The 136,700-nt window shown below is 43.5% G+C and overlaps 1 protein-coding gene across 2 annotated transcripts; it reads right to left on the reverse strand.

Moving 5' to 3' along the window:
- Positions 1–17,766: 17,766 nt before the first annotated feature.
- Positions 17,767–107,250, reverse strand: SCN10A (sodium voltage-gated channel alpha subunit 10). 2 transcript variants are annotated; one of them, XM_087431719.1, is made up of 27 exons: positions 106,981–107,250; positions 105,441–105,568; positions 102,324–102,404; positions 86,964–87,092; positions 86,215–86,306; positions 83,822–84,043; positions 83,352–83,415; positions 79,786–79,927; positions 79,444–79,641; positions 78,558–78,728; positions 74,847–75,140; positions 72,252–72,363; positions 62,234–62,472; positions 59,328–59,501; positions 47,219–47,578; positions 45,223–45,669; positions 43,711–43,848; positions 41,972–42,095; positions 40,781–40,935; positions 37,452–37,625; positions 32,993–33,115; positions 31,445–31,729; positions 30,646–30,699; positions 29,598–29,735; positions 27,352–27,456; positions 21,731–22,001; positions 17,767–18,971 (listed from the first exon to the last, which is right to left on the reverse strand). In XM_087431719.1, exons 1-27 carry the CDS (start codon positions 107,248–107,250, stop codon positions 17,767–17,769), a joined length of 5,895 nt encoding a protein of 1,964 aa, XP_087287845.1. The 2 variants fall into 2 exon arrangements, with proteins under 2 accessions (XP_087287845.1, XP_087287846.1); XM_087431720.1 differs by lacking the exons at positions 102,324–102,404; positions 105,441–105,568 and having other exon boundaries at positions 27,352–27,452; positions 29,594–29,735; positions 106,981–107,051.
- Positions 107,251–136,700: the final 29,450 nt, after the last annotated feature.

Genomic DNA, 136,700 nt, shown 5'->3' on the forward strand with positions numbered 1-136,700 from the left:
TCTGGTCCGAGATGGCTAAGGGTTCTCAGACAATGTGTTGCTGAATGTCTGCTCTGGTGAGCTCCGACTGTGGCACCTTTAGGACCTGCTGCAATATTAATGCAGAAGCTACACTCTTCCTGCACTACTCCTACCAGTGACTAAAGATGGTGAGGGGACTAGAGCTGGGCCATTCTTGGCCAACAAAGAGTCCTCCACTGGGAAGTCTTTATTCTGGGACTCCCCACAACTTGGCTGAGACTTTCTCACAGCTGCACTACAGTCTGAGGTTCTCCCTGTTCAATCTTCCTTCCTTCCCTCTCTCCTTTCACAGGGTCAGACCCGCATTGCAGCCCGAAGCTCTCCCTGCCAACTCCTGCTGCCTCCCTTTTATTCTTTTGTTTTGTTTTGTTTTTTTGTGAGGAAGATCAGCCCTGAGCTAACATCCATGCTAATCCTCCTCTTTTTGTTGAGGAAGACCGGCTCTGAGCTAACATCTATTGCCAATCCTCCTCCTTTTATTTCCCCCAAAGCCCCAGTAGATAGCTGTATGTCATAGTTGCGCATCCTTCTAGTTGCTGTATGTGGGACACGGCCTCAGCATGGCCGGAGAAGCGGTGCGTCAGTGCGCACCCGGGATCCAAACCCGGGCTGCCAGTAGTAGAGCGTGTGCCCTTAACTGCCAAGCCACGGGGCGGCCCTTCCTTTTATTCTTCATGAATGTTTCCTCCCATGAATCTTTTGCATGTCTAGTTCTGATTTGACATCAGCTTTTTGAGGACCAGAGCCGACACGGTAGTCTCCCCACCATGGCAGGGTATTGTGGGAGAAGTTTGTCTTGGTCCATAGTTTCTCTATGGGAGAGATCCAAGGAGGGATTTTGAGAACTGGTTGCTAAAGGAAATGTTTCATCTGGCAAGATTAAGACATCTAGAAGTGCTCTTTATCATCCTGAAGGAGATTCCTATCCAGAGAGCTTTAGAACTTTGTAAAACATGATGCAGGCTCTGTCCAAAGAAGGGATAGTGGGTGGGTTAGGTGGATGTCACAGTCCAGACATATGATGCCACTGGAATGAAGCCACCAGTTTGACCCCTTATTTCTCGGTGTTCAGGAGAGAGCCTTGGATACTCACTGACTTCTTTTATGGGGTGGACAGCAAGGGGAAGCCAGGGAGTTTTCCCCACAGTCCTCTGCTGCTCTGAGTGGCATAAGCCAAGCTACTTGTGAACTGATGGCCGCCTAGCGTAATGCCGTGTGCCAGAAAAAGGCACCATGACAACTTCTGGGTAAAGTCCCAATTTGGAAAGTCTTATTGCAAATTGTGAAATTCCAAAACAGCCCAATACAATAAACTGATGGAAAAGGGGGCTATAGGTGGTTGTGGACTTGTCAAGAATCTTGTCAGTTTACAGTGAGAAGCTGAAACTTGAGCTTGTAATTAACCTTTTCTTCATCATAGAACAGTTTTGAAGGGGAGGCAAGGACCCACTTGGTCCCAAAGCAGTTACCACCAAAATCGAATCTTCAATAGTGATTTGAGAGGGTGGGGAGAGGAGCCTCACCTGCCTCATCAATCAGAAGCAGGTGGGTGATGGGTAGGGAGTTAGGAGGGGGAGATGCCAATGTTACTTCTGGGTGGGAACCCTTTGCACACGTCATATAACCTAGAGGAAGTGAGTCCCTTCTCGAAGTCCTTTGTCCAGGACTCATATACAGCAAGCCCGCAGATGGGATGATGGGCAGGTGTACAGCATGAGAAAACAGCTTCCTAATTCTGAGCAGGAGGATATCTGGGAGTTTGTCTTAATTTGGGTTCCCTCAGATCAGGAGCTGAGACAAGGATCTGGGGGCAGGTAATTTACTCAGGAGGTGATTCCAGCAGGCAGAAGTGAAGAAGCGGGGAAAGTTAGCTAAGGAAGAGAGAAACTCCAAAAAAAGCTGGTGAGTGGTGTGGGCAACTGGGCAGGGGAGTGGGTAGGGTGAGCCGAGAGTCACCTAGGATACAAAAGTTACAGGGGCACTTACTCTCAGGTTTGTGAAAAACTGGCCTACAATTAGGGCTCAGACTTTCTAGGGATTCTCTGAGAAACTTGACTCAGAATGGTTTCTCCAAGGCGTGGGAGGCTAGGGCACTTATTTATCTTCCAACCCTTGTCCTGCATCGATTGAGGGTTGTCCTCATGGATGTCAACATCTCCCCTTCCCTCTGCACTTCTGGGCTGCTGCATGGAGAGAAGCCAGAGGCTTTGAAGAAAGCCCTGAGACAGAAAAGCTGCATAGTTGTACTCAAAGTCAGATGAGGTAAGGAATGTGGTGTGGGACACCAAGAGCATCTGCTACAGGGGTGAAATACTAGGATCCAAGCATGGCCTCCCCCAGTGGGTTTTGGAGGAGCTACCCTCTATCCTGACTACCGGTCAAAGTGCTGGGCGTATCCAGGGAGGACCCTGCATGTGCTTAGATGCTCCTCTGCATGTGAAGCACAGGGTTACTCACCTCCCCCTCAATAAGGGAGGAGCAGCAGCATTGCCCTTTGTGCGGACAATCCTGGGACACGGTGTGGCAGGATGGTTCTCTAATTTTCTCCCCTTTTATCTCCCTGCTTCTTTCAGAGGGCAGAAAGGACATTTTATCTCCATTGAACCTCCTTAGTGGGTTTGGAAGGGCAGGAATCTTTATTCCCATCGTATAGACAAGGAAAGTTGTTCAGAGAAGTTGTGACATGTGAACGAGAGAAGGCCTGGAATCAAATTGGAACCTTCTGCCCTCTCATCCAGAGCTCCGTCCAGAGCACCATATGCTTAGCCGATGAGTTGAGTGTTTCTGTGTGGATCATGTGCAGACATCTTCAGCTTCCAAGTGGTTCTGGGGCTCCCTGTTCCAACTACAAAAAGCATCATTATTCAACGGGCACACACACACACACACACACACGCCTTTATATTGCTTTATAATAGGATTAAATCTGTAAGCAGGAGCAATCACATTTCTAATAATCAATTAAGTCAATTCTGGCCAGGAAAAAAAAAAAGAGTGATTTTCATGCATACCCCTTTAGAATTTGTTATCTTTGTACAATGAATCATATCGACTGTTTGTTCTTGTTGTTGGTTCTGTTGTCAGAACTGGTGTTTTATAGGGTCAACTGTAGACATGAACTTTCTTGGTACAGATTTGATGCCCACAGGCAAATCCTGCCTTTCTCTGCCTGAACTCACTTGGATGATGATTCATCTGGGGCTTCTCAGGAAAACACACTTCAAATGCATTTCCACTTCAGAGAATGTATGAGTGATTTTCCAGAGACAGAAAGCGTTGCTGATATTTGGGTCCTAGGGAGCATCTATCTGCAGGAAAAGGACGTGGACCTGTCAGCAGAGATGAAGATGGAAGCTGGCACCCTAGTCCATGTTGTGGGGGTTCTATCTGAGCAGACTTAGTGACTTTTAGTCAATGTGCTTGAGAGACTCAAAAATCCATAGTTCAGGTCCCCATTAGAAGGAGGCACAGCCTCCTTCTAATCTCTCTGCCCCCAAGTTCAGCTTCTCTGAATTCATCCCTGTGGCCAGAGGGATCTTTACAAAACACAAATCCAACCAGTAATGTGTAACACTCATTGGGTGTTTTTGCCCACCTAGCCTCCTTCTTCCATTTTGTAACAATCCTTTAACTTTTTTGTGGGGTGTGTATGGGAGGGATGGGAGGAGGCAATTGATTGCAGTCTTGTTGAGGCTATCAATCAGATGCCCCTCCCTTCCCTTGCTGGAGCTGGGCCAATCAGATGCTCTATCCTTGGAATTCAAATCCTGACTGGACACTGACAGGGAAAAAAGCTGGAACTGATTGGTCTTGGCCCCATGAAGAGATCGTCTATTGGTGCCTACTGCCCAGAAACCTACCCAGCCTTGGCTGCTGTCCTTGCTGACTATTCAGCATGTAGTTCCATTCTGAGCTTCCTCATAGCCTTCCAGTAAATTCCTTTTATGCTCAAATTGGTTTCTGTTGCTTATAACCAAATAACTCTGACTGACATAGAAATTGCTATCTGGCAATGAGTGTTGCTACTGATGGACCTTAAAGTGTAGCATTGGCCAAGTTGAGGTGGAGTGGGACACTGCAAGTCTTCTATCCCAAGATCTGAATCTGGAAATTTCCATTATGCTTTTAGCTGTAGCCTGTTCTATCTGGAGACTCAGACCACTTGCCTCTTGCAGCAGGAGTTTAAGGGCCTTGATGGAAATACCTGTAAGATTTGGAAAGACATGGGTACTTCTTGCAGGTTTAGTAGTCACACAAGGAAAGATAAACTTTCATATGGCCTAAACTGGGCCATATGAAAGCAGAAAGGGAGTCTTTTTCTGTCTATGGCCAGCCACCCAATATCTTATAGTCTTAGGCCTTGGAGAGTGTGAAAAACAAATTTCTGTCCTAAGCTGGTATTGGTGGAGTAAAGGCAGGGGTTGGAAACATTGGTGTGCTGGAGCCAACTCATACTGGCTCAAGTCAACTGTGCAAACCTTTTCCCAATTCTGCCTGCAGAGATGTCACATTGGTAGCTTAACATGGGCTATAGTGGGAGTACTTATACCAGATAAATCAGAAAACACTACAAATCAGGTTTTTTTTTTTTCCCTCTTGAAGAGCTAATTGTTAAACATTTACCAGCATACTAATTATTGGAAACATAGAGATGGAGGTAAGAAGCTGGGAGAAGCCTGACACTCTCCCCTCCTCTCACTCTTTCCCCAAAGGATCTTGTCCCTGTAATCTTTGTAGGGCAAAGGAGACATTACTTTACAGAGCTGTCCAATGGAACACAGACTGGGGTAGGGGCAGGTGAGCTGTGCCTCCACACCCAATCCAAATGCTTTTCAACAATATCTAAGTGCAGTGGCTGGCTGAGGCTAGAATGCAGGCAATTCAGCTGAGGGGTGAAGGAGGACAAGACATCTATTGCTAAAAGCCAGTAATATCCAGTCCCAAGTCTAGATTGAAGGACCATAACCCAACAAGATCTAATGAGTTGATAAAATGCAAGAGATAGAAATCATACTAGTGTTTTAAGAGAGTTGTATTGCCAGAGAAACTTCAGTTCAGTCAAATAATGGCCCATGATTGCTCAAATCTGAAGACAATTTCCAGGGCCCACTGATGCCAACAGAAAGTGCAATAAGCTGTCCATTCCTCAAAAGGAATCTCTTCCCAGCACTCCTGTCTTATGAGGGAGCAGGACAGTGGATGATGTATTCTCCCAGAAACAAGACCAAGAAATCCACTCTCAGGGCAAGCAGTACATGCTCCAGGGTATACTGTGGATTGGCACTTCTGGATGTGGTTTCTCCTTTTCTAAATAGGGGTTTTTATTGAAGCTAACATGTTTATCCTATACTACTGTATATCAGAAGGCTGGCCTTTGGGTACTGGGGCCATGAGGAGCTACCTTTAGACTGATCAAGAAGAAAGCATTTAATTCATTGGACAAGTATTGTGAATTTACTTTGACACTGTTCCAGGTGCTGGGGATACATCAATAAGCAAAGTAGAGTCCTTACCCTCACAGAGCTTACATTCTAGTGGGGAAAACAGACAATAGGCAAGTACATATATGATATCCAGAGGGTGATAAGTGCTATGTATGTGACTGGTAATTAGACAGGTTGGTAAGGGAAGAACTGAAGAAAGTGTGGGAGTGAGCTGTGTGGATGTAATGGCTGAGGAAAAAGCAAGTGCCAAGGGCCTTTGCACTCAGGCAAGAGCATGCCTGGTGTGTTTAAGAACAGCAAGGAAGACAATGTGGCCGAAGCACAGAGAGTGGCGGGGAGATGAGGTCAGAGAGGAGTAAGGGCCAGATTATGTAAAACCATTGTAATGATGCCTACTCAGAGTACCATAGGAGCCATGGGTGGATTTTGAGCTCTGGCTGCTGTTGGAGGAGAATACACTGTTGGGGACAAGAGTAGAAATGGGGACCAGCTGGAAGGCTATTGAAATAATACTTCTGAGAGATGATGGTTACTTGGATAGAGTTGATAGTTAAAGTTCCCTTTCTCTAGAATTTCCTTTTCTATTACCCACTATGGAATTCCTATTTTTTAAATTTTTTATGACTCAGCTCAGATAATCCAAGTCCAAGATAGAAATGTCACAATTCAGAGTAGCAGATTGTAACTACTTCTGTGAAGAGGGACGAGAATCTAAGCTAAGCCATTTAAATTTTTTTACAAAAAAATTGTGAGCTATAACACACATACAGAAAAGTGCATTAGACATATATGTTTAGCTTAACAGTTATAAAGACAACACTTCTAAAGAGAACCACCGAGGTAAGGAGTTAGAACATTGCCAAAGACCAAGTCACAAACACCTCCTTCGCTCTACCAGTAACCTCTACCCTGACTTTTATGGACTAATTCCTGCTTTTCTTTTTTTTTTTTTCTGTCTTCAAAACTATTGCATTTAATTTTTTTTCCAGTTTTAAAATTTGTGAAACATTTTTTTTATTGATGTCATAATAGTTTCTAACATTGTGAGATTCCAGTTGTACATTATTATTTGTCAGTTACCATATAAATGTGCCCCTTCACCCCTTGTGCCCACCCCCCAATTCCCTTACCCCTGGTAACCACCAAACTGTTCTCTCTGTCCATGTGTTATATTCCACATATGAGAGAGGTCATACAGTGTTTGTCTTTCTCTGTCTGGCTTATTTCATTTAACATAATACCCTCCAGGTCCACCCATGTTCTTGCAAATGGGACGAGTTTGTCTTTTTTTAATGACTGAGTAGTATTCCATTATATATATATACCACATCTTCTTTATCCAATCATCTGTTGTTGGACACTTGGGTTGCTTCCACATCTTGGCTATAGTGAATACTGCTGCAATGAACATAGGGGTGCATAAGCCACTTTGGATTGTTGATTTAAATTCTTTGGATAAATACCCAGAAGCAGGATAGCTGGATCATAAGGTATTTCTATTTTTAATTTTTTGAGGTATCTCCATACTGTTTTCCATAGAGGCTGCACCAGTTTGCGTTCCCACCAGCAATGAATGAGGGTTCCCTTTTCTCCACATCCTCTCCAACATTTGTTATTTTTTGTCTTGCTGATTATAGCCATTCTCACAGTTGTAAGGTGATATCTTAATGTAGTTTTGATTTGCATTTCCCTGATGATTAGTGATGTTGAACATCTTTTCATATGCCTATTGGCCATCTGTATATCTTCCTTGGAAAAACGTCTGTTCATATCTTCTGCCCATTTTTTGATCGGGTTATTTGTTTTTTTGTTGTTCAGATGTGTGAGTTCTTTATATATTATGGAGATTAACCCCTTGTTGGATATATGGTTTGCAAATATTTTCTCCCAGCTGGTGGATTGTCTTTTCATTTTGATCCTGGTTTCACTTGCCTTGCAGAAGCTCTTTAGTCTGATGAAGTCCCACTTTTTTATTTTTTCTTTTGTTTCCCTTGTCCAAGTAGACATGGAATTTGAGAAGATCCCTTTATGACCAATGACAAATAGTGTACTGCCTACATTTTCTTCCAGGAGTTTTATAGTTTCAGGTCTCACCTTCAGGTCTTTGATCCATTTTGAGTTAATTTTTCCATATGGCAAAAGCAGATGGTCTACTTTCATTCTTTTGCAAGCGGCTGTCCAGTTTTCCCAGCACCATTTATTGAAGAGACTTTCCTTTCTCCATTGTATGTTCTTTGCTCTTTTGTCGAAGGTTAGCTCCCTGTACATCTGAGGTTTTATTTCTGGGGTTTCAATTCTGTTCCATTGATCTGTGTGTCTGTTTTTGTACCAGTACCATGCTGTTTTGATTACTATCGCTTTGTAGTATGTTTTGAAGTCAGGGACTGTGATGCCTCCAGCTTTGTTCTTTTTTCTCAGGATTGCTGTAGCTATTTGGGGTCTTTTGTTGCCCCATATGAATTTTAGGATTCTTTGTTTTATTTCCGTGAAGAATGTCATTGGGATTCTGATTGGGATGGCATTGAATCTGTAGATTGCTTTAGGTAGTATGGACATTTTAACTATGTTTATTCTTCCAATCCATGTACATGGGATATCTTTCCATTTCTTTATGTCATCATCGATTTCTTTCAATAATGTCTTATAGTTTTCATTGTATGTCTTTCACCTCCTTGCTTAAATTTATTCCTAGATATTTTATTCTTTTTGTTGCGATTATAAATGAGATTGTATTCTTGAGTTCTCTTTCTGTTAGTTTGTTGTTAAAGTATAGAAATGCAAAAGATTTTTGTAAGTTGATTTTTACCCTGCAACTTTGCTGTAGTTGTCGATTATTTCTAATAGTTTTCTGATGGATTCTTTAGGGTTTCCTATATATAAAATCATGTCGTCTGCAAACAGCGAGAGTTACACTTCTTCATTGCCTATTTGGATTCCTTTTTCTTGCCTAATTGCTCTGGCCAGAACTCCCATCACTATGTTGAATAATAGTGGCGAGAGTGGGCACCCTTGTCTTGTTCCTGTTCTCAGAGGGATGGCTTTCAGTTTTTCACTGTTGAGTATGATGTTGGCTGTGGGTTTGTCATATATGGCCTTTATTATGTTGAGGTAGTTTCCTTCTATACCCATTTTGTTGAGAGTTTTTATCATAAATGGATGTTGGATCTTGTCAAATGCTTTCTCTGCATCTATTGAGATGATCATGTGGTTTTTATTCCTCATTTTGTTAATGTGGTATATCACATTGATTGATTTACAGATGTTGAACCATCCCTGTGTCCCTGGTATAAATCCCACTTGATTGTGGTATATGATATTTCTAATGTATTGCTGTATTCGGTTTGCCAATATTTTGTTGAGGATTTTTGCATCTATGTTCATCAACGATATTGGCCTGTAATTTTCCTTCTTTGTATTGTCCTTGTCTGGCTTTGGTATCACGGTGATGTTGGCCTCATAGAATGTGTTAGGAAGTGTTCCATCTTCCTCTATTTTTTGGAATAGTTTGAGAAGGATAGGTATTAAATCTTCTTTGAATGTTTGGTAAAATTCTCCAGAGAAGCCATCTGGTCCTGGATTTTTATTTTTTGGGAGGTTTTTGATTACTGTTTCAATCTCTTTACTTGTGATTGGTCTATTTAGGTTCTCTATTTCTTCTTGATTCAGTTTTGGGAGGTTGTATGAGTCTAAGAATTTATCCATTTCTTCTAGATTGTCAAATTTGTTGTAATATAGTTTTTCATAGTATTCTCCTATAATCCTTCGTATTTCTGTGGATCCATTGTGATTTCTCCTCTTTCATTTCTAATTTTATTTATTTGTGCCTTCTCTGTTTTTTTCTTGATGAGTCTGGCTAAGGGTTTGTCAATTTTGTTTATCTTCTCAAAGAACCATCTTTTTGTTTCATTGATCCTTTCTACTGTTTTTTTGGTTTCAATTTCATTTATTTCTGCTCTAATTTTTATTATTTCCCTCCTTCTGCTGACTTTGGGCTTTGTTTGTTCTTCTTTTTCTAGTTCTGTTAGGTGTAGTTTAAGATTGCTTATTTGGGATTTTTCTTGTTTGTTAAGGTGGGCATGTCTTGCTATGAATTTCCCTCTCAGGACTGTATTTGCTGCATACCATATGAGTTGGTATGGTATATTTTCATTTTCATTTGTTGCCAGATATTGTTTGATTTCTCCTTTAATTTCTTCAATGTTCCATTGGTTGTTCAGTAGCATGTTGTTTAGTCTCCACATCTTTGTCACTTTCCCGCTCTTTTCTTGTAGTTGATTTCTAGTTTCATAGCATTATGGTCTGAAAAGATGCTTGCTATGATTTCAATCTTCTTAAATTTATAGAAGCTTGCCTTGTTTCCCAACATATGGTCTATCCTTGAGAATGTTCCATGCGTGCTTGAGAAGAATGTGTAATCTGTTCTTTTTGGATGGAGTGCTCTCTATATATCTATTAAGTCCATCTGGTCTAGTTTTTCATTTAAGTCCACTATTTCCTTATTGACTTTCTGTCTGGATGATCTATCCATTGCTGTAAGCGGGGTGTTATGGTCTCCTACTATTATTGTGTTGTTGTTGATATCTTTCCTTTTAGGTTTGTTAATAGTGGCTTTATGTACTTTGGTGCTCCTGTGTTGGGTGCATATATATTTATAAGTGTTATGTCTTCTTGGTGGAGTGTCCCTTTTATCATTATATATTGTCCCTCTTTCTCTCATTACATTTTTCATCTTGAAGCCTACTTTGTCTGATATAAGTATGGCAACGCCTGCTTTCTTTTGTTTGCCATTAACTTGGAGTATTGTCTTCCATCCCTTCACTCTGAGCCTGTGTTTGTATTTAGAGCTGAGATGTGTTTCCTGGAGGCAGCAAATTGTTGGGTCTTGTTTTTCAATCCATCCAGCCACTCTGTGTCTTTTGATGGGGGAATTCAATCCATTTACATTAGAGTGATTATTGATATATGAGGGCTTAATGCTGCCATTTTATCTCTTGTTTTTCAGTTGTTATGTATTTCCCTTGTTTCTCGTCCCATGTATTTTGGACTGCTAATTCAATTTGGTGGCTCTCTATGATGGTTTTCTCAGTTTTGTCTTTATTTATCATTTGTGTCTTTGTTCTGGTTTTTTGTTTAGTGGTTACTGTGTGGTTTGTATAAAAGATGAGATAGTCCACTCCCTGATAGCCTCTTGTTCCCTTAGTCTAAGCAGGTTTCATCCCTTTCCTCTTCCCCTTCTAAGTTGTTGTTGTCACAACTTATTCCATTATGTGTTGTGAATTTGTGGTTAAACTGAAGTGATAATATTTATTTTTGATTTTTTTCCCTTTATCTTTAGAGTTTTAATGAAGTGTTTGCTAATCTGTTCTGATAGAGAGTTGCAAGTTCTCATTTTGTCTGCCTGTTTATCTGCTTGCTCCAGGCTTTGTAAACCCTTTCTTTCTTTTTTTTTTTTTCAGGTATGAGGGCTTTCTCAATCAAATCTTGTAGGGGTTGTCTTGTGGCAATGGACTCCCTCAGCTTTTGTTTATCTGGGAAAGTTTTATTTCTCCATCATATCTGAAGGATATTTTCACTGGATATAGTATTCCTGGCTGAAAGTTTTTGTCTTTCAAAATTTTAAATATATCATTCCACTCTGTCCTAGCCTGTAAGGTTTCTGCTGAAAAATCTTCTGAAAGCCTGATAGGGCTTCCTTTATAGGTTATTCTCTTCTGCCTTGCTGCCCTTAATATTTTTTCTTTATCATTGACTTTTGCCAGCTTTACTAATATATGCCTTGGAAAAGGTCTTTTTACATTGATGTAATTAGGAGTCCTGTTGGCTTCTTTTACATCTAGTTCCAGCTCCGTCTCCAGGTTTAGGAAGTTCTCAGTTATTATTTCTTTGAACAAGCTCTCTGCTCCTTTTACCCCCCCTTCTCCCTCTGGAATACCTATAATCCTTATGTTGCATTTCCTACTTGAGTCAGATATTTCTCGGAGAATTTCTTCATTTCTTTTTAGTCTAAGTTCTCTCTCCTCCTCCGTCTGAAGCATTTCTGTGTTCCTAGCCTCCAGATTGCTAATTCTATCCTCCATATTATCAGCCCTATTGTTTAAGGACTCCAGATGATTTTTCTTTATCTCATCCATTGTGTTTTTCATCTCTAACAATTCTGTTTGCTTTTTCTTTATAGTTTCAATCTCTTTTGTGAAGAATTCCCTCTGTTCAGTAATTTGTTTTCTGATTTCATTGAACTGTCTTTCGGAATTCTCTTGTAGCTCATTGAGTTTTCTTATGAAGGCTGTCTTGAATTCTTTGTCATTTAGATCATAGATTTCCATGCCTTCAGGATCGGTTTCTGGGTGTTTGTCTTTTTCCTTCTGGTCTGGAGTATTAATAAATTTCTTTATACCATTTGATGGAGTGGATTTGTGCCACTGCATAGTGATAGTTTCTGGATGCAGGTTCCACGTGCTGCCACTTGTGGGGGCGGGACAGGGGCTGTGTAATCTGAGGCCACTGCTGCAATCTCTGTCAGCTGTGCCTGTCCAAGCCTGGGTCACTCCTTGGGATTGCAGTGGCCCTGTGGAGTTTCTGACTGAATGGGAAAGTAGTCATGTAGGGGGCTCAGGGCCACTGCTGCCTGCTCCCACAGATCCCAGGGGTTGTGCTCCCTGCTTGTGGGCCACAGCAGTACTATGGGTGTTCATGGCAGCTGGGAGTTTGTTCACCCAGACTGGGATCTCAGCTGCCCTCTGCTCCTAGATGGCACCAGCTGTTGTGTTTGGTGGGAGGGAGCTCCCCTCTGGGACTGAGCCAGCCACTCCCTGGGACTGGGTGAGATTGTGGGGTCTCCCACCAGACGAGAGAGTGATCACATGGGGGCTCAGGGCTACTGCCGCCAGCTCCCACAGTCCCACTGAGTCACATTTCCCACTTCGGGGCTGCAGCAGTACTATGGGTGTTCATGGCAGTGGGGAGCTTGTTTGCCCGGACTGGGATCTCAGCCACCCTCTGCTCCTAGGTTGCACCAGCCATTGTCCTTGGTGGGCGGGACCTTCCCTCTGGGAGGGAGCCAAAGCCACTCCCTGGGACCACGGTGGGCTTGTGGTTTCTCCCACCAGATGAAAGAGTGGTCACATGGGGGCTCTGGGCCACTGCCACCCACTTGCACAGTCCTGCTGAGACATGCTTCCCCTCTTTGGGGCTGCAGCAGTACTATGGGTGTTCATGGCAGCCGGCAGCTTGTTCACCTGAGCAGCAGCTCAGCTGCCCTCTACTCCTAGGTAGCACTGGCCTTTGTGCTTGGTGGGTTGGGCTCCCCCACTGGGTCCAAGCCTGTGCAGCTCTCTGTGGGCTGTGTGGCGCTGAGGGCTCCCCCACTAGGTGGGGAAGTGATCACACGGTGGGCTCAGGGCTGCCGTCACCTGTTTCCACAATCGCACTGAGGTATGCTCCCACCCTCGGGGCAACAGCAGTGCTATGATGGCTCCAGCTGGGAAAGTAGTCACACACGTGTGCTGGGCTGCCTGGGGTCCAGAGGGTGCTCACCTATCTCCACCACCTCCTCGGTGGGGGCATAGTCCAGCCACGTTTAGATATACAGCTGCTCGGGTCTCTCAGGCATCCTGGTGTGCTGCGTGGGTATCCTCCACTGATCAATGAATGTCCTTTTCATTGTAGTTAGAAGGCGGAGAGACACAGGGTACAGCTCACTTCACTGTGTTGCTGATGTCACCAATTCCTGCTTTTCTTTATGCATCGCTAAACAATATATTTAATTTTGCCTGTTTTTGAACCTCATAAAATTATATAGCATATACAGTTTGTGTCTGGCTTCTTTCACTCAATATTATATTTCTAATATTCATCTGTAGACTCATATGAGGCTATATCTCATTCATTCTCATTATTGCATAAAATTACATTAAAAATATACCACAATTTATTAATTTAATCTACTGATATTAGGTTGCTTCTAATTTGAGTCTATTATGACCAATGTTGATAAGAAATCTTGTATATGTCTCCTAGAGCACATGTGCATGGATTTCTCTAAGTTTCATACTTGTGAATAGAAGACCTGAGTCACAGGTATATGTATCTTTAGCTCTTTTAGTAAAGTTAAACTGTTTTCCAAAATGATTGTGCCAGTTTACACTCTCCAGCAGTGTATCGGAGTTCCTATTGCTCTACATCTTTGCCAACACTTGATATTTGTTAGACTGTAAAGGTTTTGCAGATCTGATAAACATGTAGTGGTATTTCACTATGGTTTTAATTTGCATCTTCCCTGATTACTAATTAGGTTATGCACCCTTTTATATGTTTATTGGTTATTCAGGCTTCCTCCTTTGTGAAGTGCCTCTTCAAATCTCTCGCCATTGTTTCTACTGTGTTGTCTATTTTGTATTGATTTGTAGAAGTTAATCAAAGTCTCCTCTGAATATTAGGCTTTTGTTGGATATAAGTGTTTGAAGTATTTTCTTCTACTCTATAGCTTGCCTTTTCATTCTTTTAAAGATATATTTTAACTAACTGATATTCTAAATTTTAATGTAGTCAAATTTTCAGTCTTTTTGCTATTCCAAGGTCGTGTAGATATTTTCCTCTATTATCTTCTTATTAGATTTATAGATTTTAGCTTTATAGATTTGCCTTTCACATTTAGGTACACCTGGAATTGATTTTTAAGTCTGGTTTTATGTAGGGGTCCAATTTTGTTTCTTTTCTTATGAAAACACAATTGTCCTAGCACCATTTGTAGGAAGATAATTTTTCCTCACTGCTGTGCTATGCCATCTTTGTCATATATTAGGTGTCCATATATGCTTTGGTCTGTTTCTTTTTGTGGTTGATTTTCAGCTAAATTGTAGTATGATCTGAAAACATACATTATATACTTTTAATCCCTTGAAAACTTTTTGAATCTTATTCTATGGGCAGGTATATAGATTATTTTTGTAAATGTTCTATAAGTACTTGAAAAGAACATGTATTTAGCAGCTGATTGATTAGTTTACATGGTATATACTTTTCTCTCCTTTTATTTTTACTCATTTGGTAACCTTAGGTTTCAGGTGTGTCTCTCTGTAAATATCATTTATTTGATTTTTTTAAATTCTGCCTGATAATCTTTGTCTATTTTCTGGATCATTTATTCCATTTACATTTAATATAATTACTGATATATGTGTGTTCAAATATACTACATTACTCTGTCTTTTCTACTTGTTACTCTTGTTCTATATTTCTCTTTTATCCTCTTTCTTACCTTACTTTTTTGTTTACCTAATTATTTCTTATTAATTTTACATCCCCAGCACTTGAGAAAGGGATTTCACCTTTGTCTTAAGGCAAATGCTTTAGCACACCAAGGCTCTGTGTTGGCTGGGTGTTCCTGGTCATCCATGTGTGTGTGTTATGCAGTTTAACAGACAAAAAGTCAGGGTAGTGTTTATGATGGAGGTGTATTTTAAAAAACCTGCAGGTTCCAGGTATTCATACAGTCAACACCAGTGTTCCATGTCTTATCTCTCTTGAGTGCTAAGGTATCTTCACATATTTTGGGCCATAGAGATTCTAGTGCCATCTCCTATGGGTGGGGTTGAGAAGATAACTCTGGCTCTTCATATGCCCTGGACCTCTCAGATTTGCTCCCTCACAAGTCTAGTTACTACCTTATACTTGGACCACCAGGTAAACTTTGGAACTAGATGTAGTGAAATTTTCAAGGGCTAATCTTGCATTTGTATTGAATAAATTTCTGTTTAATGCAAGGTGTGTATATTGCATTACTTTTCCAATGTTTCTCATTATAATTTGGGAAACGTACCTGTGTGGAAAAAAATGTGGGATGTGTTAGTTTCATAAGGGCTGCTGTAACAAATTACCACAAACTAGGTCGCTTAAAATAACAGAAATTTATTCTCTCACAGTTCTGGAGGCCAGAAGTCTAAAATCAAGGTATCAGCAGGGCTGTGCTCTCTCTGAGGGTTCTAGAGGAGAATCCTTCCTTGCCTCTTCCTAGTTTCTGGAGGTTGCCAGCAATCCTAGGCGTTCCTTGGCTTGCAGCCGCATCACTGCAATTTCTGCCTCTGTCTTCACATAGTTATCTTCTGTGTGTGTGTGTGTGGCTGTGTCTTCACATGGCATTCTCCTCTCTGTGTACCTATATGCAAATTTACCTCATGTTATGGAGACACTACTGGCCCACCCTAATCCAGTATGACACACCTTAATTTGATTACATCTGCAAAGACCCTATTTCCAAATAAGGTCACATTCAAGGGTACTATGGTTAGGACTTCAACATATCTTTTTGGGAGACACAATTCAACTCATAACATGGGGCAAAAAATGTAACAAGAATATCTTTGAGAATAATATCATCTAATTAATAAAACTAGTCTTATGGTTGGGCATATTTAATCCCTCCCCATAACACTGTAAAAATAAACCAGTTCCCCAGCTCTCTGTACACTTAGCTGTCTTATAAACATTTGGGCTAGCATCCTTTCAGATGGCATTTTCATTTACTGCATGAGATTTAGATGTTGAAGAAGCTGCAGAGGCAACATGTGTGCACTCTGACTTAGTGGAGCTAGGGAGGAAGAGACATTTTGTTGAACTTATCTTTTAGATACCAACCAGGGGTCCAGAGAATAGCTGATTTGTACTAGGACAGCCTGTGCCCTCAGCTATGCCATCATCATCTTATTAACCTGCATCTGTGGGTGCTGGCAAACCCCAACAAGCATCTTGAAAGCCTCTTTGGCCTCTGATGGGCTAACAGTGACAGAGAAATGAGAGCAAGGCCCCAGAAAAATCTGTATCTATGAGGCACATAAGGTAGACCAGCCTCCAGGCTTTGTAATTATATACATGGGAAATCTTATGAAGTCAGCAAATATATATCAATGAATTGACCTGGTCTTTGTCATTGTGACAGGAAATGTCCCAAGAGCTTATAGAAGACCATGGCTGTCGTTAAGATCCTTTATGTTCTATGTTGTCACAGGAACTCCTTGCTCTTCTTCATCTTAAGACCTGCCACGTGCCTTGGGCTGAATAGTCTCCTCTGGCAACACTTGCTCATTCACTGCATAAATCCAATTAATCTTTTGGGACTTAACTCCTATTATCTCTTGTGCTTAGAGCAGCACCTGTCATGTAATAGGTACTTACTAACATTTATAGGATGAATTAAAGAAAATATTGGCTATACCTTTTATCTCCAAGATCATCTTTCTCACAATGTCCCTTTTCTTTTGATTATACTAATTATGGAGCCCTGGCCCAAGGGGAATGTGAAAGCCTCCCTCCTTAAAGTCTGACTATGAGATGTGGAGTAGGCTCTGGAATGTATCTCAAAGTTGCCTCTTTAGCTACACAGCAGACAGTTCTGACCATTGCATCTTTAGAAGAGAGTGTTTTCCTCATCTAAATTGGGGGGAACACTGTTGAGTTCTACAACGTGAAATTCAAGGGCTATAGAAAGTATCCATTCTGTTCTGCCCCCGCCCCCCCACCAATTTTACCAGTGGAGAAACAGGTTCAGAGGGGAAAGAGTTTGGCCCAGGTCACCCAGGCAATCAGTGGAAGAGTTAGGATTAGAACTAGTTCCCAGGACAGCGCTCCTTCCTGCTCCACCTACTCTGAAGCTCAAACTGCAAAATATCAGGAACCCTGACAGTAAAGGAGGAAGTGATTTATGACACATGTCAGTATCACATAATTAAAAAAAATAATGTGTTAAGATATACCATTGGTCTTGACATACCTTTAAAAATATTAATTTTAATGGATATCTCCAAGGTCTTTCATGACACAGACCACAGGTGTTACTCTGGGCCAGAGCAATTGTCTGGCAACTCTCAACATGCAGTCATGCAAAAACCTAAATGACACTGCCAATCTCTATGTGGTGTTTCACAGAGGACTACCTTGGACCTTCAGCAACATCCTTGCCATATGTCTTTGAAAGTTCTGGTCCTGAGAAGTTTGTCTCAGTAAATGTAAGCTCTGGTCACAATAGAAATAATAGGACCAGGGACATTTTCTGGAAATAAGAGAAGCCATCATCTGATACTAAAATTCAAAAGGGAAGTCACAGCGGAGATGCTCTTGGCTTCTGACTCCTGTTGGTGTGTGTGGGCTTCTCCAAAGGTGGGTACCAACTGCACTCCTTGCCCAGTTCTGACATTGTGACCAGTGGCATGCATTGGTGAGGTGGTAGCTGGGTGCCACCTGCAGTGGGAAAGATCACAGAGCAGAAGGACACATCAGAACTGGACACGTCCATGCTGGAGTGTCCTCACTAGGGCCCAAGGGCAGTGGCTTCCTTACTGGTAGTTTCACCTCCATTTTGTAATGAATTGGATGTACTCATGTTGACTTGATCACTAAGGCCTCTAGTGACACTGTCATAGGATGGCGGGAAAGATGTGGCAGATGCAGTTTCAGATTTGTCCAGGAGCACACAATTTTCATTTGCCATGAATGCACCAAAGCCTTCATCTCGGAGTGACACAGCCTCCTCCTCAGCCCTGGGCACACCTGGGGGGTTGGAGATTGTCTTGGAGCGGTGCAGCATGTAGCTCCGATAGGCCTTTTGAATGACAGTGGCTGAAATGTCTTCTTGCTTCCACCGGAGGGTGGTTGCTATTGGTTCATAGGATGCTTTTGAAAGATTAGTTGCCATAAACTTCTCTTCCATATTTGCCTTCAGGGAATCCAACTCCCCAGATTCTCCCAGAACATTCTTGGTAAAGGCAAAAAGGATATCCAAACAGTGGATCTTATCCCCAGGGACCAAGGGCAGGTCCATCTGCATTAATATATTCCGATTGGGTTTTGGGATTCTCAGGGGGCCAGAGAGGGTATCTGCAAAATCTGAGAGGGCAGAAAAGGTAATAAACTGTGTGGCCTCTGGGTCGAACTTCTCCCAGGTCTCGTAGAACATGTCGAAGTCATCCTCACTCAGGGGCTCAGAACTTTCCTCTGTGGCTACATTGAAGTTCTCCAAAATCACTGCAATGTACATGTTGACCACAATGAGAAAGGAGATGATGATGTAGGTGGTAAAGAAGATGATGCCCACGGCTGGGCTCCCACAGTTCCCCCGGGAGCCATTGCTGTTGGGCAGATTGGGGTCACAATAGGGGGGCCCCGTGTTGAGGATGGGGCTGAGGAGACCATCCCAGCCAGCTGATGTGGTGATCTGGAAGAGGCAGAGCATGCTGTTGGCGAAGGTCTGAAAGTTGAACATGTCGTCGATGCCAGCCTCCTGCTTGACATGGGGGAAGCTGGACATGCCAAAGATGGAGTAGATGAACATGACAAGGAAGAGTAGCAGGCCAATGTTGAAGAGGGCAGGCAGGGACATCATCAGGGCAAAGAGCAGCGTGCGGATCCCCTTCGCTGCTCGGATTAGTCTGAGGATGCGGCCGATTCGTGCCAGGCGGATGACTCGGAAGAGTGTTGGGGATAAGAAATTTTTAAGAATTTCAGAAAATATCAAGCCTTTAAAAGAGAGGGGAAATGATCTAATTAGTACTTCTAAACACGAATCCTGACAAAGTTGGCTGTGATCACACTCCCTCATCCCTCATCTCTGCTCCATATGGACCTCCCCGTGAGCATTTGTAGTTAAGGACTCTGGGCCCTCTGAACCTGGCACAGTGGTTGCCATAAAGTAGGGGCTCATACTAGTTTATTTCAATAAATCCTCTCTCCCTCAAGTAAGTCTCATCCTTCTTACCATGTTCTTATCTTTCCCTCCACTCAGAATATCTCCTTAGTCAACCTCCGTGATCAAATCCCGATGTTCTACAGCCTAGTTCAACTGGAAGAGATTGCACATATTCCATATGCACCCAGTCCTTTGTCTGTTTCTGTATATGACACAGACCCTGCTCTTCCCTGAGAATTCAGCCTTTGGATCCTGCCTTTCCCTCCACTCTGGTCCTGTGCTTTGTGGAGGCCAGGACCCCCTATGATTCCTCTCCCTACCTCCTGCTGTGAAGATTGACTCAGTTCCTGGCACATGGTCCTGTGGATAATTGTACAGAGCCTGGTTTTAATTATAAGGGGGCCTGAGGAGTTGGGCAACTTGCTGACAGCTAAAGCAAAATGGCTTTGAATGGCCAGCTGTCTGCATAATGGCTTTTATTTGTTTCTTTCATTTCCAGCTGTGTTTGAACTCTATGTTAGGGCCTGGAAGATGAGCTTGTTTAGGGTCAGTTACAGCCCCTCATCCCAACTAAGAGCAAGGTTGGAAAGATGAAGAATATATATGTCTCCCTATGTGATATCTAACTTGAAGATTTGTGAAGCATGGCCTTGGGGACCTGTGGAGGCCTACTGGGACCACCAAAGATTAGGCAAGGTCTTTAGGTAAGAAAGGATTCAAAATCTCTCGGGAAAAACAGCGAGGGGGGTGGTAGCAAGCTCTCTCTCCGTGCCAGAGTTCCCTTGACCTTCTTCCCCTACTTGCCTTTTGTCATATGGATATGGGTGTTCACAGTATTGTGTTGGAAGGAGGAAAGGAATGGGAGAAGACTTGGGAAATAGTTATAATTTTGGATTACAAAACCTTTACAAAAGTCCCTCTCTTAAAGTTCAGTTTAACTGGGATATTTTTTCATAGTGTAGGATACATTATGTGTCTGTGTAATCTCCCAAGTTACTGCCAGCCAACTGGTCTACCTCTACTTCGACAGAGAATGAATCTTCATACTTGTAACAGTTAGATACTCAATACATGTCTTGCTGGTGGGAAGGAAGAAATGGGGAGAGGGAGAGAGGGCAGAAGGTGGGTTCTTTCACATTTTTCTAGCTGTTTCTATGAGTGATTTCTGCCTAGTGGATGGTGTTGCTGTGTAGGTTATAGGAACTGGTAGTTAAGGTGTCTCCATTATAGAATTGAGTACTTTGAGTATATTTTATTTCTATAGTACTGATATGGGAAGTCACATAAGAAAACTCTCTTCTCTAATATAAAATCAAAATGGCCTTAAGAGTCTCTCACTTTGGAAGGCAAACAAACAAACAAACAAAATAAACCTCCCACCCAAAACAGCAGCAACAGAAAAATAAAACAAAACAAAAAACAAAAATAAATTTAAATCCCTCAAACAAATAAACACAACCCAAGCCTGTATTTCAGCACCAGGGCAGGGAGATGGATTAAGTGCTGCCAAGTTGTTATTTAGATGCTATTAGCTCTTGATGGTAAATCAATGGAAAATTAAATCTACAGCTATGCCCTGACATGAAAAGTAAGCAGGTCGTGATATAACGGGGCAGGATAGATTTGTAATGCAAAGTAAAGCTGGTGCGCTGGGATGTGGCTTTTAAAGGGCCAAACTTTGGCTAAACCACAAGAAGGCCAGGGACAGTCTCCTGGTTGTTGGTGGGAGGTGGCTAGTTCATTAGAAGAACATTAGCCTGGTCTAAATTCAGCTCCACCCTTTACAAATTCTATGGCCTTGCATAACTTTCTTAATCTCTGAGGCTCAATTTTAAAGGTATAAAATGAAGATAATAACACTCCTTTACAGGGTTGCTGTGAAGATCCGTGGAGCCTAGCCCAGGGCTCAGAACTCAGCAAGCACTCAATTATGTCAGCTCCATTCCCCACTTTAGCCTCTGACTTGATTCATTTTCTTTGAACTCCATTGGCCCCATAATACTGGGCCTGTCATACAACAACACCCAGACTAGGCCACATTAGCATTGATCTCTTGGCATTGATCCCCTTACTTTTCTATCACTCATATTCCCTAAGTGGACGGTTATATAGAGATTTAATTCCAGACCTTTGACTTAAGAATCTCCTTTGAACAATCTCCTCCTAGTCTTTCCTCACTCTTCTGGCAACCTACCTCCTTTTCCAGAAAGTATTTTGACTCACTTCACATCACACCACCCACTCTCTGCTTTGAAGACCACAAAGATAAGGCCCACTGGAAACTGCGTCATTTTAGGTTCTCTGGAGTAGTGATTGCTCCCTACCAGCCCCTAAAGTTCTGGCGATGGCTGTGCACATAATAGGTGCCTGAAAACACTTCCTGACAACATGAAATGGAATCTCTCCATTTCACTGACAGGCCCAGAGGCATTTTAAATCTGCTGCTCTTGGAAGGCAGCAAATACGGGGCTCCTCTATCATATACCATGTGTTTAAAAAGTTTGTTGGTTGTCTCCTTGGTTTTGAAAGAGCAGCCAAAACAACCCCAAGCAGAGGCTGGGCTTCACCACCGCATTTGATACCCACTTACTCCCAATGGAGAGGACCACAACAATGAAGTCAAATACATTCCAGCCATTGGTGAAGTAGTAATGTCTCAAGGCGAACATCTTCATGACACACTCTCCAGTGAAGACAGCCACAAAGAACTGGTTGATTTTGTTAAGGACTTTTGTCTTTTCTTCACTCTGCTCATCAGTCTCCACCATCATGGTGATCATGTTGAGGCAGATGAGGACCATAATGACAATGTCGAAAGTCTGCCTGGTCACGATGTCAAAGATGAAGCCTTGGTACTTGTTCTGGGAAAACAAGAGATGGCACATCAGGACCTTTGGGCCAACATAAATCAGGCTTCTGGAGGGGCTGTGTTGTTCTCCATAGATGGGGTTTTTAAAGTCTGTATCTTTTGTCTCCCTCACACTCCACACAAGCCAAGTCAAAACAGAAGCCAAGTCCTGTTCTTACTCCTTTCAAATCTCACTCTTAGTTGATTCTACTTTATTGCCTCAATTAAAGTCCTCATCACCTTTCCTGGCCCCATGAAGTCACCAAGCACTTTGTCCTTGGCCATGCTCTACCCTCCATTTGCAATGCCCTTCCAATCCCCTCTTTTGGCTACCTAAATCCCAATAGTCTTGAGTGATCCATCTCTCTTAAGCCCCTCTTCCTCCAGGGAATTTTCCTTAATCACATCACACCACATTGCTCCATCCCTTCTTTGGGACTGCCAGTCTTGAGTTCTAGCATTTCATGTATACTTCTTGTCTTCTCTACTAGACAATGAGCTCTTTGAGGATGGGGCCATGTCTTATTTAACTTTGTGTTTCTATAGTACCCTGCATATAGCAAGAGTTCAAGAACATCTTGTAAAATTATTGACTCAAGGGTAAAGTTAAGTGTTATGATACAACTTATTCTTGCAATTTTTTTTTTTTTATTCCTGGGGCTGTGCAGATGTCAAAGCAAATTCAAGTACAGGGCATGGGGTCAAGTCTTGGTTGTTTGCATTCTTAGAGGGAGGCAGAGTGGTCTGGATAACCAAGAGATCATTTCTACCTGGCTATTTTTATGGTGTTTAAAAAAAACTTCCGGGCCGGCTCCGTGGCTTGGCGGTTGGGTGCGCGCGCTCTGATGCTGGCGGCCGGGGTTCGGATCCCGGGAGCGCCCCGAGGCACCACTTCTCCGTCCAACGCGAGGCCGAGTCCCACGTACAGCAACTAGAAGGATGTGAACCTATGACATACAACTATCTACTGGGGCTTTGGGGGGAAAAAACTGAATAAATAAAATCTTTAAAAAAAAAAAAAAAAAAAAAAAAACTTCCTAGTATGGCCCTCTAGTCTTTCCTGTGCTGTTACCATCTTACTGTTCTATGAGTCCTTGATCACAACCCCATATTCTCCACCCATCACCTTCTCTCGAACCCATCTCCTGAGCTCTGTGGAGCTTGCCTGCTTTGATCAGCAAACATCTCCTCCTACTCAGTGGCTGCTCATTCTTCCCTATCCCATGTACTCCAGGCCTGGGGGGTGGGGTGGGGCTGAGGTCTTTCTTGTTTCCCACTGTCATTTCCAGATCTTTGCTCCCCTGTGTCTTGTAAAACCCTTCTTCATTTGAAGCTGTGTCATCTAGCTAGCCCATCTCCACCACCTCTTCATTGCTGCCACTTACCAACCTTCTGGTCCCTCCGCTTCATTACTGATGAGTGAGGCTCTTGGCTACACTTGGCCACTCTTGGCTATTATCTCTCAAGTCCTTGGCTAAATCTCTAATGACCTAGTTTTTCCTAACTTGAAGAAAAATCTTCCTGAACCTCACATCTCCCTCCAGCTACCACCGTACTTCTCTCTCCATTTTCACAGCTAAATTTCTTCAAAGAGTTGTGTGTAATCACTGTTTCCCATTCCCTCCTCAACCCACTACAATATAGCTTTTGTCCCCATCCTGCCACTAAAATGGTTTTTGTTAAGATCACTAATGACCTTCATGGTGCTAACCCCAAGGGCACTTGTTCAGCATTGCTTACCACCCCCTCCACCGTGAGACTCTTTTCTTAGTTCCCATCGTGACTTACTTTATTTTTTTTTTCCCTTTCCTTTCTGGCTGCTCTTTTTTGAGTCTTCTTTCCCCAACTTTTAGGTGTTAGAGTTCCTCAAGGCTCAGTCCCAGGCCCCTTTGCTTTTCACCTCCTTCTTTCTCTCTTGGCCATCTCTCAAGCCTGTGAATTAATATGTGTGCGATTTTTGCTAATTATTTTCCTATGTCACTGGACTGTATGTAATCTTTGTGAGGGTAGGAACTTTGTCCATCTTGCTCACTGCTCTATCCCCATTGTCTGCATAGTGCCAGACACACAATAGATGCTCAATAAATAGATGGATGAATGGATGACAGAACAGACAGCTCTGTTACCCACACCTCAAATACAATTATAAAGCCACTCTACTAGATTTGATTAAATTTAATTCTGTACAACAGGCACTCATTGAATGTGTACTATGTGTAGGGCTCTGCATGAGTGGCTATGAGGGAGGAAGAGAGGAACCTGTCACGAGTCTCACCATGGAGCTCCCAGGAGCTGCAAAGCAGGCAGAGGGGAGAAGGGCTGTGATAGAGGCTTGTTCCTGCTTTCTGCTTCATGCTGGAGATGAGTTGCTACCCTGTGGGGTTAGAGCAAAGAATCAGACCCAAGTGGGTCTGGCTCCAGGCATAACTGCTGGCTCACATCGTTTCTGGGGTTGGAGGGGGATTGCTGAGCCACGAATAGCTTTCATTTTATCAATGAAAATGATGAAAATATAGAGGCCCGTTCATGGCCACATGACTTCTAATTAAACAGAGCAGGTGACAACATTGCTAAGTGTCTGGGTGTTGGGTTTGCCCTGGATATTCAGATGCTGGGGAGTGGAGCAGCTTGCTGGCTGCTTTTAGCTTAGTCTGTGGGCAGGGATCACTCCTTTTCAACCCTCAGTGCTCTCATAGATGATGAAGTGGGTGACTGATGATGTGACATTCTGGAGCCTATTATTTTCCTTTAAAGTGGAGTATGTGAAACCTGCTTTTAGTGATTTCTATAGCAGGGAATGTAATAGAATAAAATTTCCCAGTCTTGTAGGAGCTTTAGTCTTTCCTATGGGTGAAGCATAATATTTAGAACTTGGGCTTCACTAGTGGGGAGAAGTAGTATGTATGTGCATGTGTTGGAGGTCCCTATGTTGACCCAGGGTGGCCCTGCCATGAAATGGCACCCATGCACCTGTGGGGCAGAACTCCTGTGCCAATGCTCTGCTTATATGACTAGCTTGACTTGTTGGGACTCCTAAGGGAAGAAGGTGAGCATTCCAGTGCCAGTCATCTGGTGAAAAGGAAGCTGGACCTGGGAAGGTAAGTCTTAGGTGGGAGAGGGAATTTCTCTTTTTCCTTGGGTTTCTTTCTTGGCTCTGGACTTTGGGGAGGGCAGACAATCAGGCTTGTGCCATTGTGTGGTGTGTGCCAAGATGTTGCCTGCCATATGGATGCTGGCCAGGAGCTGTGATGGCCTGTGGGCCCTGAAGGGCAGCCATATGTAGTTGCTGCTTGGGACCTGCTCTGCTGGTTTCCCTTTTGGCATCCCTAAGACTTCAAAGTCTTGTTTAAATGTTCCAGCCTTGCCTCAGCTATGCTAAGGGAAACAAGGAAAGAGTGTTTGCCATGCTTGGACCTGAATATTAAGGAGAGAGCCATGTTTCTCTACTAAACCTAGTATACACTCCTATCGTCATAAAGGATGGTGAATCTTAGGAACACAGTTGGCTATGAGGTTTTGCTTCCCTTATCCATATGGAGGACCTCCCCCAGTGCCAACGTCAGAGAATCTTGGTTATGGCTTAATTAGGAGAAATGGTGATTTTGTTGTATATCTTCCTGCTACCCATTGAATTCCACTCCTATTTTAGTGCCTGGAATTTCAACATTGGGTTCCTACCTTTGTATTAAGATAATGTCCTCTCCAGAGTCCTTTTTTTGAAATGCAGCCCACCCTGTCCCAGGGAAATTGTCCTCCTTGAGAAGAGGAAGCTATGGTGGGCTATGGGATTGGTTGATGAGAGGGCAGAAGCTGAGACGTTATAGAGAGATTGAGCAGTATGTCAGAGAAGGTACCAAAAACTGTCATGATTTTGCCAAGGGTTGCTCCTAGCATAGAACTCTTTGGTGTCTAGTTTAAATGTGGATTCAATATCGTCCAGCAACCAGTAAAGGCCAGCATGGACTCAGCTGCTTGTTCCTCAGGATCCTCCTCCCATAGCCCCTGACTTGACTCTGATTGGCTGGGCACAGCCTTTCACCTACATCTTTTAATTTTGAGCCTGTTCCTGCCCATTGGACTGGCTGACAAAGGGATACTCAATGAGCCTTAAGGACTTTCCCTCAGGCTCACCTAAACCCAGTTATCTTTATCTCATGGGGGATTTGGGAGGAAATCTCTGCCCCTACAGAGGACTGAATGTCCTATCGCTCCCCATTGTAACACTTCTTATCAGAATTGAGAATAGTAATAAATTTATGACCACTGTTTCCAAGTAAAGTGTGTCAAAGGTCATTTTTTTCTCTTGTAAATGTTTTCAAGACTCCGTGCTCATGAAGTTTTTAGTAACTTATGCAAACCTCATGCCTCGATTTAGAAATCCTAATGCCTTGGCCAACAGAACATACGTTTCTCTAATCTGTTCCTTTGTTGAAGGTCCTTAGGCTTTGCCCTTGTGTGGGGAAAGGCTAATGGGATTGTGCCATGGGCAGTACCTGTAGTTTCTTCAAAAATGCTGCATCTTAACCACATAAAGGTTAAGTAAAGGGACAAGATGCCAATTCCATTAACTGGAGTGGATGGCTCAGAAATTCTCTGAAGAGGTTCAGCTGTATTTTTCTAACATATCGGTACTCCCACTCACAAACCTGTTCATCCAGTCCCAACAGGGGCCAACCAGAGGTTGTTTTTCATCTTCCGGCAGAGGGCTGAGAAAAACTCAAGTGATATCATGTATGGTTTGAGTGCTGCATTTCATGCAGGAATAAAAGGTCATGTCTATTAGGGTCTTTGAGAACAAAGGAATCAAAGTGGAGTATGACCTTAAGTTTTGGTCAGTTTTTAAACACTACAGTGGGATAATTTTTGGTTCATATTGTGCCACCTGACCATGACCATGACTGGGCTCTGGATCCCAGGGGGGTTGGGTTTTGGCCATTTCCTCTCTGTCTACCTATAGGCATGGGATGGAAAGTAGGGCGAGGCTGGAGATCCATGGCAATCTAGATCATGATGCATAACCACACAAACATTTTATCTCAGGGCTCTAACCACCCATACTACCATATAGTCTAATCTGCTCCCAATTCTGTGCTTGAACCCTAAATCTGTTGGGGAACTCAGTATTTCCCTACACAGGTCTGTTTGGAGAATCTGTGGGAGATGTGTTCACTCCAGAAGATCAGAGTTGCTTCTTGTAGACTTCTCATTCCTCGGGCCTGAGAACTCTCATTACCTCATCCCCATACTCAACCCAGATCTCCTCCTCCACAGAGAGCACTGGCCAGACCCCCACCCAGCAGAGGCATAGGTTGTCAAGTTGGATTTCCAGACATGGTCTGCTAGAGGGAAGCTCTGGGGCTCACCAGGGGCCGTGGGATAGGCTTCTGGGGCTTCTTGGAGCCCAGCTTCTTCATGGCATTGTAGTACTTCTTTTGCTCCTCTGTCATGAAGATGTCCTGGCCCCCTAAGTGCAGGAGAGGACAACACACATTGCTGTTATTAAAGCAACAAGAACCCTCGAGGATACCCAAATCAGAGCACGCCGCAGGGGAAGGACATCTCAACCTTCTCCCCTCTCTGCAGAAAGACATTCCAAGGCCAGGATTAAGCAGTGTCCTGTCCAGGTGCCACAACCAGTGACAGAGCAGGCAGGACTGAGCTCCAGCTCTGACTCCCTGCCTGGGTCTCTGGAACAAAGCCTGTTTCTCTTCTCCAGGAACCCAAAGATGCTGCCTGGACAGAGAGTGGGGGAGGGTTTGGGAACAGAACCCAAGGAGAAGGTACATATCAGTTCAAATCTGAGCCTTGAATACAGTCTGCTCATTCCAGTCAAACTCATTGGGCTTCTAGAATCATAGTCCCTGCCAGGAGCAGGAGCTTCCCTCAGGGCCTTCTGGAACAAAGACCCTGGGATCCAGCCCCTTGACTCCTTTGTGGAGAAGAGGGGCTGAGGACAATTATTGCCTTATGCAAGGGTCCTTGGAGAACCCTTGATTGTATTTCTTAAGGCCCTGCCAGTTGCACTGCCCTCTGCTGTTACAGTGCCAGAAATTCCACCACTGAAGATTCCTTCCTCCCTTAGGATTGGGTTTTCTTTAAGAACCATTTGGATCTTCTTCATTCACCCTCTCACCATTTACTTCCTAACATGATTTGAAAGCCTCTCATTTCAATAGCATGTCTGTGTAAATTAGTCACTGCAAATGCTGGGGAAATGGGCTGAGACCTGTGGGGTCTGGAAGGAGATTTCAGAAAATTTGTGGACATAGAGGACTTCCTGGGAGGAACATCTCAGTGGGGGTGGGGACAGGGGCAGAGTATTGGCGAGCACTAGGTGGGGTCACATTGAAAATTCTGGGAAAAGAGTCAGCAAATAGAGTTCCTAACCCCAGCTTGATCACTGGTTTATCTCACTCTGTCACCTAACATGGCCAGCTCCCTCTCTGCACCTAGATTTCCTCATCTGTAAAATAGGAGAAAGAATTGCTTGAGTGGTCTCAAAGCCCTCTGGGGTACTGAAGACACTGGTCAGCACTTCACATCTGTCTGGTTGAGCCCTTCTGGGGCTCCCACACACCTGTTCTGCCCCTTCTCATCCCCGGAACTCTGGCTGAGGACTTCCTGCACGTGGGATGCCCATCCTACTAGGTATATATTCTAAATTATAACAGTAACACTTTTCTTCTAGTGCCCCCTGTGTGCTCAGCCCTAAACAAGGTTCTTCTTACACAGGGTTTTGTTTACATCTCACCAGAATCCTGCGAGTGGGTATTATTAACCCCATTGAATGGAGGAGAAAACTGAGGCTCAGAGAGGTTTAAAAATTGCCAGAGTCACTCATCTAGCAAACAGTTGAGTTGGGAACACAAGCCCAGGCTTGTATGATGCCAAAGCCAATGCTAGGCTCTCAGTGCTGGGCTATGTGACTTATCCATGTGATCTCTTTTTTCTCTGGTTCTCAGTCTATGCAAGTCTAAAATGGTGCCCTACATGCCTAAGAGGAATGGAGGGTATTAAATGAAAGGATCACAGGAAAGCATTTTACATTTTTATTGCCCTCATATTTTAATATAAATGTGACAGGTTATCTGGGATTGGGTTCCTATTCATCAGAGTCAGCACCCATGGAGGCAACAGTGTTCCTTCCCATCCCAAGGAGGGTTGGGATTCTGCCAACATTGGGGCTCTGGCCCTTCCTGAGGTATCCTGACTCAGTGCTCTGGGGGTCAGGGCCCCAGACAGAGGCAGCAAGTGCTGGAGCCCTTTCTCTCTCTGTTAATGTTTCCCAAGGGTCACCTGGGACACACTCAACACACCTGGTTCCAGCTGGGAAGACCATGGCACTCTGGGAAAGAAGATGGGGACCCCAGGCGGGGGGCAGGGGCATTGCTGACACAGAGAAATGCAACTCTTCCAGCAGCAGCCCTGAACACCAGGCATGGGTGAGGGCTGCAACCAGGGGGCAAATGTCGGTGTTGGTGTTAAAGGCCAAAATTGGGTTCCTGGTCAGGCAGGAAGGGCTGCTAGTAGGGTTGGCTTTAGTCATGAGGCCAGCGGATAGGAAGTATAGGATTTGCCACTACTGCAGAAACATTCCAACCCCACTTATCTTTTTTTTCTGTTGATTGAAGTTGTCAATTATGACCCCAACGAAGAGATTCAGTGTGAAGAAGCCGCCGAAAATGATGAAAATGACGAAGTACAAGTACATGTACACATTGTCCTCCCACTTGGGCTGCAAGTTCTCCTGTGGCCAGACAAGGTGGGGCATGGGGAAGAGGGGTGTCTTAATTTGGGTTCACCCCAAAAGCCTGAGACAAGGACCTGGGTGCAGGTGGTTTATTTGGGAGGTGATCTCAGGAAGCAGGAGTGAGGGAGGGGAGGGTAAGCAGAAGCAGGAGAAAGCCAATGAAGAGGATGTTGTCAAGCAGGCCATTGCCGTGGGCAACTGGTGCTCCATCCTGTTGGAGTCCTCTAAGATCTGTGTAGAACACACCTCAGAACTGTACCACCAAGGGAGAGGGAAGCTGGAGCATTTGTCTACAGACACCCAAAACTTTTCTCTGAGGGTTGCCCCTGGGGACATTAAATCCCCCACCCTGAAGGGAGGGGCTGCTGAGCAAGCTCTGAAGCACTGAAGAAAGTCAAGTCTCAGATGGAGAATCAGAAACCCAGCATGCGAGTGAACTCAGAGGTGGCTGGGGGGATACTGGACAGGTCATGCACAGTGTCTGCCACAGAGGGAAAAGGTCTTTCCCCAACAGCATTCATCTCCTCTACCTGGCTGCCATGATAGTATCTGAAATGCCATCTTGTTCCTTCAGATGCTCCTTTGTTCTACCCACTGCCCTTGCTCCCACCTCTGCCCAGGGAGTGCCCTCACACACGGTCCTTTAGAAGTTATCTGTTACTTTCCTCAATGGTGAGCAGAGGAAGAGCTTGAGAAGCCTGGGGGGTGTGCGTGGAAAGGGAACAGGCTAGGTTGGGTTAATGTCCAACAGAGGGCCAGCTGGACCCTGCTCCAGGGAAGGATAGTGCCAGGCTGCTGGGTGATCACCTCTTCCAGCACCAAGGCCACCTTCACTCCATTTCAAATAGACTGGTGTGGGCAGGTCACATGGAGGGGAAGGCAGTAGGCACGGCAGGCTGAGACTCACCCCTCGGGAATCGACAGCTGCATACATGATGTCCATCCAGCCTTTAAACGTTGCCTGGAAACAAGGAGCAGAGGCCACTCAGTGTCTGCCCATCTGTGTACACTGGACTCTGTTTTGATTCACTTATTTGTTTGTTTTTCTTATAGAGCATTGGCCCCCCTGGAGTTCTGACTTGTCTCTGTATCTCCCAGGGCTGTGCACAATGCCTGGCACACCATAGCTACTCAGGGATTATTTGTTGAATGACTGCATGAACAAACAGTGGAATGCAGGAACTCGTGGGTAACTGCATGACAAGTGTAAAAGCAATTGCATCAGTGCTTCGATGAATGGAGGACTGAATGACCAAGCGGATGAAGACAAAGGATAAGTGAATGAATGAATGAATGAATGGAAGTGTGAATGTGTTTGACTGTCATCATCACCAGCATTATCTATCATTACAATAGACCTAGAACATAATTTATTACCCTTTAGGAGATGATCTGTAGCAGAAGACTGAACATGTGGCTATTTTGTATAGCAGTGAATTCTAAGCCACCACCTCCTACAAGCCCATGGCAGGCCCATCCTTTTATTCTATTCTGTTAGCCCACATTGGTCTAATTGCACCACTGTGAGATCACACTCATTGGTAAGACCCTCTAGCCTCACGGTGTAGTCTCTAGGAATAGGAAATGACCTCAGCTCACACTGAGTGCTACCCTTTGCAAAGTCTCTACATAGCATCTCTGGGAGACCCCAGACCCTCCATGTTATCGAGCATCCAAAGAAAGAGATGTTTGATCTCAAGACTCACCACCTGCAGAAGTGCAAGGTAACCCATTGCAACATTATCAAAGTTGACCTTCACATTGACCCAAAAGAAGTTGCCAGTGTAGTTTTGACGTTCACAGTCAGACTTGTTATTCACAATAGACCAAGGCACAAGAGAAAAGTTTTCATCGGTGGTGTTGATGCACCTCTTAAACTTCCCTGCAAAGAGGTTCACGCCCATGATGCTGAAGATGAGCCAGAAGATGAGGCAGACGAGGAGGACGTTCATGATGGACGGGATGGCGCCCACCAGGGCATCCACTACCACCTGGGGGGACACGCAAAAGGACCTGGAACCTCACAAATGCCCCACCCCTCCTTGCTGGATCCCACTTCTTTCTACACTCATTCAGGCTGCTTCATGAGCCAGTGGCCTTTGGAAGCAAGAGAAGTGGGTTAATTAGTGCAATAATTCAGACTCAGAAAACTGAAAGACTTTGGGCAGCCGAAGATGGGTTTATACCTTCTCTCTAAATTTCATTCAGGGCAGGTTTCAGTGTCTTTCCTCAGAATTGAGGAGATGGACGAATTTACAAGTACACACATGCTCATTTAGAAGTGTGAGTATGTGTGTTGTGCTCGTACATACAGACTTTTAGAACCTTGCTTTATTTTCCTTAAATACAACACATACAGTATAGTTTATAGTATGCTTTGGTCAAGAATCAGTGAAAACCTAAATCCACATTCACAAACATTCTTATTTATAAATCAGCAACTTGGAGATAAAATAAATATCAAACTATTTCAATCATAAGCTCCTAATGTTTGTAAAGGTACAAGTTAATTTTAAAAGCCCACTTTTGTTTTTGAAGATATGATGTCTTCTTTCAGTCAATGGTGGAGGAAGAAAGCAAAACCTTACTTTCTGTACCAGGAGACTTTTGTAATTATGGGAAGCGGTGGAATTAGCAGTCCCTCGTCCCCCCATAAGACAAGGGCCAGGCTCGTGAGCATTCCATCCTGAGGTAGTGAGGGCAAGGTGGAAGCTGATAGTGATGGATGAGGAAAGGGATGGATGAAAGGGAAAAATCCACAGGACCCGATGACTGCATTAGGTTGGAGAGAAGATGCATTTCAGTGGGTGGTGGCTGAGGTGCTGAGCTGATGATGTCACTACACTTAAATAGAGTGTCAGAGGAAAGGCTTATTTGTCACGGAAAGATGAAGAACTTGGGATGTTCCAGAGATTTTGGCAATAAGGACAAGAGGCAGGGTGGGGAGATTGAGGTAAGAGATGCTTGTGGAGCCATGAAGCGGGATCACTTTGCTAAGAGCCAGAGAGAGGGAGGTCTGAGTCCTGGTAGATGTGATATTTGAGGTGAGAAGAGAAGAGGGGCTCACAAAGGGACTAGAAGGAGAACTAGGAGAGTGAGGACACTGCAGCACCACCAACGTCTAGCAGGAAGTGAGGACCCAGAGCCAACCTGTGGGGTCAGGGCCTGGAGCTCAGGGTCAGTGGTGTGGAGGGCGTAACAGGGAGAGGGACACCAAATGCTGCAGACCAGAGCAGTCTGGAGATAGGTCTTACCCGCATGCCTTCAAATCGAGACAGAGCCCGCAGTGGCCGCAGGGCGCGGAGTGTCCGAAGGGCTTTGATGGATGCCATATCAGAATACTGCAGGATCTTTGCTATAAGGCTTATCAGCGAGATCTGAGTGTAGGCAGAGAGGAAAAGCATCACTCTAGGGTTCCAGAACGGTGGTCCTGGTGAAAGGAGACAGGAAATCCCTCCCATCCCCTACTCTGTCTAAGCCACTGTCCCCGTCCTGGCTCCCACCTTATTCTGAATTCCTATAAGAGGTCTAGAGTGAGTCCAATCCCTTCGCTTTTATTAAAGATTCATTCATCACTTATCTGAACCTCTGGGAAAGAAAAACTCAGTGTCTCACATTGCCAGCCCCTGGTATGTAGGTGGTCAATCTTGCAGTGTATTAAATCAACCTTCCGTTTCCCCTCTAGGGCACCAGCCGGGCACCAACAGCCTTGAAACTTTGATTGACTTTCAGAGACTTGGAGAGATGATGTTTCTTCATGGAGGTTATGCTGAAAGTCTATTTTGAGGAATACAAAGTGAGTCTCAATTGTATTTGCCCAGAAAATTGGCTGGAAAGAGTCCTGGACTGGGTGGGGCCTAGTTCCCTCTCAACCTCTGATTTTCTGTGACCCTGGGTCAGTGCCTTGTAGTCCACATTGCACTTTCACTCCTTGTAAAATGAGAGAGTCAGATCAAGAGAATTCCAACGTCCTTGTAGCTCTGTAGTTCTTCAGTAAGAGGGACTGGCATGGGCTCACAGATCCAGCTTTGACAGGCAGCTGAGATATAATGACTGAGTTGTGAGTCCCTATTGGTCTGTCAGTTTTTCACTTTTTTTTTTTTTGGTGAATGGCCCTGAGCTAACATCTGTTGCCAATCTTCCTCTTTTTGCTTGAGGAAGATTGTCTCTGAGCTAACATCTGTGCCATTCTTCCTCTATTTTGTATGTGGGATGCCACCACAGCATGGCTTGATGAGCACTGTGTAGGTCCGTGCCTGGGATCCAAACCTGCAAACCTGGGCTGCTGAAGCAGAGCACGTGAACTTAACCACTATGTCACCAGGCCAGCCCAGTTTTTCACTTTTTTTTAAGTGTTGGACCAAGGGTTGCAAGGGATACAAACTGACATGGAAAAATGGTCACATCTTCCAGGAACTCTGCAGGTGACAGGGAGACACCGTATGCCCAGGCTTGAGCTTGCCAGAGATTGTGACTCAATCATGTGAGACCCCAACTGCACCACGACTCGTGGGCTGAATTCAGGGTTAGCTTATCCTGGCAGCTAGGTAGGGATGTTCACCAGAACTTCAGAAAGGCAAGGGTTTACACTTGGGTGTAAGAGCCTCAAACAATGCCTGTTCTCTAAATGGGTGGCTTATTCCACCAGGACAAAGAACTGGAATGGAAAGGACCCCCTTCCTTCATCCATGCAAGGCCCCAGACACTAGCAGATGGCACCCAGCTGCCTGGCTGACTGAAGGCAGGGAGGTTTGGGGCCAGTTCCATGCTGGACCCTATTCAATCTTTTTCTCTGCCCCATGAGACGGCTGCCTCGTGCAAAATCTGCAGTTGGGGCAATCAGGATCTGGGGCCTCTCCATCAAAGCCCTCCCACCCAAGCCCAGCTCCACTCTCACTGCTCAGGCCCCTAGCCTCCCAACTGGTCTCTAGGCCTTAGTATTGCATCCATCCCACTGCAAATTTGATTATGATCATGTCTCTCTCTTACTCCCGACCTTCTCTGGTGCTTTGTCACCCTCAGGATAAGCTCCAGAATCCATAGCCTGTATTATATGTCCACAGCCTACTTTTCCAGTCATATTTAACCCATATATTCTACCCAAATTAAACTGTTTGCTAAATGTACCAGTCTGTCTCTTTGCTCAGGGTCATCCTTTAGTTAAAACTGGCCCCCCTACTCCTCTTTGCACCTCACTGCCCCCGCTCATTTTAAGCCCTATATCTAATGCCACATCCAGTATGAAGCCTTCCCAACTACCCTACCCCCAGAGCGGAAGCAGACTCATGTCTCTGTATGCCTAAGACACTAATTACTTCCAGCAGTGCTCACCACATCCCTCCTCATAATATGTTTATTTCTCTCAGTGTGTCTTATTTGCTGGAAGATTAAAGTGTAAACTCCTGGAGATAGGAAATTTTTATTTATTGGCTTCTATCTCTCCCAGAGCACTTAATAAGACAATCTATATCGAGTATTTATGAGAAAACATTTGATAAATTGAAGAAAAGATAGAAGCGTGTTGGGATGGATGGAAGGAAGGAAAGAAAGAAGGAAGAACATCTGGATGGAAGGTTGAAGGATGGTTGGATAGAAGAGTGGGTTAAAGGATACAAAGATGGATAGAATAGATAGTTGAAAGGAAGGGTAAAAGAAAGAAAGCAAAGAAGAAAGGATAAAATATGGAAGCATGGAATAGTGGATGGATGGGGGAAAGATAGATGGCTTGGAAGAAGACTGATGGATGAATGGAAAGACAGAGTGTTAGATAGAATAGATGAATGGAAGAGATTAGAGAATGGATGGAAGGTTGATTGGATGGATGAATGGATGGACGGATGAATGGAAGGAAAGTGGATGAATGGGCAGATGAGTGGAAGAAATGAAGGAGAGATGAATGGGTTAAAGGAAAAATAGAAAGATAGAAGAATGAGTGGATAGAAGGATGCTTGGATGGAAGGTGCATGAATGAGCGAGTAGAAGGTTAGATGATTGGATTGTTAGATAGAAGGATGAATCAAAAGATAGAAAGATAGAAGGATTAAGGACCAGTTGATAGATGGCTATAAGGAAGGTTAGGATGAATGGATGGGCAGAAGGGAAGAGGGAAAGAAGAATGAGAATGGATGGATGGAAGAAGAGGATTGACAGAGAAGATACATGGAAGAAGTAAAGATGAATGGATGTTTGGAAGGAAGAAAAAGGAAGAGTGAATGGTTGGATGACAGAAGGAGGAATGTATGGAAAAAGAAGGGGTGATCAGAAGAAAGAATTAGTAGGAGGATGGATGGAATGAGTGAGTGACCATTTAATGTGATCAGGACTGAAATTAGTGAGACCTACATAGATAGGAGTGACTGTGCCCCTCACGGGGGTGGGTAACAAGAATATAACATTTTGCCTTCATTTATGAATATTTTATATGCAAAAAATGATCACCTGTGACTCAGATCTCAGGCCTCACAGCTAATCCCTGTGGTACAGTGGCCTGATGCTGCTAGCACATTGGTATCAGGAAAGAAGAGAATTGAGTGCACAGACCTGCTGTGGAGGACCTGCCAACAGAGGAGACGGACAGAATGTTCTGTACTGGACCCATCTAGCTTCAGGGGACAGGCACCAAATACAGACACATTTTCTGACACTTCTGATGTGCAGACTTTGGTGCTGGTGGCTGCTGGAGTGTGGGAGGCATAGACAAACAGAGCACGTGCCTCCCTCTGCCTGCAGGGACCCTCAGCTGTACAGCAGTTAACAAATAACTCAGACAGCCATCTTGCAAAGCAAAGAGGGCAAAGGCCTAGATAGAGATAGAGGATTGTGGTGGTTAAGATGAGACAGAGATCACTCCTGGCTTTTGGGGGTTAGGAAGGCTCCTAAGAGACTTTATGGAAGAGGGTCTCCTCATGGCTTTGAGGAGTCACAAGTCTAATGTGTGGAAGGCGCTTGGTAAACCTCTTCATGGACAAGTTAGTGGCCACAGGTTAGTATGGGTCTGAACACGTGAGCTCCAGTTCATCACCTCTCCAAAGGGACCCTCTGTCCATTTTAGTGCTGCTGGGGAGAAGCCAGCCGTATAAGCTCAGTGGTTCTCAATCCTGGCTGCACATTGGACATACCCAGGAGCTTGTACAGAATGCTAATGCCTGGACTCCACCCAGGACCAGTCATATCTGAATCTCTGGGAATAGTAGTCTTTGTTTCTTGTATTTTTAAGAGCTCCCCAGGTAATTCCGCAGTGCAGCCAGGGCTGGGGACCATTGAGTCAGCAGGTGGGCAGAGTCTCTGTACTATGCCATCCTCAGCTCCCCTAGTAGGCCTAAGAAATTGGTAGAGCCAATAAACAGGATAAGTGATATAAGTATTAGTGTTCAGAAGCCCTGTCAGTGGAAGCAAGGTCATAAGACCTTTGAAAGCCTCATGTGGCATCTTGCTTTGGATATAAAACACAGCGGGCAGTAAGTCATCTTTCTAGCTGGAGGTCTAGGAACTAAGGACTCACCCAAGGGTCACCATTGTGCCAGAATCGTGTACTACCTGGATCTTACCATTCACAGGTGTGCAGGGCTATTCTCAGACCCCTTGCTAAGTGCTCAAGACTTTTCTTTGGAGTAGCCCTTGAGGGCCGGGCCTCTAAGTTTCCTTTGCACTAGCTGCAGCAATCAGTCAAAAATGAGGACCCCAAACTCCATGTGTGCCCACTGAGCCACTTACATTCACAATGAGGAAGTCCAGCCAGCACCAGGCATTGGTGAAGTAATTTTTGAAGCCGTAGGCCACCCACTTGAGCAGCATCTCAAACACAAAGATAAATGTGAACACCCTGTCGGTGTACTCCAGCATAGCCTTCACTGTGGGCTTCTGGTCAAGGTAATAGTCTTCAAAGGCCTGGAAGAAGGGAGCAGAATGGCAGGGTGCCTGTACCCACAGCACTGGGCGCAGTGACAGTGAAGGACCCAGCCAGCCCTGCCCTCAGCCTCTCAGCCCCTGGGAGGGCTTTGGTAACCAGCTTGCCTGTATCAGTTTGTTTTCTCTGCTCTGGGGAGGTGTGGTGGGAGAGTGAGGAGGCACTGTGAGACATAAACCATGACTTGCTCAGAGCCTGTGGGGACACACAGCTCTCTTCGACTTTGCAGGGGAGCTGAATGCAAGTGAGAAACGAAACCTTCTCGAATTGGATTTTGGAAGTGAACCAAAGGGATGCTAACAGTGACTTGGTTTAAAAATAAAAGCATCAAAGGATGTTCACAGGCAGTTCACAAAAATGAAAATAAGAATCGCCAGTGAACCTCTGAAAAAGAATGTTCTATCTCACTGTCAATCAAGGCAATTCAAATGAAAAGAAGATGCCCTTTTAAAAAAAAAATCAGATTGGTGAAGATGAAATAGCAGTGGGGCAGGGGTGGGGAGGACCCCAAAGTTAGCGTAGTGTGGGGCAGCGGCTACTCTCATACATGGCCTGTGGGAGTGCAAGCTAGTTTGGGCTTTTGGGAAGCCAATTTGGTAATATGACTGAAAGGTTTTTTAGAAACCCAGAAATTCTGCCTTCAAGAATTTGTCCTAAGGACACTAGATGTTGTTGGTGCCCCACCCAGATCCTGTTTAAGGGGCCCGTGTGCCCATCCCCCGTGTGCCATGAATTTTTGCTGCTACACCTCAGGAATGTCTGCATTTCCTGAGGACTTCCCTGGGCTGAAGGGAACTGCCTCCACCTTAGGAGGTTCTATCCCCATCTGGGGGCAGCCCTCAGCCAGTGACTGACTGAGGGTTTAAAAGGCCTCAAGGTGGGACAGCTCTGTGGCGCCCTTTATACTTCAGAGCTACTGAGGGATCAGGCTGAGGCTGGACTTCAGCGGAACCCACGTCTTTTCCTAGCTCCTTTCCCTGTTCTGTCCTGCTTCCCTCACAGGCTCCGTCTCAGAGTGCTCCCTCCACAAACTGCGCAAGAATCTCTGCTTCCAGTTCTGCCTCTAAGACTGGACCTAAGACAGGAAACAAGCCGGTGTCTCCAAAGGAGTGTACTTAAGGATATCCCATGCTTATTAGAAGTAAACATAGGGATTAGTTAAATAAATTATGGCATGTTCCTGTAATGGGATACACTGTAGCCCTTAAATGAGATAGGAGGAGCATATTTACTGAGAAATTACAGAATGCATAAATGTGGTTTCAGTTTTGTAATATTTATGTAGTATATGCATAAGAAAGATGGGAAGAAGTATACCAAAATGTTTTCAAAGTGAGATTCTCTTTGAGTGATAGGAAAATGGATGATATTTTTTCTTTGCATTTTCCCATAATTTTCAAGTATTTTTTTTTTTTTTGCACTTTACTTTGTCAGATGAAAACTCATGTTATTTTTTTAAAAGCACTCAAACTGAAAGCATAAGGAAGACTAAATTTGGTGCCAGCCTGTTTAGTCCCTTGGGGAAGGAGATGAGGAGGTGAGGGGAGAGGGGCTAGGGTGGGACCAGCAGCTGGCACAGAATCTGAGCTCCCTGCTGGGAGGGAGGGGGAGCAGCTGGGTGTGTGGAGAAGCAGAGTCAAGAGAAAGGAAGGAGCAAGGGAGAGGGGAGAAGAGAAATGAGGAGAGACGGCCTATGGGGAAAGACAGGAGCCAGCGGGGTAAAAAGGAAAGAGCCTAGTCAACAGCCTAGTCAACAGCAACGGGGGTTATTGTTTTCATCAAGGAGGACAGGAAGGAGGGAAGAGTAGGTGTGGAGAAAGCACTGCAGCCTCCTCGTGCCCTGCAATGTGGCCTCTGCACCCAGCACTGTACCAAGACTGCCATTCCAGGTGGAATCACTGCCCTGTGCCAGGGCAGTGGGCACCTTAAGAGGTTGCCACACCCTCTCCACTCACCCAAAATGGCAGAGCAGCCCTTCTCCGTGAAACTCTCTTCTCCTTCGGCACAAGCTGTGGCTGGCTTAGTTTTTCTCCCACCTCTCAGATCATGCCTTCTCACCTGCCTTTGCTCCCCGCTAAGGCTGAGGCCACCCCCTGAGCAGTTTTGGCACCCTTCCTGGGAAATCTGGCATTTAAGTGGGTGCCCACATATTCAGTGGATTCTTTTCAGGGAGTAAGTGACACCTGAGGAGCAAGACAAGTGAAAACACTGGGAGCCAGGTGTCAGGAGAGTGGGCCTCTAGTTCTAGCCCTTTAACTAATTAGCTGGGACCCAGGGAAGGTCCCTTCATGTCTTTGGGCTGTGACTTCCTCCTCCATAAAATGCAGAAAGCTGGGGATGATGAGTCCCTTCCTGTGTCTACATCTACCTAGGTCCATTGGGAAGATTAGTTGAGATTGTACACAGAGAAGCATCCTTCCTTGTCCTACAAAGCTGGGCATGCAGCAAGGGGCTTAGGAAGTGTCTCCTAACTCAGAATGTCTATGCCTGTAAGGTCTTGTTATTCAAAGTGTGGTCTATGGACCAGCAGCATCAGCATCACCCGGGAGCTTGTTGGAAATTCAAAGTCTCAGGCCCCACCCCAGACATACTGAGTCAGAATCTGCATTTTAGCAAGCTCCCCAGGCAATTAAATTTTGAGAAGTGCTGTTGTAATGATTTGCTGTGAGTAATAGTATGATTTGATTTGAGTAATAGTGGTATTTGCAAGTGGCTTGATAAGACAGGGAAGGATGGTCCTCTTTGTACTCGGCCTTCAGAGAAGGCCAGTGTGTTTGGGAAGTCAGAGAGTGGAAAGTCAGAGGCTTTGAGGTCAAATAAGAGCAAAGTTGGGTTTTGCTACTGACAAGCTGGGTAACCTTGGACAAGTCCCTAAAGCCCTTTGAGTGTCAGTTTTCCCGTCTATAAAGTAGGATGCATACACTCACTGCTTGCTAGGTTTAGCAGGCCATGACCTGGGCATCTCAAGTACCTACCATGCCCTGCTGCTAAGAGGAGCCTGTGCTGGGCTGCAGCTCTCCTCCCAACCACAAGTTGGAAACTTTCAGCCCAGGAATCAGGGGAGCCCCACAGGCCCTTTGGATTGTGGGAGATCCCATCTGGAGGGCTTTGGGGCAGGGACCCTACCTCCCCTTACCAGAGACCCACTGCTGAGCAGGATCATGAAGATGATGAAGCTCTCAAACCAGCTGTGCTCCACGATGCGGTAGCAAGTCTTACGCACCTGCCAGCCCGTGGCCCATGGAGACTTGGAGGTATTCACTTTGCAGCAGGGACAGTGGCGAATGCAGCCTGTGGGGAGAGGTGACTGATGGTGAGTGATGTTCCACTGAGAAAGGAGGAGCATTTTGGCTCCAACCCTGCAGGGAAATCACTCTGCTGGGAAACCCACTTGCCGCCCCTTTGGAAAAGAATGCTTTCCTGGAATATGAGAGAAGCGGGGTTCCTTTCAGGCAGTCTCTCAGTCCTGCCCTTCAGGTGTTCCTCTCCACCATTGGTCTCGTCCACTCATCTCCGCCCCAGCCATCCTCCTTCTTACAGATACCAGTGGTCCCTGTCCTTATGCCTACTCATCTCTGGAGGCCTGACGGGTCATGGGGCCTGGGCCTGGTGCTGTCTGAGGGGCTATGTCCTGAGCCTGTGCTGAATTGAGGGGCTGCCACATGGCTGGGATGGGGCCTGGGTTCAGCCCAGCCAAGCCCAGTCCAGCCCAACCCAGGGTCACGTGCAACTAGAGACTCAATGAAGTGTTTTTTTTAATTTTTATTCTTTTATTATTGAGGATACAATTACTTCTATAGTATGAACTATATGTTTATTCATTTATTGCACAAATATCTATTGAGAACATAATGTGCCTCGCTGTTCTAAACATCAAGGAAAAAGAAGAGTGAGACGCAGGTTCTGCCTCTCCGAGTTACACAAAAGACTGAGGGGCACAGGCATGTCACGGCCCTCCTCTGGGTCCTTTACGTCCCAGATCAAGAGCATTTATGGTGGTGACCACCTTTTCTCTTTTCAACCTCAAGAGGGCTGGTTTACAACTCAGTGAGGTGTTTTCAGGGGTGATGAGGCAGGCACAGCATCGTTTGCAGTGTCTGACGGGGCGTGAGATGCAGATCCCACTGCCAGGCTGCTGTGAGTCGTGGTATTTGTGTTTGATGCTGGCCCTTCAAGCAGGAGTGAGGCAGCAAGGGGCCCTGTGTGTCATTCTCTTGTGGACTCCAGGCCAGCGCCCTAGACACAGAGGTGCCGGATGAGTGTTTGTTGAACCAGACTCTGACCCTAATTAACGTTAACATGAGGAAGCCTGTGGCTGCCACTTTACCTTCCGTGAAGCAGTCGTCTGGCTCTTCAAGGTCATCCGCCAGCTCAGAGATCTTCCTCAGCATCTCCTCAGGGTCTGGGCAGTCCACTGTGCTGCCTTCCGAGGAGCTCATGTCGTCCACTCTCTGCAGGGCAGAAGCTCAGGATAGTGAACTCTCAGCTTTCTGAGGGGCCAGTTAATCTGCACACGGTCATTGCAGGTGTGACTGCCCAAGAGCTCCGAGATGCAGGGAGAGCCCCTCAGACTGGACCACCACGACGTCCCTTGTGCATCTGGTGCCTCTACAGCTGACGCCCAGAACAGTGATGCTCTCTGTGGAGCCCCAGAGGTTTAGCTGTGTGAGGCTTTAAACCTCCAGGCCCCTGATGGAGTGCTGGCGATGGCCCGAGACACCGTAATTACACCCATAAAGACTCTCAGCATTCACTGGGCTTGAATATTTAATCACGGAGCAAGGCTGTGGGGGCCCTGCTGCCCTCCCGGCAGCTCCAGCCCTATAATGTCTCCAGATGAATTCAATTAGAAGTTGAAGCTGCTCTCACATTAGTAAACCTGATAGCTTGGCTAATGGACCCAAATGGTGGGGTGCGTCCCCATCTGTCACTGTCAGGCCCCTCCCTGCCTGGTCAGGGTCATGGACAGAAAAAACAAAAACAAAAACAAAACCAATACCCAGCAGTGGTATACTGAAAACATCGAGCAGAGAAAACTAGCCAGGGGAGTCCTTAAAGGGCTCAGCAGGAAAAACGACGTACATGAAGAAGGTGGCAGCCCTCACCCAGCCAGAACCGAGTGGCTTGTGTTCACCCAGGGCCCCCAAATCCCATCTCAGCCCACCCTCTTATCGCACCCTGCTGGGGTCAGCCTGGCCCAGGGGCACACAGCCAGTAGCTGACATTCCTCAGGCTGAAGGGCTTGATAACTTGGGGATGAATGATGTCTCCCTTATCTTTGCCCAGCCCAGTGCCTGTCCGAGTGTCAGCACTCAGTGGCTAGGTGTCAAGTTAAATTCCTGTGTTTAATACAGTGCTATTAAAGACGCTAAATCTTTACAGACACCTCTTTCCCTACAGCTTGTTTTCTTCAAATGTTTGTAGTGAAACCACCAAGTTTATTTTTACCTCCTGTAAGACATTCCTAAACCCTAATTCTTCTTCCTGCTCAGTCTGTGGAAGGCTGTCAGGACAGTACTCACTACAGACAGCCTCTCCAGAGCACCAGCATGTTTTTGGCTAGAGAAAATGATGTGGACAAAAGAAAGCCGAGGGGGGGATCACAGGGAAGACTTCTTCACCCACGAGCAGCTCCCACTTTCATCCGCTGGCTCGGAAAGATACTTAACTTTCTCTGTGCAATGTCTTTTGTTTCCTTTTTTCTTGGCTGTCATTTTCTGGGCACTTATTCCATTTCAGGCAGGAGCTAAACGCTTGACAAGCAGCATCTCATTTAAGGTTCCAAAGAATCCTAACAAGTAGGCTTTACATTTGGTTTCATAAATGAAGACACGGAGGCTCAGAGAGGTCGAGCCACTGGTCCTCGGCCCCCCAGCTCGTGGAGCCTCACTCTTCCCACTGAAACCGTGCTGATGAGCCCAGAGGTGAGGAGGGACTTTAAAAATTCTCAGGATGAGACACGAGGTTATGCAGTTGAGTCTGGAATACCCCATCTCCAGCTCCCACCATCCCACTGGTCGGTGTCTGGCAGGCTGTTCATCCTCTCCAGGACGCTCACATACCTACCTCTGCAGGGGCCTGAGCAGCAGCCTCGTCTTTCCACTTCTCACCCAGGTATGGAGCCAGGTCCTCAGAGGACATTCCAGAGCCTGGGCTCCTGGGTGCCAGGTGGTCCTCACATTTCCCGACTTGCTGCAGCTGCTCCTGCTAGTGAGAGAGGGTCCCAACTTGGTACCTGTGCCTACCCTCAGCTAAACACTTCTAAATTTGAAAATCTTGTACCTCATAGTCTGCCAGAACTAGGGACCTAACATAAGCAACTAACATACGTTTATATACATACATACATACAACACTTGTATGACTTGGGCATGGAGACTCTATGGCCAGATAGATCTGTTTAACTCTTGGCTCCATTACTTACAAGCTATGTGACCTTAGGCAAGTTATTTAACTTCTCTGATCTTCATTTTTCCCATCTGCAAAATTGAAAAAGCAAGATCTACTTCATTTGGTTATTTTTATGACTAAACATGTTAATGCTTGTAAAACACTTTGCATGAAGTACTTGGCTCAATAGATGTTAGCCATGACCATTATTACTTGTCTAGAGGTCACAGTGGTAGTGAACTTGGCCATCTGGAGTCCTCCAAGAACCCCAAAGTAACTGAAAATGCCTGTGACTGGAGACAGCCGTCACAGAGTTCATGTCCTTTTCTCTGGGGATGGTGACGCCCTGCCCTCGGCTGTCACCCAGACAAAGGCATGTAAAATATGGCAGCTGATAACAGCAGCTGCTGGAACACAAGAGAAGTGACAGCTGCAGGGGAAGAAGGCTATGGAAGAGCTACAGACTCAAAGCACAGCTGTCTGAGGCCACTTAGTGGCCTGGCCAGCAGCCCTGTGTATCCCCAGGCCCCACAGGAATCTCTGCCTTCCCACATTGTGCAGAAATGTGGGCCCCGAGTCGTTGAGAAGAGGTTAACAAGAGTTGATACACCAGCTTAAGGTAGTAGGGAACTGTGCAAAGTATTCAAAAATATATATTACCAAAAGGCTTAAATGTGCTTTCAATTCTTTTGTGTCAAAAGGAACAGGTGTCATTTCCCTGTGACATCCCTTGCTGGGAAAAGCAGGATAAATGAATCACATAATGATCAGGGCTCCTTAGGCTTCTGGTGAAGATTAGATGAGCCTTGCTCTTGGATAACATCCTGTTCTTAGAGGAATCTCATTAGCATCTCACACACAGAGCCTGAGTTGGGTCGAGCGAAGGGCAGCTGTGTGAAAGACAGTTCCCAGCACCTCAAAGTGGCCTGAGGCTCCAGTGCTGCCCTGCTCCCTGCTTGCCTGGGGAATTCTGACCCTTCCAGGCTCTGCCCAAATGCCGCCTCCTCTGGAAAGCCTGGCATGGCTTATGCTTCCTTAAGTCAAGGGCTCCTATGCCCAGGACTCTTCAAGGCTGTGCCAGCTCTGATGTTGGAAAACGTCGTATCACAATTTCCCTTCTGCCTCGGGTCACTACAGCCCTGAGGCCCCTCCCTGCTTCCTGTGGCTGTCCCATGGGACAACTCTCACCTGTCCTTGGGGGATCACTTCCTGCCTGGAGCTCTGAGCATCCTCCTCGCCATCCTCCTCCAAATCCTCCAGGTCGGATTCACCCTCGGCAATGGGCACCGAGACCCATATGTTAGGATTGGTGATGAAGTCACTGTGGTCATCCCTGGGGCCTCTGGGAGCCGGGAACCCTTCAGGGCTCCCCATGGCCACGCTGGCAGCAATGTGGTTCTCGGCTTTGGAGCTTGAGTGTGGGAGTTTCACTACCAGCTGGTGCTCTGCCTTGGGCCAGGGGAGCAGGCAGGGCCTGCTGAAGAAGCTGCCAAGGGCCTTCCTGGTGCGACGGCCAAACACCTGGATCCGTGCCAGGGCCATCTGCAGCTTGTTCACCTCCCCATCGTCCTCTGGGGCTGTGAGGTTGTCAGCGCTGAAAGAGTTCAGCAGCAGGGCGATGAACAGGTTGAGCACCTGGAGAGAAGAAATGGAAGGGAAGATCTCTCAATCAATGAGCTGAGCCCCTCCATGGCCCATGAGGTCAGCAGCCGGATGGCAGGACAGCCACACCTGGGCTTCTCCCTGCCCACCCAGGATGCTTTCCCTCTTGGGGGAATGGGCATTCTGAGAGCAACTGAGAGGAGCCTTGAGGATGTTCCAAGTGACCCATCTCATGTGGACAAGGCTTGGAAGTACATTCTCCATCATAGAGGAGGATCACCCCCACCAAGCAAAGGGACATTCAGGGACAAAAGAGAGGAGCAGGCATGGACCTGCCCTGGGGCCACCCTCATCTGCCAAAGCCCCGGGTTCTATTCCTCACTCTGGAATCCCAGGCACATCTCTTCACTGCTTCCAACTTCATGTTCTCCACCTGTAAGCAGGAAATGGGGATGCCCGACCTTTCAGAGTGGTTGTGAAGAGGAAATGACATGAGGGACGTAAAAGCGCTCAGACAGGCAGACTTCCTGCCTGAAGGTTAGGGCCCCCTGTGGCTCTGCAGGCACGGTGAGCTCAGACTGGAAGAGAGGAGCTTTGGCCAGCCCCCCACTTGGGAATGCGGACAGAAGGCATTTCTGGCTCAGGGACTCTGGTGGGAAAGACTTTGAAGAGTCTGGATTTATTGTTTCATTCCGTTTTTTGGGTTAGCTTTCTCTTGTCTGTAAGACCCTTACTGGAAAAGAATCTAAGTTGGTTGACTTCCAGGACAATGAGAAAGGGGCTCCTGGAAGTCCACGTCCCCCACAGGCAGCCAGTGCCGGGAGGGCAAGGGCACCCAGAACTGCAGTGGTGGAGACAAGCTACTGGCATAGAGCCTGGCTGGGACAGAAGTGTGCTGGGCCAACTGGCAGGAGGGTCTGCAGAGGGGCTCCCCCCAAAACTGGGAGTGGATTTTGTTATTGTCATTGTGACGCTGGATGTCGTCTGTGACCACCCAGCTTCTCTCTTGCATCTTGTCCCATTGTGCGGGTCCTCCTGTTCCTATCTAGGACTTGTGTAGCTTGGGGAAATCAGTCAGCTCTTACTCCATTGAAGAAAAATGTCTTCTGAGATCCCCTGGAGTGGGAAAGGAAATTTTTCCTTTAACAACTAACAGCTACCATTTATTGAGTTCCTGTCATAGCCCGGACACTGCACTAGGCAATTTGCATATGTCATCTCCTGTAATTTAATTCTCTCAGTAAGCCCATGAGTAAGCACTATTTTCTTGATTTTAAGGAAATTAAAGCTTGGGTAAATTGTCTCTTGGACTGGGTCACCCAGCTTTACTAGTGGTGGAGCTGGGATTCTAAACCAGGTCTTTCCTTCTCTGTCATATGTGCTCATTCCAGCAAGTCAGGGTGCCACCCAAGGGACAGTTCTTATAATGTGGCCCACATGACTTTGAAAAGTTTGAAAATGTTTCAGTCAGGGAGGTACAATGTGGGCATAAAAATGTGCCGTGACAAAGTTGTTTAGGATAACCCAGGAGTCTCCTCCATTGCCCCCTAAGACAGGGCCCCCATTGAGGGTTAGCACTCACCACCAGGTTCCCCAGTACCATCACCGTCAAGAAAAGGATGAGGCATATGGATTTCTGGCCTACTTGCATGCAGGCCCACATGTTCTCAATCCACTCTCCACAGAGGATCCGGAAGACGATGAGGAAGGAATGGAAGAAGTCATACATGTGCCAGCGCGGCCATTCCTCATTGGGCACGGAGATAATCTTCCGCTTCTTCTGGTAGTTGTTCCCGAGGAGCTGCTTGCCAACCAGAGCGAAGACAAAGACAATAATGGCCAGGATAATGGTGAGGTTCCCCAGAGCCCCCACTGAGTTTCCGATGATCTTGATGAGCGTGTTTAAAGTTGGCCAGGACTTGGCCAACTTGAAGACCCGCAGCTGGGGAGAAACAGAGACCGTATCAGGTCCTGGTGGCTGTTCTATCACCTTTCATCTCAAGTCTTGGCCAGAAACCAAAGGTCTGGGAAAAGCACAAGCAGCTCATTCCACTATTATGGGGTGCTCCCTGGAAGCTGCTTACAGAGCCCTTCCTTCCAGTGTCACCAGTTACTCAAAAATATGACTAGCCCTCTAGGGTCCCTATGTATCAATGTGCTTCACTGACTGTTCAAAGTCAGGGGTCTTACACTAGGCTGGTGGTCTTGCCACATGTACCTTATTCTGTAGTCACAGGCCTCCTGAATGTGGGCCTAGTCTATGGGGGATGGAGCTCACAAATAAGCGAGAACAGTCCACTTTGACCTGAAGAGAGGCTAGTCTCCTGCATGGAGGGCGTGAACCCCTGCATTTGAGACTTATTGGCTAACCACCTCTTAGAGCATTTCTCATCTTGGGGCTGTGGACAACATCTGTTGCCCCCACCAGCTCTGAAATGGCAAGTATCTATGATTTCACGGGCTCAGGATTCATATGTTTATTTAATTGACCAACCAAACTACCCACCTTATTGAGCACCAGCCATGCATGTGCATGGCACTATCCCAGCCTGTGAGGTGTGTGGAGAGAGGTGTGTGGACTCCTGCCCTCAGAGAACTAATGGTTTAGCTACAGAGAGAAGGCAAAGACCCAAAAAGTCTTCATTGTAAACTCAAATGTGTTAAGTCCTACAAGAGAGCAAAAGCACCATGCACAAAGATGTACAAACATTTGAAAAATACATTTGTGTAGTTCTCCAATTTTTTAGCTGTCATGGCCTATTTATGGAGCACCTGCTAGGAACCAGGCTCGGGCCTAGGTGCCAGGATGCTGTGCTGAACAGAATAGTGCAGCGACAGTTCTGTCACCCACACAGCAGTGAGGAAGTCCTGAGGGAGGATGTTTAATGCTCTTATACGGGATGTTCCACATCCACTTTTCCATGTGATGGGGGGTCCATGTTCACCTTAGCCCTGATCCAGAACTCATTCTCCTCATACTGGAAGCAGAGCTTAAAACACCAATTCTGTGGGACTGGACATAGAAGCAGCTGACAAACACAAATAAAAACCAAGTGTTAGTAACTGGACAGAGCCCTTTTGTGGAGGGCACTGGGAGTGTGCAATTTCCTTAGCAATATGATTGATAGAAGTTTCTGTTCTTACAGTAAACTCTGGACAAGCGCAAAAGCAGAGGCTGGAGTAGGGTCCTGACACAGGATAACAGCCACCCACCACACCACAGAGCCTTGTGGGGCATGACTGGGGACAGCGAGGGACACTTGAGGGGCACTTGGGCAAAAAGACTTGGGGCTGCCTCTCGCCTTAACTGCACTTGGCTAATGGTTTCCACTGGTTCCTTAGTTGGGGTGGGAGGGGGAGAGATTAGAAATGAATATCAGAATCCTCTTAGATAGCAGTTTGTTGTCCATAATCAAGCTTATGTTAAACTGTAAGCAAATTTTGTATAATTCTCATTATAGGGCATGAATAGAGTTGTCCTCTATTAACTCTTTTGTTGTCTTTATAAGGGCAAGAAAACAGGGTCCCTCCACTTGCTGTTCCAGAGATATCTGGGCTTGGAGGCCCCTACTATTAATCAGTCAGTCAACACACACTTACAGAGTGCCTGCTGCTGGGCTGTAGCACCCCAAAAGACCTGGCTGGCTCTTGCTGATGCCTAGAATGAGTGGTCCCCCATCCAGTTGCTCCCTGTGGTCTTTGCCCAGCTTAGCATTACATTAAAAGAATTTCTTCATATTATCACATAATATTTAAAAACTATTGCTTTTAATGTCTGCTGAATATTCCTTCACATTTTAACCATTTCTCTAGTTAATCTCATAATTAATATAAAAATTTCTATTAAGGGGAAAAAAGACTGGCAGGAAATAAACCTAGTTGGTAACATGGATATATTTGTATAGAAATATGTCCAAATATTTCTAATCATCAAGTCAAACTTTTCTTTTTCAACTTACTTTAATGAGGTTGCTTTACTTTTAGAATAGAATGAAAGGTAAGTCTAATATCCTTCCTCTGCTGGGGAAGTCACCACTTGGTGATGAAAGGGCCTTGCACTTGTGAAAAATATCAGAAGACAGGACAATATGGTAGACTACACTGGGCCCTCCTTAGCTTCCTCCTTCCATCAAAAATTTACTAAAAATGCTAAATAATAAAATCTTAAGTGTATTGATGATCTGTCAATAAAGTAAGTAATTCTTCAGCACTCAAAAATTAAATAAACATGGGAATTCAGAGATATAAACAGATTGCTGAAGCCAGCTTTTTCTCTGAGGACATTTGCAAAACTGAGTGAATCTGAGCATAGGTTTTAATGGTCTCATGAGGCATGAGGAGCAGGAAACACAGCCCAGGGCCTGGCTAAGGTAGAGAGTCTAACAGGAATTTCTCCCCCCATTAAGACTAGATCCCAAAGAGCTAAACCCTCCATGTAAGGACAAACCAGAAATAAACCCAGGAGAATACAAGAAAAATTAAATATCTACTGCCAGATACCAGGTAGAGGGGGGAAAGTTGACACTGAGAGTTTGGAACCCCAAAGTGGTGCTCACATAGGATTTTAGCTGGAATTCACACTATCTAGGTATTTCAAGCTGAGACTTCAATTTAGAGCAATCCTAGAAGGTGCCCTGCAGAAGTAAATGTAAATACTCTCTGAAGGAACCAGCCTGTATCTCAGGTCTCAAAGCATTCCCTGCCCCAAAGTGTCTAAGAGTTGCAGTAAAAAACCAACAAATACACAAATAATGACACTCTATGAGTGAGTAAGATCCTGGAGAAACCATAGATGTGGAAACAGCTATTCAATTTCCTCAGGTAATAAAATTATTAGCCGCGGATGACAGTATAATTAGATATAATATGCTTAAAGAAATAAAATACAAACTTGAAGGTATGTGTGGAGAACAAGAAACTATAAACAATAATCAAGAAGTTTTGAACATAACTAAATGGAACTTCTAGAAATAAAAAATATAACACTTTAACATCAAAAACTCTATGGAGGAGTTTCACATCAGATTTGGTACAGTTTAGGAGAGAATTAGTGAATTGAAGACATATCTGAAGAAAGTGTCCAGAATGCAGCCCAGAGAGATATAAGATGGAAAATATCAAAATTGTGTAGGAGACATGGAGGATAGAGCCAGAGAGTTTAACATACATCTAATCAAAATCCAGAAAGAGAAGAAATAGAATAGAGTGGAGGCTATATTTGTCCAGATAATATCTTGGAACTTTCCAGAACTGAAGAAAATCACAAATCTACAGATTCAAGAAGTCAATGAATCTTAAGCATCATTAATAAAAAGGAACCCATATCTAGACACATGATAATGAAATTACAGAACACCAAAGACAGAGAGAAGTTTTAAAAAGCATCTGGAGAGAAAGGAACAATGGTTAAATTGAAAGCTGACTGCTCATCAGCAACAACAGAGGCCAGAACACTGTGGAATAATATCTTCAATGAATTGAGATAAAATAACTGTCAACTAGAATTTTACAATCGTAAGAAATATCTCTCAAAGACAAGGGCACACTGAATGACAAATTTCCAGTAAACAAGATTGAAAGGTGACTGCCAGAAAGCACTCACTAGAAGAAATTCTAAAGGATGTGCTTCAGGCAGAAGGAAAGTGATCCGAGAAGGAAGGTATTACATGCAAGAATGTATAAAGAGCAAGAAAGTGCTAAGTATGAGAATGAATCTAGACAACATTGAATGGATACAACGATAATGTCTCCTGGGGTAGGGCAGAGGCTGGCTATATGGTCACCATTCACTTTTGCTCCTCTCAGATACAAAGGGAGACTGCTTTCCAGCTTTCCTTGCAAATAGTTGAGGTCATGTTATTGGGTTCTGGCTAATGGAACAGAGATGGAGACAGAAGTAATGTATGCTACTTTCAGGCATAGCTGCACACTTTCTCTTCCCCTCCAGTGGCCATCGGAGAGCCCACCCATTGTAGATGGTGTCATCACACTGTCCTGGATCCCTGAGTCACTACTTGGAGCAGACACTCCGGGAAAGCTTCCCAACCAGTGTTGAATATGCTGTGAAACGTAAACCTCTATTATGTTAACTCCCAGATTTAGAGATTGTCACTGCAACTAGTTGCACTTCTCTTGAGTAGTGTAGAAATTGGTATATTGAAAAGAGCTGTTGCTATTTCAAAAACATCAAACGTGTGGCACTGGCTTAGTGATCTTGCGGTGGCAACAAGGAAACCGACATAAGAAGGCTTGGAAAGTGTTGATCTGTGTTGCAGTGGCAAAACTACTGCCTGCAATAATTCTGGGGCAGATCATGAGCCTCGTGAGCCAGCAGCGCTAGGGGAAGGGTTTATAAAACAGAACCTTATCATTGTGTGTCAGTTGTAATTGGTTACGTTTGTCAAGATGTCACAAGAAGGAGATGAGCTCAGGGAATATTTGCCTAATTAATAAGAAATAAAAGGAAATAGAATCCAGAAGTTTAGAGCCTTGAAAGTTTAGGCAAATACAGTGCTTTTGACTCCAAACAGTAAGCAATGGGGTTAAGTCTTTAAGGGTTGAAGACCAGTTAAGTTTTTCAATGAAATGAAGCAAGTCTTAGCAAAGATTATATTAACGGGGTAGCCACCATTTGAGAGCCACCAGTTGAGAGAGAAAGGCATGGGGATAAGAAAGCAAAAAAAGAAAGTAGAATTGAGAACTTTATCAAAGAAAGCACTATCGGTGTGTGGGACACAGAGGGGTCTGAAGCCATCTAAGTTTTGAAGGAATTGTATTACAAAAGAAACCATTAGCCCTGACTGAAAAAGTTTTTGACTGTCTCCAAAGAAGATATACAGATGGCCAACAGACACATGAAAAGATGTTCAAAATCACTAACTATCAGGGAAATGCAAATCAAAACTACAATGAGATATCACCTCCCGCCCGTCAGAATGGCTATAATTAACAAGACAGGAAACAACATGTGTTGGAGAGGTTGTGGAGAGAAGGGAACTCTCATACACTGCTGGTGGGAGTGCAAACTGGTGCAGCCACTATGGAAAGCAGTATGGAGATTCCTCAAAAAATCAACGATAGAATTACCATATGATCCAGCTATTCCACTGTTGGGTATTTATCTAAAGAACTTGAAAACACCAATTTGCAAAGGTACATGCACCCCTGTGTTCATTGCAGCCTTATTCACAATAGCCAAGACTTGGAAGCAACCTAAGTGCCCATCAAGGGACGAATGGATAAAAAAGCTGTGGTATATATACACAATGGAATACTACTCAGCCATAAGAAACGATGAAATCCAGCCATTTGTGACAACATGGATGGACATTGAGGGCATGATGCAAAGTGAAATCAGTCAGAGGGAGAAGGTCAAATACCGTATGATTTCCTTCATTAAGTAGTAGATAATAACAACAATAAACAAACACATAGGGACAGAGATTGGATTGGTGGTTACCAGAGGGGAAGGGGGGAGGGAGGAGGGTGAAAGGGATAATTGGGTACATGTGTGTGGTGATGGGTTGTAATTAGTATTTTGGTGGTGAACATGATGTAATCTATGCAGAAATAGAAGTACAATGATGTACACCTGAAATTTTTACAATGTTATAAACCAATGTTACTGCAATAAACAAAAAATTAAAAAAAAAAAAAAAAAAAAAAAAAAAAAAAAGATAAAATGTAAAACAAGCCTTGGCCATCTTTCCACAGACAGGAGGCAAGCTTTGAAGGTTGTATGGGTTTCGGATGCGGCAAAGTCACTCCTCGGAGTCCCACCTAGAGCTAGAAATAAACCTTAATTGGGTTAAGCTACTGAGTTTGGGGGATTGTTTGTACAACAGCTAGAATTATTTATCATTGATTAAGTCAAATACCTTTTTAAAAACAAGATGAAATTAAAATGCTGAATACAGTAGTAAGTTGGGAAGGGGTAACTGGAATGAAAAATAAAGATTTTAGCTAACTTTTGGCTTTGATTAAGTTAACTACTCATGCTGTAATTTCTAAGGTAACTACTCAAAGAATAAAAACAGAGTATTTAGTTTCCAAAGCAATAAAGGAGGGAAATGGAACAAGGAAAAAAACAGTCCAAAATAAATTAAGAAGAGAAAGAGAGCGAGAACAAAAATACTAGAGGAGATGAAGCAAATAGAAAACCCAAAATATAATGATAGCCACATACCCAAATATATCAATATTCAAAATAAAATAAGTGGACTAAATGCTTTGGTTAAAAGACAAAGATTTGGATTGTCAGAACTGAACAAGAATACAAAATCTGTATGCTTTTTACAAGAGATATATAAAAACCATAAAGATATACAAAGGCTGGAAGTAAAAGGATGGATAAAGATATGTCAGGCAAATTCTAAAACAAAAGAAAACATGGTTATTTAATTAATATGAGGCAAAAGAGATTTTTAAGGCAAAAAGCATTTCTAGTGGTATAGAAGGTCAATTCTTATTGATAAAGGTTTCACTTTACTGGGAAGATATAAAACTTAATATATGTATGCATTTAATAACACAGCCTCAAGATAGAACCATAAGGAGAAACAGATCATGCCATAATCATAGTGGGAGATATTTTTATACACTACCCTCTCGGTAATTGCTAGAACAAGCAGACAAAAATAAGCAGAGATATAGAATATTTGGACCACCAATGAACTTTCTCTACCCAATGGATATATGCAGAGTATTGCATCCTACAACTGCAGAAGACACATTCTTTTCAAATTCATAAGAAACATTTTCAATATACTGAGCCAAAAGGAAATTATCAATAAACTTCAAAGCATTAAAATCATAGTGTATGTTCTCTGACTATAATACAATTAAGCTAGAACTCAGTAGCATAAAGATAACTAGAAATACCACATATGTTTCAAAATTAAGAACTATGCTTCTAATTAACCTTTGAGTCAAAGAATAAATCAAATTTGAAATTAGGAAATATTTAGAACAAAACAATAAGGAAAATTCTGCATATTAAAGCAGTTCTTAGAAGGAAATTGAGGTCTTAAATGAACATATTGGAAAAGAAAATAGGTTGAAAATTCCATCTTAAGAAGTTAGAAAAGAATAAAGTATGTAGAATGGAGGATGTAATTAAGATAAGATGCAAGACTAATTGAAACAGAAAACATCAATGAAGTAGAGAGGATCAACAAGCTAAAAGTTGGTTCTTTGAAAAGACTAATTAAATTGACAATCTTTGGCAAGACTAATAAAAAAAGATGACAGAAAGCACAAATCACTATTTTTAAAGAATGAAAAAGGTAATATAAGTACAGGTGATATAGACCCTTAAAAGATAAAAGCATAGCATATACAACTTTATGCCAAGAAACTTGAAAATTTAGATAAGAAAATTTTTAGAAAAATATAACTTAAAACCAAATTGAGAAATAGAAAACCTGACTAGTTCCATAGCCACTAAGAAAATTTAATCAGTAATGAAAAATCTTGACCTCCAGATGGCTTTATTGGTGAATTCTACCAAACCTATAAGGAACAAATAATTCCAATCTTACCCAAAGATTGGGTGTAGAAGAGAGAACTATTCCTCACCTCTTTTTATGGAGATTAGCATAACCTTGATACCTAGATACTAAAACCCAGCAAGGACAATGCAAGTAAGGAAAAATCACAGGCCAAGTATTACTCATCAATATGGATGCCAAAGTTTTAAGCAAATTATTAGCAAAGTGAATCTTCCAATGTATAAAAATGTATCATGATCAAGTTGGGTTTATTGAATGCAAAGTTGATTTAACATTAAAAAATCAATTAATAAAATTCACCACTTTAACAGATTAAAGGAGAAATTATCTTAATACATGCAGAACAATTGTCTAATAAAATTAAACATTTATTCGTGATAAATATTTTTAACAAAAGAGAACTTCCTAAACTGATAAAGGTTTTTTTTCAATCTCTAAAAAAACCTGCCACTAATATCAAACCTGGTGAAATATTGAAAGTATTCTCTTTGAGATCAGGAAAACAGCATGGATGTCTGCTATTACCACTTCTTTTCAACAGTGTGCTGGATGTCCTAATCAGCACAATAATGTAATTTAAAAAAAACCAAATGATATAAGGATTAGAAAAGAAGAAATAAAACTCATTGTTTGCATATAACATGATTGTATAAAAAATTTAAAATATTATATAGATAAATCATTAGAATTAATAAGAAAGATTTCTGGATACAAAAATATTAAATAGCAAATGCTAGCCAAACAAAACAAAACAAAACCAGAAAAGAACATCAAAAAGAGATTTCACTTAGAATAGCATAATGAACTAAGGAATATCTAGGAATAAATCTAACAAAAGATATGGAGAAAATCCTTTGTGGAGAAAATTATAAAACTTTATGGAGAAATTATAAAAGTATTAAAAGATTGAAATAAATGGAGAATATGCTATTTCCATACATTAAAAACTATATAATGTCAAGATTACTTTTATTCCCAAATTGTTCTATAGATGATTGCAGTCCCAGTAGAAAAAAATCAAGTTTTGTGTGTATGTGGATATGGAACTTGGCAGGTTGATTCTAAAATAAATATGGAAGTGCAAGGGCCAAGATATTTTTGAAGAAATAAAACAAAGGTGGGTGACTTGCCTTACAGACACAGACATATTCAAGGCAAGTGCAGTAATTAAGACAGCGTGGTATTGGTACAAGGACAGACCAACGAATTAACGGAGCAAGGGTGTAAATGATGAGAAGATAAGCAATGCTTCATTGAAAGGGAGGAATAAGCAAGAATGAAGATACAGAATTTTCATTTCTTCCTTTTTTTCCTTTTTTTTCCTCTTCTTTCTTTCCTTCCTTCCTTCAATCAACAAATGTTTATTGAGTTCCTATTTATGTGCTGGGCCTTGTGCTAGGCCCTTGGGATAGAATGGTAAACAAGAAAACTCTGTTTTTTGTCTCATAGACTATCAGGATAATTGTAAACTGTGAAAAAAAGGTTAGTTTGATGAAAGAATCTAACTTTAGATAATGTGGTTGGGGAGGACCTTTCTGAGGAGGTGACATGTGAGTTGAGCCAAGAAAGATGAGAATGAATGAGCTAAGTAAAGAATGGGGGAAGAGCATTCCAGGCAGAGGGAATAAACGTGCAAAGGCCCGGAGGCAGAAACAGCTCTGTTATGTGTGAGGATGAGAAAGGAGGCTTCCCTTGCAGGAGCAAAGTGGGCAAGAGGAGACGTTTGGAGAGGCAGGTAGGCCCTGATTATGCAGAACTTTGTAGACCATCACAAGGACTCTGGATTTTATTCTCAGAGCAATGGGAAACCACTGAAGGGTTACTTGTGAGAAAGGTACCATACTGACACAAGACAATGATAAGAGGAAAAACTGTGTGTATGTGTGTGTGTGTGGGGGGTGGGTGGGTGGGTATATGAGAACTCTCTGTACTATCTGCTCAGTTTTTCTAAAAAAACCTAAAACTGTTCTAAAAAACAAATCCTCCTAATAAAAAATATGAAGCTGACGATCTGGGCCATGTGAATTTTCTGCTGTCATGTCCACAGCTCAGATGCAGGCATGGCAGAGGGAAATATTTGGCTTCAACGCCCGGGTAGGGTTTTGCCAAACACAAAATTGTGAAGGGGCGGAGGGGAAGGTGGCTGAGTTTGTTTTCAAGGGCATAATAATATTGATGGACCATGAAATCTAAGCCAGGTAATGAGGGAAGTGGAGATGGTAGGGGCGGAGGACTAAAAGACCCCAAGAAAGTGTTGGGTTGGTGGCCGTAGTTGGGGAACTGTGAGTTGATCCGCATGTTAAGATCAGGAGGCGGCAGGAGGGAGGGACCTGGGGAATTCTGTAGGTTCAGGCTGTGGAGTACACCTGCCTATTTTTGGTTGTTTGAGACTACAGACTTCACGGAATCACAGCAAAAGCAGCATGTAGACTTTAAAACACCAAGCTTGTGTTTCCTCAAGTGTACCAAAAATGTTTATATTTTATTAGGAAACTAACTTCAGGCCCTCCTGGGGCATGGTGAGGATGGAATCTTGCTCCCTCAATGTTTGTGCATGGAGGTCTTCTGTTGACCATTGGCTTAGGTGCCTGCCTTTTGTCCTCATTTTCCAGATACTTAGAGAAATCTGTCCTTCTGAAAATGTGATTTAATTCTGATCTTCTCAAGTTTTCAGGTTAAGGATAAAGAGCTCTGCAGGCTCACTGTGCCCTTCTCCTCCACAGGGGGAGGAGGGCACCATCATCTCAGGCAGAGTCGTCAACCAATGGTGCATGGCACAAATGCATCCAGGACAGGCTTTGTTTGGCCTTTAGAGTGTTTTTTAAAAAAATTGGATTAGTAGCCAATGTTAAAAATATTCACATAAAAATCTAGATTTCTTGTTTCTCATGAAAAATTGGAAACTATGACAGTAATGGACAGGGCCACCTCTTTGGCCTAAGTCACACTGATTTCTGTGTCTATGTCCCTCCCTGGAGTTGTGCTGGCTCTGCCGAGGCAGGACTGAGTCGTCCCTGCCTGTTTACATGGAACAAATATTCAGTGCCAATATCTCTTCCTTGCTAGTTTTATTTCATCGCCTGCCTGGTTCCTATAGGATTTGAGTTTGCCACCCTGGTGCAGGTAAACCAACTCCAGGAACTCAGTGTTATTTTGCTGGCTCCCCTGTAAGGGGACCAGCAGACTTTCTGGCCTAGAAGTGGACTTAGTGAGATTGCTGGGCACTCTCTCCTTCATGTCTCTCCAAAGCTAGACACAGGGCCCCTGGTTGGCACTGAGAGAATACTGAGAACAAGGGTCCAGTGCTAACAAGCCACACCATTTCTTCAGGCCTCTTGCCCACTCCCAAGTGTGAGCAAGGCGCCACGCTTCCTCCAGATGGCCTGGGGAACTGGAAGACCCCAGTGACCCCAGACTCTCCTCCTGGAAATCTGACAAATCCAACAGCTGTGGCTCTCATAAGAGGGAGTGACCAGCCAGTGGGCAGTGGGGCACCAGTGACTTGAATAGGGAGCTCCTCCTGTAGAGGGCATCCCAGAGCTGAGTTTGGAGAAGAGCCGGGACATGAGGCTAGTTGGAGGCAGTTTTCGAGGTACGTGAGACATTGGGGCTGTGATTTGGGCACCAGGGGATCAGGACGACGTCCTTGAGGCGGGAGGAAGTGGAACTCCGGAGTCAGGCAACCTGGCTTTGAGATGCAGGTCGCTTGGCAGCTGGGAGGCTGTGGGTCATCATTTAACCACTCTGTGTCTCAGTTTTCCTCCTCTATTCCTGGGGATATTAAAAGCAACTCTCTCTCAGGGTCACTGTGAGCATAAAACGAGGCATGTTATGTCAGAGGTTTACCACTGTGCCCGACACAATGTCAGTGTTCAAGAAACAGTAGCTGCTATGATTATTGTTCTTATTGTTATTTGAAAGAGAAGAGGAGGGTGCTGGGAAGTCCTCTCTTGTGCAGGTGAGGGGACCCAGGCCCAGAGAGGAGAAGGCATGCCCCCACTTTGAGTAAGTGGAGCAACAAGTCTCCAGCTCCCAGGAGCCATGCCCTGCCTCCCTCCCCCAGGGATAGGAGAGGAAGAGGGAGCTGGCTGGTGGTGTTCCCAAAGGACCGTGTCTGTTCCCAGGGGTGAGTCTCCCTGGATGTGGGGGGAGTTTCCCCAAGTCGCCCAGAGAGAACATTACCAGACGGAAGGTGCGCAGCACCGACATGCTTCCCTTCTTGGCGGCGCCCAGCTCCATCAGGCTCACAGTGACGATGATGCAGTCAAAGATGTTCCACCTCTTCTGGAAGTAATAGTAGGGGTCGAAGGCAATGATTTTGAAGACCATTTCAGCAGTAAAAAACACAGTGAAGACCTGCAGATGGAAACAAGGATCCATCTCAGCAGGATCTATGGGGTCAGGACGCAATATCAAATAGGGCAGCAGGAAAGTGTCTTGTTTATAAAATAGCAAATCCTTTTATCTTGTCTTTATTCAGTTTCTATATTATGTGCAGGCTCCCGAAAGATTGGAGATGGGAACACTCAATGTGGCCCATAGAGAAATCTCTGGACCCGTGCTCAGGGAATATGCATTAGAACCCCTGCTTCTGTGTTTCCCTAAGAATGGTGGTAGACGTGGAGTAAGTGGATAATCATCACGATAATAATTATTATATAATTATGTAAATGAGGCATCATTCTGGTTCAGTAGTTTAAAAGCATGGATTGTGGACAGACCCAGAAGCACAGACCCAGAAAAAAATTGCAGCTCCGCCATTTCCTAGCTTGTGCAAGCTTGGACAAGGAATGCATCCTCTAGGCACCTCAATTTCCTCATCTGTACAATGTGCATAAAATGAGATAGTGCATATGCAGTTCTTAGCAAAGGTCCTGGCAGATAGTAATTCATTGATAAATAATAGCTATTAGCAAGAACAATAATAATACATTGTCTCTAATATTCTTTCAGCTCTAGTGTCTTTAATTGTCTTAAACAGGATGGAAGTCTGACAATGAGAGAGGTCAGGACCAGGCTCAGGCCACGCAATAACCAGCAGGAGAGGGAGACAGATAAGGAAGAAAGCAAAGATCAGGGTCAGGCGCTTTTCTCTCATTTGCTCTCATCAAAGCCTCCGGCCGGCCTGGGAAACAGAGGTGACTGCATCCCTTTTACAGAGAAGGGACTGGCTGAAAGTTTAGGTGACTTGCCTGATGCCACAAGACTACAACTGTGTAATTCAAAGAGCATCTACTGAGTGCCTGTTGTAGAGAAGCAGTGTGGTGTGGCAGGGGGTGGGGTTGAGGTCCTGTGCCCTAGAGAGACTCAAGTCAACTCTGGCTCTACCTTCACCAGCTATGCCACCTTGGGCAGGATATTCAACCTCTGTGAGTCTTAGTGCCTTCTTTTGGGCTGTGAGGGTGGCTGATAAACTCATAGCATTGAGTGACATGGAGATAAGACTTATCAAGTCTCGGACTCATCGTAAGCACCAAACAATGCCTGCCTTTCTTTCTAAAAAATGGCGCTGTGCTCTGTCACAGGGGTAAAGCCTTTTCTCTTTCTTGCCTCAACTTCTCCAATGTAAAATGAGGGTGTGAGCTCAGAGGTCTCTTCCATAGGCCCTCTGTAGTCTATGCTGACTTCTTGGAGAATAAGCTCTCCCTTCTCTTTCCATTTCTTCTTTTCACACCAACTTTAAATAGAATGCCACCTCTTAGCTTAGGGGCTGCCAAAAGGTAAGGCATGCTGGTTCCACAGTATCCCAGAACCTACTGGAATCCTTTTTGCATCCCTGGATTTTGAGGGAGGGGGGAGGTTTCTAAGGAAGAGTGGTCACATTTTCTGAGACCCCTCCTTCTACCTAAATCTGCAGCCTACAAGGATTCAGAAGAGCTGGACAGTCCTGATGGACCTAGTCAGCCACCTTTAGTCGGGTGAACACTGGTGTGGAGGACCACATGGTGTAGGGTGAAGACATGGAGGCAAGACCCTGACCTTTCCAGCTTCTGCTGATCATGTGTGCGTGGGTGTACTCTCTTGTTCGTTCTTACGCACATTCCCATACACTCATACACACATGTGCACTCAACATGCACACTCTGTCACACACATCAGCAGGTCCTGAGAGGCAGTTTAGCCCAGGACTTGAGAAGTGTGAGCTCTGGAGCCAGTTGGCCTGGGTTCAAATCTCATTTCTGCCTCTTACTCACCTCTAGGACCTTGGGCAAATTATTTAACCTCCTGTGCCTCAGTTTTTCCATCTGTGAAAGGGAATAATAATAATACCTACCAGGTACCTACTGAGGGTTGTTGTGAAAATACAATGAGATACTCCATGAGAAGCATCTGAGACCATGTCCGGTCTTGAGTACGTGTTCAAATAAAGTTGGCTCTGTTATTATTCCTGTGAGGGGGCACAGGTTGAGGACAGTTGCTTTCCCTCTGAGTCAGACACTTTACTCAGCATGCAGTGAAATCCAGTATGGATTTTATCTTGTTAAAAGAAAATAATACTAAAAATTAATGGAGGAAAATTTAAAGTACCGTCACGTCTAAGCCAGATATGAAAGAAAAGTTCTGACTCCCTGATGCTTTTGTTACAACAGCAATCAGGTTTCCATGTTCCCTCCCTCTCAGTATCTTCCTCTTCCCTCTCCCACTCTTTGTGCCCTTAGACGGCAGCACTGAAAAACCACAGCCACTGTGTTTTGCAGTCATAAAAGCAATAAAATTGGAAGGAAACTTGCAAGTCTGTAGATTGTCTTTAGTTGGGAAAGGGACATTTATCCTCATTTCAAGGTAGAGGCAGGTGAGATCCGGAGAATTCAAGTGGCTGTCCTAAGTTCTGTAAAGGAGGAGCTAGCTGCCCCTAGATCAGGACTGTCTTGGTCCTCTTCTCTGCGCTTGTTCATCCCAAAGCAATTCCCACCAGCTCAGCCTGGTCCTCCAGACTTGACTTCCTGCACTCAGTGTCCACTCATCTCTCACACTGCTCCTCTGCTCTCAGCTAGGTAGATCAACACTCCAACAAATGAGGGCATGCTGCCACACCACCCAAAGCCCCCAACCATGACAGCCTAGGCGATGGCTGCCAGTGCACTCACAATGTTGCCTATCTGGAGCATGGCTTCAAAGGCGGGGCTCATGCCGTGGTGCTCCATGGCCATGAAGACTGTGTTCACCACGATGCACAAGGTGATGGTGAGCTCCGCAAAGGGGTCCGTCACAATCTCAAAGAGAAATGTCTTGAGCTTCACCCACGTGGGGCAGCACTCCCAGATCAGATACTTCTGAGCCAAGCTGGTCAAGCAGGGCGGGCATCTCTGTTCAGACTCCTCGAGTTCTGCATCACAGGTGTGGTCAATGATAGCTGTTAGCCATGTGTCACCTCAGAGCCCCATCCCATGGCCATCCCCGAGACCTTGCCATTACTAATAACTACCACCTCCAATCTCCACTTCAGCACCACCCCCCCCATTACCATTTCCTACTTTTTGAACTCCTTCAGTGTAGCAAGTGCAATCCAGTCTCCGTCCCATTCAGTCCTCCAAACCATGGGCCCTACTCTTTTTAACTGCCCATTGCCTATGTCTTGTCCTTACTTCTCAACTTACCCAGCTTAGATTTCATGTCCACCCCTCTATATACTCCCTTGCAGATACCCTCGATTCCCTTGCCCCTCTCTCCCTCCATTGTACTTGCTTGCAAAACCCCAGCCCTGAATAAACCCCACATGCAGACTGCTCTGCACCTGCACCCAACCAGGTGAACCTAGCTGGAAAAATACACAACCATGCTGACTGGTCCCGCTAGAGATACGTGAGTCCCCGCTTGTCACTGCCCAGAAATCCTGCTGCCTTTCTCCATTTCAGTCCACACCTTCAGTCTCCCAGACTAGCATTTCTCATCTCCTCCAGCCTCCACCTCTCCTTCTCTAAACCTCACTCTCTCTTGATGAGCTCCCTTTGATTCCCTCAGAATGCAGAATCACTCACCAAAGAACTTCCTCTTCTTCCTATCACTGAGTCTCCAAAGAATCTGCGAGTCCATCCCCATGTTCTGCTCCACGCCCACACAGTGCCTGAACTTGCTGTACTCCTCCCCTCTGTGCCGGGGCCCCTCCCTCTCACACCTACTCAAAGCCTGTGTCACCCCCCTCCCTCCCCTCTGGACCATTCCCATCAGCATGTGAACATGCTTTAATTATATCTCCACTTTTAAAAAGGTCTCCCTGGACCCATGTTATCCTTCATCTACTGTCCCCTTAACAGCAAAATTCCTCACATGAGTTTTCTACACTTAATTTTCTCCGCTTTCCCACTTCCTGTTCCCTCCCTGACCCCTAGAATCAGCCCTTTACCCCTTCTAAATTCAAATCCTCAATTTCTAGTCCTCACCTTACTGTGTCTCTCACAGCATTTAACAGAATTTATAATGCTCTCCTTGAAACCTTTTGTCTCTCTGGCTTCCAGGACATCACAATCTCTTGGTTTTTCTCCCATATCAGTGACTGCTTCTTCTCAGTTTCTATTCTTGTCTCCCTCTTCCCTTCCTGCCTCTACACATTGGAGAACTCAAGCATTCTCTCCTTGTTCTCACTTTTTTTTCTCTCTCTAGGTAATCTCATTGAGCCCCATGGCCTTAAAAAGCCATCTCTATGCTGATTCCCCTCAAATTATATGTCCAGTTTCTGATCTCTTCCTTAAGCACCAGGCTCATCTCTCTAGCTGCGTCCATTAAATCTCAACTTAGTTGTGTAACTGGGACCACCCCTGTGGAGGGCAATTGCATAGCTTTAGGTCTGTCTACAAATTCCACTGTAAGACACGCACCCAGCAGATATACCAGCCTATGTGGGCAAAGAGAGATGATGTCCATTGTTTATAATAGTAATAAAAAAGGAAAAAACTGGTAAAGCACGTTATGAAAAAGGATGAGGCAGATTTATTTATGGAGATATAAAAAAACTTTATATATATGTGATATGTGTGTCTGTGTGTGTATTTGTGTGTACGTGTGCTCATAGATGCATAGAATATTGCAAGCAGGACACAAGAGAAACTGGTGAAGTGCACCGGGAGCCTGGGGAGCAGGGAGGATCTTTAGTGGAAGGGAGACATTGTTGTCATTGTCTACACATGGTAGTGTTTGACCATTTTTTTGCTATATGCATTTTTTTTTCCAAAAGAAATGGGTTTATAGAAATAAGCATATGCTCCCAAATTCTGCTAACAGTTTCTTTTTCCCATAGGTCATTAGAAAATTTATATGTGGTCAAATTTATCAGTGCTGTTCTTTATGATTTCTTGCTTTCATGCTTTGCAAATAAAGCCTTTCTCACTGTGAGATTTGGAAAAAATCTATGTTTTCTTCTAGTTCTTTTGTAGTTTCACCTTTTTCATTTAAAATTTTGGTGCATCTGCAGTTTATTTTGAGTATGGAGTAAGATATTGATCCAGTTAATTTTTTCCAATATCTGATTATTTATATCAACACTATTTATTGCATAATACCTCACTTCCCAAAGGATTTGAAATTTCATTTTTGTCATAAGTTATTCCCATATATGTCCATATATTTTCATATGCATATACATAATCATGTGTCCATTTTTTTCCATAGATCAGACTATTTATTTTCACTATCATACTGTTATAATGACTTACTGTGGATTTATAATCTAAAACATTTGGTCAAATAAAGTAAAAAAATGAGAAAAATAATCGTGGCTCATATCATAGACAAAATGCTAATTTCATTACTAAATAAGAACTCTTAAAAATCAATGAGAAAAAGACCAACCCAATAGAAAAACAATCAGATAGTTTCTGAAAAGAAAATTCAAATGGTTTGTAAATATTTGAAAAGATTGTCAACAATACTTAAAATGAGAGAAATGCAAAATAAAACTGTACTGAGATATTATTCTCACTGATCAGAAAAGACAAAACAGTCTAAAAATCATGTTCAGGAGGGTGTGGGTTGAAAGGCAATATCATCTATCGCTTGGGTGGGTAAAAATTTTTACATTTATGGAAAGTATCCACCATCTTTCAAAATTAAAAAGGCATACCCCCTTTGACAAAGCAATTTCACTTCAAGGCGTTTAACCTATGGTTAAACCTCTACATCTAGAAAGTGATGTATTGACTGCAGAGTTTACTTCCCATCAAGAGTAGATTGGTTAAATAAATTATGGTACATCCATACAATGTAATACTAACTGTTATCTGAAAGCATAAGGGTACTTATGTAGAATGATTTTCAAAATACATTAATTGAACAAATTGTGGTACAGAATAGTATATATGATATGCTACCATTTGCAAGGAATAAAAAGGGCTATATATTTTTGATTGAACATACATAGAATATTTTTGGAAAGAAACACAAAACAACTGGTTTGAGTATTGTTTCTGGGGAAGGGAACAGGGTGGACAGAGGGATATTTCTTTTTTATATATGCCTTTTTTCATATGCCCTTTTGTACCTTTTAAATTCTGTGTAATATATTGCCTATTCAAACAAAAATGTTCTAAATAAAAATTTGATACAGAGATTCTATTTAAAATTGTGGAGTAAAAAATGTGCTGCCCTTTCTACTTCCAGAAATCAACAAAGGCGTCAAGGAGACTGAGAAATAAAAATGCAAACTCTTGGCAATGATTTTCTGGATTTCACACCAAAAGCAAAGGCAACAAAAGCAAAAATAAACAAGTGGGACTATACCAAACTAAAAAGCTTCTGCACAGCAAAGGAAACCATCAACAAAATGAAATGTCAACCTACCGAATGGGAGAAAATATTTGCAAATCATATATCTAACAAGGGGTTATTATCAAAAATATATAAAGAACTCATATAACTCAATAGCAAAAAACCAAAATCTAATTAAAAAATGGGTAGAGGAACTGAATAGAATTTTTTCCAAAGAAAACATACAAATGGCCAACAGGATATAAAAAAGTATTCTACATAACTAATCATCAGGGACACGCAAATTGAAACCACAATGAGCTATCACCTCACACGCATTGGAATGGCTATTATGAAAAAGACAAGACATAACAAGTGTTGCCAAGGATGTGGAGGAAAGGGAACCCCTGTGCGTTGTTGATGGGAATGTAAATTGTGCAGCCACTATGGAAAGCACTATGGTCGTTCCTCAAAAAATTAAAAATAGAACCATCATATGATCCAGCAATCCCACTTCTGGCTATACATCCAAAGGAAATGAAAACAAGATATCAAAGAAATATCTGCACTCCCATGTTTATTGCAGCTTTATTCACAGTAGCCAAGATATGGAAAAAACTGAAGTGTCCATCAATGCATGAATGGATAAAGAAGAAGTGGTATATATATATATATGCACACACACAATGGAGTCTTATTCAGTCATGAGAAAGGAGGAAATCTTGGTGTTTGCCCTCAACCTTGAGGGCATGATGCTAAGTAAAATAAGCCAGACAAAGACAAATACTGATACTGCATGATATCACTTATATGTGGAATCTAAAAAAAAAAAGTTGAACTCGCGGAAACAGAGAGTAGAAAAGTGGTTGTTAGGAGCTGGAAGGTGAGGGAAATGGGGAGAGGTTGGTAAAAGGATACAAACTTTCAGCTAAAAGATGAATAAGGTATGAGAATCTAATGTAAAACATGGTGACTATAGCTGATAACACTGTATAATTGAAATTTGTTAGGAGAGTAGAACTTAAATGTTCTCACCAAAAAAAAAAAAAAAAACATAAATACATGAGGTGATGAATATATTGATTAACTAGATGGGGGGAGTCCTTTCACAATGTATATGTATATCAAATCATCACAATGTATACTTTAAATATCTTACAACTTTATTTGTCAATTATACCTTAATAAAACTGAAAAAAATCTTCCCAATTAAAAAAAAAAAGAATGTGCTGCCCCTTTTACTTCCAGAAAGCTCCAAAGGCATCAAGGAGACTGAGCAAGAGAAATGCAAACTCTATTTTTGATCAAACTAGGTAACACCTGTAAACTCAAATAGTAAGTTATGTTCAAAGGCTATCAAATGCGGCACGGGTCAATCAGGGTGCAGGAGGGTGTTCTGGAGGGGCGCTGGAAACTATAGAGATCAAAACTGGCAAAGCATAGCTCTCTAAAGAAGTTAGTATGTCCTGGGATCAAAATCAACACACTCCAGTTGAAACAAAAGCAGGAGCTTCCCTGGACCTATTTTGCACCTAAAAAGCAGCACAGGAAGTAGGACCGAATGAGGAATCTTGCAGATACGCCATTAGGTCAGGAAGCAGCCTGTCTGTGAGGCAGGACAGGAAAGAGACGCAGCCTTGTAAACAGCCTTAACTTTGCTGATCTTGACTGTCTGGGGAGACACCAGAGGCTAAAAGAATCACGCAGTTGCTGGCTTGCAACGTGATCATAGTTTCTCCCCAAAAGAATCTCCTGCAAAAAGCTAATCCAGAAAGAACTTTCCTCCTTTCCTTCTTTACAATTAGAGATGTCCCTTCTCCTACTAACAGCCAATGTCTCCACTCATGCGGCCTCTCCTGCCACTTCAGGAATTTATTGAATATTTCCTCTCTTTCCTTTATCTTCAGTCCTTCCCATTCTCACAGATCCTCCCGCTTAGCAAGTAAATATGCTTAAAAAAACCCACACAGGAAAACCAAAAAACCTTCCTTCAACTCTACTTACACCTTAGTGTTATTTTACTATCTCCTCCCCTTCACAGGCAAACTTCTTGAAAAAGTTGTCTGTATACTATATCTCCAGTTCCTCACCTCTCACTCACTCTTCAACCCCCTCCAATGTGGCCTCTCTCTACTTCCCTACTCCACTAATCCTCTCTTGCTCAGATCACCAAAGACGTGCATGTGACTAAAGCCCTTGGACTCTTTTCAGGCTTGATCTTACTTGGTCTTTCTATAGCATTGCCTCTTTTGACCTTTCTCTTCTTCCTGAAGGAACTTATACTCTTGGCTCTGCGAGGTATTCTTTTTGGTCTTCTCGCATTTCTAGGCATTCATTCTCAGCCTCCTCTACTGGCTCCATCTCTTCTCCTCAATCGTTAAACATTGTAGTTTCTTAGAACTCTGTCCCAGACCTTATTCTCTTCTAACGTGATTCTCTCTATGTCATCTTATCCACTTGCACCATTTCAAAATTACTACGTATATTCAAACTGCTTTCAAATATGTATCTCAAGGCCACCCTCGTCTTCTAAGTTCTAGACCCATTTATCATAAAGCCAGCTTCCTACTGGACATGCCTACCTGACTGTCTCAAGGGCTCCTGAAACCCAATATGTCCCACACTGAACTCATGATCTTACCCTCTCATCTTTCCCCAGTGAATCCCTCTGCTCCCTCTAAAGTGTTCGCTTTATGAGTCTTTGCACCGGCATCCCTTCAGTTGCTTACACCAGAACCATGTGACCACCAAGTCCTGAATCTTATGCCCCTTAGGTAGCTCTCAAATCCTCCCATTTCCCATCATCCCCACTGCCACTGCCCCAGAGTCCAGGCAATGCCGTCTCTCACCTGGCTTCTGCCTAACTGGTTTCCCTGCTAATGCTCTGTCCTTCTTAGTTCCCTTCTCTACACAAATTCAGAGTAACCTTTATAAAATGCAAATGTAGCTCCCCTGCCTTCAATCTTTTAATGGCACCTCACTGCTTTTAGGATGAAGTCCAAAACCCTTAATATGATGTAGAAAGTTCTGTGGGTCTGGCCCCAGTCCATCTCTCTAGCCTTATTTTGAGCCCCTCTCCTTGCTCTCTATGCTCCAGCGACATCAGCCTTTTTCATTTCTTCAAATGTTATGCTCTCTTCTGCTGCAGGAATTTTGCTGTCTTTTCTGCCTGGCATACTTCCCTAACCCCAGGCTAGCCTTACCGTATTTCCCTTAGCATCCTGCACTTCTCCTTCAAGACACTCAGCACCTGGTAATAACTCACTTCCTGTCCTTCTCTCCCACTCAGCATGAGGGCAGAGACGGGGCTGTGCTCACTGCTGTGCTCCTGCTTATGGTCTTCTGGTTTGGACAACTGTCAAGTCTTAGCTTGTATGCCAAGGATAGGTGGTTCATGTGCCCTGAGCTCAGTGAATTACCAAGTTCTTACTAGCTTGGGCCAAACTTTCTCAGGCACAATCATCCCCAAAGAGGTAGACTTTGTAAATCCTATCACAACTCTGACAGCATCAAGCATCCTTCATGTATTCCATGGATGTAGTGGATAGACTGTCCAACCGGAGAAGATCACAGGTCATCTGTCCTATGCTCAAAAAACTTTGACCTCTTTGACCTAACCTAAGGACATCTTTACCCAGATTCTCTTAAAAATATCAATGTTTCTCCTGCCTTTCCTAGTCTTCTCTCCCAGAATCTTCCTTGAGAGAAAGTCTTTCCTACCTCAGGATATCTGATCATTCCTTATTCTCTTCCTCTTCATCAGTTCAGGTCATTATAAATTAGCATCACCCTCCCCCAGCATTACCTTTATTCATCACACTCCTTCACTATTCACTCAAGAACTGTTTGTTGAGTGCCTACCATGTGCCATGCACTGCTCTTCTAGGAACTGGAAATCCAGTTGCGAGCAAAACAGACACATGTCTGTCCTCATGGAATTTACAACCTTGTGAATAACAATAGCCAACATCTGCTGAGTATTCCCTGTGTGCCAGTCACAGATCCAAGCGCTTTACTTATGCTAACTCATTTAATCCTCACAAAACACCACAAGATAAGTACATTTTCACTATTTTACAGGTGAGAAAACTGAGGCACAAAGCAGTTAATGGAGCTCCAAGGTTGCACAGCTTACCATAAGGGGCAGAGCCGGAGTGCAAACCCAGGCAGTCAGGTTCCAGGGTCTGTGTTCTCAACTACTACCCTCTGTTGCCTCTCATCCATCTTGAGACTTCTTTTGTTCTTACCTAAATTGGGGTGTGTTTAGGACACTCATTTGGTTCATTCCTTTCTCATTCCTGCAAAATGCACTGCATTTACTGTTCGTCTGTCTAGAACTCTCTCTCCCAGGTTCTCACAAGGCTGATTCCCTCACTTTATTCAGATTTCTGGTCTCCTTAGAGAGAATGGCCTTCTGCAACCACTATATGTAAAATAGCCCCTTCTGCAGCCCCCTATTCTCTATCTTCTTCCCTATTTTATTTTTTCTCCTACTTCTTATCACTACCTGAAAATCTGTTTGTATTTGTCATCTGTACACCCTGGCCCCAGGATGTGGATTCCATGAGCACAGCACAGGCTTCTATCTTGTTCACCACTGAATCCCCAGCACCTGGAACCATGCCAGACACATGGCAGGTGCTCAGCAAATGTTTGTTGATGGGTGAAGAAATGAACACAGAGGGAAGGAGGAAGCTTGATAATTCTGAGGAATAAATGAAAAAGCAAGCTGTTTGTATTTAATGTTTGCTGTTTGATGGCTAAAAGAAAAAAACAAAAACAAAACAAGCAACCCACCTGTTCAACAAAAAACCATGGGCACAGCAGCATGGTTAAATTCTACACAGCCGTGAAAAATGTTAAGCATGCAGACACTATTCCAATGAAAAGTGATTATTAAATAAATATCAATGAGGAAAAATCATGTAAGAGTATGTGCACACTGTTGTTACTGGAATGTGTACACATTTCTCAAAACACAAACTCTGGTATGCAAGAAGTGTAACTTAAGCGTTGCTTTTCCCTATAATAGAATTCAATTTATACTTCAAGTTCCCAACCTGGGGACTCTGTTTTGGTTAATTTAATGTCTGCTTCCACTTTGTTGTCTGAGGGGGTGTCTGAGTTCTGGGGCGCTCAAAGGTGGTGGGGTTGAGCTGGTCCTTAGTCATTGCCAGGTGTATTTACTTGAGTCATCATAGTTCCCACCTGGTCTCTGGTGGGAAAGCCACGGAGACTGCTGTTCCCTCTTTGCCTCTCCAGGTTCCCTTTTTGGCTCTCACTCATTTTCTTCTGTAGCCTTCATTGGGGGTGAGGTCATCATCCAGCTACTCTCCTGTTGTGCTGGGGCCACAGGCCCCTCTCTGAGGCTGCCCCAGGGCTTCTCTACCAGGTACCTTACTGGCCCATTCTACTCTACAGTTTCTGTGCCATACTGGGCATGGGGGTCTCTTTCTAAGGCTTGCCACCTCTGGCTTCACCTAGAAAGTAGGGCACAGATTGGCTCTGTTTCAAATCCCTCAAACATTTTTCTTTTGGTTTCTCTTGTCTACCTTGCTCTCCCTTGCAGTTAGGATTCAGCCCAGGCTGGGAGGAGAGCACACAGGCCCCCTTCTCAGGAACAACCAACATCCAAGCTCCCTTCTCCCTCCTCCAGCCCATGACATTTTAAACATGTCTAGGGGAGATAAATAACTGGATATGACTAAGGCCATATTTTCCATATCCCAAGGCAAAATAAAACCTGGATAAGAAGACAGGCCTTATACTCAGGGAGAAGAGAATGCAGATCTTTGGAAACTTGAATGTCAGGTGGCCATGACCCAGTGCCATTCTTTTCCTCCACCCTTAGCTTGGTGTAAGCAACTGGAACTTGGACGCATCCCTAGGGATACTGAGTAGATTCCCACTTGATTGATGGAACCTTGAATTAACAAGGATTTGGGTAAATTAATCGATTAATTTACTTAAATTGCCTTCCAATGCTCAGCATAATGGGGGCTTGAGACAGAAATTAAGTTATAACCGTAAAAGTTACAGCCATCAGAAACATCAGGATAATTTTGCCATGTTTGAAAATGAAAGACTATTAAATTTATATATCTGAGTGGTAGCTTGAAATTCTCTGGTGCCTGCCAGATCACTTCTTAAAATCTAGTTTTGTGAATACATATGAAGCAGATGTTAATTTGAATAAAAGATGAACTCAGGCATTTCATTCATTGGATTCTATTGTTTTTGAAAAATTATCCACATTAAAAAAATTGATAAAGGGTGATGGAGCCAAGGGCATAAAAAAGAGGAGTATTAGGATCCCAGGGCACAGAGATGCGTGCCCATTGACACAGGTTTGGGGCATTCCCTCTGCTGCTCATGTGAAGACTCATCAGGACATAACGGATGGACATTCCACTGAGCAGTACTTACCCTCGAGGATGGAGGTCATGATACTGACAACACTCATTGCCCTTTGGACTTGGAAAGGTTCATTCAAGTATTCTGCTGATAAGAAATTCTTCTTTTGTCCTGCATCAAGTGCCTGCTGGGACACAAACAGAGTCAGGACACTCCTCCAACCTGAAGTCTTCAGTGACAAAGACAGATCACTCAGCCTCTTATTGGCCAGTCTCATGGGATTGTGAGCTGCCCAGGGAAGTTATGATCCTCTCCTTGGAGTCACGCTTGGAGAAACAGGCTACTGCTTGAACTTGGGGTAAGAGCTCAAGTGTGAGGACCAGGATGCAGAGTTAGGGTGCAACCAGAGCATATGTTTGTGGCTAACAGAGGGACCTGGGCTCACCTGAGGTCCTACAAACTCCTGCCCCAGGATAGGTACCTGGGCACCAGGGTGGGGACTGGGCTGCCTCCAGGCTCCCTGAGGTTTCTACCAAAGGGAAGTGACAGCTGCAAGAGCAGCAGGCCGGGCAGTCATTATGAGACTTCCTCTGGGCTGTACCTATGATGTTACACAGAATTCCTACTCCACGATAGGCTTTCTTGACCTCCCTTCCAATAGGCCCATTCCCCACGCAATGCACAACTCCGTTCCAATTCCACCCAGTCACTTTCTGAGGGAATATTTGTGTGTGTTGATTGTCCAGTTTTAGTTGTCTGACACAATCCTTTTGACCCTTCCTCTTTGGACCTTCACCGGAAGTTCTGTCTGGGCTCTGGGTCAGGCCCCTACCTCTAGTCACACCCAGCCCCTGGATGTGGGGAATCCAAGGCCCACAGCAGCTGATTCAGCTCTGCACAAACCATTCAGAATCCAAATTCAGGAAGCATCTATTGAGCAACTGCCATAGGCGAAGCTCATAGGTATGTAGTAAGCACTTAGTCCATATAAAGAAGGTTTAGAAAGTTTTCAACCATGAGGACTCAACAAAAGATACTCACAGCTGCTGTTGCTGCTTGTCAGACATATGTATATAAATGTAGGCACTTTATTATTCTATTTAGCCCTTCAGCTATTTAGAAACCTTTTTATAAGGGGAGACATGGAGGCTTGAAGAATTTAAGGGAGTTGCTACAGGACTCAGTTGGTAAATGGCACAGCTGTGATTGAAACCCAGGTCCATGGGACATGGAAGGGCTTAAAGAGTTTATCTTGCACAAGTCAAATACTTTAACTAAAATGAATCAAGGTCAGAATATCTAGGAAAGTGGTAGTCTGGGGAGCAATAATGAGGTTTCTTGAATGAGGCATTTTCTAGAGTGTTCAAGCACCTCCTGCAGGCTGGCTTTGACTTTAGCACTGTGCTGGTGATTCTCTGTGGCCTTTGGAGACCTGCTCTCCACCTTCTCTGCCCTGTTCTGTGCCTGAGGAGGGTGACCTGTGAAAACTGCATCACGCTCACCTTCTAGTTCTGGTGAGGTTTGGCTGGTGGGAGGCACAGATAGGAGATTAGAAACTGGAAGGAGAAGGAGTCAGCTATCTGTCACCTGGTTTCTTCCCTGCTGGGCTGTGGCTGGGCTGTGGCTGAGTTGTGGCCAGGATCCTCCACCTGAGATCACAGATTCTGTCTGGCCACCTCTCACACACAGCTACAGCTCTTGCTGGGTTCTGGTTCTGGTCCTTTCCCTCACCCCCTAGCCTAGGCACATAACAGCTTCTCACTTTTGCTAGTCTCTAGGTGCCTCACTGTCCCTTCTTAGTTCCAGAGTCCAGCGCACACCTCTGTAAATACTTCAATAAACTCTCTCCCCTTGCCCATTGAAGTGGTTCATCTGTTTCTTGCTGGGACCCTGAATCACATGACAACCAATCAGAGATGGAGCTGAGGTAACTCTGTAGGACTTATCCAAGTCAGTAGAGCCATATAATGGTCAGTTCACCAGTCTGTTTGCAAACTGCTCTCTGTCCTTGGCTAGCAAGAGAGGGCAAATGAAAAACACTAGAAGCATCATTACTGAAACTGGAGGGAGAGCTCAAATTAAATCACAGCTCCCAATCCAATGAGGAGTCCCTGGTTTGCCATTACATTCTGTGATTATTCTATTAAGAGTGCTAGCCAGTTAGTCACTGTTGCCTAATTTGTGCATTTTGGCAAGTTATCTCTGGGTAAAGCAAGGATTACTTTGCTTCTGCTAAGATCTATCCAGGGCGTCTCCCAGGATTTCTCTGAGTCCCATTTGCCAAGCCCAGGGTAGTTGTCACAGAACTACAGGCAGGTAGAGAAGAACTTTCAAATTTTCTCCTGCTCATCCAGGGAGCAAGCAGGCCTATCTCTAAAGCAATGATATGGAGAGAGGACAGAGAAACACTGGAAAAAATATGGGATTACCTGGAAAATAATCCATATCACTGTACTGCAAGGTAAGCCAGAAAACCTGTTTGACCTCAGTTAAACCCAGTCTCTCTCTCTGGGTCTCACCAGTGCTGTCTGTAAAATGGGAGTAGGTGGGAGGTATTGGGCAGAGTGATGTCTAAAGGACCCTTCCATGGGTGACGCTCAAGGCTTCTTGGCCAGAGGCCTCTAGCTGGAGGGCAGCCCAAGAGAGTTGGAATATTCACAAACTCACCGAGACTTCGATGGCTCCAGGGGCAAGCTCACTAGCGGGCAGTGTGGAGTGTCCATCTTCTCCATGCCCTGAGCTAGGGTTGGGAGGTTGAGGCAGTGGACTCCCAGGGAGGGGCCCTTGCTGGCTGGCACCCCTACCCAGCAGCAGGGAGCCCCGACGGCTTTCACAATCTCCGGGAAAGGCTCCATCATCTGTGACCCCATCAGGGAATGAGACATCTTGGCCAGGGGCCCGGAAATGGAACACACTGCCATGGCTAGCCCGGCGTCTCCCAGAGGTAAGGCCTAGGAAAGACTGGACATTGCCCCAGAGGAGCAGGAAAGAAGACAGGCTGGAAGCTCAGCGCGTCCCTCCACCCACTCCCATTTCCCTGCCCTTATTCTCATGACTTTCCAGTAGAAAATTAAAGACAGATCTAAAGGGTATTCTAGGTAAACATGAGTAGAGAACAAGGAAAAGAATATTCTTGACATAGCCTGGAAAAAGGGCAAGAGAGATGAGATTACGGTGCTTAGGATCAGCAAATAGATCATGAAGGCCAAGGGCATGTCAGAGGACTACCTTGTCACTCAGATGGGTCATAGTTCTGGACAAAGCTATCTCAAATTCCCTGCTCCGCATGCAAAATTATAACCTAAGGAGACTGTTATGCACACCAGTACTGGAACAAGCTTGGTAAATGGTTGTTGAATGAATGAGTGCACTTTATTGTCTGAAAATTAGGTTCTACAATTCATTAGATCCAACCTATGCATGTGTGAGAGTTTGTGTTGCAAAGGAGGAGACAAGAGCTTTATAACGTAATGCGCTTCCAGGATCCCTTGAGGCAAACTTTGAACAGTTAACAATGGGGAGATTGAAGAAAGCATAGCAGCCTAATTTCCTGGAAGAATAATGCCATTCCTCTAAATCAATAAACATTTCCCATCAAAATCTTCCTGTGAGGGAACTGTGTAGCTTACAGTTGCCAGAGGAAAGGAGCTAATTTCATAGGCTCAGAAACCCTAAAATATGTTGGGTTCATTAGTTCCCATGACTACTATGGGAACCTGACCATAACCAAGTTATCAATTCTGTCCTCAGGTCATATAAAGTATATCTAAAATCTAAACATTGACGTCCCACCAAACTCCAATAATACTGCTGAATTTTTTCCCCCTTCCTTAATTCCTTTTATTTACTAAACTACAAAAGTTGGGACGTCTTGTCAATTAGAGTCCATCCCACAGAACTGAAGTTTTCTTTCTTGATAATTTGGAGCCCAATCCTGTTCAGCAATCATCATTGCAATCTCTATATTATAAAGTGAGCACTCTTTGCCTAGAATATATGCCCAAGGACTATGGAACTCATAAAAATCCATGAATCCTTCCCACTTTTATAGCAAAGAAGGAGAATTGGCAAATCCTTGTTAAAGATGGGACAATTGAGTTATTTGCACTTGGGTACTAAGCAAACTAACGAAGAAACTAAGAAGAAAATTTGGGTCCCATATTTGACAGGCCGTACCTCCTCGGCCACCAATTAACATTTCAGAATTAACCTGCTTGACAAAGGGTGGGCAATGACCTCTGAATCTAAGTATTAGATTTGCCTTAAAATGCATCATCCAGGCAGGCCATCTGGTTTCCCGCCAAACCTCTGCTGTGTCTCTCCTAGGTGCTACCCCAAACCTTTCTCTTATTACTGCTGGTCAGAAAATGGTTTTATATAAAAACTGCCTATGGTCTATTTACCACATGAATACACCTGGAGAAAGAGGAAGGGAATGCCTTCTTGAATGGACTCCACTTAATCAGTTAGCATTAAAGAAGTGCCCAAACCGTGCCTCCCTGTCTATGTACGTGTTCTTCTTTCTGCCTGGAAAATACTCCTCCCCAAACCCTTCCAGTCCTCAATTACTGGAGGAATCCTTACTCGCTATTTACTATTCATTTCAATTATCCCCTCCTCCAGGAAGCCTTTCCTGATATACCCTCCACCCCCATAAGAGTGGATGTTTCCTTTTCTATTCCCAAAACACCATGTATGTCTCCCTATTACTGTATTTAACATATAGCTGTTTTTATATCTGCCTCCTCCACCCAAATGGAAGTCCTTGGGAAATGGACCATGTTTTAGTCATCTGTTTATACCAAGCACCTAGTATTGTTAATTAACAAGACACAGTTCCTCTTTTTCTCCTGTGAAGGTAAGCCTAGTTGGAGAGATAAGCACACACACCAAACAGTTATTGGACATCCAGGTGCGAACCTATGTGGGGCTAACTGAATGGGGGAAATTAAAGACCAATTCAGAGTGTCATTGACATTTCCATGGAAGCTGTGATTCATTCTGACCTATGATTTTCAGAACCCTAGTCAAATCTCCTCTGAAACATCTTCTGAACTGTGCCCTGTGCATGCCTGGTGCTGCTCAAAAGAGGCAGAACAAGGAAAGAAAGGGCGTAGACTCGGATAGATGCTGAAGTGTGAGTATCACTGAGGCCAGTGTGCATGTGAGCATACCTGTGTACGTTTATGCACACATAAATCTGGAGGTGTAGCAATAGTATTCCAAAAAGTAGAACATTTTTCAGATGAGCACAGGAAAAGAGACTAAGAGGGAAGTGAGTGTCAGAAGGCCTGAAAAATAGCCATGATGGTCCCCTTTCCTGTACTATTAGTGCAGGAAGTACTCTCTACAAAGGTCTTATTATCTCTAAGGCCTGAGGAAAGGGCATAATTGGGGTACACAGGACTTTCAAGGGAGAGGAAGGTGGTGGAGGAAACTTTGTGAGTACAGGGGATCTTGGAGTGGGAGGTAGAAAGTTACGATGGTGGGCAGAATTGCTACAGGGTCTGAAGTGAGGTACTGAAATTGTTCCTAGGCTGGATTGTATCACAGAGATGAGTGCTGTGTTCTTCTGTGCCGATAATAGGTGAGAATTTGAGCTGCAGGGGCTGAGGCATGAGGTCAGAAAGAAGCTTGTAAATAATTTCAGTACCATGGACAGCGACCACCCCCCCCAGCCCCGCCCTGCTCCAGAATTGCAGATAAGAGTGTCAGAAGGAAGATGACCCTTGATGTCCGCAGGTCCACAGACACCTCAAGGTCAGAATGTCCAGTGTGGGCTCACCATCTTCCCTACAAACCTGGGTTCTTCCTCAAGTGCTCCTGTTAGAATCACCACTCATCTAATTACTGAATCCACGGGGTTGGCCCCGTGGCTTAGCGGTTAAGTGCGCGCACTCCGCTGATGGCGGCCGGGGTTCGGATCCCCGGCGTGCACCGACGCACCGCTTCTCTGGCCATGCTGAGGCCGCGTCCCACATACAGCAACTAGAAGGCTGTGCAACTATGACATACAACTATCTACTGGTGCTTTGGGGGAAAAAAAATAAAAATAAAATAAATAAATAATTACTCAATCCTGAAGCCTGGGAGTCATTTCGAACTCCTCTCTCTTTTTTACACATTCCACAGTCTCAATCTTGTTGCTTCCTTCCCACCCCATGAGTCTTTATAATTCACCCCCTTTTCCCATCCATACTGCCTCTGTCCTAGTTTAGACCACTGTGGTCGGGGGCCGGGGTCTGGATTACTTAAATGTCCTCTTAATCTCTTTGTCTCCAGCTCTTTGCCTGCTACGAACCTCTTTCCACTTCAACCTATTGTTCATGGAAGCTGCCAAGATAGGTAATCTTTAGAGCATAAACCTGAACCCCTTACCCTCCTGCGCTGTTTGTAAGACTCAGATTGGGGTGATTTGTTGTCATCTGTGGAGCTCTCTGATACCCTTGGCTTCATTCTGTGCCTTCTGTCATTGGCATTTTTGGAGGCTAAAGGTGATCCATTGTAGGATTGGAGAGAGGCTGTGTCAATCCCCAGTGCTGCCAGCATCTGAAGAGAGAGAACAGCAGCTTCAGCCGATAGTATCTAGTTGAGCTCAGCATAAATGTGCTCCCCAGACACGGGGTGTCACAGAGGTGACGGTGTCTGAAACAGAGGAGGTCAGGATTAGGATCTGGGTGGTAGTGGGATTGAGACATGGCATGAAGAGCCACCTCTGTGTCACCTCCCTCATTCCCACCTTGCAGTAGACCCTATTGATGCCTTGCCCAGATCCCTTTTACCAGGTCAGTGCACTCATCTCCAGCTGCTTGAGCATTAGCTGCTAATGGACAACAGCTACAGTATTCTGCAGAAAATTTTCTTTGACTACATTTGGCTGGGGCAGGTGTGGGGATACAAAAGGCCAGCTCCCTTGTCTCAAGGTAAGGCTAACTCTGTGGTATAAGTCATGCCCCAGAGCTCCCCATAGGATCAGGCTGAAGATAGTCTCTGCTGAGGCCACATTCTTATGCAATTCTTCCCCTGTCCCATCCTGCTTCCTTCACTCTCCTTCTCCTGAGAGCACCCCTCAATAAATCATTTGCATGAGATCTTTGCTCAGGTTCTTTTTTGAGAAAACCTGCCTTAAGATGGTCCGTGAGATAAGACGACTCTTCCCACAGTTCCCTAGAATGACAGCCTTAATCTAAATGGCTGATCCAGTCCTCTGCCCAAGAATGTACAGCATGCAACAGACTTCACAAAGCTTTCACCCCTCACAGACCTCTTGCTCCTTCCGGAGCGTCTCAAGGGCCTCCTGGAACTTCTTTTCCTTGGCTTCAATTTCATCGATGGTTGCCTGGTTCTGCTCCTCATATGCCATGGTGACCACAGCCAAGATCAGGTTTACCAGGTAGAAGGACCCCAGGAAGATGACAATCACAAAAAAGACCATATATATTTTCCCAGAAGCCCTCAGCGTCTGCAGATTCAAGAGAAAGAAGAGAATTATGTACCCAGAGTACAAGGGTCCCTGATGTTGTCAGGCTCCTCCAGGAAAAATGTAGACATGTGGCTGACCCCCCAGCCTCCAACCAAGTCTGTATGGGGACATGCAGATCAATACCTGCTGGTAGAGTCGTTCCCATGAATCCTGTGTCATGAGGCGGAACAGTGAGAGGAAAGCCCAGGCAAAGGAATCAAAGCTGGTGTAGTTAAAATCTGGGTTGTCAGATGTTTTAAGGCAGAAATAGCCTTTAGGGCAGTGGCTGCAGCAAAAACAGAGAAGGTTGTCAATTGCACAGCCCCCTGTTTATTGCGGGTAAGGCAGCCCAGGGCTGCAGGAAGACCACAGGGTTTGAAGTCAAAGATGGGCCTTCCTCTTATTAGCTGGATGACCTTGAACACTTAGTCTCTTTTGGTCTCATTATATGGGACCATCGCCCAAATGGTCACATTGCCCATTAGATGGGGATGATAATACTTTCACTTCAGAGTTTCATGCAAAGAGGAGTGGCCTGGAGAAGGCCAGCTGACTGCCCAGACATGACCCACTAAGGTAGTAAGCTCTTTGCAAGTTCACACCAGGGGAAGGACAGTCAGTATCAACAGTGCAGACTTAAAACCTGAGCCAGTTGGCATCAGCTGCAGAGTTGTCTATCAAAGGATGACTCACATTAGCCAAATCCACTGACCAATTATACATAACAATGAAAACGACACTTTCCACTTACTGAGCACTCACTGTGTGCCTCTCTCTCCTAAGTGCTTTACAAACACTATAATTTAATCATCTCAACAATCCTTTTTTACAGATGTGGAAGCTGAGGTTCAGAGAGAAGAAATCAGTTGCCTAAAACCACACAGATGCCAATGTATTTATTTAAAAGGAGAAATATAACTGTCAAGCAGCCTGTGAAGACTGACCTATGAAGGAAGGCCAAACTGAAGATGACTGCTTGGTGAGTACTGGGTTGGGGGTGACGGACTCATCTCTCTCTTATAATAAGGGGGTAAGTTGACATCAAGAAGTATCTCCAAGCTCAGGGTATGTGAGGTGCTCTCATGCATTCCAGTGGGATGGCCTGGCTGAAAACACGGTCACGTGTTGTTTACAGTTGGGAGTGCTACTACTCCAGGATTCCTCCACCAACACCGACTTCTGGGGCTGTCTTTATTCCAGACATCCGTGCAAACACACAATCCTGGGACCCATACAATTAACTAGGGTCCCGGAGACTTGATTATAATCAATCCCAATTCTGTTTCTAATCTTGTTTGGAGATGTGTGAATTCCCAGGCTCTGTAGATCCACATTTAAAGGCAGTCTCTTGGTTTGCTCTCCCAAGGAACTTGTCAACCCATTACCTATGTTACCCATTTCTATGTCTTCCACAGAACCCCCTTACAGCTGTTCCACATCAACAGCTAACTGCTCTGAGAGTTAAATGAGCCCACAGTGCAAAACCTCTTGCATGGTGCCTTCAGCATAGTAAATATTATGTGTAAAATGCAAATTAAAATTCCTGCTGTTTTTAACCTGATGCTACCAAAAGGATGGACTGAAATAATACATGTGAAAGAAAGTTGACAATCATCAAATATTTCCTAGTACGTGTTCTCCACCTTGAGATCTCAGACTTTCCTCCCACAGTGCCTCTGGTCAGCGTGGGCTTTGCTCAGGGCTCAGGCTTCTCTGCAGCCCAGCACAGGACACAGCTTTGGTGTTCACAGCCTGCCCTTCAGGGCTCACTCTGCCATTGTCCTGAGCTGACCTCTACTTACCATCCAAGTCCTATCCACTCCTTCACCTCCTGGCCAGGATGTCTGGCCTCTCTTGGAGCTGGGAGGGGGCATGAATGGATCCTACAACTTTACTACGGACTGCGCTTGGGCTACTCTGGAGCCATCACCTTGAGAAATGCCATTATCCAGACAGGCAAAGGACACTGAGGGGGCCCTCGGTTTAAATTTAAGTCAAAGGCAAATGAAAACTGACATGGGAACAATCCTCTCCCTGAGCCGAGGGACCAAATGCCAAGTGCATTTGTGAAGAAAGAGGCCAAGGACCCTACGTTGATCAAATTCTCCTGTTTGTCCCCACTCCTCAGCTCTATCTGAGATTGTTTTCCTAGTGAGTTGAGTAAGGCAGAGCTCCATAAAGGTCTCACCCAGCTCCACTTGGGCAATATGGCTGTTAGCCACTCAGGGAGTGGGGTTGTGTGGGCTCGGGGTTCAGATCTCCAGCCATGGAGATGGGAGAGACAAGCCGTTCTGATCTGTTGCCTGAACTCTTTCTGCTCACACCCCCTCCGGTGGTCAAAGCAGCCGGCAGACCTGAGGGGTCCCTTACCCCTTTGCTTTGTCTCACATTTTGTTCTGCCACCTGGAATGGCTTCCATCCAAACCATCTCTTGTTCACCCAGCTTGGAGACATTGTGCTTGCCCTTCAATGCTCACCTCAACCACCTCCAGAAAACCTTCCCTGACCTCCTCCCCTGCCTCACACCATCACCTCACTGTGTTTCCCCAGCCTGTGGAGCCTCTAGCGCAGCATTGCTTCTGCACTGTGTAGTATCCTGATGCATATGCATCAGAGCTCACAAACTGGCAGCTTGCAGAAATCTTTGGTTTGGCCCATAATATGTAAACATTTTTTTGAAACTGATAGAGAATGTTTATTGTTGGGAGATTCCACATAAAAATCTAAATTTCCAGTCCCTCTTTTAAAAGTTGGAACAGCTAGAAGCAGTGGACCCACATGGCAACCGAAAGCTGGACTGAGCAGTGGCTGTCCCCTTTATATGGGGCATGAACTCTCATTGCCATGGTTCCACTCAGCCTACTCCTCTCATTTGTTGTGATGTGTCTGGCTTCTGTAAGAACTTGAAATTGTGAAGTCTGATGCATGTGTCTCTTCCTCTTTTATGTGAGGATAATGAAACCCATGTGATAGAGTTGTGGTGATTAAATGTAGAGCATTTGACACAAACCATATTTAATAAGTATTAGTTCCTTCTTGGGGTAGATTGGTTGCAAAAACGGCCACAATTATTCCCTTCCCTGTATCCACGCCCCTTTGCAATATGGTGTTGCAGTTCCTCCTATCAAGAGGTAGAGCCTATTTCCCCATCCCTTGGATCTGGACTGGCCTGTGACTTGCTTTGGTCAATAGAATGCATTAGAAGTGACACTGTGCCAGTTCCAAGCCTAGGACTCAAGAGACCTTGCACACTACCACTTTTTCTCTTGGAACCCTGCCTCTGCCATGAAAACAAGCCCAAGCTAGCCTGCTGGGGGATGAGAGACAATATGGAGCAGAGACAAGCCATACCAGCTGAGGCGATCCTAGATCAGACAGCCCCCAGCTAATATGTCCACTGTCTGCAGATGCATGAATGAGCCCAGTCAATGCCAGAAGAACACTGGGCTGATCTCAGCCCAGCATTCTGATGCACTAATCCTGAGCTAAATAAATGGCTGGTGTTTTAAGCCACAAAATCTTGGAGTTGTTTGTTACACAGCAAAAGTCTACACTCCCTCCCCATGAGCCTGGGATGGCACAGGCTATGACTTATTCATTTCTACATCTTCCTCAGGACCTGCAACCCAGTCTCTGTCCAGAAAATGCTGATGACAAGAAGGAGAATGGACTGCTGGGCACTGGTGCTTTGTCATGGGTTGGGCACTCACCCGGAATCAGATCCATTGCCACACAGTAAGGGATCAGAAGTGCCCTGCTTAATGAAGTAGAAATCTGCAAAAGAAAGGAGGGAATGAGGGCCTCACCTATGGTTCTGAACACCCCCAACTCAAGCCTTGTTTGGTGAAGGCAACGTCTCCCCAGTCTTCTGCCCAAGCAAGGAGAGTTCCCTTGGCTATGTGCACTCAGTGGGCATGCTGGGACACTTGGAATGGGAAAAGTCCTATCTGGGAAGAGAAAAGCTGAGCAGTGACTTCAGCTCTGAGCCTTCCCCAGCAGAGGTAGAATGACTTGCTCCTGGATTTATAGCTCATTTCCTCGTAAAAGGGACATTGGGCAACAGAAAACAGGGGACCCACAAGTGAAACACAACTCAGGAGAAGCATTTCAGAAGGAAAGAGGAATCAAAATATATGTCTCTATAGGTATGCAGGGGCTTTACACCCCTTGCCAACCAGACCTTTGTCCATATGGCAAAAATTCCACTCGTGTTCTTCGTAAGAGGAGTAATTGGCCATCTCGTTGAGAGCTGTGCAATTTTTGACACATTTGTTCTTGAGGTTGCCCTTGAAAAGCTGCAGGCCCACCAGGGCAAAGACGCTCAGGCAGAAGACGGTGAGGATGGTCACATCAGCCAGCTTTTTCACTGAGTGGATCAGGGCCCCCACGATGACCTTCAGCCCTGTGGGAAGATGACAGTGACACTCCCACATGGGTGAGGTCCCACACACAAAGCATACGTGTGTGCCTGGCACACTTGCTTCTTAGCCATCCCACCCTCTCACTACATACAGGTGGGAGGTATTTTACAACCTCTAGGGCAGTTCTAAGCCCAGTTCCTCACCTGAACCTTGCAATAACCCTGAGAGGCAGGCAGGCGGGCAGAGACTATTGTGCCTCCATAAAGGTGAGGCAACTGAGACCCAGGCCATGCATTTCTTATCATCTTAAGCTTAATAAGTTCCTGACAGTAGCAATTCAATTTAGAAAACGATTGTTGAGTATCTGCTATGTTCCAGGCACTGTGCTGGGCGTGATGCTACTAACTTCACTTAGTCATTTGGCATCTGTCTGTCTGTACTCAGCTCAGTTCTCAGAAGCAGCTCGAGGCTGGGGACACATGAACCTCAGTGTGTGTGTATGTGTGTGTGTGTGTGTGTCTGAGAGAGAAAGAGAGAGAGAGAGACAGAGAGAGAGAGATACAAGGGAGATAGAATGAGACAGAGAAAGAGCAACAGAGACACAAAAACACAGAGAGATGAACATTGCAATAGAGTGAGACCATGAGAGACCGTGAGAGAGTCACTGAAGCAGAAACAGAATCTGAGAAGGAGCTATCTCAGAGCCAAGCACAGCTGGCAGCAAAGATGGGACCCTACTTATTTAAGGAGGAATAATTTGTTGCTCGGGGAAATGAATTCACCTTCTTTGGGAGAGCAGCTTCACAGGTAGCAGAAAGAGCTCTGACCAGGGGAGCATTCTAGGACCTATCCTCGCCTTGTAATTTTGTTCAACAAATAACCCACTGAGCATGACCCGTGTCAGTCCCTGGGCTGGGAGCTGAGCAAAGGTTAAGGCACTGGCATGTAGTGTTGTTGTCTGACAATTGAGTGGAAACTCCATAGCATTATCGAGCAGGTGGGCACACATTGGAGCAGCCCCTAACTGAAGCCTGGGAGTGGGGATAGGGTGGGGTGGAGTGTGGGGAATTGGGACAGACCAGGGAGTCTCCTTGAGGAGGTCAAACCTTGGCAGAGCCCTGAGGGATGAATATGAGCTGAGTAAAGAGAGGAGGAAGGACTCTCCTGACAGAAGAAGCAACACGGCCGAAAGCTGGGAGATGAGCAGAAGTGTGGAGTATTTGTGGAACTACAGGTAGATTTTGGAACGGGATGTGAGGTGGATAGAGGAGAGAGATGAGGCAGGAGAGGGAGTCTGGACAGGCCAGGTCCTGTAGACAAGACTCAGGGTCTTCCTGGCTAGGAGTAGGTAAGAGAGATACCAAGTGGCAGAACTGACTACTTATTGTTTAGGATCTCTTCATGAAGAAGCTTGTCCAGTGGAAGTCGGCAAAGACTTTCCAATCGTTCCCTGCAGAGGCAGACATAGAATGGTAGAAAGGGACTTCCACTCCAGCATGAGTGTTTCTATTTTCTAGACGAGGGAATTGATTCTCTGGGGTGAGGGTGGGGAGATAATCCATCAGGCCACAAGGGGGAAGCCTTGAGTCCTGTCTCAGTGCTGTCACCGTCCCTCCACCAACCAATGAGGAGTATCACTGGGCTACTGGTGACAACAGAGATCTTGGAGGCCCAAGAAAATGAGCTCTGGTGGACTACTTTTGTTTATGAATTCTCTGTAATCAAGAATTGCCTGACTCTTTTCTCCTCTGGGGTCCAAAGCTAGGGTTGAGCCTCAAGCTTTCGGATCTATGGACACGGCAAAGACACTCACCAAAGCCTCGGATTGCCTTCTCTCTTCCTCCCTATGTCCAAGTTTACACCTTTGGCTTAAGGTATAAATGAGAATCTGACTGGAGTCTTGCCTGAACCCCACAACAAGAACATAAAATGAGGACGTGACTTTCTGATCATTTATTGATGGTGAGGCCATGAGGTACTGTGGACAGAGCATTGGCCTGGAATCGAGACATTAGGTTTCCAGGTCACACTTTAACCTCTTCCTAGTGATGAGGACTTGAGATTGTGTTTTCTGCTCTCTGGCCCTCAGTTTCTTTGTCTCTTAAATGGGGACAATAGTCCATGCCCTGGAACTTTATAGGGCTCTTGTGAAAATCAGAGCTGTGGAAACCAACACATGCTCTGAATAAATGTGCTGGATAAAGCAGCTCACCTGGGATCACAGAAACTGTTTTTAAAGCTCTAAGAACTCTGAACGTCTGCAGGCCCGAGATCTTTCGGAGATCTATCGCTTCACCAATGTATCTGTAGGACCAGAAGTCAGTCAGCATCTCTGTAAGGGAGGGTCCTGGGAATGCATGCAGCATAAATGAGGACAATTTGGGGTAACATGAGCCTAGGAAGGACCCAGAATAGACACAGAATCTAGTAGCACTTCCACCCATAGACTGACACGAACACTGATTTCATTATTGCACTATCTTTCAGAATGGCCCCTTTGTGAAGATGCATTGTGTGTGGGGGCTCCATGTGCTACACGTACAAATGGATGATATTCAAGCATGTGGGCTTGGCCAACCAGTCTTCTCAGACACTGGTTCCTCAGGGAAAGAAATGGATGATATTCAAGCATGTGGGCTTGGCCAACCAGTCTTCTCAGACACTGGTTCCTCAGGGAAAGAACTTCACGTCAGGTAGGTACAAGGCTGAGCTTTGTCTGATCCACTTCCACAGGCCAGTTATCAGCTCAAATTTGAGGTCTCTGACTTCTCCCTGAGGGTGTGGGACTAACCCTGGGAAGTGATTCCCAAAGCAACAGTTGGTAGCAAGAAAACCCCAGGCCATGCAGTCCCAAATGAGGAAGCTGGATCGAGATAAGGAAACACCTCCAGAGTGTGAGCCTGGACACACCCAGAAGCCGCAGGCAGACACACATACACATCAGCATGGAGAAATACTCACGCCAGGGTGATGACACTAAAATCCAGCCAGTTCCAAGGATCTCGCAGGTAAGTGAACTCATTTAGACAAAATCCTCTTGCCAGTATCTTTATCAAGGCTTCAAAGGTATAAATGACAGTGAAGACATACCTGGGAGAAAAGGTGGAAAAGGAGTATTGACTGTGCCATGGAGAGAGCTCAGAGGGAGAGCTGCTGTGATTGCTCCAAAGGAAAATGTGCAAAGACCATCACCAAGGTGTGAAAGGGAAGAAGGGAAGGGAAGGAGATAAGACACAGACTGAGGGACTCAGAGGAGTCACACAGATGGGTGAGATGGGGAGGGATGTGCGTGGCTGAGACGATGGGCAGCATCTGCTACTCTGAAGGTAGGCAGAGGGCAATGGCAGACGAATAACCAGCACAAGGTTCAGGACAAGGATCCTCCTATTCCGTGAGGTTTCCAGAGGCTCCCTGCCCTGAGGGAAGCTGGAGGCACCTCTCTGAACCTATTGATGGCTGGAGATGTGGAAGAGGGACGAGGCCCTGCTACATCCCTCTGCTGGGCACTTTGTGGGTTTGGATTTGAAGAGATGGATCTGGAGCTGAGGTTGAGAGTAGGGTAGGGTTTCTCAAACATTCAGAATCCCTCAGTCACCTACAGCAGTCGTTCTCAAACTCTAGTGAGCATCTGAACCACCTGGAAGGCTTGTTCAAACATAGATTTTTGGGTTCTATCCCCGGAGTTTCTGATTTGGGAAATCTAGAGGAAGGGCCTAAGAATTTGCATTTCTAAGAATTTCCCAGCTGATGCTAATGCTCCTAGCCCGGAGAACTACCCTTTTAGAACCACTGACCAAAGGGATTCAGATGCACACATAAATCACACATGATTTTGGATACGTTAAAATTTTTAAATTATGAAATTAGAAACATAAACAGTGGTATTAAAAATGAGAAGACTTGATTAAATATGACAGATCGAACATATGTATTTACGTCCATCCTTTCTGAAATCCTTCTTAAACGAGTAAAAGGATTTCTTAAAAAGCACAAACCCACTAGGACAAAGATAATGGAGAACACAGCAATAGCATTTTGGAAACCAGAGTGCAGATGGATGAGTGGTAAGGGAGGAAGCAGACCCGAGGAAGCTGAAACCTTAGCTGGAAGTGGGGAGTTCCCAGAAGCAAGCCAACCTACACTGCAGAACTGCTCAGGTCTCAGAGACGCTCAAGACCTCTGAAAGTGGGGCTTGGGGAGAGGGTGGCAAGTGGGGCTGGAAGGACAGTTTGAAAATGTTTAAAGAAGCAGCTGGGCTTTCTAGACCCCGCTCCACACCACCCATTCGTGAGGAACTGACTGCTCTGCTCTGGAAATAGATTGGATCTTCATTCTCTCAAGAGCTGAACAACAGGGAGAGAGCTGCATACTGAAACAGGTGTATAAAGAAAAAATTTACATGCTGAAGGCGGACAACCCTCCCACCCACCAACTTCTTCCTCTCAGTAAGTGTCTAGAAGCCTGGCAGTCAGGTTAATAGCTCAAGACGTTGCTACACTTTTAATATGGACAGCCGGCCAAAGAGCATCAGGAATTTGAAGGATGCTTCTAATACCAAGGACTAAAGCAACAAAATAGGAAAAAAAAAAAAAAAGAAAAGAAAAGAAAAAGAGATAAGTTGGGGAGCAGAAGAAAAGTTAGGGGGAAAATCCTATCATTAATATTTTTAGAGAGTTAAGAGATGAGAAGATACTGGACACATAGAACAAGAACAGAAGGCCATAAACAAGAATATTCAGGGGCCGGCCCCGTGGCTTAGTGGTTAAGTGCCCACACTCTGCTGCTGGTGGCACGGGTTCGGATCCCGGGCGCGCACTGACGCACTGCTTGTCTGGCCATGCTGAGGCCGCGTCCCACATACAGCAACTAGAAGGATGTGCAGCTATGACATACAACTATCTACTGGGGCTTTAGGAGAAAAAACAAAAAAAGAATATTCAAAGAACAAAACATAACTTTTGAAAACAAAAATATGATAGTAAAAGTAAAACATTAATAGGAGGACTGGAAATAAAGTTGAGGAAATCTCACAGAAAATGGAACAAAAAGACAGAAATGGATAAGAGGTGATACAAAGTATGAAAACTAGAGAATCAGACCAGTAGGTACAATGTCTGACTAATAAGACATCTAGGAAGAAATAGACAAAGAAATAGATAGGAGAAAATTATCAAAGAAATAATTCAAGAAAATGTCCCCAAACTGAAGGATCTAAGTATTCAGTTAAAAACACTCACAAGTGTTCAGGAAAATGAATGAAAAAGGCTCATATCAACACATAACATCACAAAATTTCAGAACCTTGTGCACAAAGAGAAGAATCTAACTTTTTTTGAGGGAGGGAAAATCACAGGTCACATACAAAGGATTGAGAATCAAAATACCATCAGACTTCTTAATAGCAACCTTGGCGGTTATAAGACAACAGAATGATGACTTCAAAATTTTGAGGGAAACAATTTCTAATATAGAATTTCTTCTCCAGCTAAACTTCTAAGATGAGGGTAGAATAGACAACTACAGATATATGCAGTCTCAGAAAATTTACTTCCTATCTACCCTTCTAAGAAATTTACTAGAGGACATGCTCCAAAAAACAAGGAAATAACTAATAAAGAGGAAGATATGGGATGCAGGGGAGAGACAAATGGAATCCAAGAGAGGATGGAGAAGGAAAAGTTTCCAGGAAAGAGCTGTGCATCAGGCCAAGAGAACATCTAGGCTAGATTAAAGCAGGAGATGGAGGTCTCCAGGAGTGATTTCCCCAAGAAAAATGGAAACTGATGGATAACCTGATGTGCTTGAATAAATTGAAGCAACAATTAAACCTCTGGAGAAAAGTTGGGGAACAAATTAGTGATAAATGTATAGAAAACTGAGCAAATGAAGAAATGAAATCCTTGTTAACTCTGAAGAAAGCAAAAACATTGTGCAAAAAGGAATGACACAGCTGCAAATAGTATTTGCTTAGCAACGCTATTATAAAATCATATATGTAGTTGGACAATGTACATATTATCTGATTATCTAACCAAAAATTATGACATAACTATATTGGGAAGATGAGTGTGAGAGGAAATGAGTGTATGTATGTGGACCTAATTCTTTTTTTCCATAACAGAAAGCCAATAGATGATATCTAAAATGTAAAAATAAAAAAAATAGTAGTATGAGTATATTATTAGAGATAGAGAGATATCAGAAGAAAGAGGTAAAAAAGCTGAGAGTGGTTGCCTCTGGAAATATGGGATTAGGGGTGAGGAGATGAGAAACACGAAATTGCTGTTTCTATTAGAATCTTTATGGAACTATGTGACCTTTTAAACCATGAATCTGTATATCTTAAATAAAAGTAAAAAGCAAATTAAAAAGTGAATAGCAGTAATGTTTTTCCATATCTGTGAGAGGAGAAATAGTGTTTGAAATCATTCACGAAGAAATCTATATCTGGCTGGTAGCTGCTTGAGCTGTCAGCGTCCATACCTTGTTGGTTTTTCCCCAACTCTTATGTTTTTTAAATTAGAAAATCTTAAGTCAGAATTATAGGTTGTTGGGAAACTTTGACGGATATGTCTGGCTTTTCAGATCAAATGCAGATCCAGAAATTATGGAGAGAGTTCTCTTTAAAGACTATTTTCAGTGTTTTACCAGCTTAGCGTGGCTGAAAGCAGAAGGTTAAATGTCTCAATTTGGTTTGGGAGACAGCAGCTGATAGAGTGACATCCTCTCTCCGGTGGCATTTGGCTCAGAAGGTGTTCTTCATGCTCAGTTGCAGCTTTTGGCTGTGATTTTTAATATGCAAAAGACGTATCCTAAGTGTTTCTCTGATGAATGAAGAAAATCATTGGGCGTTGGGAAAAAGTCAAACTCTCAGCCGTTGAGCCATCTGCACCACTGCTCGGTTTTGAGAAATCTGATGTCTAATCATTAAAAAATCCCGATATTGAGGCTCTGAAGTCAAAAGATCCATACTGCTCGAAATCCTAAATGTATTACTGAGACACACCATGTGTGTGTGGTCATTTAAAAAGATTTCATTCCTTATTTTAAAACACTACAAACCTTTTTTGTTTGCCAGCCAGGTCAATTCCATGTGGGAGAGCAGCATCTCATACTCACTTTTTGTTTCAGCCATGTAGGCTGAGAAGACATATACTAAGTGGCCACAATCAGTTTGTATTCACAATTTCCACTATGTCCCTCAACAGCAAATCAGAGTCTGGAGGCATGCTATGGACTCCTTGCTGTTTTCCATGAATAAGGCAAGTACTGCATTTGGAAGCAACATTTTTCATTTGTATAGCAGTGCCTTCCCTTGCTGACCATGTGGCTGGAGCTTCTTCAATACCAATTCATCAGATCTTTTTTTTTCCAATTGTAGAAAAACATACATAGGATAAAATTTACTACTTTAACCGTTTTGAAGTATAAAATTCAGCGGCATTAAGTCCATTCACACTATTGTGCGATCATCACCATTATCCATCTCCAGAACTTTTTCATCATCCCAAACAAAAACTCTGTACTCATTAAACAACAACTCCCCATTCCTCCCTCCCCTACTCCCTGGCAACCTCTATTCTACATTCTGTCTCTGTAAGTTTGCCTATTCTAGGTATCTCATATGAGTGGAATCACCATATTAGTCCTTTGGTGTCTTGCTAATTTTACCTAGCATAATGTTTTAAAGTTGCATCCATGTTGTAGCATGTATCAGAATTTCATTCATTTTTAAGGCTGAATAATATTCCATTGTATGTATATACCACATTTTGTTTATCCACTCACCTGTCAGTGGATATTTGGGTTGTTTCTACCTTTTGGCTATAGTGAATAATGCTGCTATGAACATTGGTGTACAAGCTAACATACGTTTTTAAGTCTATTTCATAGTTTACAAACTATTAATTAATTAAACCAGAAATCTCTTCTTTTAAAATTAACTTCTTGATAAATAGGGCAAAAAGTCATTGAGCACTTCTCTCTCACATATATGGTGACAACTGATTTATTCATAGTTTTATTCACCTAGAAAGTAAAATGTCTGCTTGTTTACATACAAAGCAGTCATCGATTTTAAATGCCAGTCACATTACAAGAAATCCAATAATTCTGATAAAGGAATTTTACCAATTGTTTCCTGATTTCTTTCCAACCGCAATATTTCTCATTGATTTTGAAGCTGGTTTCCTATCTTACCAGCAAGAGTATAATTGTATTTGTTTTTGCCACGAGGACGAATGATGGCTATATAGTTTTCATGTCTCTTCAACTTTTAATATCAAATTTCGACAATTTTGTACGAGAAAGCCTTATTTTGTGTTTGTACTAGAGACAGTCAATTGGTTTAAAAGTGAGGTTGATAAGCTTTATGGGAAAATAATATGGAATTTTTGGTAGTTTTATATTATTATTTGATAAAGGTGTTAACAGATAAGAAACTGAGTACTAGGACAAAAGGATCATTGATCCAATAAAATTTAACTATCATTTTTCATTGTCATGCTTCCTGCTTTCTCATTTATTTTTTATCTGCCTTTGTGAAATTATCCATCTCCATTGTCCACTTGTCTCATGACATACATATTCAAGTTTATATTTATGACAGAGTCCATTCATTACTTATATTTGTGACCTTATTTCATACTGTAGGATTTATTTTCTATTTTTGTCACTATTGTTGTATTTCTGCAAACCGCTTTTGAAATCATGACTCATTTTTTTGAATTGTGACATTATGCAATGCAACAGTAACAATGACAAATGCAAATTGAGCACATGGAAACGGTAACTGTCAAATGACAATAAAATACATTAGTTAAGATAAACTACCTATGATTAATTCCATGTTAACCAGTATGAACTAAATCAGTCCTTGAAGCACGTACACTGCTTTTAAGACCATAAAAAGACAGAAATTCTATGAAAATTATAATTCACCTTACATTTCAGATTTTTGAATTATCTGTACATAAAATGACTGCATTGCTTTTTCTTCTGAATTTGTCAAATGCTTTAGAGGTTACTGAGAGACTCCTCGTAATCAATAGAGATCTTTAGATCACTTATTGAGAAACATTGTAGGGGATAAAGAGAGCTGAATTTCTCTGCCAAGCAGAGTGAGAAGAATTTGGGGTTCCCAGGGGCAATACGGAAGGAAGACAGTGAGGCAGAGAGAGGAAAAGCAGCCCAAAGGCACAGTTTATGAGAGAAGATTATAAGTCAGCCTCATTTACCAAGATAGATGAAATGAAATATTGGCAAACTGAATCCAGCAATGATCAAGCTGGAACCATAAAAAATAGATTAGCAAATTTATTAATGTAATCTCTACATTAACAGATGAAAGACTACATAATAATCTTAATAAACATAGAAATATTGATAAAAACGAACTACACCCATTCAAAATGAAACTTTTGACAAATCAGAAGTGGAAAGAAATTTCCCTAATTTGGTTAAGGATAATTATGAGAATCCCATAGTCATCATGATAATTGTGAAATATTAGAAGCATACTTTTTAAAAATCAAGAGCAAAAGCAATATGCTCACAATTACTGCTGCAAGTCAGCATTGTGCTGAAAGTCCTGGCCAGCTCAATAAGACAGGAAAAATAAACAAGTGGTATAAGAATCATAAAGAAAGAAACAAGTTCATCATTATTTGCAGATGACATAGTTGTTTAAATAGAAAATCCAAGAGAATCTACAGAGAAATGTTATAGCTTGTTAAGGAGTTCAGCAAGATTGCTGGATGAAAAACCAATATATAAAAATTAATAACATTCATATATTTTAGCAAGAAAAATAAATATTCAAAAGGGCAACCAAAATGATAATGTACCTAAGGATAAGATACGTTAAGAACTTTGCAGAAGACATTATAAAATGTTATGGAAAAACATAAAAGAAGACCTATATTAATTGGGAGGTAGGTACACTGTGCTGATGTGTGGGAAGGCTTGGTATTATAAATGTGGCAATTCTTCTTGTGGTAATAAGTAAAATCAGTGCATCTACAATCAAAGTTTCAGCAGAGTTGTAAGAAAAAAGCTTGAAAATCTGACCCTTACATTGATATGGAAAAGTCAAGAAGCAGGAAGAACCAAGATGATTTCCAAGAAGACAAATAAGGAGGGGTGCTATTGATCAACCAGGTAAAACCTTATTATAAAGCATTTAGATCCATGTGGTGTTCACTCAAGGAGTGACAAATAGATTACTGGGAGAAACAGACTTGAGTATGATTGGGAATCTGGTGCATGACAGAGGTGGTAGAAAGAATCACTTGGGAAATGACGATCTATTAAAAATGGTTGGGGATAATCCATATGGAAAAATATTAGAAGCCTATCTCATACCATGCATACACACACACACACAAAAGTCTAGGAGGATGAAATATCTAAATGTAGAAAGAAATATTATGACTTTTAGAAGAAAATACAGGAGAATATCTTTATGGAATATTATATAGCAGTAAAAAATGAATGAAATGTCTACATGTATCCATTTAGACAAACCTGAAAAACACAATATTGATTTTTAAAAAGCATCAGCTAAAGCATGCATACAGTAGGGGATCATTCATATAAATTTGAAAAGACACAAATACTTTATGCATGCAGTGCCAGACACACATTCCCCTGTTTGCCATAGATTTGGCTTCATTTCACGTCTTTTCCAGGTGAGAAAACATTTATCTTTTCACTGTGCTTTTCCCTGCAACTAAATTGCTGTATTTTGTCAAATGTTTCTCTGGATTCTCAGTATGACTAGCGATGAGTGTCCTAGGACTATCAGCAGGCCTCTTCATTGATTCTCTGTGAACTCAGGGGATGGGGATTGTGGGAAAGTTCTGCTCCAATCACTGTTAACATTTTTGCATTCCCCTGCACTTTTCATCTCCTGCTGGGGCCCAATCTGACGTGTTCTTCTCCACTTTGGCCCCAGTGAATTTCTAGTTTCTTTCTGAGCACAAGAAAGGATTAAAAAATGGAATACACACACACACACACGCACACACACAATGGAATATATATATAACCTTTCTGCAAGCAGACAGATAGGCAGGCAGTCAAGGAGGCAGGGAGCTACCTTTATCACCAGGTAACAGCGCAAAGCTAATGTTTCAGGGAGGTATAACGGCAGGGGAGGAGATAAAGGATGAGAACAGCTTGTGTCCAAAACACTGTATCAAGAACAAGGCAATAGGATCGGCTTCTGGTTCCTCACTGGCTACAATTTAATTTTTACTAAAAAACACACAGCATGATCTTTATAGCCCCAGTGTATCCCAAGGACATTTGTTCTTTTCCTCTGGGCTCCCAGCAACATAGTAAACAACTAATGACTGTTATCAGTCTGCATTTCAAAAATAAACTCTGGGGTCTGATAATTTTTATGAGGCCCAGGATGCTGAACATCATCCAATACCTGTCATATAAATTTCTATGACTAGAACCAGATAGGTAGATTTTTATGGTTTATATTTTTTCAAAGTGTGTTTATAAAGGAAACTTGTAACCGATTTAGTTAATACAAATCTGACAAAGAATGGGTTTAATAATTAGTAGGAGTGAAAATTGGTACAATTTTGGAAAACAATTAGGCAATATCTCAAAAACTAAAATTGTGTGTCCCTTTAACCCAGCAATGCCACATCTAGGAATTCACCCTTCACATTTACCCACGTTATGTGTACAAAGATATGTGTGTGAGGATATTCGCCAAAGAATCGTGATGGCAAAATAAGAGGATTGTGTTGATTAGGATCAACATAAATGCCTAGTGATAGGATAACAGTTAAATAAACTTGCATCATCCAAGTAAGTAAAATCTATTCAGTCAATTTCTACAAAACATGTGCTCTTGGGATTTTTATTGGGATTTTATGGAATATAAAGATTGATTTGGGCAGCAGTGACATTTCAATAATAGGGAGTCTTCTAATCCATTAACGTGAGATATCTTTAAATTTATTTAGATACTTTAAAATTTCTCTTGGGGCCGGACGTGTGGCATAGTGGTTAAGCGAGTGCGCTCCGCTGCTGGCAGCCCAGGTTCGGATCCCGGGTGCGCACCGATGCACCGCTTGTCAGGCCATGCTGTGGCAGCGTCCCACATAAAGTGGAGGAAGATCGGCACGGATGTTAGCTCAGGGCCAGTCTTCCTCAGCAGAAAAAGAGGAGGATTGGCATGGATGTTAGCTTAGGGATGATCTTCCTCACACACACAAAAAAATTTCTCTCAATAGTGTTTTGTCATTGTCAAAATACTTTATACTGTCATTTTTCTGTATAAAGGTCTTGTGCATATTTTCTACAACAGCTTTTGGGTTTATTAATTCTACTCTTCTGTTTTCTAACTAATTTTTTCTTTTAAATTATTTCTTCTTTCTGTTTTCATTTATTTTATTGTGCTTTTTCTAGTTTTATGTTAGGTACTTAAATAATTCTTTTCATTTTTTACTGATATAAATATTCTATGCTTCAATACTATGGATTATCCCCAAAGCACATCTTTAACTGCACCCTATAGGTTCTGATTAAAGTGTTTTTAATTTTCTTCCCTAGAAATTCTATAATTTTAGTTTGTAGTTTTCTTTCATCTAAAAGTTATTTAAGAGAGGTTTTTAATATTACCAAATGGAAAGGTTTCTCTTCTTTTTCCTAATTTTATTATTTTCTAGTTTTATTGCAGTGTGATCAGAGAATGTTTTCTTTCTCATTTCTACATTTTGGAGCATATTGAATTTTTTGTTGTGGTTCAATATTTGGTCAGTTTGTATCAACATTTGAAAAGACAGTGTATTCTCTATTTTTCAGGGAATATAGTTTGATATGTATTAGTCAGATTTATCTTATTAATTACATTACTCAGGTCATCTATATTTTTACATCCTTTTTTATACGTTTGATCTCTGTCATAGGCTGAAAGGAATTAATTACACTTTCCTATCCCTACAATGTTTTTGTCTGTTTAACCTTATACTTTTATAGTATTTGTTTTGTGAACATGGTTGCCACATTATTTGTTACAAAGATATGTGTTACTGTTATGTTTTATTTAGCATTACGAAGTGTCATTTTTGTCCTGTTTAATGATTTTTGACCTAAATTCCACCTTCTCTGTTATTAAAATCGTGCCTTCTGCTCTCTTTCTATTTGTCTTTGCTCATATCTTTGCCCAATCTTTAATTTTGACCTTTCTGTATCGCTTTGAGCAGTGTATTTTTATTCAACGTAGAGTTGGATATTGCTTTGTTATATAATATGAATTTTTTTGAAACAGATGAGTCAAATCCATTTATATTTATTGACATGACAGATTTGTTTGATCTTAGTTTGCATATATTACTTTGTGTTATGTATTTAATAATATTTTAAATATTTCATTGACTGGTATGTTTTATTTGTTTTATTTTTTGTGTATGATTCTGAATTTAGAAAAGTTTTTATTTCAGTTCTAGTGGTTGCCTTTATAAGTATTAAATTTATAATTATAATTAAAACCATGTAATACGTTGCCCTTAGTATGCTATCTCTTTAAACAATATCTCTTATTTCCATTTGGTAATTCTCTTTCCTTTCTTCTCTGTTTGATCATCTGATTGTATTTAACAATATCTTTTTCGTGCTTACCTTTGTACTGTTAAATACAATTATTTTCCATTCCTTGATTTATTAACTTTAAAGAGTACTCTTTAACTTCCTGCTATTAATAGAAGCAGCAATAAGTGAACATTCTCTGCTCTCAGGTTCTTTCCTCTTTCTACTCCTAGTGTTTGCTATTTGTATCCTGTTGACATTTCCAGAGCCTCTGGGGATTCAGGGGGTAAAACGCCTCGCTCCACATTCTTCTCCCTCTCTGGGGCACTGTAGTTTAACAAGCCCTGATCTGCTGCGTCATTTGCCAGCCCTCCGCCCACTTTCGGTCTTCTCGGGTTGTTTTGACATCTTTTGTCCTCTGTGCTTTCCTCTCTCCATCTCTTTGTTCTTGTATATTTATGCAGGTCTTATTCCCATGCTGTTAGTTTACTGGCATTTTGAGAGGGTCGGGGTAAGATGTACGCAGGCTATCTTCCATATTTAACCAGAATTCCCAGCTAACTCTTACTTTTGAGAGAAAATGCTTTGCATTAAAAGTCCAAAAGAAGGATAGAAATTTTACATGCTATATGATCTCAGTCATTACACAGAAAGAGAGAGAGAAAAGGACAGTAAGCTAAAATACTAACAGTGATCTCTACCTAGTTACTATTTTCTGAGTTATACTTTTCAGTCCTGTGAATTTTATGCAATGGTCATTTACTTTTAAAATTATTTTGTTTTTAAACTATTTGTTATGATATGTAACATGCATATGTTATAACCTCATTTTACCTTAATTACCGCCTTAAAGGCCCCTTCTCCAATATAGTTACATGGAGGTTTATGGCTTCAGCATATGAATTTGGGGGAGAGGGGACACAATTCAGTCCATAGCAGCTGTGTGAAAACTACTCACACAATGGAATATTATGAGCACCCCCACAATTATGCCCTCCTTCCTGTGCCCTAGAGGTCACTACTATCCTAATTTTTGGTATTTTTTCTTGTTTTTTTAAATTTATATTTTTACCTCCTAAGTATACATCCCTAAACAAAATAGTTAAGTTTTGCTTGTTTTTGAATTTTGTGTAAATGGAATCATACTTACGTAATCTTTTGTGTCTGGCTTTTTTCGTTCAAAATTATATTCTTAAAACTCATCCTGTTGTTGTGTGCAGCTATAATTTATTGAGTTTCATTGCTGTACATTATCCCATTTTAAGAATATAATAGAGATATTTAAGTATTCAAAAATTTGTAGACATTTCCAATTTTTGGGTTGTTTCCACTTTTTGGCTTTTATGGACAGTGTTCATAAACTTCCTTGGAGCTGTATCCTGGTGCCCATAAGTCCATGCTTCTGTTGAGTGTAGGTACCTCAGAGTACAATTAGAGGATCACAGTATATGTGTGTCCTCACCTTTATTTGGTAATACCCACTGCTTTCCAAAGAGGTTGTGCAAATTCACATTCCCACCAGCAGTATATGAGTTTCTGTTGCTCCATATCTTTCTCAATGCTTGGTATTGTCACAATTAAAAATTTTCCTCACGTGATGAGTATATAATAATCTCTCAGTGTGATTTTAATTCACATTCCCTTGATTAAGAAAAAGGTTAAGAATATTTTCATATGTTTATTGACTATTTGGATTTCTACTTTTGTAAAACATCAATTTAAATTTTTTGCTCATTTTAAAATTGATTGCTCTGACATATTTCTAATTGATTTGTGGAGGCTCATTATTCTGGATATAAACACTTTTTAGGTATATGTGTTGCAAATATCTTCTACTCAAGAGGCTTGCTTTTTCACATATAAAGTTGTCTTCTGATAAACAGATATTCTTAATTTTGGTGTACCAAAATGTGTCAGGTTTTTTTCCTCTATGGTTAGTGCTTCTTGTGTCATATGCAATAAAATCTTCCCCTAACCTGAGGTCATGAAGATATTCTTCTTCGTTTGTGTGTGTGTTTTTCCTTCTAAAAGCTTTATGTCTTTGTCTGTCACAAAGAAATTTAGATCTTAATCCACCTAGAATTGATTCTTGTTTTGGTGTAAAGTTGAATCTTCAATGTAATTTTTCGTTTTTTTTGGTGTTTTACCAAAATTAAAAAATGTTTTATTAAAAAGTGCAAATTTTTAGGGGCTGGCCTGGTGAAATAGTGGTTAAGTTCGTATGCTCTGCTTCGGTGGCCCGGGGTTCACAGGTTTGGATCCCAGGCATGGACGTACACACTGCTTATCAAGCTATGCTGTGGCGGTGTCACACATATAAAATAGAGGAACAGGGGTGCAGATGTTAGCTCAGGGCCAATCTTCCTCAGCAAAAAGAGGAGGATTGGTAACAGATGTTAGCTCAGGGCTACTCTTCCTCACCAGAAAAAAAAAAAAAGTGCAAATTTTAAAAAATGAACAGAAAAAAATACTTTTCACTTAAATCAAAAGTACAAACATTATAAAAACATTTTAAAAATAAATAGTGTTGTGCATTCATATTTATCTCAAATCTGTTTATTTTATTTATTATATCATGTTCTTTATATACCATAAGATTCAACGTAATTTTTCTATTGGGCTTCTTAATTCTTCAGCATCATTTATGGTAGACTATCCTTTCCTCACTGTTCTGCAGAACCACCTTTGTCACAAATTCAACGTCTGTGTGTGCATTGACCTGTTTACGGGCCGGCTATTCTGTTCCACTCGTCTAACTAATCTTACTCCAGCGGCACACTACTTCTATTATTAGAGCTTTGTAGTAAATCTTGACATTCAGTAGAGCAAGTTCTCTTCTCCCATCTTGTTTTTCTTCCTCAAAAATGTCTTGGATATAATTTGCTTTTCGCATTTTCATATAAATCTTAGAATCAGTTTGTCAAGTAATACAAAAAGAGCCTGTTGGGGGCCGCCCCGTGGCTTAGCAGTTAAGTGCGCATGCTCTGCTACTGGCGGCCCTGGTTCGGATCCTGGGCGTGCACCGACGCACCGCTTCCGGCCATGCTGAGGCCGTGTCCCACATACAGCAACTAGAAGGATGCGCAACTATGACATACAGCTATCTACTGGGGCTTTGGGGGAAATAAAAGGAGGAGGATTGGCAATAGATGTTAGCTCAGAGCCGGTCTTCCTCAGCAAAAAGAGGAGGATTAGCATGGATGTTAGCTCAGGGCTGATCTTCCTCACACACACACACACACACAAAAACAGCCTGTTGGGATTTTGATTGGGATCACGTTAAATTTATTAGTCATTTTGGGGAATCTTACAATATTGTGACTTGGAATCCAGGAATCTAATATATCTCTCCATTTATTGGTTTTTCTGTAATATTACTCAATATTTTTTATAATTTTCTTGTAAAGATCTTACTCATATTTTGATAATCTTATTTCTAGATACTTGATATTTTAAAATGGCAGTGTAAATGGTATTTTGAAAAGCTATTTTATTTTCTATTTCTTACTAGTACATATTGATTTATGTACATTAATTTGTACCTAGCTACCTTGCTATCCTCTCTTATCAACTCTAATAGTTTATCTCTAGATTATATTGGCTATTTTACGCACACAATCATATTATCTGTAAATCACGACATCTTTGATACTTCTTTTCTTGTTCTTACACCTTTTATTTCTTTTTCTTGCATTACTACACTGGCTAGGATCTCCTTTACAAAGCTGAATAGAACTGATGAAACAGACGTCTTTGCTTGTTTTTTCCTTCTGATCTCAAAGAGAAAGCTTGCCATGTTTCATAAGTTGGTATGAAGTTTGCTACTTTCTTTGAAGTGGTTTCCATTTATTAGAGTACAGCCACTCCCTTCTGTTCCTTCTTTTCTAAGAGTTTTTAATTATAAACAGATATTAAACTTTATCAAATGATTTTTCAGCATCAATTAAGATGACCACATGATTTTTCTTCTTCAATTCATTGATAGAAATAGAACATATTTCCTATGGTGCATGTATTAATGTTATAGTCGGCAAAAGACATTTAGAAATTGGAAAAAGAGAAAGCTCTACAGAGCTCTTGTTATTATACTGAAGGTATGCCAGGCTTGAACTGGGGAAGGGGCACCTCTTCCACATGTGTTGGTGCAGGATGTTTTTGGAAAAGCCGTACATTCTGAATCTATAGAGATTCCATCTGTTAACCAGGGAGATAGAATAATCTCAGAAATATTAAGGTTACTTTGAAGTGGGCCACGACAACTTAAACAGCTTCATTCATGGGTTATTTTCTGAATATGTTCCAGAAAGATTTATTCTTAATTCTGTCTCAATTTTGCTCCTGCCTGCCTTTCAGAGTAGGCCTTCCCTAAACTTTAGTCGTGTGTGCACCTAGCAGGTGAATGTGTGTGTGTTGGGCAGGAATGTGTGTGGGCTCATCTGGCCAGGCCACCCAGACCGATGAAATTGGACACTTTGGGACCGAGACCAAAGCATCAATATTTAAAAAATCTCTCTAGGGGATTCCAATGCACTTCCAAGTTTGAGAACCATGAATCTATAGCTCTTCAGAGCTGAAAATCATATACGCGTTTATGAAACAAAGTCCACAGAGGAGAAGATATCTAACCATTACAAAATCAGATAGACAATAGGATTCCGCATTACCCAAATGAGACCCAGCAGGATAAATAAAGGAAAAAAGCCACCAAGTGAAAGAAGGGAAGAAGAGGACAAAAACAGAAGGCACAAGAATGACAGCAAATCTACTCACTCGAGTCTCTCTGGAGGTTTGGTTTGGGTCATGTACGCGCAATTGACCAAAATAGTGACAGTAATAAATAAACTGAACCACCTGAGAGACCTGTGTTAAGGAAAAGCCAAGAGTCACCATGTTTCCCTGATGTCATCTATGATGACCTTGACGCTGAATGGTTAAATTCATAACTCTTAGCTAGGATCAGCTTTACGGTCTTGACACACAATAACCACCAACACTTACTGAGTGCCTCCCCTGGTCTGAGTACTTCTCCACATTATTTCTAATACAACTAACCACAGGTGGATATTATTATCTACGTTTTGAAGCTACGAAAACAGGCTAACAAAGCTTAAATAATTTTTCCAAGGTCACATAGCTAGTCCACCATGGCGGTGAGATGTGAACTCAGATCATCTGAACCCTGAGCAAGATGGAAGGAAAGAGAATCTCTTTTCCAAAATGTCCTTCTGACCTGAAGTCTTCATTTCGTTATACAATATGGCCTGAAATTTCATCCAGCAAATGTCTCTTTTATCCTAAAAGACAAAGGGAGTACTCCTAGGAGGTAGAGATAAGCGGAGGCTGTAAGCTTCCAGGGGCATTAGATTGTTTTCCTAACTTAGCTGAGATCAGTCACGCCGAGGGAATGGACTTCTGGCCAGGAATGGTGGAGGCAGACACAAGAAGTGAAGTGCTGACTCAAGGAGAAAATTCCAAATAGGGTTAGGCTGTAGTGGAGAACTCTGAATAGCTAGAGAGGAGAATCTTGGAGGAGAGGTTGGGCAAAGGGATTACCAGAAAGGGAAGGAGACACTGAAAATGTAGGTGAGTGGATGGGGGTAAATAGATGGGAAGAAATGTTGGTAGGAAAAATTCAAACATAAATTTCTCCCATTGGACATTTTTCTCAGGACTACTTGGGCAATTACTTAACAATTACTTCCTAAAGTAAAACAAAGCTTGAAGATAAACTTGACCTACAGAGAGAATGAACCACTCATCTTTCATAATTTCAATTTGAGCAGAAGTATTTAAATCTATTTTAGTTTTCTCTAAATAGCCTTTAAGGTGCCCTGTTTTACGGTTACTTAGGAACACATCTATTTTTGAAAAGGGAAATTCTACTAATTAAACCACATTTTCCGATTGACTTGCAATTAAATTAAGAAATGTGTTCACATGGGGGGAAAATGTTAACCCAAGGATTAAATTAAAATCATATCTCCAATGCCACAAACCCTTAAAAGTAATGTGATATATTATGTATAATATTACTTGTGAAAACTTTCATTTCAATTCTTATCAATTTGCTAAGAACTATAATTTTAGTGAAATGTTAACAATAGGACACTGAGAATTCCATACCTCGAAGAATATCTTTTGGGGCTGGAGCTACCAAGTTTATGAGATTTAAATATATAAATGCAGACTTTTGTGAGAAGGAGAACCTCAACAGCTTTTCTGTCCAGCTGGGACTCCACTCAGCATACTGGTCAAATCTCAAGATGAAAAGAATATTCATTGGTCACTTGGTTCTTTAAAGGGATTTTATTTCTAATTAGCTATTTCTTACTTATCTAGATGTAGTTCAACTGGGATGCCTGGAGAGGAGTTTGTATATTTGCTGTTTTTCTTTATTTGCAATTTTTATGTAATTGCATATATATATTTAAAAAAGACCCAAGTAGAGATGACATACCGAGAGAATAAATTATCCTAATTCATTTCCATTAACGGTCTACTTCCTTATTGCTGATATGGCTCTATGCAGGATGCAGGCTGGACCTTTTAACTATCTGTGTGAATTTGGACAATTTTTTAAATGCTTCTGAGTGTCGGTTCATCATCTGTAAAATGGCAGTGCTAATCCCTTCCTCAAGGGTTTCTGTACCTATGACAGTGTTGACGTTTAGGAGGTATTTAGCAAGAGGGAGCCAACTACTATCAAATATCCTTCTATAGAATCAGAAAATCCAAGATTTAAATAAGAAAATATAATTATTAATATAATTGTAATATAATATATATGTAATACAATATAATTAAAATATAATAATGAAATAACTCCCACTGGTTGGCCATAAAGATAAAACATGTAAAGGGGAAATGTAATACAACTACATCAAGCAGTGCATTTCCTGTTGAGATGACTCTGTGCCAGGGCTACAGCTCACTGAGTGCTGTCCAGCAATCCAATAAGCCACCCCAGAGTCGGGGGAGAGGGCTCCTTTCACTGGAGCCTCCTAAAAAGAGGCTAGCTACCATCTGCCAGGCAGCTGAGGCAAGGCTGTTCTTGCAAATCAACCTCCTGGAATCCAGGGCTGAATTTGTCATTAGGAACTTCCAATTTGGACAGTCACCAGGGAAGATCCTTGGAAACCAAGCCAAAGTCTCTTTTTTGTCCTAGTTTGGCTTGCCTTGAAAAACAAAACAAAACAAAAACTGAAGGCAGCTTCTGAAGCTACCTAAAGCAATTAATATGACACAGACATTTGACCAATGTGTTTCTAATCATTACTACATTCCCCAGTGGCATGAACCTCAGACTATTGACATTTTTAACCTGGTGGTAGTGTTGGGTAACCTGTGATGTTGGCAGTGCGCCATGACCAGCGTGGTCCCAGTGAGACAAGCTACGCTCTGCCCATTTGCAGTCTGTTCTCTTTGCTCTCTAGGAGATGCTGCTCTTTTGCTCAATGAGCAGCCACTCCCCAGCATAGTCAGGGCACAGAGTAACAACCCATGCCTATCTCATCTGTCCAAAGAAGGCTTGGGCCCCCTCACTGGTTATTATGTTGTGGGACGAGCAGGCTACATATGGTGAGAATGTGCGTGGGTGCATCAGCAAAGCTCCCCTCAGACAGGAGACATTTTTCCAGCTGTGCATGCACAGGTATGTCCAGACTAGTCTAGGTGAACCCAAACTCACTGCGGGTTGCATGAACACTTTTTCTGTCTTGGGACTGCTTTTGGATGTTGGACACGTAAAACCACATACATTTTTTTTCAGTTTAATGATCTCTTTGTTTCAGGATTCAGTTGGAGGAAAGCTCTATTGCTAAGCTCTGAAGAAGACACTGGACACAGTGGGCAAGCCCTAATTCTAACATGTGGAAGAAGCAACGGTGCAAAGGATATGAGTGGACAGACACTTTGATGGCTGTTCTTCTGATCAGGTTGAAAGGACTGAATAAGCACAGGGCCCGAGTGGCACTAAACCGGGAAATGGTCCTCCCTTTGTTCAGCACCATAAATGTCTAAAAGAAAACAAAGCAGAAGGTGGACCTCCAGTGAGAAACATGTGCCCTCATACAACCATGTTTTTGAGCATGAGTGGTATCCCCTCAGGCTCAGGAGCAAGAAGGGCTCTGGGAACCAGGGGTCAATGACAGCCAAATTGAGGGGCAGAGAGTTAGGGAGGATCATATCCTCACCTTCCTAGCAAGACCCCAGGCCCTGTGGCTGACTGTGCATCAAGACAAGCCCACTGAGAGTGCTTGATGGACAGGTAACTGACCCTGGGACTGGTAAGAGGCGTTAGACCCAGGGCGAGGATTCTGGCGGCAGGAGGATGGAGTTCTGGTTGCATTTAATTCCTCTTCTGATCAGTGGACGCTGCCTGGTCCTGTGATGTTCCTTCTGTTCTCCACCTGCTAGGTCTCCCCTTTTAAACCCTCTACTGGTTCCTACCTCTGAGAATCTAGGAGGGTGAGGGCTCTTGGCAGGTGAGAGGAGGGAGAAAGACATTCCAGTGTTTTTTTATTTTCTCTACAAACCATATTCGAGGTGGCAGATTCCTGCCCCTCCCAACTCCCAAACATGCACACACCATAATTTTGGCTGTGAGTATATCTAAGATACAGTAAAAACAGGATAATTGTCATCAAACAACTCTTGTTTAAACTGGTGATTCTCAAACTTTTTGATATCAGGACAATTTTTTACTCTCAAAAACTACTGAGGACCCCGAAGAGATTTTGTTAATGTTTATACGTTTTTGCTTATACCATATGTGTGTGTGTATGTGTGTGTATATGTGCATGTGTGTGAATATATATATGTAATACTAGAAATTAAAAATGTAGGAAATTTTAAAACACAGAAATATACATTTTAGTAGTTGTTAGACTGATGATGTTATCCTCCATCAATAGCCTCTACATTCACTATTGTAGCTTCACAAAAGAGTGTGAGTGAAGAGGACAAATGACATCTAAGTATTATTTTGAAATAGTTTTGACCTCCTGAACCCACTAAAAGGGTTTTGGGAACCCCAGGGGTTCTGAGCTCATCCTTTCAGGACCACTGGTTTAAGTCATCCTGATTTCTATTGCCCCTCCCTATCTCAAGATCTCTGCTCCCCACTTGCAGAGAGAGCCAACACCTCTGGAGATCCTAGGCCAGAGCTCATACAAGGGAGCAGCACACTTCCTCTGAAAACTCCACACCAGTTGTCACTGCTTTGGAGGATTTGGGTTTCATTAGCCTCTATCATAAATACCAGGAAGATTCAAAGATAGCATCAAAGACGTGAGTTAGAAATACTTTTTATTAACAAGTCTAGCTGATAGCCATATCACCCAGCGTGTGGGAGGACTCCCTGGGCTGGATGGGACAGGGGCTTCCTCTCCCAGAGCTGATAACAACCGTTCCAGCTAGTAGCCCTTACCCGGTGTGTACTGTAGAAGGGGTCCAAGTCCTCCAGGGGCTCCCCAACCAGCTCTGCCGGGAGCTCACCATAGAACTTGGGCAGCTGGTTGCAGGCTTTCAAGTTTAGCTGGGGCCGAGTTTTCTCTTCTGGGTCCTTCTGCTCCCTGTGCTTATCTTTGGCTTTCTTTGCTGCCTGCTTGGCAGCAATTCGTTTTTCAATCTCCACCAGGGACTCCGGAGTGAACCGACGGAAGTTGTTAGTTTCCAGAGACCCAAAGGGGAATTCCATCTTCTCATTCTTCTTCAGGAAGAATTTATACTCTTATAAGAATGAACATAACCACAGAAAGGTAACATCCTGCCCATTGGCTCTCTCCCTCCCATCCCTCCCACCTTGCTTGCTAGAATAGCTCCCCCACCCACCTCTCCGGTTCTTTCCTTGACTCACACTGAGCTCCCCCAGGACCCCATTGCTCCTGCAGCTCTCTCAGGGGAGGCTGTTTATTCCGTCTTACTCCAGGTACCTCAGGGGGATGTCTATGCTCTCCATGAGCTTCTGAGTCATTGCTCCTTCATCATTTTGTAACATCACCACCTCAACCACCAGATTGAGCCATACTGCCGTCTCTTCTCATTTCCATGACCACTGAGCAACAGGCACTCTCTGTCATCCATCAAAGACTTTGGTTCACGTCCTACTTTATCTTGAGTCTCATCCTACTTTCTGACCACAACCTTTTATTTATTGACATTTTCAATGTTTCTCCCCCTCTCTGAACTTCATTTGGACCCCTAGGCTACATTCTTTTTGTCCGTGGCTGAACACTTCTCTCCATATTAAGATCAGATCCTGTGGTCTGCCATTATGACCTCTCTCTTGTCCTTATCCTAAATACCAAGCCTAGGTCAATCTGGATGAGTCTAATTCCAGTTTTTGTGAATCTGGACAGCCGAGGGGTGAAGGGGAACACGAATGCTGCTTGGGAATCGTAAGTTTTCCCTAAGCAACAGTTTCTTCTAGTCTGATATTTCAAATACTGTTCATCGTTTCTGACTATTCCCTATTTTCCCCTTGCAGTAAGACAATGGCCATGTTCCCTACTTTATGAAGAAAACGGAACTCTCTCAACTTCATGCCCCAAACCTCCAACCCGCCTGCATCTACATCCTCTGTTCCTTCTTCCCTCCTGTCACAACCAGGAGGATATCATCCCTCATTCTGGCTCAGGCCAACCTTTTCCCTCTGCTTTGAATCTTATCCCCTCACTACCTCATTTCTCTCTCCCTACTTGTCTACTGGCTCCTTCCTATCAGTGTTTAGAGATTCTCAAGTCTCTTTCAACTTTAAAAACTTTACTTGATACACAGGCCATCCAGATCTCCCCTTATCTCTCCCCCATTTCTCTGTTGAGTTTCATAAAGGACTCATTTCCACTCACTGTCTCTGGTCACTCTTCAGTCCTAGCAGCCGGGCTTCTGTGTCCACTACCTCCCTAAAATGCCTCCTTACAAGGACACCAGAGATCTTCTTGTGGCTAAATTCAGGGGGACCTTTTCAGTTCTTATCTTGATGGTCCTATTGCCTGTTTTAATCACTTCCTTCTTCTTGAAACATGATCTCTCCTCAACTGCTGTGACACTTTCTCTTGGTTTTCCTAAGTTTCTGTCTGCTCCTTCTCCGTCTGCTCTTCCTCAGTTTCTCCCATACGTGATTGTGAATTTGGGGGCTCTATGTTATGCTTTTTAAATTTTTGAATAATGACATTAGTAATAACATCAACAGCACCCATAATACTAGCATTTACAGAGATTCCACTATGTTCCAGACTCTGGATTAAGCAATCTGCGTGCGTTATCCCATTAACCATCACTGTACCCTGTGAAGTATTATCTCTAATATATAAATGAGAAACCAGAGTGGCAAAGTTAACTTTCCCAGAATCACATTACTAATAAGCGGCAGGACAGGTACTCAATCCCGGGCCTGTCTGACACAATCTTCTGAGATTATCTCATCCGTTCCCCTGGCTTCAATTCTCATCCATATGCAGATGACTCCTGAGTCTTTATCTCCAGTTCTCATTGTGTCCTTGGTGCTCAGACCCTAATTTGGCATCTCCACTTGAATGTCTAATGGGCACCTCAAATTCAGCATGCCCCAAACTGAACTCATTATCACCTCTACACCCCTTTCTAATACCTACCTCTCCTCTCAGGCTCTCTCCCTCTGTGAATAGCCCGAAATAGCCTATTTCTGTGCCTGCCCACAACCTGGGTATCATCGTTATGTCCTTTCTATTTCACTCCCACATCCAATCAGACATTCAGTGCTATTGATTCCGTCTCCTTAGTATCTTCTCTCTGTGTCTCTTTAACCTCACCATTGTACCAATGGTCCAGTCACTGTCATCCCAATGACGTCCCATGTGTCCTTTTGCTTCCCCTCAAGTCCTTTCTAACCTATTTTCCAACTATAACCAAATGATCTTTCTAAAATGCAAATCTGGTTATGTTATATCCTTATTTAAAATCCTTCTAAAACTCTCCACAGCACTCAATATAACCCAAACTCTGTGCTTACTTCTCCACTATTGTGGTTGCCAGCCATATCCTTTTTATTAGTTTCTCTTTGAATATGAATCATTCTTTTTCATCTTAAGGCCTGTCCATGTTCCATTTCCTTTGCCTGAAATTATTCTCCCATCTTGCTTTGCCTGACTAATCCCCTCTCATTCTTTAACTCCTCCGTTTCCGACCCTGTATGAAGTCTGTATTAGGATTCCCATTTCATGCTCCCATAACTTGCTGCATTTTTCTCTATAAACCTCTGATATGTAATTGCTATTTGCTTCTCTATTTCTCTAACTAAATTGTAAGCTCAGTGAGGGCTAGGAACACATCTGTCCTGTTCAGCACTGATTCTCTAGGCCCTGGCACAGTGCCTGGCATTTAGTAGATACTTAATAGATATTTTTTGTGTGTGTGTGAGGAAGATCAGCTCTGAGCTAACATCCATGCTAATCCTCCTCTTTTTGCTGAGGAAGACTGGCTCTGAGCTAACATCTATTGCCAATCCTCCTCCTTTCTTCCCCCAAAGCCCCAGTAGATAGTTGTATGTCATAGTTGCACATCCTTCTAGTTGCTGTATGTGGGACACGGCCTCAGCATGGCCGGAGAAGTGGTGCATCAGTGCGTGCCCAGGATCTGAACCCGGGCCGCCAGTAGCGGAGCACGTGCACTTTAACGGCTAAGCCACGGGGCTGGCCCTGATATTTTTAAAATGAATAGTGTAACTACAAACTTCAGAAACTGAAAAACTAAACAACATTTTGTGTGGAAAAGTGCAGCAAAAATCACAAATCAAATCATAGAAATACAAGGAATCAAAGAGATTATCAAGTCTAGTGACTTTTTTAGACTAGCACACCTCAAAGTCAAGCAGATGGTAGCAGGGGCAGCTCTTGAATCCAGTATCCCTATGATGGAGACCCTGCTTGCTGTTGCCAGTTCTCCTGTGTACTGTGGTCCTTGGAGGAGCCCTCACCCCTCTGACACCACCTCTCTTCCTTAATGCCCATGATGTTTTTATGCAATGGTTGCTCAAACATTGTTGACTTGATTGAATCCAATTGGTGTCGTTAATTCTTCCCTTTTGAGGAATAAGAGCTGAGTTAACTTTCTCTTCTTTGTCTAGGGAGAAGAGCTACTCATATGTCAGAACCAAATTGAGTCCCAGCACTCAGTTACAGAGGAACAATGCAAGGAGTGCCTGTGACACTGGGATGCAATGTTGAGAACTGAGCACAGGACTAAGCCAGAATTACAGAGGATAGAAATGGAGCTGGAGGTCATAGCAGGCTCAGCCATAAGGCTGATTTGATGCCAAGTGTCCATAATAATTCTGCTGGGCTACCATAAATCCCTTTGGCCAAGGACATGGTTGTTCTCAGAGTTAGGGGGTGAGATTATGCTCACAGGTGGGAATTTGTAGTGATGTGATGTAGTACAAGGGCCCAGTCCCTCTCCCAAGATTTTCCAATAAGGAGAGAGCTCTGGACTTGAGGTCCCTTGATCAAAGTGGTCTCTTTCTTTCCATCTATTGCCCAGCGATTTTACATGGCGCCCTGGGACAACAATTGGGTGAAAGTAGTTTATTTGAGAGCTAATTCCAAGAAACTCAGAGAAGACGAAAAAGTAGGATAAAAAGAAGACAGCCAATAGTATTTTTATGATCAGATTACTCTGGCAGCCAGGGCTCCGAATTGTTTCACTGAAGGGTAAGAACATTGAGGTTTTATCTATCAGTCCTGCACCTTAACAGTGGAGGGTCGCTCCAAGAATGTTAACTCTGTAGAATTTATAGTAGTAACGAGAGAAAGCCCTAGGCAGAGAGAGATGCAGGAAGCCAACATGTAAGGAAAGCATCTGCAGGTAACCTCTGGGCCCCTGGGAGATTTGGGCAAGACACAGATAGTGACTGCTACATTCCCGGGCTGTTGTGTAGCTGCTTGCAGACCTAATTGGGAAACCTTATTTCTGGATCCATTTGAATGCAGTGGGGAAGGGATGTCCCTTGTGAAGCAGCCATATTGGACCTATGTGTTTCAAGATTAGTCTGGACCTGGGATTCACTTCTTGGATTGATGGCTGGGGAGGAGCCAATCCAAGAAACTTCTATTTGGCTTCGATTCCAAGCTTAGCCTTGGCTTTTAAACAGTCCACTTGAGTGTTTGCAGTTATATTCCTTCCAGCTCAGTAGCTGTTCCTGCTAAGCAAGGCTCCCTTTTTGGTGGACATGCAGCTCTCTCAAGATGAGCCCACAGGGCTATTTGGTTCCCTCTGCCCTCCTAACATCAGGTGGGAGAGGACCTTTGTCTATTGCTCCTCTAAAGAGCCCATGTTATCTGGAGCCTGCAGGATTCTCTGGGGAAAGGTTAAGCTCCCATAATGCTAACCTCAGTGATGGACTAGTTATAGGAGACTAGCTAGGAGATTAGCTACAGGGCCAGAGCTTTCTTCTCTGTAGTAGGGTTTCTCTCTGGTTCCGGCTCGCATGAGCCAGACCCAGGCCCACAGAAATTCCTCTCACAACAGGCCGCATCACTCATATTGTGTGATCAGTCACAGGGGTTTGGGCTCAGAGCCCTCAGAGAGGACTTGTGCAACCCTGCATTTCTAAGTTCTGCAGAATTTTAGTGCACTATAAACTGGTGGTCTGTGAGAAAAACAATGCTAGTTAAAATTCCCCCATGAAAATGCATTTGTTAAAAAGTATAGAAGACACTAGTATGTTTTATTGTTCTTTTTATTATGTAATGGAATGCTTTTAAGAAGTGACAGCCATTCCTGAACGTGACAGGGAGACAGAGAAGGCCCAGCTCCTTGTGCACATGGCTGCACTTGCCAACTGAGAGTGTGCTGTCTGCTCGATCCTCTACAGCTTGGCAGTATATTTGTAATTTTTTTATTCTTTATAAAATAAATTATTTAGTTTTTATAATTGGCTCCTTTTTCTTATAACATGGTTTTTTTTTTTTAAATCATAGAATAAGATTTTGATTATTTCTTCAGGTGATTGATTCATAAGCCCATTTTTGCTGTTTATTTTATTTTTTATTTTTTGAGGAAGATTGGCCCTGAAGTAATGTCCGTTGTCAATCTTCCTATTTTTTTTCGTTTTTCTCCCCAACGCCTCCAGTATATAATTGTATATCCTAGTTCTAGGTCATTCTAGTTCTTTTATGTGGGACGCCACCTCAGCATGGCTTGATGAGGGGTGAGCAGGTCCGTGTCCAGGATCTGAACTGGTGAACCCCGAGCCGTGGAAGCAAAACACGTGAACTTAACCACTGCGCCACTGGGCTGGCCCAGTTTTTATTCTCAGTGCCCTTGTATCTCCTGAAAGCCCATTGATGACTTAACAGTGAATGATGATTTTAAAATTGTTCTCTGGTCCCATAAGTTTGCAAAATCCTGACCTAACAGATGGTCTCTAACGCTGCCACACTGGGTCTCTGGGATCCTGGTCCATCATGGTCCATGCAAAACCTGGAAGGCACTGCAATGACTCTCTAGGTTTTCTGTGGGATGCAATGTTCTCAGCAAGCCTTGACCCCTAGAGCTAGTCTGGAAGTAAACAGGATGGCTTGCCATCACAGATGAGAAGAGCAGTATCTATGTGGCATTTTTCTTACTTACCCTAGGGAAGCTAGATCTGAAGCTCCTACAATAAGCATCCATCCTCTTAGTTCTCTGCAGCAACCACTGGCTCTGTGAATAATGTAATTTCCCCAACTGCTCTAGTTCTACAGTGATCTTCAAATGCCAGTCCACAGTCTGATGCTGGGCCAGCTGCATCACTGTCACAGGGGGAGTGAGTTAAAATACAGATTCCTGGACCCCGCCTGCAACAGTGCTCATTCAATAGGTCGAGGCCTAGGAAGCTGCATTTTACAAGTTTATAACTGAAGCTGTTGGAAGTGTTCTGCCTTCAAGAGGCACTGGAAGCCTCTGCAACTGTGGACGTGAGACAGTGCAGGTCAGGGTTACAGGATCAGAGTGGGATCTGATGACTTACTCCCACAGCTCTAGAGCTTGAATGAAAGTCTTCCAGGATTCTTGAGGCAGGTCAGAAGCCAGTGTTGGGTGTGTTAGGGAAGAAGAGATCTGGAACCAAGTGGTGGGGTGTTCTTGGGAACCAAGGTTCTGAGTTACCTTCCCAAGATACTCTGACTCCTCAGAGGGTTTTGTGGGGCAGTCCTTGGGACCACCTCCCTTCTGTTGTCAGAATTAGGGCAACTGCTGGCCAGAAACTTTGAAGAGCTTACACTCAGGGGATGGAAACAAAAAGTGGAATTTGGTTGTTTCTGAGCATCAAGCTTCTGTAGGCATTTACCCTGTGTCTGAGATTTCTAAGCTACAAGAGGACCCACTGGGTCTCCTCTTGATGGGACATAGAGGTGTCTTATGAGACCTCTATGAGCTCTAATGAGCGAGCAGTTTCTAAGAAGAAACACAATCAACTAAAGGTGATTGAACAGATGTTTCAATTTGGTGTTTCATGTTTGTCATTTCACTGATAATGGAAATAGATTTGGTTTGTTTTTGGTCAAGACCTATGGTGTGGGAGGGACAGCAGATTCAGGGCTGCTAAATGAAGGTGGGTGTCTATAAGGGTGCAAATGAGGGTCTCCCTGAGATTACAACGGGAAGAGCAGGACAGGGGATCCTTTCTCACAGCTTCTGTTGTACTTAGTAGGAAAAAAGTTTTTCTGATCATGCGGCAAGAGTGAGTTGCTCACAGAGACGACTGAGCCTCATGAGAAGAACTACTTAAATCCTCAATCCACAACAACATCAACAGTGGGCATAATGCATAATTATCTCTTTTAATCCCCACAGAAATCCTGTGGAGTAGGTAGAAGTATTTTCTTACGTATAAGGGAACTATGAATCAGTGAGGGTCTGTGTTTACTATAGATTACAGAGGTATCAATTGGACTAAACAAGCTTGTCTCTTGAGTCTTTTGATTCCAGACCCAGTGCTCTTCTATTACTGGCATAGGTCTGGTTGGCTGGAGTAGTTCTAGAATCCTACTGACTGGGGCATCATTGGAGGGCTCTGGGACTTGAGAGAGGCAGGGGCTGATCTGAATGCATTCATATTTGGTGAGGTTTCCAGGGGCCTCAGAGAATAGCTTCTTTGTCTTATATAGCTCATTGAGACTCTTAAGACTCCAATAGAGGACTTTCCCCACTGATGTGGCATTTGGCTCTGTATGGTAGATCTGATGTGGGCAAATAGGCAATTATAGTTTTTCCAGAGCCTGATTAGTAGGTAAAAATATCAGCCCTCGCCCCATTTAGGATTGCATTTTCTCATGCTTCTCATGGTTGCTCTCGTCTACTTATATACAACCAAAATTATCATTTTCATGCAACTGATTCCTGAATCTGGACCCTTCCTCTGAACTCCAGACCAGCTAATCCAATGCCTTTGGACACATCCCCTTGAGTGCTCCCTAGACATCTCAAAATTATTGTCTCCTATGATCTCTTCATCTTCTCTCCTCCCCAAATTCTCTTCCTCCTGTGTTTCTTATCTCAAAAAATTGCATATCCATTTTTCTAAGATAGAAACTTAAGGGTCCTCCTTTATGCCTCTTTCTCCCTCAAGTCTTCCTCTCTCATTTCAGACGTAGTTTTAGACTCTGGGGATACAGCAGTAAACAAGCTTCAGATCCATAACCTTTGGGAGCTTAAATGTAGCTCTGAGTCTTAGCCAATTTTCTAGCCAGCTTCCCAGACAGACACTTTCCAGAGAAGAAAAATACTGAAGTTATGATGATGACATGGGTAGTCTGGAGTAACATTTGAAACATAAATCTAAATTTATGTCTCCAGCCTGGGCCTTTCACCTACATTCTACATTGTTATATTCAACCGTCCTCTCATCACCCCTCACCTGGATGTCCGGTAGACGTTATAAAGCCTAACTATTGATTTCTTTACCCCAAATGTACTCTTCCCTTAGTCATACTAGGTTCAATAAATGAAAACTTCATCCTTCCCATGGCTCAGGCCCCAAGTCTTGACACTTTGGAATTATCCATTACTTCTCTCTATCAAATCTCAAATGCAGTCCCTTGGAAAATTCTAATGACCCTGCTTCTGAAGCATAGCTGTCTAATTCTCATCACAGCCTGCTACCACCATAATCTAAACCACTATCACCCACCTCCATTGCTACTGCCATAGTCCAATTCACTGTTAGCTCTTGCCTGGGCTCCTATTATGTCTTCTCAACATGTCTCACTGCTAGCATTCTCTCAAATCCTTGCAGCCTATACTATTTGCAGCAATCAGAGTGATCCTTTAAAAACATACCCTGAAGTGTGTTCCAATAAACTTCATCTCTGACTTTGCCTCATATCATTCTCTCCCTTAATCACTGGAACCCAGTCCCACAGACCACTTTGCTATTTCTTGGACACCCCAAGCACACTCTTGCCTCAAGGTTTTTGAACGTGCTGTTTGCTCTGCCTGGTACTCACTTCCCATTTATAAACCGCATGGCCCATTTAAATATCACCATATTAGGGAAGCCTCCCCTGACCATCCTTTCCCAAACAACAGCCCCTGGCTGCTCTCTATCCCTTATCTCTCTTCATTTTTCCTCATAGGGAAACTAATATTAACATTTTATTTGTTTATTATCTATCTCCTTCAACTAGAGTTTTTGTTCCCTGAAGGTATAGATTGTGTCTGGTTAACTGTTGAACGCTTAACACTGAGACCAGTGCTTGGCATGTACTAGGTGATCAACAAATATTTGTGGAATAAATTAATGAATAAATTCAAGGGATCCTGAATGAGTATGTATCAGATAATTACAGAACACTGCTAGAGCTTTTCATCTGCCATCAGGATTGAGTTTGGGATATACGGGGAAGAGAAAGCACAAATACCTGAACTGTGAGACCAGGATCAGTGGAAACTGACCACCTCCCATATTATGGGGAAAAAAGGGTTTTCTGTTCAATAAGAGCTAAGGCTTGGGGTTCCTAAAATCCATCCTGATTTGGAATAAATTGGTTCTCCAAGGTGAGAGGAGAACAATGAGGGCTGGAACTTGGAGGGCTGTGTGGGCAGAGAGGCACTGAACATTACAGAGATGCTGTAGACAAAGAGGGAGAAGAACAAGGATAAATCAGTGTCATAGAAACAGCAGAAAGAAAAATTTTAAGAACTGCTGAGCCTTGTTCTAGTAGTGAGAATGGCTTTAGTCATAGAGATTCAGGGGGAGTGTGAATAAATTCCATGGAGTGGATGGGATGTGACTAGATTGCTCGAATTGCTGAAAGAGGGGGGTTGGGATATGGGTGTAACTGCAAATATGACTAAACTAATTATAAGAGGAACCCAAAGAGCAGGACCATGATAATGAGCTGCTGTCATAACTTAGCTGCCTGGTGGAACAGCAAGCATGTTGTCAGGATGTCACTAGGACTGAGAATGCGGTTGGACCTTTCATGGCACTGGATTGAGAGTGTGACTAAGTAACTAAGCCATTGACACAGTTGAGTGAAACTGCATTGTGCATGGTGCTGAGAGTGTGGCTAGGCTTTCTAGTTCATAGAATGAGCAACCAAGCTAGCTTTAGCACTGGGAATATTGCTGGGCTCTCCATGTTAATGGGAGCATGAAATTAAAAGTCTCTGTTTTGGGAGATATGGCCAGACTAGGCAAGACTTAGAGAAGTCCCTGAGATGTCAGCATTTTAGATAGTCAGTGATACTGACATGTGCCTAGCTGAGCTGTCCATTGCCCTGAAAATTTTAATTGTTATGCATCTGATTGGAGCAACAGGGCACTGAACATTTGAGTAAGCTGTCCGGGGAAAAGATAGAATTTGAAGTAGATATGCCACTGGGAAAGTGTAATAAACTGTTTGTGGTGATGAAAGTGAGACCACATTATCCATAATTCGGCCCGGTAGTCAGAGATGGAGCCTTAGCTATCTGTGGCACCAGAAAAATATCACTAAGCTGTCTTTGAAGTTGAGTAGTCTTGAGTTGCCCCTGGTATTAAAGGAATGGGGCTCTGGGAATCCTTGCTGAACATGATTTACCTCCAAATGATCCAGAGATAATAGCTAGCTAATCTGTTGTCCAAGGGTGGAGTACAACAGAGGTATTTACATTGTAGAGGAACAGGCATGTACTGTCCGTGGTTCTGAAAGAGCAAGACAGTGTCTAGTATAGCCTTGAGCTGTCCATGGTGCTGGGCAAGAACTGTGGGGCTAGGTGAGAGCTGAGTGGGTCTAGTTTTCTGTGAGGCTGGGTGAGTAACTGATCTGTTTGTAGTGCTGAATGAGTGTGCCAGGCTGAAGTGCTGAGAAGAACTGAGTTTCTGTGGGGGTTAAAGTGGAAGAAAGGAGTAATTCAAGGAAGAAAGAAATCTGGGAGTTGGGTGAAAAAAGTATCTAAAAGAGGCTTAATTGAAACATCTCTGCCCACAAGACTGGAGATCCAAATGAAGTTGCAGAGGAGGGAAATATTCCTTTCTCAAGGGTCTTTGCCTCCATATCACCTCCCTCAAGCATTGAAAATGGGTCAGAATGAGGAAAAGATATTTGTCACTAAGGAAGAAAGCAAGTTTCTCATCACGTGATCCGGGAGTGTTGTGGACTCAGAAACTCAGGGTGGTGGATTGAACCAGCTTAAAAGATTTTGATTATAATTGTTCAAAAAACCCAGAGAGGTAGTGTGATTTTGTCAAAATAGCACTGGGCATGGAGACAGGAAATTTGAGTTCTGATACTAACCAGGTCTTTTGAATTCTCTGACCCTGATTTCTATGATTTGTAAGCTGGAGATGATGACTTCTGCCCTGCTAATCTGACACTGTCGTTGGGAGAATCGAATAATGTATGTGAAAGCATTTTGTAAGCTAAGTACCATACAAATGCACAATATAGACTTTAATGTTTCCCATTGCACATGTGATTTAATAGCCAATAGCCACTTAGTCTATTTCAATTCCACACTACTAGCTCTCAGCATATAAACTAAATAAATATGTGAGATCATTTACAATTAAACACAATATAAAGAATTCATAATGTTTCCACTTTATTTCTGCATCCCCCATCTTTAGTGTGTGAATACTTTTGAATATGGTTCAGCTGCCCAAAATAAAAGTGTTTATTTAATAAGGTAATACAAGTTACAATAAACTCAAGAATTTGAAGGAGATTCATGCTGTGGATAAGAGTTTTTATTTAATACGTATAGAATGTACTTCCTTTCTTCTATTCCTAATACAGATTTCTTGTCCTATTCAACAAGACTCTAACAGAATATATCACTAATAGATCTTTAGAATCCTTGGGGGAGGGGACCTGGCAAGCACGGTGAGTTTTTATAATCTTTAAAACTGTAGCTTAACATGCCCAGGTTCATTTAAGTAAGGCAAAGATTTTGTAAGGATAAAGTGCAAGTTAGATTCAACAAGGATATTAAAATCACCATATAGGTGATTCTTTGCCATTTATAAAGTCCTAGTGGACAGTAGAATTCAGGCAGTCGATTTCATAACTGATTAAGGCTTTATAGGGATGCTGTGGTCCCCTAGCATCAGATTTAACTAGAAGACATAATATCATAAAAGACATGCATGACAAATGCATCCTTTAATACATATCATTACTGCTCCATACACTCTAATATGTCCCTCCTAGCCTCTTTCTCCAAAGCTTTTATTAAGTTGTAAATGACCTCCAGGGTGCCAAATCCAGAGAAACTTTTAGATCTTGACTTACTTGACTTCTCAGCAGGATTCGACACAGTTGATCACTCTATTTTTCTTGAAATCCTCTCTGTCTGTTCCATCTGAGATTTCATTGAAAGCTTCTTTTCTTTCTGGCCATTAAATATTGGAGCTTCTTGGGGTTCTGTCTTAGCCCTCTTCTACATCCTCTCTCATGGAGATCTAATCTACTTTCATGGTTTTAACTTCCACTCAAACGTGTCTCCTGTGCCAGACTTGACTGCCTTCCTGTTCTTTTTGGATATCTCCTTCATCTAAATTGACTTCTTCCTTGTTCCCTATTTTGGTAAGTGGCACCATCAAGCACCTGGTTGCTCACATCATAAACACATAGACTGTCTCTCTCCCTCACTCTCCACATACGCTCCAACCACCAATCCACAGCCGTCTCTTATCTGGCCTCTCTGCTTGCTTATTAACTGGTCTTTCTGCATACTCTGTTTTGCCTACATACATAGCAACCAATATAATCTTTTAAAAATGTAAATATGATCATATCACGCCTCTGATTATACCTTTCAAAGGCTTCCCAAGACCTTCAGACAATGTCTAAATTCATTCATATGGCACATAGGCCTGGCATTATCTGGTCCGTGCCCGTCACCTCCTTCAACATCACTCTTTCCCTTGTTTTCCTCCTAGTACTTACTCTGGTCTTCTTTCAGTTACCCAATTCACTAAGTTCCTTTCTGCTTTGGTAGCTTCAGACTTGCACTTTTTTCTCTCAACAATGCTTTTTCCATCCCTTTCCCCTACTGGATTCTATTTTTCCTTCAGTTTAGTTTAAATATCACTTCTCCAGAGCAGCCTTTCCTGACTCTCTGGACTAGACTAGTTTTCTTTGTTACTCACTCGCATGGCAGGCTGCACTTTCATGGTGGCCATCTTTCAGTAATTATCTGTTCAGTGTCAGCTCTTATGCTAGAAAGTAAGCTCCCCGATGTGAGGGACCATGTCCATCTTTTCCCCTACTGTATCCTTAGCACCTAGGACAATGTGACATATGCAGGTGCTTGATAAACATTTGCTGAGTAAAGGAATAAATGAATGAAGGATAGTGGCTTTCTCAGAGACTGACTATTTTAGAGAAGCCTCATGAATGTGACCCATGATTGTTCTGTCCAGAGTTTCTGTAGTCAGTTTGCCTAATTTGACCTTAGAATGACCTTAGAATTCCCACTCCCCAATGACTGGGCTTCTCTGGTGTGGAAAGAGGAGTCTGGAACTGTACATGGAGGCAAGAAAACTGAAATGGGGGAGAAGATGACTGAAGGGGAATTCAGTGATATTTGCTGAGACAGTCATTGTGATGCAATGGAAAGAATGAGGATTTGGGAGTGAGGAGACCTGGGTTCAGCCCTGGACCTTCTGCTGACTTGCTTTCTCATGTTGAGTATGTTTTTTTGGTGTCTGAGAAGCAGTTACCACACAGGAAGATAAGTTAGTGCTCTGAAGTGACCTTTCTGAGCTCTGGTACCTTATGAATCTGGAAGTAATGCTATGGGTTTGGCTCATTCTGATTCTGATCTTGTGAGGAAACTAAGGTTTTGTCTAATCAAGGACTAGGCAAGTTCCGTGAAGACGGGTTGACTTTGCAATAGCAGGAGTGGGTTTGATCATGCACCTGGCAGGACTGGTCTGTTCAGTTGCCTTCTGGATGCAACTTCTGGAAGAATAAGAGGATTCTCCTTCATATTTATTTTGGTTCTTGACTTTAGGGAATAAGAAGCAACAAATCTGTGTTCTCTTGGCTACAGTCAAATGTGAACATGGCCTTGTGCCTTTAAGGTTCTGGGGCTTGGGCTTCTTTCTTGAAATTGTCATAGCCTGGAAGTGCCCAGCTGAGCTGCTGGAATTAGGAATACTTATCAAATGTTCAGACATTTTTTCATTCTTAGTAATGGCTGAAGGTCTACTGTGCATTTAGCACTATTAGATGTTGTGGAAGATGGTGTGGTGTGCAGGAAAGAGCACTGGGCTAGAATTTAGAAAACTGGAGTCCCAGCCACAGGTCTGTAATAAACCATGTTCAGTCTTTGCATATCTTCTCCCTCTGGATTTCAGTTTTCTCATCTGTACAATGAGGGGATTGGTCTAGGTGTATACTGAGGCCTTTCCACCTTGACAAAAAGCCATGTTTCTTGTTTTGGAGGCCTTTGAGTCTTCTCGGGGAGAAAGTAAACCCTTACAACCAGGAAATAATTAGAAAAATAAATAAGGACTAAACTATGTGGTTCTGACCATGGAGTTTTAAGCAATAAAGACAAGTGCCTCAAGGTATTGAAGAAGGGAGGAACCCACATAGATGAGAGAAGCTGCCAAAGACTTCCTGGAGGAAGCTGTTTGCAGACCGTTTTTATGACTGTATGAGTCACAATATGAATGCCACATCCTCTAGCTGGGAGAGGCTCTGGACCCTAAAGAATAGGCAAATGCACACCCAGGCTGAAGTTTCCCACTGGGGCGCTTCCTCTCTGTGTCTGGCCTTGGTTGAATTCCTCCTATAAGCAGAGGCACCTCTATGGGGTCCCTTTCCATGAGGTAATTCTACAGTTGTTAATCTTCTTAAACATTAATTATTTTAGAGTCAAATATGTTTCTCATGAACAATAACCCCCCTTTTTCTTTGCTAAGATTCTAAAGAAAAAATATGCAAATTCTGACAGGTAGAAATGGGTTTTGGACAAGGTTCTAAGGCAAGAGCATTGTGAATGTTATGTAAATGCAAAGCAATATAATGCAGCCCGTCGGTTTATTCCGGGGAAGCAAAGGGTACTCAGGAAACCCAGTGATGCTGCATGTCTCCCGACATTGAAGGAATCTGTCTTTTGTCCACAAATCACCTTCTGATCTGGCCCTCAAATTCTGCTTCCAAATTGCAAATTCTGACAAAAATAGTGCATCTTCTTTTAGGTCGCTGCTTACATGTCACTTCCTCAGAGAGGCCCTCCTTAATCTTGCCTTTCTAAATTAGGTGACTTCAAGATGATCTCCCAAAGAATCCTGTTCTTTCCTGACACTTATCACTGTTGATAATTATATTTGTGTTTGTTTAATATCTGTCTACCCCACTAGACCGTAGGTCCTGTAAGGGCAGAAACAAAATTTATTCTGTCCGCAGCTCTGTGCCCCCAGTGCACAGCAGGAAAGATTGTCATTAAGTAAAAATTGGGTCTCAGTGAAATAGCCACATTTAAAAAACTTTGCAGTCTATGCTTAGTGTTTCAAATCTTTCAAAATGCATTGTGGGATTGCATCTGATATTTGAGTCTTCTATATTTGTTTTACACATTTTTACACTTATTACATCTCTCCCTCAATACAACAAAATATTTTCCATTGGTTAAGAAACCAGCGTGTAGAGAGGCAACATAGTGTAATGGATAAGTTCTTGGATTCTGGAGCCAGATTACCTGGGTTTAAATCCCTACTCTACAAACTACTAGCTGTGGGACATTGGGAAGTTTCCTTAAGCTCTCTGCCCTCAGTTTTCTCATCTGTAAAACAGGCATAATAATAGTACTAAGAGGTAGTCATAAGAATTAAATGAGTGCTTAGAACAATGCTTATATATAGTGTTCAGAGCTATGACTAGAACATAGGAAGCATTATATTAACTTTGCTGTTAATATTATTACTCCTCAAGGCAATATAAGCATTAAGTAGTTGGCCCAGAAGTACTACATCTGATTTCACATCAAACTACACAGTCTCCCTGAAGTACAATTATCTCCAGTTGACAGGTGAAGAATCTGAGACCCAGGTGGATAATGGATCTTGTCCAAGGACTCCAACCAGAAAGAGGTGGACCTGGGACAACACCCAGATATTCTAGTGATTTCCATACTCCAGCACTGATGCTGTCAGTTTCCCTAGGATTGCCTTTCTCCTGCCCTCATACTGATTTCCCACCAAGCTAGGATTGGAACAGATTGGAGCAGGAGATAAAGTCAGTGTCTGGATGAGCACTGAGCCAGTGGGCCACCAGGATGTTCTGAGCTGACCCTCTTATTAACCCATTTCTACAGGTAAGGCACTAAAGCCTTGAGGCTGGCTTAGCCAAGTTCAAAGCCTATTGGAGATCTAAGTCATTATTCTTATCTCTTCTACCCAGAAGGTAAAGAATAAAAATATTAACATTAATTATTCTTGGGGTGTAATATTATTGGTGATTTCTTTAAAATAGGAGGATAATACACATACAAAAAGTAAATCAAATGCACTAAAGTTTATAGCTTGATGCTTTTTTTAAACATATGTAAACACTTGTGCAGCCATCACCAAGACCAAGATATAGAACATTTCCTGCACCCCAGGAAACTCCCCCATGTCCCTTCCCAGTGGCTATCCTGCCCCCACCTGGAGATAACAACTATTCTGACTTCTGTCATCCGAGTCAGCACTTTCTAGGTGTTTCTGATCCTTTGCCTATGTCACCGCACCTGGTGCAGAGTAACCTCCCCTCTCTTCTCCATCTATCTAAAGCCCACCCATTATTCAAGGCCTCCCACAACTCCCCTCTCCCTGAAGCATCCCTGATTTGTCCTGCTGGTCAGCTCTGTGAGCACTTCAAAATAATAATAATAATAATACCAGCATGACTCATTCCTCCTTTCCCCTAGGACTTTGTCTAATGCAAGGTCAAGTTCACATCTGCTGATGCGTTCGTCCTGGGCTTTGAGTGCCCTGGCTCCACTCTAAAGAGCATGAACAAAATGTCTCCAACAGGATCCCCCTCCTGTCACCTCTGAGTCAGTCAGTGCCACAAGGTGTGGGGGGAATGCCTCACAATGTGGACAGGGGACCTGGGTTCCTGCTCCTTGTGCCAGGACCCTGCTATGTGATCTTGAATAAGTCACTGAAACTGAAACTCTAGGTCTCAGAGTTTCTTTATCTATAAAATGAGGGCATCAGACTAAATAATAACAGGAATAGTAGCTAATAGACTGGGCTAAGGCCTTTACACATCCCCTGTCTAGACCTCAAAATCATCTTGTGAAATAGGTATTACTATAGCCATTTTGCAGTTGAGAAAACAAAAGGATGGGGGGAGAGTTGCCTACTGTGCTAATCAATAGGAAAGCTGGGAGCTGACCAAGGTCCTGCTCAGTCCACAGGCCTGTGCTCTCAGCCACCGTACTCTACACCTAGCCGTGGTCACTGGGGCCTCTTCTTGCTCTTCTGAACAGTTCATTAAACATGGCTCAGGCTCTCTTTGGAGGGCCATAGAAAAGCATGACAATGAACAGCAAGGTAAAAAGAGTGACCATGGGATCTAACGAGCAAGATGGACCCGAGTCACGTCCTCCCCAAGGACAAGGAGTTCTAACCCTCCCAGAAGGGATGTCAGCAGGCAAGGGAGAGAATGCATTTGCTTAAATGGGGAGGATGAGGGAAGGGTCATGTATGAATCTTCTTTCCATAAGATCCAGGACACCAAGCCATGATTTTTATTTGGGAAGCACTTATTGAGTTACTAATGTGTACAAAGTTTTTATGGGGGTATAAAAACCAAGGAGGCTGAGGCCTTGTCACTTACAGCTTCATACTCTGCTGGGGAGAGACACAAATAGAAGCACCACTCTAATAGGAGACATGCAGCATACAAATAAAGAGGTGGGGCAGGAGCAGAGAAAGGGAGAGAGGATATTATGCCTTGTGGGAGAATGAGGTCTGCCCAGGACTTTGAAGGACAGGTAAGATCTGGGCAGGAAGTGATTGTGCAGAAAGTGCGAGCCCAGTGGATGAAAACTGTATCAAAAAGGGCCAGCAGTCCCAGAGGGAGAAGGGATAGTGTTTCTTTCATGGGCTCAGAAGGCATGGACTCCAAGCTCATGGTACTGGTTTGTATATGGGACTCTAGGACCAGTCTGTTCTGAGAGAGGGGGAGCAAATGCGGAGCATGTGGCTGCTGCTCATAAAAAATGCTGAAGTCTCAGGAGTCTTCTTGACTTGATAGGGCTCTGATACAAGGGAATGTATGCCCAGAGTCAGTGATCACTGGTTTTTCTCCTCCTAGAATCGTGTTTTCTTGGCAATATTTATTTGTGAAAGACTCTTTATCCACCATTACAGACCGTTCTCAGGTTCTTTTTCCATTTCCTTCTGATGATTTTCTCAAAACCATCCTTGCAAATATATGCTCTTACATATACCTGGGGCCAAAAAAATGCTGATATTTCATTTTAAATGCTTGTTCATTACTATTATTATTACCACCACTATTTCACTGCTAAGTGAGTGGACACGGAACCAGTAAATTACTTTTTAAGATCACTCTAAAATCTTCCTAACATTTCAAACCAACTTTATGCCATTTCAAAACAAATTCTTTCATCAAACTAAAAGCAATCCATTTCCATGTGTCATTTCCACCTTCCTCCCACACCATGTGGCTAGAAAGCCCAACCTTTAAGCTTTTGTTACTCAAAATACATACATGTGGTTGATTCTACCTGCTTCATTTTGCAAGTCCAATAAAGCTGACTCAAACTAAATTTTAAAATTATAGCAGACGTCTCTCTTTTTCTGGCAGCAATCCAATCAGGTAATTTTAAAGAGCAAATCATGATCAAGAATCAAATTTTCACTAAGTGCACTTGAGCTATGGAGGAAAAAAACCACCAAACAGAGCCAGGACCACAGAAATTTCTGAATGAGTCATTCTTCCGGGTTGCAGATTTGGGACTAAAAACAAAGCTTAAGTGACTTTGATCCTTCCTGTTGTCATCTTTCTGAACATCAATAAATGCTCCACTGCAGATTGGAAAACACCCTTGATCACCTGGGTTTGTCTTCTATCACCACAATCTTAAAGCAGGTGTTCCTCAACTTTGTTGCCCGTCAGAATTTTCTGGAGAGGACTGAAAAAATATAGATTCCTAACTGTCACTCCTAGACATTTAGATTCAGTAGGTCTAGAGTGGGGTCCAGGAGGCTGTGTTTCTAAAAAGTTCTCCAGTTAATTCTGATATGTGACCAAGAGTGGAAATCACTTCTGTCAATTCTGCCCACACTTCTCTAACAAGAGTTCTTGTTGCCTCGAGTTTGAAGCAAAACTTATCTCTGAAGGAGTGTATCACCTTTTACCCCAAAACTGTCGGTTCTCTGCTTTCTATGTCCACTTTTATTTAGTTTTAACATTTTCATCAACACTCCTAGGATATTTGGCCTCTGTGTTCATAGCTTTGGTAAAATTTCTGAAATCACATCTGACAATAAAACAACTCTTTATATCAGTGTGACTCTCTGAAGAGTGTAAACTTGACATTGATGTGACATGTAGAAATTTATAGTTTTTGGATTTAGCTATAATATTTTCCCTTTATCCTTCAGAGGAAGGGAAGCGGCGGGAGTCTTCTATACAAATAGATTAATAACAACTATTTTTCTAAGCTCTATGGGTGTTTTGGGAAGGTCATGTATTCAAACAACCTACAAAATGTGCTTCATTTTTGGCTCATGGATAAAACCTGTAGTTCTTCCCATATAACCCCAAGCATCCATCTTTACACCACTAGCCATAGACTGGCCCCCAAGTCCCACAGCCAAACCTTTGCCGCTCAACTTTGCTTGTCTTCTCGTAAGAGATCCTCTCTTCTATCCCAGGTCGCCTCCACTGGAAACCACGAGCTCCTGGAACATACGCTCAGCTTAACACTCAAGCATGAAGAAGAAATTCCGCCTGATGTCTGATCTGCCGAGAGGCTAGTGAGCCGCTCTGGTAGGAGAGGCAAGGCCAAGACCCCCAGTTTTGCAAAGACTTACACTTGTTTGTCCTCCTCGGTGGAGGTGGTCTGGCCTGTCTGATGGGAGGCTCGCTGTTATTCAAGGAACTGCGAGGAATCCTGTTGTCTTGGGTGCCATTCCCATTCCCGCCACGGGTCCCACCCCGGCTGCTGGTGCTGCAGGCAGTGCACTCCTTGGATGGAAGCAGGGCGGGGGGAGAAGCTTATGTGTGATTAGATGGTAAAGTAACAAATGTGATTTTAAATGATCTCATGGGAAATATTGAAACCTGAGGAAGCAAAGAAGCTGCACTTAGATAACAACGCCCTCAGAGTCCATGACGGACTCCAAGCCTGGAGCTAGGCTGCCGTGGATAGCGGACAGGCAGTTTCCTAGCACCGATCCATGAGAGCAGAGCTGCACCCATTTACGTGGTGCCCGCCTTGTCTCTAGATCCTCGTTCCAGAACAAACACTTGTGTTTATTAAAATGTTTTTGTTCCCCTTCCCCAACTAAAATTGAAAAATTTTACTTTTTGCATTTTGGAAAAATTGAATTGGAAAATGTATTTGAGTAATTTTCATATTCTTCGTGCATACTCAGTAATACTCAGGTCTTATGAAACAATAGTTTTAAATGAAGTTGCAAAAAAGTCTAAAGCCTCAGATGTGGTAAAATAAAAGAGCAGGAGAAGATAACCTGTCCACACGGCCATGGGACCAAGAGGGAGGGGGAAGTGGAGCAGAGAGGTCACAGCCCATCCCAACTCCTCTGTGGCTGCCTGGTTCACTCTGCTGGCCTGAGGGTTGTCCCTCAAGTCCAGCTTATACTGCAGGAAACTGGCTGGATGCTTTATTACATTACGACTCCATTTATTCAAAACCTCCCAAATCAAACAGAAAGCAGCTTCTTCAGGTCAGGATTCAGTTCTTATGAAGTGTTGGCCTCCCCCTGTAGGGACCACAGCTTTCGAAGGGACAAGCCAAGCAAGGCCAACATCCCTGCTCCAAGGTATAGCTCAGCAGAAAGTGTGGAGGCCAGAGGGTTTAGGCATCAGGACAGCTCCACAGGGGACGGGGAGGGAGAATGGTGCTTCTTCCACCCCCAGCAACCTCTTTAAGATGCTTCTCCTTGAGAGCCATCCAGGCACTAGTATCTGAACTGCCTCAAAAGATGAAGCTTCTGAAACATTTATGGGTGGAATGACATGATGTCTGGGATTTGCTGCAAAATAATCTAAGGGGGGGGGGATGTGTGAAAAGGGAAACAAGATTGGACATGAGTAGATAATTGTGGAATTGAAATAGGTAAGGATTTATTATATTATTCTCTCCAGTTTGGTATATGTTTGAATTTCTATAACATAAAGTTTTAAAAACATAATCCTTATGCAAAGGCATTAGCACTAGGCTATTACGTGAAAAGTGGATAATGACACTATATTGACCTAACTCTATGAAAAAATATTCTAGCTATCTGCAGAGAATATTGTCTGGGATGAAAGACGCCACGTTTATGTGTTTGTATGTGTATAGTGGAATTATGAGTAATTTAAAATTTTTTTCTTGTTTTTTTTGCCTCTGTATTAAAGTTTTTCTGTAACAAACATCGTAATTTAAGACAATATTTAAGGAGCATGGTTAGGGGTCCATCTCTCAGGATCTCTGCTCTGCAAGTCCTGGTCTGGTGATTAAGAGGGAGGGGCTGCTGGGAGTGCTGGCTGGGAGAAGGGAATCCTTTCATTCAGGGGGTGTTCCCTGAGCGCCCCTGGAGTATACATTAAGCCCTATCATCACCACTTGAATGAATCTGCACAGCTAGAGAAGGGCTGCTCTCTGCTTTTAGAAATCACCGTTTCCCCTTGCTTTCTCTCCTCCACCCAGCTTAAAACCTGGACTTCAGAGTTCTCAGAGGTGGCATTATTAAGGGAACCTCTGGGGTTGATGTCATAGAGGGTGGGCTCTGCTGTCAGTAAGCTTTGTGTCCTTGGACAAGTCACCTAGTTTCTCTGCACCTCAGTTTCCCCACTGCCACTCCACCACTCTGCAATATACTCTCTACACAGCAGCTAGAGAGAGAGCATTCTTTATAACAGACATCTGCTCAGAAAACACCTCTGCCGAAAACCCCTAAATGTCTGCCCACTGCTGTTACAGTGAAGTCCCAGGTCCCAGAAGTGGCTCATGAGCTCTCCCTGCTCTCTCAGCCTAGTGGTGGCAATGTCCCAGCCCACTCTCATTCCCATGGCCTGTGCTACTGGGCTCCTTTCGGACGCTTGCGCACACCACACGCTCTTCCAATCCGGAGCCCTTGCCGATCCTGTTCTTTCCTGTTTTCTTATATTTAATATCCTCCCTCCCCTTCACTTACCAACCTCTAGGCATCCTTCACTCCTCAGGCTAACATTATTCTCTGGAGAATACATTCCCTGACCCTCCAAACCAGGGCAGATACTTGTGTTCTACCCTCATATGAATTCATCTTTTCGTCCATTCAGCACATATTTATTGAGTGCCAAAATCCCACAGCCTAGTGGGGGAAACAGATACTGAACAAATAGTTCTGCTAACGACCACAACAATGTGTCTTGTGATGGCGTATCCCATAATAATGCAAATTCAGACAGACAGCAATCAGCGATTGGCATCCTTGGCAGCTGGCTCACCCTGGTCACTTCATGAGCCTCATTTTAACGCAACACGTGTTCTACATAACTGAACTTTTTGGGCCTCACTTAAGGCATTATGGCATTACTGTGCAACCAACTGCAATAGGAAAAATACAGGGAATTAAGTGCTTGTATCACTGAGGATATAAAGTACTTCTTCAAGCCTATCTTCCCTACTATTTACTTATTTAACTAGTGCTTAGTAAGAACCTACTCCTTGTCTATGTTGAGTGCTGAGGTTACAGAAATGAAATGAAGTTCTGCTCTCAGGGAGCTTACATTCTAGAAAGGGGGGTAGAAAATAAGCAGTTAAAAGATTAATGAATAATATGTGATGTTGTGATTTATAATAAGAAATATATATTTGGTCTTCATCTCCTTTTCTGGCACAGAGCTCCTAAAACCCTTGGCATTTCCTTGGTGACTTTTGGACTGCACCTAAAGTTGGGGGCGGGATCCCAGGAGAAGCAACAATGTGATTAGAGTGTTGGAACTTTCGATCGTCCCCCCTCCCCACCTCCAGGGAGGGTGAATTTAATCACCAGTGGCCAAAGATTTCAACAATCATGCCTCTATAATGAAACCTCCATAAAAACTCAAGAGGACGGGGTTTAGGGAGCTTCTGAACTGGTGAACACGTGGAGATTCTGGGACAGTGGCGTGCCTGGAGAGGGCATGGAAGCTCTGGGCCCTATGCATCTCTTCCATCTGGCTGTTCCTGAGTTACATCTTTTTATAATAAACTGGTAATCGAGTGAGTAAACAGGTTTCCAGGGTTCTGTGAGCTGCTCTAGCAAATTAATCAAGCCCAAGGAGGGAATTGTGGGAACCTCTGATTTATAGCCAGTGGGTTAGAAGCACAGGCTTGCGATTGGCATCCAAAGGAGAGGGCAGTCTTGTGGGTCTGAGTCCTTAGTCTGTGGAATCTGATGCTGTCTCCAGGTAGGTAGTGTCAGAATTGAGTTGAATTGTAGGACACCAGCTAGTTGTTGGAGACTTGCTAGCTGGATGTGAGGGAAACCCTCCCCTCACACACACATTGGGATTGGCTGCTCAGGACAATTATAGCATAGTAAAGGAAAAGAATTATTTTCTAGAAAAGCAATATATTTTGCAAAGATTTCCTCTGCTCCAGACAACCTAGAATTCTATGACACCCCTTGACTCAACCTCCTCTTTTTATGCTTCATCCCAGGAACCTTCCGGTCCCAAGTAAAGACACCCGTTAAAGTCTTCTTCCTCAATAAGTTACAACCTTCCTTCTGTGTTTCATAGGGGATGCCTTGTGTTCATCTCCCTAAGAAGTTTTATTTGTGCTCCTTGAGAAAAGTGTGACCATGCCTATTCCAGCCTGCTTCACAGTGGGTCAACAGAGAACACTTCTGTGAGGCTGGGAGTCCCTCCAGGGCAGGGTCCATGACTTATTCCTGGAACTCCAGCCCCTGGCACCATGCCTGTCTAGATAGAACGGTATTGAGCTAAGACTTACGGAAGGAATAAAGAAATTGCTCCTTTTAATCCATCAACGATTTGTCGTGCATGGATTTATCTAATTCTTTTGAATACAAATTATGCTTTTAGTCTGCTGTAGTAACAATCTCTTATACGTATGAGGGCTTTATAGCTTGCACTTTACCTTGAATAATGATGGCTGATGGATATCTGGTGGATCAAATGGTCCTTATTTTCTAAGTGGGGAAATTGGCATTAGAGACATTGAGAGGCTTCAGCAATGACGCCCAGCTGTGAAGTGTGAGGACAAGGGTGAGAATTCAAGGTGTCCTATGCCGAGGGTCTTGACACCACAGATTTCCCAGATGTGACTCTTGCCTCCTTTGGGTACTGCTCTTCGGGCAAGTCATCTCGTTTCAGGCAGTAACCATCCCTGAACTCGTGGCAGTGATCAGAAGAGGTGGAAAGGAGAGAATCATTGCCAGTTTCTTGGTCGCTTTGATTTCCCTGGGCTTCTGAGCCCCTGTCATGCATCTCTGTGCCTGTGATGTGCCCTGGACACAGGCTGAGACGGCGAGGAGGAGCCCAGGGGCAAGGGTACTCTGTGGAGTCTGGCCTCCCTGTCAGAACTCCAAGCACCAGGAAAGGCGAGCAGCTTGGTTTCCATGGTAACCTGCCCACCCGATCCCTGCAGCTGCAGCCCCTCACGGGCCCTGAGGCGGGGGCTGCGGGTAGCCCAAGCCAGCCCTATGCCCACGTTGGACCCCGCTGGGTTGAGGCCCGAGGCAGGCTGCTCATTCTAAGCTGGAGCTTTGCCTGACATGGCTCCCATGGGGACGGCTGTGGGCACATGCTGCCTGTGGTCAGATCCCCAGATCCCAACTGCCCTGCAATTCAGGCAGCTCCTCCCAGGCTCAGAGCCTTTGGAAGAAAGATTGAGTTTCAGGTATCCTAGTCCCTCAACCCACCCCCCAACCAAAGGTAGATTTAAGAACTTGGGACTGTGGGGCTTCCTGTGTCATGTATAGGGCATTCCCTCTATGCCAGGGCCTAGGGACACCAAGATGACTGAGGCACAGTCCCCACCCTTAAGGAGGAGTGAGGAAGACAGCCCATTGAGCTGATGATTACAATGCAGCATGGCCCAGCAACAGTGGGAACTAGGAACAAGAAACGGGAAGGACTGATCAACTCTGGGACAAATTTCCAGAGGGTGAGAGGGAGGCATTCCAAGTGGAGAGAAGGGCTCCTGCAAAAAGGCAAGAGGAAAGATTATGCTGTGTGAAATAACAAGGTTCGGGGTGTTGTGGAAAGAGGGAAGGAGGAGGTGTGATTTGGGGAATGGGCAGAAGCCCCAAACTGAGCCAACGAGCTTGGGCGTGTCCTATAGGGAAAGAGGAGTCATTTTACGCAGGAAAGAAGTGTGGCTGGATTAGTGATTTAGAAATGTCACCGAGGATGCTGTGAAGCGACCGATTTAAGGAAGGGTATATTAGAGGGGGGGTGGATAGTGAGGTGGCTGCAGAGATCCTGGCCAACTTGCAGAGGCTGGTGACTAATTTCTGAGAGTCAGGGGCCTCCTTCCCCATGAGGTGTGGCCAAGGGCGTTGATTCTGTACCTCCGTATGGTAATGGCAGGAACCAGGAGCCAGGAGATCTGGCTGGCAGCTGACAGATGCCTCACCCTCCTATCTTCACAGGAGGGGTTCTCAGGAAGACTCTTGGAGAGGGAGGTTAGCCTGCAGAGCTTCATTAGGGAGAGCTCTCAGGTCAACTCCTGTGAAGGGAGGGGCCAGTGGCAGGATTGGGCAGTGGGAGAAGTCAACTGTGATGCAGGCCTGACAGAGCACCGGCCCACCCCCTGGGCAGCTCTGGAGGTGAGACGCCTGTCAGAGTTTCCTGCATTGGGCTGGAGGGCCAGGCCTTTACACCCGCACCTAGGTTGGTCATTGGATATGGGGCATCCCCAGAAGGGCATGACCTCAGGGAGGCAGCTGCCTGCAGCTGATGCAGTCCCCAAGAGGCTGGCCACTGGAGTCTGCCTTCAGCACTCCCGGAGCTGGGCAGTGAGTGTCGTGGAAGGAGTCTGGGCACAGTTCATACCATGTCCACCATACCTATCAAATTTGCCCTGCTCACTTTGGAGCCCTGGGCAGCTCTCTCAACTGGAAAACGGATGAGTCTGGACTAGATGATCTAGAAAGTCCTCTCATGCTTGATTCTGATCTTGTATGCCTCTGAAGTCAGGGAGATAATAATAACAGCAAAAATAACTACCATGTACTGAGTGCCTACTGCATGCTTGTGGACTCTAGGCCTTCGCACCTTACTTCTATCATCTCCTTTCATCCTATGAGATAGATACACCTATTAGCTCATTTTATAGAGGAGGATGCAGGGGTCAGAGCGGTGAAGTGACCACCCAGGTCCACAGCACCTAAGCGGCGGAGTCTGGCGCTTGTGCCGAGTGTCTCACGTCTAGGCAGAATGGCCTCCTTCCTCATTGCAACTCCCATAGCTGTGCCGGAGGCCCCAGAGTTGCAGGAAGATTTGGGGTGTGCATATGTAACCGTCATGTAAGTGTGGGTCAGTCAGTGAGGCGTCTCTACCTGCCAGGAGCCCCATGTACCAGGGATGAGGCTTGCAGTGCGCCCCTCCCCCGGCCCACACGCTGTGTACTTCAGCATCCATGTCTAGGGCCTGAGACCGTCCTCAGGGCCTCAGGGGTGAAGCAGTGACACAGACAAGAAAAGACACCGCCCTGAGTCTTGAGAAAAGCACCTGTCTGGTTTCTAAGCAGAAATCCATTCAGTGAAAGTGGAGGAGACGTGGGGAGCAGACCTCTGAGGACCCGAAGCGTAATTCAGTTGGCTACTCTTCCTCCCATGCCTACATCTCTTCTCTTCCGTTGTAAGTACCGTCCCTGAGGTGGGCTCTGTTTCTACCTCTGCACCTCCTGCCAATGAATTCCTTAGCAAGACAGTCACCCCAACTCACTGAGCAGCCAGGACGTACCAGGCATGTGCCAGGACCTCATCTCACCCTCACAACAGCCCTGGGAGACAGGTGCCATTATCCCCACGTCACAGAGCAGTAAATTGAGTCTCAAATGTGTTAAGTCATTTGTCCGGATCACACAGCTGTTGTGGGGCAGGACTTGAATCTAGACTAGTCTGTCTGCACAACCATGGTGCTGAGGGGATTAAGAGAGGATCTGGATAAAGGGGCCAAGATTATAGAAAGGCGGAAGGATATAGTCTTGTGGGATCCTGTAGGAAGGAGAGGGAAGTCATGCAGAGCCAGAGGGATGTTGGGGCTGGTTGTTCCAGAAGCCACGGCAAGGGGAGCTCCTGAAGCAGAATCGTGGGAGGGGGATTTGAAGTTGTGGGAAAAGGGCAATTCAGGTGAGCTGGCTTGGTGACCATTACAGGGAGACTTGCAGGGGGTTTAAAAGGCAGTGCTGAATGATTCTCTACTGTGGACTCAGGAGATCTGGTCTCTCATGTCTGGGTCTCAGTGTTCCTTGGTGCAAAATGGCCAGGGTGGAGTGGTGGGTAGGGGAAAGTTGAGATGGAATGTTTTAGAACAGTGGTTCTCAAACCTCAGTGTGCATTAGAATCACCTGGAGAGCTTGTTAAAACAGATTCCTGGTCCCCAGCTAATGATTCTGACCCCAGAGATCAGGATGGGATGAGGTTCCCATTCCCAGTGAGCACAAGGATACTGATGCTGCAGGTTCCCGTCAACCTCATTGTGAGGAACACTGGTGGGGTAGCCTCTGCGGGCCCCTCCTACCCTGGCATCCCAGCTTTCTGAGACTCTGAGATTGGCTTACCAAGCAGGGCCCTCTCCCTAAGGATGGCAGCTGCTGACTCAGGCAGGGGAGAAGGGGTCCCTCTTGCTCCAAGAGCCATGATTGAAAGCAGCTGCCACTGGGTGTATGCTTTCTGTGCCAACTTTACAGGTAATAAGCCTGGAGCTCAGAAAGGTGATCCCAGAGGTTACACAGCTAATAAATCCTAGAGGCAAGATTAAATCATGGAGCTCAGCTAGGATCCAAGGGGATGAGGCATAGCTGCTAAGGGGTCTCATCTGAGACCCACAGGACCTAGAATGCCCACTGCTCTGTGGGAAGGTATAACAGGATATCAGTTTGGGAGGTCTGGCGTGCTGTAGGCATGAGATTTATTGAACCACCCCCCACCCCAAACTGCTGAGAAAGGAAGGTCACTGGGATGAGAGAGGGATACTTTGCGTAGGGGTCAAGGAGTCATCTGGAAAGAAATGGATTGATACCATGGCTTTTCCCCTTGGGGTTCCAACTTACCAGGACATGGAAGGACCAAATATAGTATAAACATCATTAAGATTCTTGAACTTTGCATGAACAGACAGCACCAGGGAAGAAAGACATCCTCATAGGAAACAGAAGGGAGCTTGGAGTTACATGAATTTGAATACTAAGAGAGGAGTGATCTTATTCTGTACCCCAAGCTCCTCGTTACAATAGGATTGGATGGGGGTGGTGCTGGCAAGAGAGATGCAGTATTGCTCACAATATCTTTGAAATATATTCACATTCATTTAAATGACAATTGTTTTAAAGTCATAATTGATACCTGTTTTCATAATTTCATAGTAAGAAAAAAATGGGTAGAAGAAAAGATGCCGAAATCAACGATGGCGGTGAAATCTGAAGGCGCCGTCCTGAGACAATAGCATTTCATTTTACAGAGTGTTGTTCAGAGGAAAGTGCATTGCCTGATGTGGGTGGATTCAGTAGAAGTTGGATGAAAAGATTTTTATAAGAAGAGAAAACATTTGGGATCTCAAACCTCTTAGCCCTCAGCTAGAGGAAAAACTCAGAGATGGGCTAGAAGAAGCAGTGTGTGCTCAGAGAGCTAGGTCTTGCCCAGGAGAATCGGGAGCTCGGAATACAGCTTAATGTAAATGGACAGAGGAAATACAGAATGGATGTTAATGGATATTTCAATCCAAGATGAAATATGAGTCCAAGGAGCATTTCCCTATAATATATATTTAATTGAAATGAACTACATATCTTAAATCAAAAATGATGTTAGCAATTCCATGCAGAGTGAGAATTGCTCTGTGGCCTTTATTTTCTCCCTCTCTAAATGCTTATTTTGGGAGAGAACTGTTAGCTCAAGTATTTGCTGAATGAACGATTGAATGAATGAGTGAATGAATGAAGTTGAAATTGGCAGAGGAAGTTTTTGAAGATGTACTTTTAATAAAGCAGTTAATTTCCTATGCTTTCCAGGTTTTCTACAGTGATAAGCTTTTACTTTGATAATTGGAGTAAAATTAAAACTGGGTAGGGGACTGATTAGGAGTCTGTTCTCTTAAGGGAGAGTTTCCTGAGGGAGCAATGAGATGCCCACTCTCCTGGGCCAGAGATGGTGCTCTCCTGACCCGTGAACCCACCAAGGGCTGAAAGATGAAGGCAGATACTGGTCAGCAAGGCTGGGCAGTGAGCCAGCTGGGACCAAGTCTCTGCATCAGGAACTGTGCACGGAACTGGCATTCCAGGGGAGGGC

This window comes from Ceratotherium simum, chromosome 5 (genome assembly GCF_057802395.1).
Source record: "Ceratotherium simum simum isolate JZ-2026a chromosome 5, ASM5780239v1, whole genome shotgun sequence".
Classification (NCBI taxonomy): domain Eukaryota; kingdom Metazoa; phylum Chordata; class Mammalia; order Perissodactyla; family Rhinocerotidae; genus Ceratotherium; species Ceratotherium simum.

Coding starts and splice junctions, on each gene's coding strand:
- SCN10A (XM_087431719.1), bottom strand. CDS start 107,250: ATGGAATTCCCCTTTGGGTCTCTGGAAACTAACAACTTCCGTCGGTTC. Junction 102,405..105,440: donor TCTGTCCACTCATATCCTTT/GCACCGTTGCTT, acceptor CAGGTCTCTCAG/GTGGTTCAGTTTATTTATTA. Junction 59,502..62,233: donor TGCTCCAGATAGGCAACATT/GTGAGTGCACTG, acceptor TTCCATCTGCAG/GTCTTCACTGTGTTTTTTAC.